This window comes from Phoenix dactylifera, chromosome 9 (assembly GCF_051530095.1).
Source record: "Phoenix dactylifera cultivar Ajwa chromosome 9, Ajwa_hap1_PhDact_Kaust_v1.1, whole genome shotgun sequence".
Lineage (NCBI taxonomy): Eukaryota > Viridiplantae > Streptophyta > Magnoliopsida > Arecales > Arecaceae > Phoenix > Phoenix dactylifera.
In genome coordinates, this window is record NC_143198.1 from 27,948,881 (window position 1) to 28,089,639 (window position 140,759).

Consider the following 140,759-nt stretch of genomic DNA (forward strand, 5'->3'; position numbering starts at 1 on the left):
GCGCCATTATCAGCAGCCAAGGTTTCCCACTTTATCAGTAAAAATTTCAATCATTTAAGAACAGACCTTTTATTATCCTACCAGATTAAAGCCCCTTAAATATTATAAAATATTGAAAAATGCTTAGATAATTTTTGCCGGAGAGTACCGCGTGAAACCAGACCTGTGATGAACCAAATCCTGAAAAGAAATTCACAAGATAAATGATTAATTTATTATAACATGCTCGTGATTCCAGGTTACCAACCTCTCTGAAAATATTACCTCTTCCATAATAAGCTCAATGGCAGCGCAAGGAACTCCAACAAAACACATCAACATCTCAGCGCACCAAAGGATGATAACGCTTAATTTAACATGCATTAGATGACCTAATATGTCGATAATCACATTGATCTAGAATTCATAGAGAGCAAAACCCGACATTTGTAATCGGTGATGCCTTACAATTTATGGAGATTTTCCTTCTTTTGGTTTCTTATAAGTTAAAGTGCTCCAGTAGCCGACAAAAACCTTTCCAGAAGAAATGGCAGTGGTGATACGCCACCCCTTCCACCAATGCGGAGCCTATAAAAGGGAATCAAGTACTCCAACTCCCGACAAGAGCCACCATCCCATAGCATAATAAATCTTTCCACTGATGAAACTACAAGTAATCTGAAAAATAGGCACAAAAAAATAGATTAAAAATGTTACGATAAAAATCTAAATCACAGAATTTTAAACATAATGAATTCATTTCACTATCAAGTTAATGCCAACATATTTGAAGCAAGAAAAGATACTGACAATTTTATCAAGTTGGCAACAGTAAGTTTGCTGGTACCAAACTACAGTACATAAGCTAGATTAAAAATGTAACGATAAAAATCTAAATCATGAAATTTTGAAAATAATGAGTTGATTTCACTATTGAGTTAATGCAGAGATATTTGAAGCAAGAAAAGATATTGACAATATTATCAAGTTGGCAACAGTAAATTCGCTGATACCCAAACTGCATTACAGAAAGAAATAAGATGTTTCATGATTCAAAATCAGTACACGGTAGCATACACATATATAGTCCAGTAAGGCCCATTTGGTCATAGTTATGCAAGTCTAATGCCTGCCGATGCTGATCCTAATACATCCCAACTGTAGCAATGCTACAATATCTACATTTTTCTTTTGATAATCATGTTGAAGTGCTAATCAATAAACATGCAGGTCAATCTCTAATTAAAGGCTTTAGTTATTTACATTTCAATTGATGTATGGGCTATTTTGGCTAGGCACCTCAAACCTATACGTGAATAGCTGCAATAGGATTGTACCAAGCCCAACAATCCTATTACTGGTTAAAACCCACTCAACTTGCTTAGAGCAAGAAAATCATGATCTCAGACATGGTGCAGCATGTCCAGTTCACCAATATAACTAGTAGGTTAGATCAAGACAAACCTATCATAGCATGATTTGCATAGTTCTAGGCAGCACCTCGGAAATCATCTACAAACTCCCAATTCAAGTTGGGCATCAGGATACAGTAAACTGTAATCATATTATGTCATCATGTGCCAAGGCCTGCATGAAAATACAGAGAACTTCTCTACTAACACCCTAAAGATTTCTAATAGTATAATTTCCAAAAGCAAACCATTTTGTATAACTTCCCAACTACATTGTTCAGCTTAACACTACGCATATTGAATTCTGAAAAGCAGAGAAAGAGGAGAAGGGGGGGAGGGGGGTTGCCACATTCATCCAAAGTAGAAATCCTCAATCATGATATGCGGTATTAACTGCACAAACCATGTGTTAGGACCCATGCAAGTGAGTGTACGGTCTCACATTTGTTGTACACCAGGAAGATCTTGGGTACTTATACAAAGTTAAGAAACCCAATTAATACCTTTTACCTAGCCTTTTTGGTGAACTCTTGGTTATTACAAATGATATCAAAGCAGGCCTAACCCATGGTTCATGTGGTTCAAAGAATACTGTAGCATCGACTCTTTTGAAACTACCCACAAGCAAATGGTGCAGCTTGTGTTTATGTTTAAGAATGGATCCTAAATCTGGAGAAGATGCCAAAGCTTATAAACGAGGAGAGTATGTAATAAACCATAGGGCGTGTTTTTAGTCTCGCATTAATTGCGCAAAAAGGAGATCTTGAATACTTATACAAGGCCAAGGAACTCAATTAATGCCTTCTAGCTTGCCCTTTTGAGTGAGGACCTAGGTTGTTACACCAGGGAACTCTGAAAATGTCAATTTTGTTAATACCACTAGTTGATTTTGTTAACACCACTCTGAAAAGGGCATTAGTTTTCATGATGGAAAATGAGTTGATTTTGTTAGAATAGTCTGGCTTCCTTCACAATAACATGGACAACAATCAAGTGGCTTCCCTCGAATCATTGATAACGAGAGCGCCGCAAAATCCAATAAATTTTGTCAAAATAGAATTATAACAAGCATCTACCTCTTTAGATGAAAAATATTACTTTGTACTGCAATAAGTATTGTTGATTAAACTCAAAAGTCTGTATAGCAAATCTCAGTTCCTATTGTAATAACAAACTAGAACGCTATAGTGGAGCATATGTAGATTTCACACTCATAGTAGTTTTATTTATAATCTAATATAAATCATGCAAAAACTATCTGCTAGAAAACAGCAGGCCAAAACCTTAGACATCATATAATATTATCTCACAACCCTAAGCACAATTACATCCAATATGCTAAACAAAATGCATAAGTTTTTAATAGGGAACTTTATCTATATTTTCATAGGCCTAAAGACTAGCTTCTGAAGTTTTTCATATAAAGAACCAATTGTTCAGCATTTCCTAGGGGACATCATCAGAGCAAAGAATATTGTCAGATTTTGGCAAGAGAATCACATGACAAAAGTGTGATTTTACAATAGGTTCATGATCTCAAAATCAGTGATAATCAACAGGAAGGAGTTTTAGAGTACACAAAGTGGTTAATTCTCAAAAACATCAATGCAGTAACTCAGGTACATGGTTTCCCTTGTCAATCTATCACTTGGGTAAGAGGTTGAAGAATGCCAGAGAAATGACTTCATCTATACTTTAAATGCTCTAATACAAGGCACTGCCTCCCATCTTTGTAGGAAGCAAGCGTATAAAAGCCAAGATAATGCAGGCATTCTAATTGGTCCAGGAATACAAATTTGTGCTACAATGATAGAGAGCTAAGATTTTGCACTTCCACATTTATATAGAATTTTACAAGCTTGATTTCGCAATCCAAATGTAGTTTTTTCTCTTGACTTCAATAAAAGAGAGCACTTGCTTTAAACCAACTCATGCCAACCGAAACTAAGGAGCTTTGACCTTCTTGTAGGCTTCTTGTACTTCAAGTTTTAAACTAATGCATTATGTTATTACTCCTAGGTGTTCCATCTTCTCAGTGCTACTCTAATTCACCAGGCGCTTACATAAACATTTAAAATACTCAGTTTATCACAGAACTTATCTCCAATCTACCCTTCTATTTAGACTTCAAACATATCATATCACCACTTCAAGTCAATAGACCAAGTCGCAGACGCATGTCTTCATTGTAACTGCATGACCCTTGTTGGAAATAAGGTATGCCCTAAAAGCCATTTGGCATATTGAATATATAATTTTGAGATATCATGGCTATCTCTTTTACACATGGTCATAAACAGTTAAATAGCCATGTCACACATAGACTTTTGAGCTAGAAGGGTCCGCAAGTGTCATTATTGGACAGAATGACAAAGTGGATAGTATGCATTCCATGCAGAGAATTGCATCATTTTGGACACTTGAAAATTATTCATAGCTATGGATAAGGTTAAGCATTGCACTTGTATGACTGTCATTGTGTACAGTATCAAGCATCAACTTGGAGTTGCTATTTTCTTGTAGTCATTAGAGTAGTTGACTTTGCAACAGCATAGTGGGTATGTTTCATACTAAATAAACAATGATACGAGACCATTTCTTGAAAATCACTATCAAAGTTGGAGATGTTGATCTTGTGCCTAGACTTGTTCAAATCCTGAGTGGCCTGCCCAAGCCTGGAGCAATTTGGATGGGCCTAGGCCTGATTTTTAAGCCCGACGAGGCGGATTAGGCCTGAAATTAGGCCAGGCTTGGGTTCACATCGACCCGGACCGAACTCGGCCCAAGCCTCTCTTTTTTTAAGATTGTAACTGATAAGATCACTAGCCCTAGGCCCCAGCCCCAAGCTCAATTATTCTTAGTAATAGGAGAAAAAAAACCAAAATCCCAAATTACCTACCCTTCCTACCTCCCCTTCCCCCCTCGACGCCACCATGCCTCTCCTCCAATAGTTTTAAAAACCTACACTTATTCCCTTGGGGTTTAGCTTTATTCAACACTTTAACCCATAACAGAATGTTAGCCAAATTGTTAACTTAAATGGGACCTAAATGCCACATAAGAAAAAAAAAACTAGAAAATGACCAAACTAGGCTTAAGTGATATAACATCAACCCAAGGAGGAGAACAACCATGAGGCGCCATGGGTCTGGAGTCTGATACTGATGAATTATCAAAAAAGAGTTATGTGCCAAGGAAAAGCAGTCTAAATCTCTCGAGCAAGTAGATGCCTCTAAATTTTCTGCTGCAGAAAATTAGTATCAAGAGTTTTGTCACTTGAGCCAACCTGTTCATGATCTAAGCAAGGCCATAGAACTGCAATTGACGCACCCTCCAAAAAAAAAGTTCATGCACATACTAATTTGGATCCTTATCCCCAACGACAATGTTAAAAAATTGTCTATGGTATTGGACAAGTAAAACTTAGAATCAGCAAATGATACACCAACATCCTCGATTTCTATGACATGGTGGGCTGGGCGGAGAAGCGAGAATAAAATCTAATCAGGAAGGACGCTCGCTGCCAGTTATAGTCGGAAATTAAGAATGCTCGTCACCGGATGCCAGTTGGAAAGAAAGCTTGTCGTCAGCCCCTCGTTGGAAAGAGACGCTCATGGTGAAGTGGCGAAGCAAGAAAGAAACACTAACCGCTCAATCTCAAAGAGAAGAAGACTCTTAAACACGGAAGACTTCAAATAGATTGGAAAGTTGAAGAAGTAAAAAAGAAACCTTATTTTTTTATAAAGATAATTTTAACTTTTTATAATAGATAAACGGTTTCACTAACGTTGTCAATTAAACTAGGTGTAACTGTAAGTTTTACAAAATATTGGATGTATGTGTAATAAACATAAACCTTAAAAAAAATTGCAAGGTTATTTTGATTATTTTAATTTTTTCTGATGTGGCATTTGGGTCCTATTAAAAGTTAACAATTTGACTAATGTTTTGTTAAGTTATGAATTAAAGTATTGGATAAAAATAAACCTCATGGGGAGTAAGCATAGTTTTACATATTGTTGGGCAAGGTCGACAGAACCGTCTCGAACCGCCCAGTTCGGGGTGTCTCGAGCCGTATCGGCCGCGGACCGAGACGGCGACGAAAATGAGACACGCGCCGAAGGAGAAGTAAAAATAGGAAAAGAGAGAGCGGGGGAGGGAGGAAGAGAGAAAGGAAGAGAAAGGTCGGCCTCCATAGCCGTCCGACGAAGGCCAAGGAGATGCTGCGCGGAGCAGGGAGCCGCGCGGAAGAGGGGCTCGCTCCGGTCCCCTGTTTTGAACAAAACAGGAGACCGGAGGAAGCCCTTCTTCTGTGGCTTTCCGACGATTCTCCGGCCTCCACCTCTTCTGCGCGGCGGCTCTCCAGCTTCCATCTGCTCCGCGCGGCAGCTCTCCGGCCTCCGTCTCCTCCACACAACGGTTCTCTAGCCCTTTGCCTCTCTCTCCCTCCCTCTCTTTCTCCCTCTCCCCTCTATCTCTCTCCCTCCCTCCCTTTCCTTCTCCCTCCCTCCTCTCCCCTCTATCACTATTACTGTCAATCTTTTCACACATAGTCCCCTCATGAAGATCTAGAAACATAATTAGAACAATTACTTTTGACTTATTGAATGATCATATATTAAATTTACAGCCAATCACACTCCAAAGCAACAATATCTCTAAGTAATGGTGAGAGAGATAATTCAGGATTATTCATGCATGATCAGAAGATAGTTTTCCACCTTCCTTTCTAATTAAAATGGCATATCTGAAGCTCATGCTTTGTTGCTGATGAACAATCTAGTGTAGGCCTCTTGACAATATAATAAATCTCTACGATTCATTTACAGCATGACATCTGCCTCCTGACAATTGATAAAGAGTTACTTCTAGCAAGACACTAACACACAAGCACAGATCATCCAATTGGATGAAAATGAACCTAATAAGGTAATAATGCATAGTGTGTATGTATCTCTTTATGTACATCTCTCCGTGCAAATATGTGTATGTGTATGTGCATGGGTATGGATGTGGCTGCAGTTCAATTGCTTAAAAGACAAAACTCAAAATTTGCATTCCATAAAAAACAATTATTTTGATTTCATTGAATTGAAAAGTGTAAATCAACTTCCACTCAAGTAACAATCAACTGCACATGAAATATCTAAAAAGATCACTTTTGAAGAATATCATTGCGTTAATATACCCCAAAACATTTCTTATATATGTACCCTGTTCCTTGAAATTTCTTGAACACTTCAAAGTCTTGAATACTTCATGTGCAAAATGACATTCATCTACAGTTAACTTTACAGTACCATGTTGGTGTAGTTACCCCTTATAGACACTAGAAATGTTTTAGCAAATTCAACACATAAATGTTGATTTATGACCACAAATTAAATTATAAATCTAACAATTGAACAGAAATAGGTTTCAAGATGGCCAATAATCATCTGTAGTATCATCAAAAAAGATTTTCAAAGAGAAGGCGGATTCAACTCACCTAGAAAGCCTTCCTATTACATACTTCAAACTCAAGCTGGTTTTACTTATCCAACTTCTATCATTTAATTAAAATTACCCGGTTATGGTCTAGGCAATTTGGGGTCCTAGTAGGGAAAAATTGGGGACAGACCTAACCAAGATTTTTTTTTTTTTTTTTGGTACAAAGTGGCTGCCTCAGGAATCGAACTCGTGTCATTGTGCTTGTCAGCCCAAGCCTTTTATGTTGCACCAAGCAATGGGCCCCTTATTATCTAATTAAATTCTAACCTCAATACTCTAACTCGGAACGTCCCATGAATTGGAGGAAAAAAAAAGGAAGACCCATTACCACCTAGTTATCATTTTTTATATTGCTGTTTCAATTAGTATTTATCTAATTGTATTACCTTATCCTGCCTCTTCACTGAGCAATCTCCTTTATCCTAATTAGAGACTTAAAAAGATGGAACATTGGAGTAATGACCTCTCATATTTCAAATACTCCTATACCTATTTTAGCTACAAAGATCAATGCCACTACCAAACATTAATGGATTGTCGAAGGGTATCAACAACAAAGAACCTTAAATGATAGAAACTAAAAGGCACGTTAGGCAGCCACTTCACAGAGCACCCAATCCAACGCCCCTTCACTAAATAGTGTGCCAACAAACAAGTGTGTCCCATCCCATGTAGGCCCCACAGGTAAGTGGGGAGGTATGAGAGAGACTTTGTCCAAAATGGGTGTGTGCTTTAAGTAATCTGCACAGCAGAATCCCAGTAATTTAACAGATGTCATATTTTCAGATATCCATTATATGGTAAACATAAACATGTGTTCCATCTCAAATGTAGAATCAGCCTCCAATAAAAGAGCTTGTATGAAACATAAGGAACTGGCTTCTGTAATTTTAGCAAAGTATTCAACAAGCCTAACTAATTCATAGCGGTTGGCTGAACTAAAAATCATTCTGCCACTTGCCGTCGACAAATTAAGCACCTAATAACACATAGGTAGACATAAAGTTTAACTATGGAAATTCAACAACAGAAGATCAATATGTGCGAACAAATAACTTTGCATAACCTTGATTATCAAGTTCAATTAAATGCATTTCTCACACCATCACATAAAGGATCCAGTATTAGAGCATTACCGATATCAAAAATTAATAATGCTGACTTATGGAACAAGAGGTTTTGCTCGTATCCATAGAAAAGAAAGTGTGTGACAATAGGATAATCCTTTTTTTCTAATAAAAAGTTTGCTATAATTGTGAATTGTAATCATGTTAGCAATAGTTCGCATAAATCTCCTTTTCAAGCTTCCATGTACCTCTCCATATCAAAAAAGTCTTATCTCCTTTCTCTACTCTTTTGGTAACACTTATGCCTATGCTCCTACCAGATGTATCTGTGATATCTTAATAAGGACTTCTTCACATAAAGGAGGTGTTTCTCCACCCAACTATTTTTCAGAAAACCTTGACATGGACCAGATACATGATACTTGTATAATGTGCCCAAGGCCCAAGCAAGGCCTACAAAGAGAAAAGGAGTGACAAGGGGTAAAAAAGAAGGTTGGTGTTCTAATCTTATATCACTTAGATGTTAAACAAAGAGAAAACAACATGGTACCATTAACTTAAAAACCCTACCGCACAAATCATGGTGTAATTATTGCATATGAGAATAACATGGAATCTCAACATTTTTAATTTTTGTTTGAAGTAATTCAAAAGAAAAATGCAGTCATATGCATAAAATAGCAATAAAGACCCTGATCCAATTGCTGCAATGATGTTTTGACCAAATTACTCTCACCATAGCAGCAAGATAGCTTATTCGTGAAAGATAATCATTTATATGCATAAAATATTCTGCAACAAACATTATTTTTTGGAAAGCGTCATGTAGCTGACTGCATATTCAAGTCCAGGGGAACATGAATTTTCATAGACTGTATAGAATCCATGAGTAAGGGCAGGAAATAAGGTAGCTTCAATTCTTTTCATCCATTGATTTTGAAAAGTATGAACCTTGTGAGAACTTTCACGCCTCTCGTACAGCCCACGGAACAACTGAACTCATTCAGTGACTGGAATTGTCAATCCTTCCAAGTTATTTTATTTCATAACCTCTCGGGTACAGCATGTTACAGTCTAGAGAAATCAAGAAAAGAGAAGACCTCGCTAAAGTTTTCTAACACAGCATCATCTACCAGAATAAAACACAGATTATAGAAAGTGTAGCTAAAAACTTTACATGCTTAAAATCTAAAAAAGCAGACCAGAATAAAGATCATGATCTTCCTTAGAACTAGCATACCCCACAAAAAACTTAAAAAGGCTCTATTTATCTCAAACTTTGCACAGTATTTGTCTACCCTTGCATCATTATAAGACAACACAAATGCTCCACCACATAGGGAAAGGATGATCGACAAGATCATCAGATCAACAAATCATTTACCATATAGACTCCTTCCAACAACAAATCCCTAGAAAACGATAACTACATCCAACAATCACCTTCCCATCAACAAAGTAGCTTTAGTCCAAACCAGTGCCTCTCTTCACCAATCATTAAGTAAAAGCTTGTCTTTAAAAAAAAAAAAAAGGCAAATGGGGGGCGGGGGTAGGGAAGGATACAATTAACATACAGAAAGGAAATTTAATAGTAAATTAGATGCTGAGTGCCTGCGAATCTACGATCCATAAATCAGAAAAAAACTAATATATTAAAATATTGATTTTTATCTGCTTGATATATAAATAAGACAAGATGAGGGCAGGACGACAGTAGATCCGAGTGGCTCACCAACATCTGCTCGCTTGGCTCGCTTGATCTTCTCCAGCTGGACCTGGGAATCCACAAAGCTCTGCATCCGCTGGAACTCCAGCCCCTTGGCGAACTCCATCCGCTGCTTCTCCAGCTCCATCATCTGCCGCTGCTTCGCCCTCTCCACCCTCTCATAGATCTCAGCAAACCTCGTGATCGCCCTCGCCAGCTGCCGGATCCCGTCCCCCTTCCCTTCCCTCGCCCCCCTCGACCCCCTCCCAGACCTCGACGACGACCTCGCCGACGACCCCGAGTCCTCCTCCTCCTCGTCGTCCGCCGACTCCGCCGCTGCAGCCGCGGCCGCCCTCCGGAAGAACGACGGGTCATCGACGGCGAGCGCGGCCACCGGGCGCTTCTCCGCGGGGCGGGAGGCGGCGGCCGCCGCTGCCGCCGCCGTCGCGGCCGGGAGGGGGGAGCCCTTCCGGTGGTAGGGGAGCGGGAGGGCGAGCGGCGGCGATGGCTTCTTGGCCGGGACGGAGGATCCGATGAGGGCGTCGAGGCGGTCGTAAAAGGCCCACTGGCTCGTCGCCGCACCGTCGGAGGCGATCCGGGCCTTCTCGATCTTGTACTTCTTCTTTAGGGTATCGATCCGGTTCTTGCACTGGACGTCGGTGCGGGGGGGGCGGCGGCTGGCGGAGGCACTGCAGCGGGAGTTGACGGCGTCGGCAACCTCCTGCCAGTGCTTCTGACGGAGGTTACCCCGGTTGAGCTCGAGGTAGCGGTCGCCCCAGGCCTCCACCAGCGCCGATGTCTCCCCCTCGCTCCAGCAGTCCTCCCGGTAGGGCAGCGCCGGGTTCGGCGGCCGTGACAGAGCCGTCTCCCTCCCGTCCATAGGCCGTCAAATCTCAGCACAGATAGAAGAAATCTCTAGATCTAGGCCCAGATCAGCTACCCCCCTTCTCGCTCGCTCGCTTCGTCTTTGTCTGACGGCGGGGAACGGACCGGGGAGTAAAAGGGGGAGCGGCGAGGCGCCGGCTGGGGAGGGGGGCGTGAGAAGCACGTGGGGAGGTTAGGGATCGCCGGGGGAGCGCGTGCGCCGACGTTCGCGCGGGGAGTTTTGCTGGCGTCAGCGGTGGGGATGGGTCCACCGGATCGGGGGCCATCACCGCCGTTGATTTGGGGCTAGGGTTTGACGGAAGGACGCGGTGGGAGGGGAATAATTATAATTTTGGGAAGGATAAAGACGAGACGCCGCCGTTGGTCCGGGACCGGACGGAGATTATATCGGTGGAGTGACAAAAATGCCCTCGGAATTCGGGGAACGGGGTAGGTGAGGGGGATGGGTATAGTTGGGAGGAGAGGGGAAAGGATGCCTCGAAAGGCTCGCTATCAGAGGGGGGTGAGCTGTTCGCCGTAGGATGGGGGGTGGGAGTCGTCGGCTTTCTTTCGGAAAGCGGCGCGAAGGGCTCGCGGAGGTACCGAGAGAGAGAGAGAGAGAGAGACGGTGGACCCAAGTATGGGAACCGGACATTTAGGCGGGGAGGGGGAACGCGCTGTGGATAAGACCGACGCTGTTTTTTCCGAACTTTATAAAAAGTATCCAATCCCACGTCGCCACGTGAAGTCTGCTTGAGGGCGGGCTGTTCCGACCGTTCCTTGTGGACGGATAAAGCATTTGTCGCATCGGACGGGTTATGATGACCGCTTGCAGATCACGGAAGATCTAATATTCCCATCAGATTTGGCATTATCAGCTAATCAACCGATGAGGACAACCATTAGCGAGAGGTATTTGTAGGCTTGGTATGTTCAAGTGCACCAATAATATCTCTCTTATTGTGATTAGAGATATTCTTATCAGTTGCAAAATATCTCTTAGCTTTTTAAATTAACTTAATAGAGATTACATGGATTAACCAATTAAATAATGCAATACATGTTCACCTCAATGCTATGGCAAATTCTGCCCATGCTCCTTTGGAAACAATAATAGGTTTGAGCAAGCAAGATCAATATATGGTGACTAGCTATTTCATGGATGTTGCAAATATGCTACCTAATGCATGTTTGAAAGGGTGCAATTATGTGTTTATTATGTGTTTATTAGCTTCAAGTTTGCCAATTTCCAATCCAAATCACTGACGCGGCTAGAACATTGAGATCCGGCCAAGCCAAATAAACTTGATTTGATTTGATAACATAAAAGTGGAAGATAACATATTTTTGGTGACTCAATCTCAACATAAGAATTGGGCATGCATGCCGCTGCATGTATTTTTAATAACAGTGCTTGCTTTTGTATACCATCTTGATTACATTCGAAGCTTAAATAAGAAGTAAGAGCAAAATCTTTCCAATACAAGAGGAAAAATTTTCTCAAGTTTCTATGACGGGCATGTAACATAAAAGATTTATACAATTTTTTTGCCAAATTGATGAAGAATTAGAGAATCATTTTGATCTTTTGTAATCATCGAGGATTTGTCTGATTTTTTGCCAAGTTGATGAAGATCTGGAGAAAAATTTCCAAGTTTATGAAGATTTGAAGAATCATTTTGATCCTCTATAGTCAGAGGATTTACTTAATTTCTTACCAAGTTGATGAAGATTTGGAGAATCAATTTAATCCTCTGTATTAGTATTGCTATTAACCCCTCTAAAACTGTACTGGAAAGAAATCCAGAGGCCTAGTTTGACCCATAACTGATCAAAGGCGTGCTTCAACAACGGTTTCATGAAAGTATCAGCTGATTGATGAAAATTTGGAGAATCAGTTTGATCCCTTGTATTAGTATTGCTATCAATACCAAACGTCAATACTTAGATTATCGATTCTAGCCCTTTTAAATAAACTAAGACCTCTTTTAAATAAAGTAAATTCTAAATTTTCAGATGGCCCTATATTAATCAACAATATGGATTGGTCCCAGGCCCATAGGTTGGGCACAAAACAACCTAGCTGGTTTTTGACATGCATGGCCTAAGGTTTCTAATTCTCCTTCTTCTTCTTCTTCCTTTTGCTTTCTTTTTATGAAAAACATGAAAGGATAGATCAATATAGGCCATGATTGACTCCCTTGGCTGGACAAATTTTACCGTCACCATGTAACACTACAGTAAAAGAGAAAAAAGCCAACCGTATGGAGCGTCGGTCCAAGTTCACCGACGCTTTTAAGCGTCGGTTACCTCGCGGATGAACGACGCTTAAAAGCGTCGGCATAGATCGACGACGATTTCTTGACGCGTCGGCCTAAACCGAGCCCATGCCCACCTGCCCGACGTCTAACCCACGCTTTGGGGGGTGTTGGCAGGAAATCTACTGACGCTTAAAAGCGCCGGTAAAGACCAAACAAAGCGCCGGGAGATATCCTTTCTTTTGTAGTGTAAGAGTCAAGGATGCAACCAACATGTCAAGTACAAGAATACCTTGTTTGTATTTTATGAAACTAGAAGCATATATGCATCAATCCTGTGGTTAACAAAGTATATCGATCTCTTAATTGCAGCACTGTGAACTTCAAAATTTTCGTAGACAACTTCTTCAATTGATTAATAAATTGTGAGAGAGAATTACCCTTTTTTGTGTGTGCATTTTTTTTTTTTTTGATAAACTAAAAATGTTTATACACATCCCATTGTCCTAAGATACATAGTCTACCATCTCAAACAAAGTTCAACGTGAGAGGCTTAAGGAGGCACAAAATAGGACGTTATTCAAGAAGGATTTCAGACAGGATACAAAAATTATAATGCATGCATGGCCTGTCTTCTACATGCAAAGCAAAACCATGAAACGTAGATTAATTAGACATCGATTCTTACATGCACAAAATGGTGATCAAACCGAGGCTTGAGTTGAGTTTGGCATGGTGGGTAAGCTGAAGCTTAGCCAGAACGAGGCCCATGCATGCATGGGACCATGAGCATGCAGCTTATCAGTTGTCCCCATCCATGCACTATTGCCATTCCAATCCTTTCAGACACCACCCACCAAATGAGGGCTCACATAGGTGCTCCTCCCACCAACGGTGTAACGTTGGAAGGGAGTTTCCCATGTGACCTCGCGTTCATATGCTTTTGTATCTGTCCACAGGCACATCACTCTCTCTCTCTCTCTCTCTCCATGCGCCACCCTATTCCTCTCGCCAGCAAAAGAGTGCTCCTTTGGACCAATGCCTCCTCATTGCCGAGTTAACGAGAGTTTGAGACAAGGAACTCCTAAAGGTGGCATGGAAGCAGAAAGCTAAAGGAGATGTTGAATTATTGGCTTCTCCTTGGATCTTTGCCTCAACATGGACCGTGCATGTACTGGCTAGAAAGCGTGGGCCGATGTGATGATGATGATGCACATGATAGATTAATCCATTGTTGGATGCGAGTCACAATCCCTCAAATCTTCCAAAAAATTCTGTGTCACAAATATTCAACACGTTTTTGACATTTCCCGGCCCCTAATTGAGTTATTTCTCCAAGAAAGTCTACCGGCTGTTTCTCCACCAGATCTTTGTCTTTTGAGTAGAATGGCTTTATATACCACAATATTTTCTTAGATTTTTGTTTGACACTATATATGTTCAGGACAGTTCGCTTTTAGATGAAACCAGTGTTGATGACTGTTAATTATAACCATGCTTGAAGAAAAAGGAGTCATTGTGAATGTCACTTTTTTATTGCCACAAAGATCTTTTGCCAAACATTAATTAATTGTTGCCATCCTAGTTGAGGGACTTAAGTTCACTTAATTTGGATTTAGAGATTTCGAGCCATGGTATGCACATATGACAGCTGCAAGAAGGAAAAATTCATGGAAATGAAAAAAAACAAAGATAGCTCAGATTAATTCTTCCTTCATCTGATTGGGTAAGATGGTCATTATAATTAACTAAATTGCCCTTCAAACTTTGCCGTTTCCTCCACTTTGCTATGCATTGTATGCATGTAGGGTCACCATAATTTAGACTTAATGTCGGCTTAATGTTGTGGTTGGTCGGTGGTCGTTTTTGTTAAAGCCCTCTCGGCCTCGGAAGGGAAGGTATTAGCATGGCTTGCCTCCATGGCAGCCCCACCATTAGCTTAATGTGACATCGATTTGATAAATTACATTGGCACAATTCCTTTTATACATGACATAGGAGCTCTAGCCACACATGAGTTTGAAATGTCTTCTACCAAGGAAAATGACTTACTTGACAGGTGCATGGGTTCATTAATTAAGTGTACAAATGCATCCATATGGGCTATAGAGTGAATCCCATGACTAGCTATTGTCAACCACGCCACCTCATGACCTAGTATATAACAACTGGAGTGCAGAATAGGGGTTCAATTACATTGCACCGCCCAGCATTGGGAGGGCCGGTTAAACCACAACTTTTGGCTAGTGGGGTATTTAATTGTTACCTGAGCTTTGATGAAGATATCGGGGAGGAAAAGGTGATGGTGATGGACTTGATGGAAGTAATTAGAATACAATGATGCATGTCATAATAGAGAAGATGGTCCATTCCATGGTTGTACAGCAAAGCCTGGCCTACAAACATCATTCAATTACATGGAATGACATGTTCGGTCATCCTCCAAGATATGCCAAACTTATAACAATGGATTCGGGTTGTATATTTCGCGCGCGAAAAAATGATTGATTTTCTTTCGTAACATCAATCCCTTCCCTCCCGCATGTCTTCATAGATCTCGAAATGGATGTTGCGCGATCTAATGGTTGACATCGCAAAAAGAAGATGAATCATTCTTGCACGCAAAAATTAATAACAACCCTAACAACCTACCTCCTAGAGTGGACCCAGCCACATAGACAAACAATAAACCCATCATGTCTAAAGATGTTTAATTAGGTGCTAACTCTATTTTTTCAAGACAATCATTAAAGATTGGCGAACATTTTATCATTTCTCTTGTATATACACGCACATACATACGTACGTACATATATAAAAAAGGTATTCCAAGTTACCTTTGTATTGGAATGTGTCAACATCAAGCCATTGCACTAGTGTTAGGTCAAATGACACCATCTATGCATGGTGATCATAAATTTAAATTGGACTATTTAATCAGAAACTCACTGATAAAAGATGAGATTAATCATCAAATTGGACAACTAATTAGACAGATCATGTTGATTGGCTTACCTTAACTAAGCTACATTATTTATTCAACTACTAATATTAGAGCAGGCCCACCATTGCTGCAATAATAACTTGGCCATTTGAAGCAATATCATGGGAGGAGCCAAGCATTAGAAAATGTAGATCTTTATTAGCCAAACACAGCACTTGTTAGGAGCAAATAAAGAGTAGTTCCATCATCATAAAGTATCATGAGTGGAACAAGGATGCGTGGGCAAATAAAGAGTACTAGCCTTTCAGATCAAATTAAGCACTCATCTACCAGGACCTTTTCTCTCTCCCTCTCCCTCTCATCCACTATGCATGTAAAAGACTGTAACAACCGAAGTCATTGGTAAAATAAGGTCGTTGTTGGAACTAGGATTGATCTATTCATTATTGTATTCAGATACTGAACAACAGGAGGAGTGGGGTCTCCTAAGTATTCCCTCTCTCTCTCTCTCTCTCTCTCTCTCTCTCTCTCTCTCTCTTCTTTTCACTCCAATTCTTCACCAAAAGAACAGCAACCCAGCCCTCCGATCTGTATCCCTACCCCATCCCCTCCCCTCACCCACTACCAATCCCCCATGCTCTTCGGCAACCAACAAAAAAACTGAACACCCAGACTCGCTTGAAACCACCTACAGCCCATGGAACAAAGGAAAAGCAAAGAAAGGTGCCATGTCTATCTTTACAAAGACTCCATCACCTCGAAAGGAGCTTTAACTGAAGATGCTTTAAAACAAAAAATAGACCACAAAGAAAAGAGGAATTGAACGAAAGAAAAAGAAAAAAAAGAACATCATATTTAGAAATCATTTGATTCCGAGATGCTCTCCAAATGCGGCCGCCAGACCCCGACCCTCCCCCGCCGCCTATCCGTCTGCGTCGACACCTTCTCCGACAAGATCTCCGACAAATACCGCTCGTTGACGAGAAGCCTCGTCTTATCGGTCAACACCCCATTGCTCTCCCCTTCTCTCTTCTTCTTCTTCTTCCTCCTCGTCGTATTCCCCGGCCGGGCCTTCTCCGGCGCCGATGACACCGGCACGAGGAAGTAAATCTTCCCTTTCTGGAGCTTGGCATTAGGTGGCAGTATCACCGCCTTGGGGACGACGCCATCATCCGAGAAGGCCGAGGGCGGCTTTCGGAGCACGTGCTTAGGGTATGCCTGCATGATCTCGCCGGCGCTCACCGTGCCGCCGATCGCCTCGACGCGCCCGTTGGCGTGCACGATGCGGGCGACGTCGAGCGCGCCGCACGGCAGGATGCAGGAGATGCAGCACCTTATGGTCTCCTTCATGATCGCTTCCAATCTCTCCCTCGCTGATCGATCTCTCTATCTAATTTCTTCCTTTGTCTCTTCTCTTCCCGCTTGCTCTACCCCTACGACGATTCCCTCAAGGTGGAGAGGAATGGAGAAGGGGGAAAGGAGCGGATGCGGGAGGGATATTTTTAAAGAGGGAATGGACGCACTTCTGGGCTCCTTATCTGAAGTATCTTTTGCTTTTTGAGGAAGTCGGGGATAAAATTCTTCATGGCTTCTATCGTCGCAAGAGGGGCCGACGCGTGGGGGGAATGATCGGGGCCGCCAAGTAGGCACGGAAGGGAATCCGGCGCGGTTCGACACTTGGCGGATTTTGATTGGACGAGGAATGGCGCGTTGCCGCGTGGAACGTGTCGGCCGAGGTTTGGGGTTCCGTGTGGGGATGGGGTGGTGTTGGGTTTTGGTCACGTGGTGGGGGTCGGGCTCACGCAAAGTGCCTAAGCGTCCGGACCAATTGGGTGTGCCGGATTCGTTGATTGGTGTGAAGAGTTGGTAAGCCTTTCGAGGTGGCTCGCAAGGGTGTAATTGCCGGAACTTTGACACGACTGGAGAGATATATGGTTGGAATTCTATAGTCAGGCCTAACCTTAGAACCCATATTGAGATTCTTCCGTTTGGATATACATGATTTTTGCTTTAGTTTTAAAGCAGTAGCGTGCTAGAACTTGTTGACATATGCAAAAGCATATGCGATGCTGCATGATTTATTCAACAAGAATGAGTAGTTAATAAATAACTATGATCTTCCACCAAAAAAGAATAACTACGATCTGAATTGTTATGGTCGTTAAACTAGAGTTCATAAGCATATTCTTTTATCTTCGGTCTATATGATTTGTTTTTACTTATTCGGGAATAAATGGGATGTAGATCAAGGTGAATTTACTAGAAGAAGATTGTGCTTGTAAATTGGACTAGTGCTCATAGTAGGATGCTTTGATAATTGGCTTAAAGACAATACTTGATAATGGATGTTAAAAAGAGTTTGCACTAAAATGGTACAGAAAAATGTTTGTTACGTAATGCAAATGCTTGCCATGATGTATTTAGTTAGATGTTAATGCCAGCACAAAATCTTAGAAATATGAAGGATATGTATCACACATGATTGTATTATATATATATTCCATATTCTAGGAAGGAAGAAAAAAAAGAGAGAGATTATATATGTTTGATGGCTCATGCCAATTAACATGTAAAAGTAGATGGCTCTACATGAGAAATAAATGGCGATCATGCTTTACTTAAGACAAATACAATATGCAAGTCAGAGCTAAATATGTTTGGAATGTGATCATGAGGTCCAAATTGTCAAGTGAATCCATGATGAGAGTTCCTTGCTCTCAAATGAGGTTTGTGTCTATTTGGTAATATATTTTGTCCATTTTGTTATAACAATCAATATGAAACTTATGGAGTCATGCTTCATTGATTAAATATATAGGAAAAACAGAGAACTATCTTGCAAATGCTTAATTGTTTGCAACAGTGCAATTTTTGTAGGAAATATTCAACTGGTATTTCCCACTAAATCTTTTCAAAGTCTCATTAACAATGCGTGGAGAATTATGAATAGATGTAGCTTTGAGGAACCAAGTGGTTGCTTAAATGAACAAAAGGAGGTATGATATACAGTATTTTTCTTAAAAGGAAAGCACAGATATCAAGTAATTTATTGTTGAGGAACTAAGTCGTTGCTTAATTGCTCCCTCAAAGGCTAAATTGATAAGCAGTTACTAGAAGTTAACGTCTAGTCTTAGTTTATTCTATATGCAGTGAGCTAATAATAAACAGAAAAGTCCACAACTAATAGATACGATGACACTAAATTTTAATTGCAAAAACAAACACCAAAACCCTCCTAGATCAGCAGTAAACTTCAAAACAGGGTAAAGTCATCCAAGATAAATATATTAATAGTGTGAACATTTATTGATATTTTTGTATAAAAAATAATGCTCTTAATCCACCAAAAAAATGCCCGAGCATTAACTTTTCTTGTTAAAAGTATTCCTCAACATCTTGGGGCTTAATTTGACATGGAAATTGTTAGACTTTGGGTCAAACTTGGATTCTACATAAGTAGATCAACATCTATATCATCTCTCAATTTTCATAGGATATTGACGGAAGTTTAGGTTGATTCCACCCAATAAATAGATACTCTAGGAGCTAGTAATCCTAATATATCCGGTGAAACACCCAAATCTCCTCCTCTTCCTTCTTAATTCCTTTGCTCTCCACTTCTCTCCATGGTTTTGAGGTGTGGAGACAAGATCTGGCAATTGTGACATGCTTTATAGCTTCTCTTCTAACCAATCGTGACATGCTCTAGCAATTTGGCAACAAGATCTAACAGGTTCGGCAAGAAATAGTAACTTTGTGAAGCAGGCTTTTAAGGTGAAGCATTTCAAGATAAGCTTCAATGCACTTCTCTATTAATTTACAGAAGCACTATTATCCTATATTTTGACAAAGTAGAAAAATGGACATTATTGTTCCTTTGAATTTTTATTTTACAGTATCAGATGCAAAACTTTATATAAATCGGTGATGTAGGCTATGGTTATTCATTTGTTTGTGACTCGAGCCAACTTCTCTTCAATTTACATTATTCCCTTGATGTGTTGATGTCATTGTTATGTTGGTTATTATTTCTTACCTATAATTCTTTTCAAGCTAGAATTAATATAGTCGGATGTATCTGACTTGGACAGGGTCCATATATACTACTATATTGCAATTTTGTTGCCATATATACAACGGCTAAAGATGACTTAAGGATGAAATGTCCATTACCTGTATTGATTTTCCTTACATTTGATCATATTAAATGTGCTACATAATCAAGATGTTATAGTGAGAACTTTCTAAGAAGCATTTATTCCTTCATCGAATCATGTTGCACGTCATTCTTTCAAACTCATCTCTCTCTCTCTCTCTCTTCTAATTTTATTTGGAGAACTCAGTATTTTTTTTGTGATCATCACTTTGCCCATGTCTTCTCACCATTTAAGTTTTACGGATTCATAAATACTGCATTTCAAACTCACCTTCTTGACAAGATCGGATAAGATTTTATTACCTAAAGTATCCCAATTGATTCTTACTCGAGAAAAGAAAGCATCCCAATCAATTACCAAAGAACAAATACAACCACCAAAACTTTCATTTTTTGTTGCGTCAAGAAAATGCTTTCTTTTCTGTAGTCTAGATTTCTTCAAGAAATTTTTTTATCCTGCTATCACACTGTTAAATTGAGCTTGTCGACTTCTTGGATCCTTCCTCAACCTTTCTCATTGTCCACCCATGTTACAAAAGCTCCTTTTGTGGAACACTAAAAATGCATCCGAAAAAATTATACCTTTAGCTTCATATATATCTACAACTTCCTTTCTCCTCCGTAATTCAATGAAAGATACAACACGTATCAATCACGAAAGAATACTGTATACAATGCGTATTTTCGATCATGTACGTACATCATTATCTCTAAAAGTGCTATCAAATTCTGATCATTCTAATTAAAGTAGCTTTCTCAATACTGTAGTAGCCTTTTAACTTGACATCAACTTTTACTTGTACGGCTGTCAGTTCCACCATGGAGAGGGAATGCTGCCGTAGCCTACAAGACATTTTCAAGGACATAAGCCTCTCTCAAAGCAACTTCTTTTGAGGATAGATTTGGACAAATCTTTCTGATATCCCAAATTTCTTTTCCTGCTTTCAGAGGTGATGGCGACGACCGGATCCGATCCTTTTTTTCTTTCCTTTTCGTTTGAAGGGTGGCGGCTTTTAACTGGGACGCGAACCGGGCTTGACTCCCCTGAGTTGGCTCCAGAATAGCTTTGTTATGATTGCGATCTAAAGGAAGGAAAATGACCACTGTTCCTGGCAAGGAAGAGCCATCCGATCGAGTTCAAAAGAAGGGATGATGACGTCGTGGAAAGGAAAGCGGCTCGTCTGGATTTCAGGAGGTGGCCCAACCTAATTAAAGGTGGAGTTGGTTGGACCAAGACCAATCACCATGGAGCAAGGTAATGGCAGCACATTTATATGTTTCAAGTGTAGCTTTTGAAGTATTTCTAGTGTGGATGGACCAATGGACTGCAATTCCATTGCCTAATGAGGGGCCATATATGAGAGAAAAAGAGAGAAAGTATGGGAGTGATTGCAGTGGCTACTTCACAATAATTGATAAAGAAGATGTCAAATAATAGCCACACTATAGTGGTTTAATACATAACATCCTTCTCTTTTTTCGACATTGACTAAAGAATGCATCCTTAATGGTGCCAAATAATTTGCTGGTCATCAATAACTAACAAGGTGGGACCTTAAATAATGTTAATTGAGACGCTCGATCACAAGTAACGTTGGACGGTTGGAGCTTGGTGGGCCATCTGAGCACGAGAGGCCCTAAGATCACGGGCTATGGGCTCCTTCCTTGCCATCTGATGGGCCTCGCTTAGCTGATGCCACTATTTTTTCCTTCTCTTTTTTTTGCTTGAGTATCTTTCTTAAAATTCAAATTTACATGAATACCGTCTAAAAACTTATATTTATTTTTGTACCTTCATAAAACACTATTTTTGTACAAATGCACATAATATAATGGTTCTTCTAACACCGTTAATAAAAACTATATTTATTTTAATTAAAAATAAAATAAAATTTTGAAATTATTTTTTTGTCCTCTATCGCGAATGCCTTATAAATGTTTCTTTTTGCGTATCTATTCTGTAAGGATATTTTAGTTATTTTAATTTGAAACTGTTAATTTTTTAAAGGCGTTAGATGGAGTGGGTACATATGCAAAAATAAGGATAAAAAAAAAAGGTAGAATAGCAAAACAAGTGTTTTACGAGGGTATACATGCAAATAGTAATTTGAGAGAGTATTCATATAAAATTCGATATTAGAAGGAAATTAATGCAAAAAAATCTTTCTTTTATTTCTCCCTCCTCTTCTCTCTACTTCTCCAACCCCCCATACTCTTTGCAAGATTTCTCATCCTTGCGTCAATTTCATTATTCTAATGAATTGATGGTGCCTTTTCGCCATGTTTAAAAATGGTTAACACACTAAGATCTGTGATAAAGACTCTGTTCTGATGTCAAACGGTCTTTTGCCACCTTTGCCGTGCAAATCTCTTACTTCATTAACTATTAGTTTGTAATCTTCGTTTTTTTTATATATTTTTTTCCAACGGAGCAGGTGGGGCTCTCGCTCTTCCTTTTTTTTAATTATTTTTTTCAAAAATAAAAGGAAAACAAAGACATAAGACAACCAAGTTGTGCCAGGATCCATAGCCATACTTCCTGAGGTTCTCATCCTCTGCATCCTCATTCAAGATCTACTTACTGTCACGCCCCAAATTCGGATCATGACACGGCCGTACTATTGCGAACCCTTGCCCGTAATAACACGCAGCCACTTTAAAACTTTAAATCAATTATGAACAATTTCTTTCTTGAATGTTATCAAATGTTTCATCAATAAAAGATTGATTACAAAGCATCTAAAAATAGCAACATTTAATGTGTCATTTTCTTTTCCCCATAACTCTGAAGCATGTCACGCTCCTCGTTCCTAGCATCTCCTATTCATCTGTAAGAACATAAATAAATGGGTATGAGCTATAAAGCTCAGTAAGTAACCATGCATAATCTTATCCGATCAATCATAATATTTACTCATACTAGTGCATTAATTTAAGAAACTAACAGTTGTAACAAAGTAAGCATTTCATCTAACAAACCAGTCATAAAAACTATGCATGTCCATTTATGCAATTTCATAAACATGGCTATGCATCATAAAACTTTTGTCATTATCCCATGCTTTGAAATCCGTGCTCATCATTATTCATGCTTTGAAATCCGTGCTCATCATTATTCATACTTTGAAATTCGTGCTCTCAGATGATAGTGCAGCTATGGTCACTATTATTACCCGTGACAGGGCCATAATCTTTACCAACTATTATTCCCCGTTGGCAGGGTCTAAGCCAAGCTACTATAACCCGCTGGCGAGGGCCGTATGCCGAGCTACTGTAACCCGCTGGCGAGGGCCATAATCTTTGCCAACTATTGTTCCCCGTTGGCAGGGTCTAAGCCAAGCTACTATAACCCGCTGGCGAGAGCCGTATGCCGAGCTACTGTAACCCGCTGGCGAGGGCCATAATCTTTGCCAACTATTGTTCCCCGTTGGCAAGGTCTAAACCAAGCTACTATAACCCGCTGGCGAGGGCCGTATGCCGAGCTACTGTAACCCGCTGGCGAGGGCCATAATCTTTGCCAACTATTGTTCCCCGTTGGCAGGGTCTAAACCAAGCTACTATAACCCGCTGGCGAGGGCCGTACATAGCGATCTGAGAGTTCTTAAAAACATATCATGCTTTTCATAAATCTTTTCTCATCGGTACATTGGAAAGTGAGTAATGGCATCATGCTGAATAAAATTCATGATCATGCTGAAAACTTTATTTTTCTTTCCATGCATCTTTCTACCTCATAATAATGTGTAAATAATATAATAATCATTATGGATGCTATTTATCCAAAATCATGCAATCATTTGCTAACACATGTTGGATCCTAATTTTGTGAAAATATAAATAATCATATACAATTTCATAATCAAATAGTCACAAGTATTTGATAAAACATAAGATTATATCCGGATTACTTATATTTTCCACAATTCATATACACAATTCCAATTATATAAATAATACTTTTTCACCATATAAAACGTGATACATGATCCATAATAAGATTAAGACATGTTACTTACCTTAATTTGCTCTCCAAATACCAATTCTCCAATACCTAGCAAGATCATTAAATTACATGTCACTTGCACGTTTAATTTCTATTTATTTATAATCTTAAAGTCATTTGCAGCCCATCCATAGGACTCAATTTCATTTTTTGGGTCCATAACCTAGTTCAATTTCTTGGTCAGGCCCATGGCCCAATTCAATTTCTGGTTCTGGCCTAATCTACTTTCTGGTTCAGGTCTGGGTCAATTACATATTGGTTTAGATCTGACTCAATTAATTCTGGGTTTAAGAATATTGGGCTCAGACTAGGGCCCAGCCCGGCCTCGGACCTTTAAAGCCCGGTTCATTTGAAGCCCACTGCCGGAATCAGGCCCAATTCGGCCCACATCCATTTTTTATTTTATTTTATTTTCTTTTTTTTTTCTTTTCTTTTCTTCTTTTTTTTTCTTTTCTTTCTTCTCCACTTCCCGAATCTTCCTTTCCGAAGCTTCTCTCTTTCTTCTTCCATTTCCACCGCGATCTCCTCCCCCTCTTCTTCTCCTCTCGTCCCACGAGGCAAGGAGGCTCGGGAGGGACGAGCAACGGCCGACGGCGTCCGGCGCCCGGCCTGCGGCGCCCACGGTCGCGCCCGCAGCTGTGCCTGCGGTCGTGCCCGTGGCCGCATCGGCATCCCGCATCCCACGGCCGACGACCCGCGGCGGAGGTCGGCGCCCGCGGATCGACCACCGGTAAGTATTTCTATTTTATTTTATTTTATTTTTCTTCTTCTTCCTCTCTTCTTCTTTTTCTTCCTCCCCTTCTTTCTTCTCCCGTGGAGGGGAGATCGGACCCGAAGAGGCCCGACCCACAGCCGGTGGCGCTCCCCGGCCGGTCAGTGGCACCGGCCGCCCTTGCGGCCGCGCCCGCAGCTGCAAGTGGTGCTCGCAGCCGACGGCCTGCGGCACCATGACCTGTGGCCGACGCTGTTCACGGCCGCCCTGGCCGATGCCCGCTTTTTTCTTTTTTTTTTTTATTTCCCTAATTTTCTTTTTGTTTTGATCACTCATCCGGATAGATCGGAATGTGAAATGACAGGGATAGAGTGATCAGAGGACTCACCTAGCTCCGGGAAAGAGCTGTGGGGCTTTTCCGGCGAGCTGCTGCGTCTGCTCCGGCGACGCAGTGCGGGGACGAGCTGCAGATCCCTCCTTCTCCGACGGTGCTGCTCCCGATCCGTTCCTTATGGCAGGAGGGGAGAGTGAGAGGTAGTGAGAGGGTGGTCTACTGAGTCCCTCACTGAAGAATCCATGAGCCTTTATAGCCGGTCGGAAGAGAGGAGGGTGGTGGTGGTGATCGTGGCTGTCAGGCGGTTGTAACTGCCTCAGCCGATGATCACCGCCTCTGGGACTCCAGATGGGCCGGCCACGTTGGGCTTGGCCCATTAGCCCACTATATATGGGCTGGTTTTCACACTTACCGGAATACAACATATCACACAAGAAAAATTATGTAGAACTACTTGTAGAGTTGCAAATGGCTCGGATTAGATCGGGACATGCTCGACCCCAATCTGGAACTCTATTTTAACTAGCTACTTGTAGAGCTACAAATGGTTCAGGTTAGATCAGGAGATGCTTGACCCCTATTCGATCTGATTTCATATTTGAGTCATGATTTTGGACCCCGACTCAATCCGTTAATTGATGGAGCTAGGTCTACTTGGGTTCATGGATAGGATTTATATCCAGCGATTTATTCGTATCAGGTCGGAGCCAAGTATGACGTGGAACCAATATAAAATAATGCAGTCTAGGTTAGGGCTGGGTTGGATTGGATTTGTAGTTTGAGTGAAGCTTCTAGCTATTTTTTATAGCTAAACACATAATAATTGAACATTAAATATGAAATCACTAAAAATTTAAATAAATAAAAAGAGCTAACTTAAACTTAAATTTTTGTTCAAAAATGTTTAATTTCATCAAAGTAATTGATTATTCATTAATTTCCAACAACTTAAACCAACTAAAAGTTCTCTACACTTGTTGTACATGCACAAACTATAGCTTAGATCAATAGAGGGTGTACTCATAGTCAAGCAAGCAGGTGAGTATTTCCATGTAGCTAGGTCACTCATGGGGTTCTACCCACTAATCTACATCAGAGATACCAAACTCATGAAATAGAACAAAATCAATGCATTAAAAATTTTAGGAGATTCAGCATCTTTGTGCAATTGGAAAAAAAAAAAAAACTGACATTAGCTTGCCAGGGGGCCTTTAGGAATATCCAATCTTGTTCCTTGATGGGCAACTATGTATAACCTGAAAAGAAGATGATAACAAGAAGGAACCATTTCAGTGCTAGTTTTTTCTTTTTCTCTTGAGGGTCAGTTTGGTTGAGGTACATCAAATTATGGGGTAATTCAACGATTGCTAAAAATCATTTACTTGGAAAAATAATTATGAGAAAAAAAAATTACTACATTTGGTTGGTGGAAAAATTACTTCGAAAATGACATTACAAAAAAATATGATATTTGGTTGGAGGTAATTTTATATTAGAATATTGCCCAAATTTTCAACAAGGCCCTTAAATAAACATTCGGGTAATAGCTTTGAAATATTTCCGACCAAAATTCTCATATTTGTTCAACTGGTCATCTAAGAAACCTATTCACTAGTGTTAAAATCACCATTTGTTCTATCGGCTTAAGCTTTTGGGACAAGTGGTAATTTTAATATAGTATCAGAGAAGAGGTCCTGAGTTCGAATTTGTCTCTGCACTCTCTAACCCCTTTTATTAAAATTTTCACATGTTGGACTCACCCATTAAAGGAAAGTCTGGCCCATATATGAGAGGAAATATAAGAAAATATAAAATATATAAATAAATCTATCTCTGTCTGCTCCATAGCTAGAGTTGGGGACCCGCAACCAATGACTTTAGGGCAGCATCTACAATCTTAAGTTATAACGGTTTCTCTATGCTAGTTTTTGCTATTTTCAGCTTCCTCCTCCTACTACTCTCCCTCTATATACTTTTCTATTTGCACCGTACTCCCCTCTTGATTTCATCTGCTTAACGAAATCAACTGGGTGGGTTTCACCTTCCCATTTCTCAAAGAAAAGGGGGTCTTGCTTTAATTATTTAATGCAAAGGGTTGGTTCCAATATCCCGTTGCAGAACTTGGTCGAACAGCTGGAGCTGGATATCCGGAGAAGATATTATAAAATTTTAAGCTCAAAGCCAGGCATGAAGATGGACCCACCCAAGTTTGTTTCCAGGCTATCTATGTAACATACTTGCATTAGATTTCTATGCTATTAAGAGTATGTTTGAGTGATCTAGCAAGTTTGGGCTGCATTTTATACTAAATTCATGGATTGCACAGCTCTTTTGAGCTTAGCTTATATCAACCCAACACCCCCTAGTGTGGAAAGAAAGAAAAGGTCTCTATTAATTTTTTTTTCTATGCAGACTAACAACGCAAAGGTTGGGATTGAAGTTTAGATTTTGGTTGGCCCTTAGGAGATATAGGTTTGGCAGGCTAACACGCCTAATTTCTACATGATATTCTTGCAGAAATATCTAAATATTCAAAATGTTGCTCTATTATGTGTTTATTCACGAAATCCAAAAATTTATGCTGAACAAATGTTTTTTTATTTTTGACTTGAGCAAATGTTAAAGCAGATATAGCAATGCTAAATTTTTGTCTCAATGTACTAAAGGCTTGAACCTGAAAAATAAAAAAGAAAGAAAAAAATAATAGGAACATGAGGGGACAATGGATGTCCTCACTATCAAGATTTTGATGTTAGTATATCTCCCTCTAATATGGCGGGTAGAGTGGTTTTAATATCATCAGAAAGCTACCTAAAAATCCTAATCTTGATTACAATTAGGCTCAAGATTTCAATAGTGGAGGCCTACACTAACATTGACGTGCCTCAGGATACCCTATATATTTCAAAGTCTTAAGACTCGTTTTGTTCACACGAAGAATTTTATCTTACTGGAATATGTTTCCTATGAACCTAATACCTAGGGCTAGGTATATGATATTTAGGAAAGTGTTTTTTACATGTTTAGTTAACGGTAGGAAAGTGACATAGAAAGCACACTTTCTAAAGTGATTTATGTACGATATTCTTGTTTAAAATATTAGGAATATCAGCGTCAGTAGTATCAACTGAAGAAGAATGTTGAGACATAGATATCTCTACTTCACTGCCCAACTTGGTTTGCAAGCTAGAAATGCTCGAATCAGGAGACAAATCATTGCCGATGCTTTCATGGCCATTTCTTCTTATAACAACGTGATACTTATTTCTAGAAAGCAAGTACAAGTTCTGAAGAAATATTTGAAGTCATCAAGTTTGTTTATCTGCTAAAATGAAGAAACTAAAAGCGTTTGAACTACAAAAGCCCAAGCAATGGCCACATTTGAATAGTTTTAAGTCCATCGAGGCAAACATATTCTGCTTTCGAAGCACAAGCTAAATATTCTGGTTGAACTGAAAACTGACTAGCTTCATCTTTTCAAAACTGGTATAGAGTATTGAATGCAGATAACAATAGATCACATATCAAAACTGCGAGGCCTCCTCTAGTTTGCAAAATTAAGTTCTGAGATCCACTACGTTATTGTAAAATACCTTGTAGCTGATATATTGCTCCCCATAAGTGGGAAACAAGGTAAAAAAAATATCAAATGAACACAACATAGATGATGAAAAGCTGAGATTTTCTCAGGGTCTGTATAGAAGTTGGTTTCCCAACAATTCCGATGACAGAAACTTGTTATCAGATTATTATAGCAATGGCTGGGTGTAAGACTAGGCTACTAATCACTATTGCACAAGAGGTACGAAAGGAATCACTGGGCTAAATCTTTATTCACGAGCAGACTACTGTGCTACTCTAAAGGCCTTGAGATGAGTACTTGAAAGATCTCACTCCAATGCCCTCATCAGCATGGTCAGATCTTATGTACTCGCCCCAGCACGGTGGAGCACCTTACTTGCTGCTTTCTGTCGGGAAGAACTGGATTTCAGTTTTTGCAGCATCTCTTTCCATCTTGAAGGACTCTACTTGGTTCTCAGACATAGGATGAGGGGGCGACAGTGAGAGAAAATTATCAACCTTTCCAGCCTCAAGACCCTTTCTGCCACCGGCTCCATCGTGCGAATTATTCAAGCTTAGCTGCAAGTTGGGGGTCCAATCTCTCTCTCTTGCTACTATCAGTTTCTCCATGTCAGCAGTTGGAGTGTCGCATTTTTCATATATGTCTTCAAATTTGTGCTTTGGCTGGTAAGTTGGATTCTTCTGTAACTGTTCCAAGAAGATCATGAATCAACCTTAGATTCTGATTGTAATTATGCATTTTAAAACATTTCTTCTTGAAACAAAGAATTTTTTTTTTTTTTCTGATGGAAGGGGGAGGCGAGTTGCCACCCAAATATTTGAATTGAAGAAAGTTGCCTACTTCCCCCCTCCCCAATACCAGAATATAGCTAAAATGGTTGCCAAGTCGTCAAGAGATTAATTACCTCAAGCCAATGTGGGGTATCAAAATGAGGCTTGAGGCTATCACTGATGACTGTAGGTTCGCGCGAGTTAGGCTCAGTCTGAATAGTTTTGCTCTCATAGTAGTCAAAGAAGCTGATGCTAGTATTCCGTTTTGAAGTAGAACTGGTGGAGGCCAGATTAAAAGGACTAGCAGTGGGAACAAGCCTGGAGTTCCTACCGATCCAATCATATGTTCCAATGGCCCTTGTGTTTATTCCTTGACTGATAGTCATATCGCCTGATAGCCACCTTCTCTCCCAAAGAAATTGGTGTGCTGCTCTGGCATTCAAATTTTCAGTGATTGCATCCCTCGCATCAAATAAATGGGATGTCGATGGCTGCTCATCCTTCCTAAAGTTTAGAACATGACTCAAACCTCTCGCCTGTCCTTGATCCTTAATTTGTCGAATACTTGATGACATTTTCTGGTTGAAAGCCCAGTCCTGGTGCCTGCTAAGATGGCAAGGAGAAGAAGAAAATAGTTAGAAATTAGAGTTTATAAACTTACGTAGAGCTGAACTCCAAGAGATTGCTTTCAGTTGGTTGTTTGATTGGCCGGATTTTCTTACCTAGAATGGAAGTTCTTGAGATCATTAGTCTGTTGGGGCTGCTGTCGTTGCAAAAGATGGTAGCACCTGTATTCCTCCAGATCATTCTTCTGGGAGAAAGTGACTCCACTCTCCATTCTGAGGGGCTGACTTGAAACAGTTCTTTGGTAAAATAAATTGGAAATGTGATCTCTTGGCCTACTAGCATCCACCAATGATAGCACTGCAGCAAATAGGTCGCAAAACACCAAATTTTATGACAATTTTTTCCCCACTTTTCTCCGTTGTAAGAAATATTACTTAATTGAAACAAACCCACATTGATCTATAAATAGTTAAATTTAGGATGTATTAGGAGTTTTCTCAAGATATATTAAGAAACATTGCTCAATTTATTCAGCATTTTCCAAAGCTAAAAAGCTAGCTTCAAAATTTATGATTATTCTGGATAAGAGAAGATGTTATTCAAATTAAAAGGGATCATATAGTTAATCAGTAATCCAAGGTAGTAGTAGGAAGATCGATTTACACTAAGCATTTAGTTGAGGTTACCATCGACCAGACTCAATCATTACTGCATGATAACAATGATTATGATAAATTTCACATCATGATCAACTTCTTCTTTACCCTTCAAAATTCATGTATTATAGGAGAAAAAAGCAGCCAAGGATGACAATCAAACCTGATGAAGGGAAGATGCTCTTTCCTTGCTTCGAATTATCTAGCTTTTTGCTTCGGTACATCTGATCCACAATAGAAATGCTAGCAATGATCAAAAAGGAGAAAAAATAAATCGAACATGTGAGTCGAAGAGCCCATACATCATTGAGATGTGTATTAGGACCACCTCTTGCATGTACTGTTAGAAGAGAGAAGAAGAAAAAAAGGAGGAGAAAGTTTTAGGGTTGGTCCCTCAGTTTCCTTTTTCACCCTCTTTTATTACCTGCAAGTGACTCTTTACATGAGCAATACTCAGCCCCCTCACATTCATCATCTGAAGAACCCACTTTGGAGTTGCTCCTACACCATCCATATCATTAAAGAAAAAAGAAAGAAACATATATAGTTAATTACCATGAAAATTCCATATGGAAAAAAAACAACTAACAAGAAAAAAACTTCTTTTGGATTGAAAGTCGATGATTTTTTCTTTGACTTCTCTTAGATAAAACGATAGCAATCATAGGTTTAAATCGGGATGATCAGAGATCTGAAGGATATATACAAGCGAGAGCAGGTCTTACTTTCTTGACCACCTAGTCTCTCAACAGCGTTCACAAAGGCAAGGTGGAGATCGGGGGTCCACCGCAGCCTTGGCATTTTGGATCGATGGTACTTCCTCACGCTGGTCCTCCACTCCTCACTCCCTCCGTTGTTCTTGGCGCAGTCGTTATTCGTGCTGCTGCTATCGCTGGAGCTCCTCCCACCCTCAGTCTCGGTGGTTCTCTCCCCACTTTCACAACCTTTCTGTTCCTTCTCTTCTCTCCCATTTCCTGCCACTTCCTCGTTGAGGTCAAGTGTTGGCCGTGGTCTCTTATTCTCCGCAGGTTGATTTATCCCCACTGTACTCTCTTCATCGTCATGGATCTCCACCACCTCCTTCCCCCTGTCTCCTCCCGTCTCCATCTCCTCACCCTCTACCTTTATCATCCTTTCGCCTGATGGATGTGGAAGGAAGACAGGAAGGCGCGAGAGAAAGACTGTGAAGAGAGAGAAAGCAGAATCGTTAGTATTGTAATAATCAAGGGTGGAAGTGGGTGGTGCAAGTATAAATAATGCTAGTACTAGTGATAAGAATAATAATAGAAGATAAAAAAAGCAGCAAGGAATGATAAAATTGTGTTTTTGAAGGGAGGGAATGATAAAATTATAGTGGGAAAACAACTAGTATTCCTTACGTTAGTAATACATCTCTCTCTCTCTCTCTCGTTCTCTCTTGGGGGAGAAAAGAACAGTGAGTTGGGAAGGGAGGAAAGAGGTTAAATAGTTGTAGGGGAGGAGAATGGCTACATGTCCATACTTATATACGCAAGTAAATGTTGGAAGCGGAACCACCCACCTGCTCAGCTTATGCTTTATTTGGGCTTAATAACATATATCATGCAGCTTGCCAAATATATCATGCATCATTCTGGGGCCTTCATATGGGATGGCACTGGCCCCATCCCACAGGGCCTTGATCGTGCTTTATATTCTGATTCCTCACAGCACGCTCACAACTATATGTAAGTGAGACGCCGGTTTACCAAAAAAAAAAAGAAAAGAAAAATATCAACCTGAAATTCAATTCAATTATGTATAAATTAGATCCAATACCCAAGCTCCTTTTGCAATTAATATTGACTACTTTAAATATATATTTGCAATGTTGGCACCGTAAGTTAAAATAAATTCAGTTTTTTATAAGTTAATTGACAAGAAGATAAAGCGAGAATGAATCTTCAAATATCTTGTATAATATTTAAAATATTCTCCTATACGGTATTACCAAAGATGCGATTTGTTCTTGATAAAATCAATTAACATAAAAAGAAAACAGATTTATATCACTTGTTTCCTAATCATAAAGTTTTGAACAGTCCAGCATTATTGATTGGCTGTCTTATATTACGTAATTATAGTGATATAAATGGTCATTCATTTATTTTTTGTGTAGACCAATTATTAGGTTTTGGGATAAGATCAATGCAATATTCTTCACCTAGACAAACAAAACTGATCATCACATTGATCACTTTAGTTACCATTCACATATCAAGAAAGTACGAGTTAAAAAACGAATTTGCATATATATCTTCTGCTACTACTATTCTTTTGAGAACAATACCAACACATATCTTAACAAAAGGTTGATCCTAATTGCACCATACAATACTTGACACGTTCTAATGCATATAAGAAAGTTTGAGTTATGACACACCACCCGTATCCCTACCAAGCTTTTCTTGCCAACATGGCATGAGGTGATCGATCGGATTTTCAAATGGTTGTGCATCTCCCATGAGGATCGTCGAATGATGATATATGTATGTGCTCTTTCAATGCCTGATAAGCCGGGGGATCATATAGCATTTTTCAAAAAAAATATCATCTCCAGAAAAAATCACTAAATACTTCGTATTTAGTTGGAGTTTTCAAAAAAGAGAAATCAAAAAGTAACTTTCCCATCTAGCTGGAAATTGAGATAATTTTTTTTTTAAGAATATCCTTAAGCTTATAGATAGAATGGATAATATATTTTTCTTTATTAATGGCCGATATTTTACATTTTTTTTAAAAGAAAGCAGATGCTGAATCAAATATAAACTATCATGTCAACTAAATGTACAGAAATACTTTTTCAGACATCAGTTCTTTTTTTTAAAAAACTATTTTAATAAAAAAATTTCTCCTATGTGATTTAGCTGCGAAGCAACACTTGTGGCGTATCTAGCGGTTGAGTTCTCATGTACCTATGTTAGGCAACATAAGAGCGAAGGTTCGCCTCCGAACCACCCGGAAGTTATCAAGGATAAGAGAGTCACGGGTCAAGGTTTGGTTTTAGAGGAAGGAATAAAGAATACTCCGGACTTGGCGGAGAACTTCCCCTCTTTAATTTAAACATGAGACCGATGGCCAGGACTTTAGAACCTCATGTGACCTCTCTCCCTCGTGTGCTCATCCGTGATCAGCTTTATTAGCTGATCTCGGTTGGTAGCTGTTGCATAACCAAATGTAAAACCAACTGCACCAATAACTGGTAACCTTTCTTCCCACTTTCACTTCCAAAGTACTATTGCTTAAAGCCTTAAATCATTTCAACCTTTTCTTTTTTTATGGTCATGAACCCAAGAGCAAAAGAAAGAAAGAAGGTTAATTTGTAGGGTACGTGCGGTCCAAGTCCCTTAAAAACTTCTTCTCGTATTAGCTCCGCCACTTTCAAATGTTGAAGTTTGCATCAATTTCTACAGACTCCAGGAATTATCATGTTTTGTTAGGATATAATTTTATTTATTTCCTTAAGAGAAAACCATCACTCTGCTGGGTGGCCTCCTTGCGGCGCATCATTCTGGTGGATTCTTCTGGGAGAAAATAGATGCTTCTTACTCTCTTCGTTAGCTTTTTTTTTTTTTTTCTTCTGATTTTGTTGACTGCACTTACATGCGTGTCGTGTAAAGTGCTGGTGTAAGAAAAAAAAAAGAAAAAAAAAAAGAAGAAGAAAAAAAGAAAGAGAGAAAACCATCCCTTGGGATGGGCAGCTACAAGGTATATCAGACCAAACCAGCAAAAAGAAAACCCAGGCACTAACTTGAATAAACCACCAAAATATAGGATGACCCCAGAAGAACTGTATGGAATGACCTATTGGTTAGCACTCCAAATATGGGGCAGAATCAGATAGCAACAGGTCAACTATGTTGGGTTTGTAGCTACTTGCTTAAGACGCCGTCTTCATTCCAACATGTCTCAAATCATCAACAACCAATAGTTCATTCATTTCATTTCACACTTGTAATTCTTTCCAACATCTTGCTTTGCTAGGTCCACTTAACACGACTATCTAGGGAGCAATCAGCTTTTTTTTTTTTTTTTTGCTAAACAAAAGGGGAAGGGGGGAAGAAGGGACAAGCCCATCCCTGCGTAGCAGCCCCCACTGGGCCCTCACCCCGCCAGGAGAATGTTCGATGCGGGCAGAAATGACCGTGTGTTGGGCACCCCGGCCGGTTTTACTCATACCCTTCCCACCCGTGGGCCCGGCTCAGTTACCTCTCTGGGCTCCGACACGAATACCACGTGTGAGTACGTCACATCTGGCACCACCGCGGCTACTAGCAGAGCGATGCGCCCTTTCAGATCCAGTGTTCGAGTAGGGAGCATCCGGTCTCCACAATTTAATTAACGTCCGTGAATTTCGAACTCGGAACCACTTGGTTGGAAGTAAGGCCACGCTCCCACTAGGCTACCACCTCAGTGGTAGAGCATCTCAGCTTAGACCGACTACTTTTGCTTTGAAATTGAGCCCATAATTTATACGGTATGGTCTGATATTGTTATGGCACCAGTAGACCAACTAGCTATATCTGCAGTTTTTTATATTGTTCCCACAGGTCATAAATCCATAGTAATCAATCAAAATAATTAAACATCATGGTACTTAATTTAAAGAGCAGACAATGATGACCAGGGGTGGTTGGATGGATGGATCACAGCTTAGTTTAAACTATATAAGCTATTATCTTGCATGATCCCATTATATAACGTAGCAGGACGTGGAAGTGCATGACATCAGTAGCTAGCACGGAATAAAACAATAGTAGTTGGCAGATCGTAGACGCAAGTGGAAACTATGAAGTTTTTAATTACGACTCACTGACAGATATCGGTCGTGCAAGAAGAAGTTATAGGACACGAGCCTTGGACCGGTCATGCAACCAATATCCATGGCTGATTTGTTTCGGAAACAAGTGAGCTTAGGGGGAGGGGATTGAAGGTGAGCCATTATTTTGATCATTATTTTTTTAATAAATATCTTTTTCTTTCATTATTGTTTTATTTTTTTGTAATTCTCTACACATATTTTTTAGTTGTATTTAACGTTTATTCCAGATTTTGAGCCGATACGGCTAATCTGCTCCGGATAGCATTTCGTTCTATAGATATGGTATCCATATTAAGGGAGGATATGCAGGTGGCTTCTAGTGTAAATGATCTCTCATGTGATTTCTGACAATAGAATATATTTTTTTTACTGTGACTTATATAAGTTTAGTATGAATACATCTAAAAAATTAAAAAATAACTGATCTGACTCGATGCGCATCTCGCTTCTCATTAGGGTACAAACAAAAAGGACAGAAATACTTTGTGGGGGGTGGGTGGTCCAACAACTTACGTTCTATGGTCTTCAGATGGTAAAAGACAAACATCAGAGAATTTAGAACACATGCTGTTTCTACATGCATGCGATAGACGGATGTCTTCACCTTGATCTACTATTAGAATAAACTTGGGGTGTTATCTTATTAGAGACCGGACCTCGGGAAGAGAAGAGGTCAACGAGCTGAAGGAATCGTTTAAAAGGATTAGGTGACGGGAGGAAGCTCTAAGCTGGGCTTTGTGCCAATGTGGTGCTTTTATCTATTTTAAGAGGATAACTAAACTCTGAGAAATTATATAAAAACAGTACATGGGGATTGAAGCGAAGGCAGGAAGCTAGTGATGCTATTCTGCGTCTCTGTGTCAGTGAGCCTGGTTTGAGGTACGTTGTCTGACTCCTTGGTTTTCTATATCTCAAATAAAGATGACATGTATTTTCCTTTAGTTTCTAATTGTTATTTTGATGGTATCTTTTAGGTTTTTTTTTTTTTTTTTGGAGGGGGGTGGGTAATGTAATGCATGCAAGGTCAAGCGGAATGTCCTTCATGTATTCACTTCTAATTAATGAATTTGGTGGCAATGCATCATCCACTACTGCTGAGAAGAGAATCATGATCAAGCCTAAGTTAATTTACAGTCCAAAATTCTCAAATTATAAAAAAGGTATTTTTAGCAATACCAAAATTTGAACCCTGGACATCAGGGCAAGGTCTTAGGAGAGGTTCCAATCAACAAAGCTAACAGGTGATTAAAGAAAAAAAAAAGAAAAAAAAAGGGTCAAACATAAATATTTATGCAATGGAAATCATTGTCTAATTTCTAGAAAGTAAACAAAGGAGACAAATTTCATCTACTGCTTGCATTGCATGTGTAAATTCTACTTTTTTTACACAAAAAAAAGGTGCCATATATGAAGTTCAAACTGCATCAAACAGCACTCAGATTACGAAAAAGAATGCCAAATTGTATGTGACTTGTATCATAAACTGCAGCAGCCCTAACCAGACTTTTCTGCTAACCTGTGTCATATGATTAACCACTTGAGAGGGATGCTATCATGCTACCACAAGACCACCACCCCATTGGTCCCTCACCTTCCTCTTAGGCATGTTCCATTTCCACATCCAGTGTAAGTCCTGTTCAACTAGACAGGCCTGCAAAAGAACATCAGGAGACAGTTTATGTACATGTACGTCCCTCATGGATACATGTGTAGCCTCTCGCATATATTCCGAGTGGGAAGATACAGAGATATATCAAGCAAGAGGGGTTCGGATCCAGTGTACATATACAGCAAAGCAAAAAGAAGATCAAATTTTCCATGCAACCGAAAGACCTCTTTTGTTTGTTTGTTTTTTTTTTTTTTTTTTTTTTTTTTTTTTTTTTTTTTTTTGGTCAAAACGGCAAATTAAGAATCGAAAAGGTTCATCGATGGCTACGTCATTCGCCCGGTAATATTTAATCATAATTGGACTTTGTCACAGAGAGAGAACATAAACAAAAGAAAAGAGGACTAAGCTGCTGCAAAATATTTTTTATGACCTGGGCACAAGAGTCATACCGGACCCTACTTATTTAGAACACGTTGAGTTTGGCTGGAACCCAGAGGGGTGGATTGTTTTTTTTTTCTTTCCTTCCTTTCCTTTGGTATATTGGGGTGCATGTATGTATATATTTATATACACGTACATTTGTGTATATTTTTATTGTCATTATGATAAAGCAGTGCGAATGAAAAGTTTTTTCTTTAAAGAAATAATTGCCTATCAAATAAATCCTTATAAACCGGTACATAGCATATTCATACCTTTTGTGACTGAGCGACATCATGGCAGTGCTGTTCTTAAAAATATATTAAAAAAATACTAGAAAATGAAGGAAGCTTAAGTAAAATAGTGTCGATGCAAATTTATCTTCTTCATTAGTATATAAGCACTCTAAAAGAAATTATCTCTAAAAATAATTTTCCATCTGCATAACAAAAGGAGCAATCCCTTCAACACATCCAACACACTACTCTAGGTGTCTGTTATCTTCTATCTTACAATTCTATCGACTTCAAAATCTTTTCTGATTGGAGAAAATTTTGCATACACCAGCCATGCGGATGCATACCACCAATCATTAAGATGCGCTAATATTAGTTCCATTCATGCCATGCTCATCTCAGTAATTAGCCCACAATAATATGCCAAGGCTATTGGTGGCACATACGGACATACTCGTGCATGCAATGCATTCTTTTACGTGGATATCTAGTGATTCCAAATATATATATATATATATATATATATTTAACCTACTTTTGCATTGATATTGAGAAACTGACTGGTTGAAGGTTTAACTTGAGGTTGAGCTATACCGGAGAGTCAACCTTTCTGCATGTAGAGTTGGACGGGCTGTGAAGTTAATGACCGAATCTTTCTGTCATCTAGAAAGCGGCTGTCTCATATGCAAGCAAAGAGAAGTCTAACTCACTCTTTTTATATAGGACTCCAATGACAAAATTGATAATGATATTCCACCCCCTCTCTTATCCTGACTCATTCTTTTACTTGTACTCAAATATCCATTTAAAATCAATTTCAATTTCAGTTTGTTTGACCCACTTACCCCTTATCAACTCTTTTTTAATTATTTTCTGAAAAGAGCAAAATCTGGCATAAAACAATCATGCATCCCCTCATTTTAGCGGCAGCTGACTTCGGTGAGATTGCGAAAAAAAACAAAGAAAAAAGTTTCATTAAGAAATGAAGGGTTGGAAGATTGAAGCCTTGGAGACCATGTCCATCGCAGAGAGAATGAAAAATCTATTTAAAAAAAGCCCAGGCATCTTTTAGAAATAATATTATTTTTTAAAAATATTTAACTGATTAACCTCATCTCACATATTTATAACATAATAACCTTTCCACAGGCAAATACCACGGCAGGCCCATTTCAAAGCTTCCATCAAATAAAGAGCACAGAACCGCTTGCCCTTGCTCCATTACCGTATCTCTCGCACGCGCGCGTGCGCGCACACGGCGTCGCACAGCCTACAAAACTCTTCTAACTCAACGGTCCAACCTAAGTCCATCTCTCTGCTCCCAAACTACCATCCCCAATCCTTCGTATTCCAACCTCGATTCTCCTTGGAACCTTGTCACTGGAGATAGACTGCAGCTAAAATTGCATGCAGCTGGAATTGCTTGTAATTGAGTTCCATATAACTAAATCTACTCTGTTTGGAAGGATGCAACTGCAACTGCTATAATTACTTTTCTTTTCTTTTTTTTTGAAAGGCTACATCTGGGAGTTGGAAATTCAGACAAGTTGTTTGGTTAGATGCAGTTGCAAGAGATGCAGCCACCCTGTAAAAGGAATGGTAAGCTTAACTCGACTCCTCATTCATATGAAACAGTTTTCTCTAAACATTCTTTCTACTAAGGACTTAATTAACTTATTTAATTTGATTATGCAACGACAATTTTATATTTACTAACAATTTCTTTAATTTCTAGTCATAATTATATTTTTAAAATTATTATAAGGTATTAAAACCTAACCACCCAAATAGAATTTTGAAAAGGATAGTACCAATATCCCTCAAAAGAAAATGATAGTAACAATCCACAAATGAAATGAAACCAAGATATTCAATCTACAAACTGCATATTACCAAACCACATATCAAAATACCAAACTATAAAAGAATTATGGTGTCACAAAATATGACAAGACACAAGCATGATCCTTGCCAAATGTTAAAGCAAAAACACATACGCTGCAAATCCAGGCAGTTGATGCGATCAAGTCAGTAACTCACATGACAATGCCACCAATACTAACCTGCATTATTTATTGCTTACCATATTCCTCCCTAAGCTAACACTGTATACAGCAAGAGAAATTTTGTCTGCCCATGCATTTCAATCTTTTTGCATGCTAAACCACGAAAAATGCTTCTCTTAAATAATCATACCACAGAATTATAAATATTCTTGTAATCCAAATCTCATTGTAGGGTAAGGGAAAGAAACAACATTACCATACCCGTATATAACAAAAGAATTATAGCTTCAGGCCGTCTAGCAGCAAATTTTTGTGTTTCAGTCTGTTCCAGAAACTAAACTTCAGAACATCATATAGATTCAGAAAATGGTTAAGGCTTCACAGCTCTCCCACCAGTGATTCTTTTTTAGGAAATTCAGGTGTAAAATTTAAAGAGAAAACAACCCCTGTATCCTAATAAATCTCCATTAAAATGAGATATACCACATTCAGCTATAAACATCATGACTGAAAATCCAACTTGGTTAAATGATATAGTGTACAATTATTTTCAACCAAATGATCTATTCAATACAGATAATTGTCCAGAATCTCCATTCAATAGGAAAACCTCCAGAGGGATGTATGATGAGGTTGATGATACAAACCTAGTTGATGGCTGCAAAATTTTGCTTCCTTTAGGACACTGGATGGTAAGGACACGTGGGCCAGTTCGCATCTTCCAGATCTGCCAAGCACAGCATATTCAACAGAGTGTATATGAAGAACATATAACCAATCAAGATGCACTAGTCTGATACACGTGAGGTCAAATGATCTGTATCTTCCAATGTATTGCACATCATCTGAACTGCACCAGGATGGTACTTGCAGATGGCGGTGCAGGAAAAAAAGCCAGCCCCACCACCTCCAAAATTATTTATTATACATTCTTATAGTGTTGGTCAAGCCTCACTCCATATTTAAGAAAAAATATTCATTCTGAAATGTTCCACATCGCTTGTTTTCCAATTATGACAAAATTAAGAGATTTTGACAGAGCATCTAATAAAGTATATTAAAAGTGCTCCACGATATTAGCTAAATTCAAGGTTCATAAAACAACAGAGTATTCATGCTACCTACACGAATAGAATTAATTTCATAGCATAAGCATCCATAATTCTCAAAAATAACGTGATTAGTTCAAATAACACCTGCAGAACTTCCTTTAATAGCCAGTCCCCCTAATAGGTCCAGCCAGCAGTCCTCGCCATTGTAATTGAGGTTAGCTATCAGCATCTATGCTTCCTCTGGTGAGAACAATACAAAAAGCTTATAGTTCATGTAGGAGCAACTCCATGGGGTTGGGAGCCAAAACAAGGATCCATGTTAAAGAAATCTGATAGAGAGGATGATCAAAGGAGTTGAGGGAAAGGAATTGATAGGGCTGATCAACTAGATTTAGCTCTTGATAGGGATGAATCATGGAAAGAATTGAAATTTGAATAGCTAAGATGTGACTTCATCCAATATTGTGTTAGAAGGAATCTTTTAACTGAATTAAAGAAAATTTAACGAAGAATCAAAAGTATAAAAAGTGCACCCTAGTGCATGAGGCTCCTGCCACTGGGAGGTCTGAGCATCAGATGTATGCAACCTCACCCCCATGTGCACAAAAACTGTTTTCGTATTTCAAACCCGTGACACCCATGTCATAATGGAACGATCTTACCATTTCACCAAAGCCCACACTCCAAGAGTCAAGAGTATAGCATAATCTTGTAGATCCTTAGTTTGGTTTAACATTAATGTAGAACTAGTTTAAATTATTGCACAACTATGTGAGGTTGTTTTGATATATACAATTTAAGCAAATTAACATATGATCGTCTGATTAACTGCATAATGACACATGTCAAATTCACACAAAGAACAAGGTGTGGTCTAAAATATTTGTTAAAATATAGAGCAAGCATGCTGATGTGGGCTCTAGCAAACCACCTGAATCAGATGCATCCACGGCCATGATACAAAGTATACTACTATAACTTACTCTCATTTAGTTAATCATTCAAATGCATATTGGTGGTTGTTATTTGTGCGGACAACGTGATATTAGTGAACTAAAATAAAATTGAAACGACAGATAATCATTATTAATGGACAAAGATAACCAACTGAAAATGATGGGTATGAAATAAAATTTAGTGAAATTTTGATGAAAATGGGGCTTCAGCTATAATCATCAAAGGTACCTCTAAGTCATCATATTCCAGGGGAAAGCTCTATAAAAACAAAACAGGAAGATAAGCCAAGCTGTATGTTTGAAGTGACATCGGTCATCACATGTGAACAAAGTTTACTGGGAAGTGTAATTGTTACATGCAATATGAATAAGTACAACGACCAAAATACACAAACACATACACACACACACAAAACCTAGAAGTTACACATGCAAAATAACTGTAGCAGATCTATGGATGTTAGGAACAAACGATGAAGCAACCAAGTGATGCAAGAGCCATCATCACTTCAACCAATGGACATCAAGTGAAATTCAGTTGCAATGGAATAAACAGCATGGACAATCCTTTACAACAACACTAAACTAATTAGGATCCATTGAATCCAGAGATATCACAAGGTAATGATGATCTTTGACACTAAACAAATTCAATTTCCTTCTTTATGAATGAAGGTTAACACTGCATTGTATTTTGGGTATTTGCTTTAGTAGATTACCGTGTAGGTGAATGACAATAGTATGTGCTACATCCAAAGTGAAACCTGGAAGACTAGCTTGAAGGAAAGCCTGTCTTTTATTTTGGTAGTTTAAATTCAAGCAGCAAGTGAATGACCCTCCACAAGCCCCCGACTGGAGCAAAGTTCTGACACAAAGGAAGTGAGGTTTAATAGGAGGATTTGTACTCTTATCTTAGAAAGAAATAGGTAAGTATGCTAGATGTTGTGTGCATAAATGAAAGAGGTACAATATTTCATAGTGTATTAGACGAGCATGGTAGTAATTATGACACCAATTTTAAATTTGTGATAAAACTAAGAACATAACTTGATAATAGTTACAAGATAGGAAGATTTGATAGAGCTTGATAAGAAGTGAACTACAGAAAAACCGAGTTGGTCCCAATAATCTCCCACAAATTCCAAAGATGGTCCCTACAAAATGAGCAACAGTATGTACGGGTTTGTCATTACACCTACTTATCTGAATATGTATGCTATGTCAAATGATAACCACACGGATGCAAGGTACCATAAGTGCAAGATTCATAAAGTGAACCACTATTTCCGAAGGCATTGGGCTTACTAGCTATCATTAGAAGTTTAATGGCCAGTCATTGCATCTTCTAAATAAAGTTCGAGATATTATTCCAATATGAACAATATGGCTTCGTTAAATTATTGCATATCAGAAAAGACTTGTAGCAATTGCAGAATGTCTAGAAATGTTATAAGTTCAATTCATATAATTCATTCAATTACTTAAAAGCTGTACAGATCATCCAGTTTTACATCATTATCACCAAAACAACAGAGTATTTTGTTTATGAAACCTTGAAAAACATCTTTTGTTTTTGATACAGGACACTATTTATTTCCTTTTTTTAGTTGGCAATCATAGAATAATAATGTGGAAATATATTCTTTTTCATTCATTAACGTTGAAAAATAGACAACTGATAAATGAAAGGAAACATGAAAAATATGTGAGGATATAACTTGTACCTCAATTATCCCTTTGCGAGGTGCATGAATTGCCAGACACAAGCAATAGTCACCTTTTGTATGCTCATAGTACGCGGAACTTGATGCTTTATCTCTGTTTACCAGCATCTCGATGAACAGACAGCATGCATCACGATACCCCTAAAGAGAAAAATATCTAGAGTAACGGACAGTAAAATTAGAAAGAAGATGTTAAATGTTAAATTAATGCTGAGGGAGAACCTTCCACAGCCGCACAACAACAAGTGCCTGGGTGTCAAGTAACAGGATACGACCAAGAGAATCTGTTATGGCAGCCAATGTACCACCCGGGGACAATGTGAGTTTCTCTCCCTTCCTTGGGGGATCCTTCAAACATGTTAAAGGTGATGCTGCAACAAGTTACACAGCCAGAAATAAGTGAACATGCATTTCTCATAGATGGAAAAATAAATAATGATGAAAAAGTAGCAGGTAGTAGCACCTCTACGTATTATCTACTAACACAAAGTACAATGTAATACATGAATTTAAAATTTTGTGCTTGCATGCAAGTAACCATAACCACAATTTTAATCATCCAGCCTTATCCCGACTATTTGGCTTTGGCTTTGTAGATTTTTAGTTTGATATGATTTTATAATTAGTTGTCAACATACAACCCTCCACCTTTCTCATCCATGGTTGGGACCGCCAATAGCAATGTTTGCATTTAAACAAAGGATTCACAAGTTAGACTTAAGCATGTGTTTCACTAGATAGCTACTACTTTCCTTTTTCCGGAGTTGGTAAAGATATGTGAAGTTTTCTGGGCAAAGCACATATATAGAGAGGCTAATAGAGCTGCGGACTGGGTGGCTTCTTTTGTGGCTAATTATACCCCGGGGGGGGGGGGGGGGGGGTTCGGTGGACCAATGAGGCAAAGTTGCCTAGGGCGCTCCGTGACTTATTATAATTTGATTTTTTTAGTTGTATTCATACTAGACTTGTATGAGTTCTCCGGTGTAGCAAAAAAAAAAAAAGATATATGAAGTTTGAGTATAAGAATGGAGAGCAAAAAAGCAAAAGTGGAAAAGGAAACCACTCTAAAAGATGGCAGCACAGAGAATGGGGTTTGTTGGAGATATTCCCTAGAGCTAGAAAGAATGCTTTCTAACACATCCTTCCACAAGAGTCAATCCATGTATTGGGCAATACTAAAGACTCAACTGCTGATTGGCCGGTGCTAATCCTATGTAACATACAGTCTACTGAAAATAAAGACTCATAAACCAAAAACAAAATTAATTTCACCAATTTGAAGATTTAAAATCCCACACATGAATTTTTAGATTTGAGAACTCTTACTTATTCAGTATCTGATATTAAATCAGATTATTTATTCATATAGAGTTGTACCCTAGAGCAGATAGAAATATACAAAGTCATCATCACTAAGATAAGCATCAAAAGAGCAAAGACATATGCCTAGAACATTTTAGGGACTTTTGGAGCATGGTTTGCAACATGGATCAAACTCATTCGCAAGAGTAGGCAAAAAGTGAATACAAAAAAAAAGGCAAGAAGATTATACTGAAACTTCAGTTGATGATCCAGTTCGTAAAAGAAGATCTAAAAGAAGAAACTCCTAACAATCTATTTAAAGAAAAATAAAGGTTCTTGGACATCTATAAGGAAAGATTGAAGGGATTTTTGAAGTTCAATCTTGAGAAATCCGATTAGTGTTAGAAAGGTGATTTGTGTAACATCCCAAGACCTCCCCTTGTCCACATGGATCGTGGGCTGGGTGAGCTTTGATACCATTTGTAAAGACTCTAGACCTCATTGAAAAGGCTAGCCAGAAATTGTAATCTAGGATCCTCGGTCTTGTTTAAATATTCAAGATCATCCTAGCACATAAATAATATGGGACCAAATGCATGCTCGCATAAATCCTCAGCATTCTCCCCAATTTAGTGCCCCCTAGTCCACGTAGGTTATGAACTGGGTCAACTCTGATACCATTTGTGTTTGCTCTGATGCTATTTATAATAACTTAGGACCTCACCCAAAATAACTAGCCTATCTACTCATTTCCTTGTTAGCGAGTAGGTGGCAGCTAAATTGAGCCTCATGTCTCTTGTAACCTAGGATCCTTGGCCCTATTTAAGTACTCAAGATCTCTCGATGTATAATTTATATGGGACTAAACACATAGCTACAAGAGTCATCACTCTCCCTGATTAAGCCCTATCATTCTTGCCAAACAAGGGTCTAATCAGAAATACCATCACAAACACCACAACAAGATCATGGTCAACCTCACAAGGGCTGATGATATAGTTTTTTTCTAGTCCATATGAGTCATGGACTGGGACAACTGTGATACCATTTGTAACAATCTAGAACCTCATCCCAAAATACTATCTCGTACTTTCTCCATTAATCTCTAATGTCTCTCCAGTAGAAGAATCCAAATATAAACAGAAACACCACGGCCAGGTCATGGTCAACCCAAAAGGGCCCATACTGCAGTGTCCCTTAGCCCACATGGGTCGTGGGCTTGGATCGGCTCTAATACCATGTAATGCCCAGAACCTCATCCAAAAAAGCTAGTCAGAAGTTGTAATTTGGGATCCTCAGCATTATTTAAGTATTTAAGATCTTCTCTAAGCACAACCAATGTGGGACTAAAAATACGCCTGCAAAAATCCACACAATCTGCAAGCTCGTCTTCTAAGGGCCAAACATGAGGACATTGGTCTATGTCTAGGAAGTTGACTAGTGTGCTGGAAGAGAAAGGACTAACCAGGTCCTCATAATGTATCTAGACAAACAAATGTAATATTAGATTGTACCTCTTCATAATGGATTTGGAAATTGTCACAAGGGTTTCTATATAGAAGAGGCCTAGGCTAGTTAGCTTGCACCAAATGTGGAGAAAAAGCCAAGGGTAAAGATTATTCTATTTTCAAATGGCATTTTACATTTACTAGCTTATAGGAGTATTCCAAACTCCCTTTAGATTCTACGACTGCTAAGAAGTTCCTCAACATGTGATGTATTCAGCCAAAAGTCATATTTACATTTAGGTATAAGAAATGCCCATAGATGCTGGTGTAGCGAAATTCTTAATATAAGAAATAAGACAAAATAGAAATCTAAATATACTTGCTGGGAATTGAATGAGATATTAACTATCATATATGCATTCTGGTTTATAATATGATAAATTAAATCATAAAGGTAAAGAGACCAGGGGAAAAAATGAATTACACGACCAAATTTATGCATGCAATCAGTAAAAAAGTCGGGAGAAAACGATGGTGATAAAATGAAAGAATGTGAGTCAATAGGTCAAAGTGAATCAAAGCAAAATATGTAAACATAGCCCTCCTTAAAACTTGTCAATTCTGCTAACAAATATCTAATAAGGGAAATAGTCTACCGCTGAAGGCTCACGAACTTGTCAGCCCACCTCAGATGTAACAATGAAAGTTACAATAAGATTTGTAAATTAGGGTTTAATGCAAATAATCAACCTATAAATACCATGTTATGCACACAATATAAGTAAATTGAAAATGCAAATACAGCATAATAAAATAAGGACAAGTACAGAATTACATAATAGCATACTGGGTTCTCAATTGGCAAACACCAGAATTTGATGTTCACATTGGAAAGGAAAACTCTTTTCCCCATGTGGTCTCATTTTAAGTCTTCATAGTATTTACTGAAACTAAATCTCATCAAATATTAGCTCTTTTCCAGACATTGATCATAGAGATGCATGCACCAGTGTGCACTCATAACTTCATGTACAGCTAAAGGCAGGGCGGGGGGGGGGGGGGGGGGGGGTGGGGGGGAAGATTGTGACAGGAACAGTAACCAGATTTTGACCTTTAGCAAATGGCTGGGGTTTTAGGCGGGGCTTCTTTGGCGAGGTTTGCTCACTCCGCCATAACATTTTGGAAAATGATGCCAGGGTCGAAAATGTTGCAGGCACAACCTTTGACAGGATAGCTCCAACTAAGGACCTGCTCCTATCCTCTGAAAGCCTGTGTGTTACCAACCAAAAGACCACAGTTATAAAATTCAAAGTTCAGTGCCCAGAGAACTCCTCTCCAACTACCACATTTGGTTACTAGCAAGTAGGGAAAGCAAATCAAAACGAGTGAAACTACTGGTGAATGTTAACTAATTCAGCACACCCACATTTCAATTTCTATTTCTTTCTCAGTTTTGAAAGCAGAAATAGTGCATAATAATTCTGGACAATACAAAGAAATTAAATGGAGACTTCAAGGTAGAATTTGACTCACCTGTATGCTGATATCGCAGCATCCTCTCCAATCGCAACTGCACAGTAATAGCGCTGACTTGACTGCCCAGCAATAAAAGCAGCTGAATTCAATACCAGAACAGCCTCAGAGAGCTTCCATTACAGTCAACTCAAAACAACAGCAATAGCATTATGGAAGTACAAAAATGGCAGAAAGATGGAAAAAAAGCACTGCAAACATATGGATTTCCACAGGCCTCAAAGTCTTTTAAGATCTACCACGCATTAGAAGCACACATTATATCCAAGATAAAAGCAATTGACCTGGAGCTCCAAAAGAGGAGGGGGCATCAACCCCGTGATGGCGGCATCAGCACAAGACCCAAACTTGCTAACATTCCATAGCTGAAACGGTATCCTCCCATAGGAATTTTCATCCACTGTATTCCTATTCTGGAACCTATTCTCGAAGATTCGCGACCTTTCCTCTTGAAACCATCTTTGAAGCAAACTCTACACGTTAAAAGGTGATACATAAACCCTAAACTTATCAAAACTCTCTATCAACTCTTCTACTACAAAAAGAACGCAACGAAACGATATTCTACGAAAAATTAACAAAAACAACATCATCAAACTCTCATCTTTTCCAACAGAAACGAAAAAGAAAGAGCAAAAGGAAAAACCTGGATGTCTGAGCCATCAAATCGGGCAATCACACCTGGCAAGACCACACAAAGCTCCATAGAAGCCACCGAATCTTGCGAAGAACCGACCTTAGTTTCGCGAAATCTCAGCCTCAGCACACGTCCAGAGTGTATAATCTACAATCAAGAAAACTCGAATTCAAGATCCACAGAGTCTACATTCAAAAAGGGATCAAAGATTCAAACATGAAGAACTTATTAGAGATCGAGGTAGAGAAAGAGGAAGGGGAAGGGCATAAAAAAGGGATGACCTGCTTGTGGATGAGATCGCCGGTCAAGGAGTAGACGAAGAGGTGGCCGGCGGAGGTAGCGAGGGCGAGGGCGAGGAGGTCGCCAAATGGAAGCCACTCGATGGCGGAGATGTGGCCTTCGTCGGCGGCGAGGGACGGGCGGATCTTAAGGGGTTGGCGGGGGGAAGAGGGATCGGGGTCCCGGTCCCATCCGAGGACGAGGACGAGGGAGCGGGCGGAGTGGGCGAGGGCGAGGGCGTGGGGGTGGAGGGCGGCGAGGAGGCCGGGGTCGTCGAGCCACCCCTCCCGCTCGCCGGCGCCCAGCTCCTCCATCTCGTCGCAGGCGATGCACCCCACGTGCGTCAGATGCGATCGCCGCGCCATCGGCGAGAGAGAGGCGGAGAGATGGCTTGGAGCTTCGCAAAGAAAAAGACTCTCGTTTTGGACGCCGACGGTATCTCAAGCCTCATCAACTCCACCAACGGAGGTCGGAAGCTGGATTAAACCCAACCATTATTCCGTGATTCTTTTTCTGATAACTACGTTTGTATTTTTATTTTTTGCTTTATGGCCGTAATAACAGCATTATACATTCATTTGGCCATATAACCGTTCACCTACTGAAATATTTCTTAATTCAAATCTAAAAAATTATTGGTCAAAAAGATATTTATGTACAATCAGCGATATTTAGTTTTTTTTTTAGTTTGCCTTTTTGTTATTTTGCTGTCTCTTTTATTCGGTGTGATAGTAAATAATGACCACGGCAGCATTACTAAAGCCATGTTACCTCTATCTTACTCCCCCAATATCTGACCCATGAGATAATTGTTGCCATAGTTTCTTGTTATTATATTGTATTACCCGTGTCATAAGATTGCATCAAAGTTTTTGAGCTTTTTAATTCTTTCCTTGCATCAACTCATTCGTATGATATGGCAAACCTTTTCTTGTATCAACACATCTGAATTGCATGACATAGTGAACCTGTAACCTAGACCTGTTAGGACACAATAAAACCCATCGGTAGCACATAAAACCAATATGAAACATAACAGTCATAACTTTGTAAGTAATACCTACAAACAAGCGACCCCAAATCATCATTAGGGTAGCAATTGGATCGAGTCATACTAGTTATGTGTTAGATCGGATATGAACAGATCAAAAATTTATCAAAATAGATAACCTAACCCGATTTACAGTAATTTAATTAAGTCAAATAGGTTAAACAGTTAAACATTGCCAGGTAGCTCAAAAGAAAAAAAAAAAATGTTCATAAATTTTGCTTCCATTCACTAAAGAATGATAGATCATCTAAAAAAGAAAAAAATGAAAAAAATGGGAAATCCACATGTTTATGCATCATAGGGCATTTAAATGGGTTGAAAGCAAGGGGAGGCAAAAATGGTCCAAATGACATGCAACCTAAACACATTTAGTCTTTTCCCAGATACCAACACGAGAATGTTGAGGAAAAAAAGATATTTATAAGTGATACCTATCCCATAACAGCAAATTTACCAACTCCTGTCTGTATCTTATCATAAAGCTTGGTGCAAGCATTTGCTTGTGTGGAATGGCAATTATGAATATTGGTTATCAAAAATAACCCATGAAAGTTTGTAGGAGACCCAAACAATGTCATTTCAAACTGGGGAGGATCAAATAGCAGATCACAATGGATTCCTGCAAATTAAATGATAGAAACAGCAGTGGAAGCTGCACTTCTTTCCGTTATCATAAAGAGAATTTCATTCTTCCATTAGTCTAAAGGTGAGGTCAATAATACCAGAAATACATATTAACATGCACAGACCAACTCCAAGCTACATATCAGCAACCCTAATTATTCCTGTTACTTTTGAAAAATCGTGTAACAGCTAGCAGCAAGGTTCTCAGCTCATGTTTCCTGGTAACAAAAGCCAATCTGATTGATGGTATGATACACCAAACTAAAACCCTCAAGCAGTGATCTCAGGGCCCTTGTACAACCCTCTCCTGATAACAAAGCCGTCAGGAGGCTGATACTCTTCCAACCAAGTCACTTCAGAGGCCTTTATTCCGCTTGGTGAAAAACCTAAAACAAAGGTCAGATGAAGCAAGGGTAATAAGATTTTCTGTTTATCGTAGACACTAGCAACTTAAAGGTGAGGATACGAGTTTAAGTAACACTATTTTACCAGATTGATCCTTTCTTGCAGACTTCCGGAAATAAGAGCAATGTCGTCCATTTTCTGATGAATAAGGGGGAGATAAGATGTCAAAGAGAGCACAAGGAGTTATAGCTTTGAAACAGTGAATATTGCCACCACTAGTGGGGTATAGGATTGTTGTCCCACAGGGTGCAGACATTTCACCATCTCTAACAAGCTTTGCTGGTCTAGCTGAAAATTCACACAAAAGCATGTACAAGGTTAAAACATTTTTCCTTTTGCTAAGCCATATTGCCATATAGAACAGATCTTTACTAAGAAATCTAGTATCATGTACCAATGGAACAATAGAGAAACAAAAGATAAAAAGTCATTATTTGCATGACTCAAGCGTTTTTTTTTTTTTTTTTTGACCAAAATGGGACAGGACTCAACGTGATGCCAAGGAAAAATCAGTTCAATATAACTATATTTAAATACAAATTCTAGGTGCATGGAATCTTTGCTTCATGCGCACATTCTTTGAACCCCACCCAATCTGATACAAGAAAGTGATGTTATGCACGATGCAACATTCAATACCATAAATTGGGAAAATTTTATTCATGGTGGACATGTGGTTCTTCGAATTTCTTTTTTAAGTTTTGCCTTCTCAGTTCCCTTTTTAATATTTGTGCATCCTCACCTTGATGCTTCAATTTCTCCAAAGTGTCAAGGTATGATTAGTTTATATCTTCAAACACTCCCAACAAACTTACAACGAAGCACCTTTAAGTCATACAACTGTGACCTACGAAGTAAATAGGTCTCATTACCTTATATGACCTACAAAACAAATATGTCTCATTACCCTATACATATATTCACAGTAAAACACTACACCAAACTAATCCATTTCATCTTTTTCAAGGAACAAATTATTGGGCATCAAGAATTTACTGGTATGAAGTAGCATTGCCTCACATGCTATCAGTATAGATGTTTCTCCACCTCTAATCTACGCTCGGTGGGAAAAGAAATCTTGTGATGCAATCTCCGTAATGCCATCAATGACAAAGATCACATACTACCACAAAAAATCATCTTAGTGTGGAAGAAAATCGCATGCCAATGATCATGACGATGATCCTTTTCATTTTGCCATGGCAAGAAGAATTAATCATGCATATGAACCACAACATGCCCATCATGTTCACATATTTGAGAGTTTATTCCTTGTTTAAATTTCCAGTATGCATGCCCTTCCACAGCAATGCACTTTTTGTTCATGGAACTCATTTTATTGCATGACGTGTCTTTTCAAATGATTACAAGTGGTTAATTGGTTAAATAAAGTTAATAGCATATGCTGCTTCAATGTGTAATCCTTTAGGGTACATAAGCTTCACTTCCCCATGTACCAGCATAGTGAATTGTTTGTACTTTCCATAACTTATCTGGCTGCTGAAGTGCCAGCCCACAGGCCTGATTTTATATTTTCATGGACTTGGCCTATAAAAAATTTAAAATTTGCTCAGCTAAAACTCAGCCCATTAAAAGCCCTAGTCACCAACAATCAAAGGGAGCAGCAACATTCCAGTATCTACTGAAATTTTCCACAAAGTTTGTTGAAAATTATTCCTATGCTAAATTCAGTATCCAACTCTTTCCCACCGTATAATCACCCATGCTAAAAAATTCAGCGCAAATAAATGCTCCCTTCAATGCAGTATTTAATTGCCAAATCTACCCTTTATTATTCTTGTTGCCTTTCAACTGTCTATCAACACTATCTTTTGGCACAATGGACTCCCTCTGGTGAGTTGAGTAAGACGCCGTTTGGTAGAGCTTTTGGAGGGCTAGAAAGCACTTTTTGGCCCTTCAAAAGCACTTTTGAATGGAATAAAGGTGTTTGGTAAAAAAATCGGAAAGTTGTTTTAGCTTTGCCAGAAAGTTAAAAATAGCTTTTTGGGGGAAGCTCCATTTTGGAGCTTGTCCAAAAAAATATTTTTAGGCCCCGTCGGAAAGCTGTTTTGAGTTATAATTTTTTTCTTTTTGCACCAAAAAACCCATGATAAAATATAATAATTATAAAATAATAATAATAATAATATATAATGATAATAATTATAATATTTTATACCTTTATTATTTAATATACTATAAATATTATATTATATTACATTATATCATAATACATTAATATATTATGTTATATAATATCAAATTATGTTATATTATTATGCTATAGTATATAATATTATATTACTATATTATAATAATATTATATTACATTATAGTAAGATTATACCATATTATATATTTATGTATTAATACATATTATATTTTATTATGTTGTGTTGTATAATACTATGCAATGTCTTTTATGGTCATTTTGTCATACCAAAAGTACTTTCTCAGTTTGTTTACCAAACATATATTAAAGTCTCACACCACTTGAGAAATATAGTTAGCAAACAGCAAATAGCTTTTTATAAAAGCCCTACCTCATAAAGTTCTACTTTTGAAAGCTCTACTGCCAACAGCTCTACCAAATAGGGCCTAAGCAATTTAGGCTAACCTTCTATGCATAGTTGGGTGTAGCAGTATGAACATAGACTATCATTACTCTTTGGAAGGGGGGCTCCCTCTGGTGAGCTGTATAAGCGATTTAGGCTTACTGTAAATGGTATCCTATCTACAGTAACTCATCATTCATACCCACTTCAAAAGCATAAGAAACCACTTCTAAAACAAAAGGCACTCCATTCTTATTATGCCCTAATGCCTAAGAAGGTCCATACATGTTCAGTTAACCCTTATATGTCATCTGTAATCCTTCTTCAGAGCATACTTTCCTAAGCCATCTTCAATTCGAAAGCTAAACTCCATTCTCTCCAATACAAAAGAAGAATTTTCTTCCACCTTCCTGTCACGAGAAAACTAATATTTGCCACTTCAAAACAATTAAACATAAAACTAGAGGCCATGTGTTCTTTCATTTGTTGGATAGATGGAAAAATAAGATATCCAACTTTCTATGGATGCCCCTTTTTTCCATACTGACACACTGTTAGCGCTCAATTTTCCAATTGGTTTTCTCATTATTCCAGATGCAATCCCCATACTTATCAAATTACAAACCACGCTTTAACACCTATGATCAGAAATATTTTGCACCACAACAACAAGATTCCAGGCAGCTGATATGCCCCCATGCTAATCAAATTGCAAAACATGCTTTAACAGCTATGATAAGAAATATTTCTTACTACAAAAACAAGTTTTCACACAAAAAGGAGATCATTATAGCCATTTTAGTGCTATGTGCCCTAGAACAAATCATATGATCATGAGACATGCAACTCCTCTTGCTTGGTCATCTGTAAAGGTTCTTGTCACCTAACCTTTGATGATGATACATCTCTATATATTCATACTATAGAATGAACTCTTTTAATGCTAAATATCCAATCATATTCAAGTTCTTGGTGCTTATTATGTAAGAGAATCCAAAGCTCTGATCAATCTTTATTTCACCAGATTTAGAGAAGATTACTCTTATGAGCATCCTCATGATGATCTTTACTTTCTCTGAAAGTAACTTGCCCAAGCTCATGAAAATATCCTCTTCACCAGCAGGCTTCCATATTTGAAACATGCATATGCCTCTAGCAAGTTTCTTCACTCTGAAAAAGTAGCTGGCCACTATTTGATCCTCCTTGCAGTGCTCCACCATCTCCACCCTACATCCTGTTATTATTTGGGATCCTTGGGGAAGAGGATCAACTTGGACCTTGCAAATAGCATGATATACTATCTCCCTTCAACCCTTTGAGCGAAGTGTGGCCGAAGGAAGGAAAATACATAGACCAACCTTATCGTCTCCACCCTATAGGGACTACAAGATCATCCCAAGGATTCCTTCAGCATCCAGAGGTGACGGACCGAACATAGACCTTATTCAATAAGTGGAACATATTAGCTGCCTACTCTTTGGTTGGGCAGTAAGGATCGAAGAAGGGCAATCACTCGATCTTAAAACCAACATTCTTAAGACCAAAGAATCGGGTTGTTTTTTCCCTCGGACAAGATGACTAGTATTTATAATGCTTTGGTCGTTAAAGGTTGAGATGTTGTTAGTCAGCAAATGAATGTGACTTGTGAGGTACAACAATTATGAGGGAAAAATTAAGCTAGAGTTGTAGCTATGATTGCTATAGATGGCTGATTAGAGGAATGGAATGACTGACACAAGAGTTACTCTCAACAAATTTTCAACGTTCTTGGAAAATATGTTGATAATTAGGTCCTATAGATACTCGCACAACATCTTCTATTCATAGATCTACACATGCCTGAATACAACCCTAATCGAAATGCATACATTTGTCTCATACACCATGGGGATGATGAGAAAAGATCTACATCCTAGAGGGGCTATAATAGAAGATACCATTTTTTCTGGTACAGAAATTCCTATATCAATGGGAAATGCCTGGCCTTTGAGTGCGATTTTAACTATTGATTTATAAATTGGAAGTAACCAATTAGGTTTACAATGAAACCTAGAAATTGATTTCTAATCCAATTTGAGTACCTCTATGGGTTAGGCCTCAACATAAAATGCAGAAGCACTACTAGCATTCATTCCCCTCAGATAACTAATTAAGTATTTCTATGAGCAGGTCATATGCCGACATATGAAGCCACTAACTTTCCCTTTTTGTCTGATTTACATATTTATTGTCATATTATCAGCAATTGTAAACAAGATATGAATACAGTTTCTTCATGCAAAATCAGACATTTCTTGTATTTGTAGGCATCCTCAGCAATTTCCTAACAACACTTAAAACCACATAGGTTACTCTAGAAATGGACAGGCTTTCCAGGTAGATAACTCCACCTAAATTATCAGAAAGAAAATTCAAAATACTTTTCACTTTTACTGAATGAGTGCATAACTCATAGTAACATTTATAGATTACCAGATATTAGAATAAATGTGTGTGTATGCATTAAAAAAAAAACCTGATTTAATTATATATACATACAAACATTATGTAATAAATACATGTAACACAAAAAAAAGCCTGATTCAATGAAAATGACCAAACACACCTTTTGTTGGATCAATGGGACCGTCTATATCTATCCAATCATATGATTTAACATGCAACGAACCATACAGAAGCTTGCTCAGAACGGTCATTCCAGGGTGATTATGCAGTGGAATAATGGATGAAGGTGGCATGCAAAATATACCGATCTGCATACATGTTTAGAACACTTGAATACATCAATTACGATCACCAGGATATAACTTGTATTCAAAAAATAAATCTTCATTTCAATCCATCAAATAGCAGACAAAATAAATAAGGTTAGCAATAAGTTTAAAAATTCTGGGAATCCAAAAACAACTGCACAAAAATTTAGTGATACGAAGCTATTATGAGGCTTACAGAGAAGCTTTCACATTCATGTATATGCAAATATTTGATTGAAGGCAAATATTGGTTGCTTCCATTACGCCCTTTTTTCCCATTTAAACCACGCGCAGAGCCTTTCCATGTTCGTACTGCCTGTGCCTCTTGTTCAAGACCCACATCAGATGGCTTGATCTCATCTGAAAGATTGAAATGTCAGAAAAATATAAGACCTCCATGCAAAAGTCATCTATTTTATAGCAAATTATGCAAGTGTTTACTCATGCATGATATCTTAAATGCAAAAATTGATATGCTTACATCATATTAAAAAAAATAATGCTATATCATGCTGCTAGAGACAGATAATTGTTAATTGATACAATATTTGCAAAAATAGTATAAACAAAATAAGCATAAACATAAGCCATAAGATCTCATCAATGTGATCAGATTATAACCATACATTCCCATAAGAACGATATATGTGTTCTTGTGGCCCAGATAAGGTGATTAAGTCTGAAGGAAAAAAAAACACCAGATCACCCAACAATCCAAAACTATCCCACCTGCATAACAAAATAATGGCCATTTCAACATTGCATGAGCATCTCAAGTTACTTTGCATCTTCAACACATACATCTACAAGGACAATATCAAGATATTATGAAATGCACATCAATTTGCTATTTTCATTTCATCTATAGCCATCCACTGAGATGACTACCACGATAGCACAGCATATAAAACTGGGAACATTGACAATTTGTGCTCACTTGAAAAGTCATTTGGACAACTAGAACTAAGCTGAATACCTTTCTTGATCGTCAAAATGGTTGGTTATATAGTTCGGAGAATCTTCAAAAAAATTAAATAACTATCAACTTTTAGGGTGAAACTAATCTCCTCCATAAACTTCAACCCATAGTTGTCATAGGCGATCATCTAGGTGGCTAGGCACCTAGCCTGCCCTCCAACATTTAGGTGAGGCCCACCGGCTGAGTTCCTAGGTGCACGCCTAGGGCGACACCCAATTTGCCCAGTTTAGATGGGCACTCACCCAACTTAGCCAAAACTGGGTCAAGCCAATAGGGTCCAATTGGATGATGGGTCAATCCAGAAAGGCAGAAGAGAACAAAAATGAGAGTGCTCTCTTTGCTCTCTCATCCCTTCTAGGGCATGGAGGGAGTATGTGTTCTTCCCCCTTTTCTATCTCCTCTCTTTCTCCTTCTTCCTCCAATCCTTTTTTCATTCTCTGCCCCCTTCCTCCCGCTCCCTCTTCCATACCGTTCTCCCCAAGCCCCAGTTCCTTCGATGCAAGCATCTTTGTCTCCAGCCTCCCCTCCTCCCTTCTTCTCTCCTCCTCTCTTCCAAGCATCCCTGTGCTCTCCTTTCCCCATCCATCATCTCCTCTCTAGATCTTTGAGGATAGAGCCGCCAGCATTTCGAGCTCCCTCAAATCCTCCACAATGATCGCCCGCCCCCTTCTTAATTTGACATTTTAAGTTGTTCTTAAGATTCCGCTCCATTTCTCTCATTTTTTGTGGGATTTCCTCCCAGATTATTTTTGAGATCTAATGGTCTGCTGGTGCTAATTGGTTTGATATTTTTTCTTACTATGAGTTCTATGTTAATGCTTGGTCATGAATTCCATGCTATTTTTACTGATAATCTATATGTGGTTCAGTTTCTCTCTCAATATATATATATATATGTGTGGCTCAGTTCATTTTGTCCAAGATAATATTGGTTTGCAAAGTTCTCATTTTTATTTCTTCAAGCACTTCTGCATTATTTGTAATGTTCTTTATGGGATTTCTTTAAGTTTAGAATCAAATAGTGTCTTGTTAAGGTATTATATCTTAAGTAAAACTTATGCGCTGACTGTTAATAATGTATCTTTGGTTCATGTGATTTGGATAGTCCATTAAGGATAATGCATGTTTTAATAATTTATTGAAATATATCAAGGTATAGATAATTTTATATATTTCATACAAACTTTATCGCTGGGCTGTAGCCTAAGGGTCCATCACCTAGGGTTGCCTAGGCTATTCAACAACTGTGCTCCAATAATTATTAAAGAATTTCCACTAACCCAAGCAATAGGATTAATAGAATAATCAAATGTTTATACTCACACTCCTTATAAATTGCTTCCATCACTCTAAAATTAGGAGTTGTCGAGATAATCAAAAGATTATTCATATATCTCAGCACAATCACCAAACAAATTGAGATATCGACTATGTACATCGAGTTGCTAATAAAGACCTAAAAATTTAATAACCAATAGTAATCTTATTATACATCAGCCTTCTCCTCAAGCATAGGACAATACTCAAGATCAACCTAGACATAAAGAAAGAGCAAAATAATTAAAAGAAAGTTAACTCCAATAGATGATAGAAGAGTCAATTATAGATATATATATCACATATTTTTATCATCTTATTTCAAAACAATAGGTCAAATTTTATTAATCCCTCTTTTTCATTCAACTCAATTTAGACAAAGTTGCTTGTATAGGGAGTGGATGCAGGAGCACAAATGAGCAGACCAGAGAATCATTCTCTCCGGAAGAGAAAACTCCTAGGAAATGCATGTGCAGACTACTAAACAGCAAACCCACTTATTTTTTAGTGGTGTCATCAGTCATATGGGTGAAATAGTGATTTCAGGTTAGCAGAAACAATGATAAATATTATTACAAAAAGAAAAACTCAAAAAATGCCAAGTGAGTGCCAAGTAAACAATGTGACAATGATATAACAAGGTTATCCTTAATTAAATAAAAAGATCACTGACCCAGCTGCAGTGGAGAGCTTTCAAGAATAAGGGGTCAGATCAAGACACAAAAGCCAGGATCCAGAATTAGTGCAGTCCCCCTGGTAAAAGATAGAAGCTAGCAGATTATTCCTTCTACTATTACATGCTTCATTTCCTTTTTACAGCTTTCTATCATCCGTGCTCTTTAATCTCTCCATCCTGAGTTTAAAACAGATTAGAGGCCCTTTTCTTATCAGAGTTTTGAATCTCCATTACTTCTTATCAGAATTTTTGAATCTTTATTACATATTTCACACGCCCATGCCATCAAACTCAGTTCAACAAAAAAGATGCCGGAAACTCATAACGTGGCCTTTAAGCATCATCTTGTTGTTATTATGCATAACAATATATTTTACCTCCCATAACATATACAGTAAGCCTTTGAAACACTCTAAACTACAGATTTACTTAAAGTAATGAAGCTAACATGACACGTGCAGGTTATTATGTTATTAACTCACAATCTACTAACATTTATAAAGAAAAAAAATGAAGATAGTAATGATATATAAAAACAAAACTCTTGCATAGAAGTCATCAGCATGATCAACAATTCATATCCTTGTATACGTATTTGTATCTTAAAGTTAGAGCCATGGGAAGGTCATGCATGTGCAAGCACATGCAAGCGCACATACAAATACATACATGTATGGCATATACATGCATGCACGCATAAGTATATACATACATATATACATATACATATATGTACATAGCGAGAGACCTTGTAACAGCCATATATACTTGAGTTCCAAGACAAGTAGGATCATATAGATAATGATAACAAACTTTTGACCTCACCTAAAATAGAGCGAACTTGTTCAAGAGCTTCTGTAGATACTGGTCCATTAGGACAGAACGATACTTTACATGCATCATATAGCCTTTGGATTGCAGGCATACTGCAGGACAGGATCAAGTAACCAGCAGATCCAACCAGACTGAAGCAGGAAGTTAGAAAGCCTTCACCACAAATACATCTCTTAACTAGTACAACAGTATGTCAATCAAAGATTTCAAGTTGGTCTGCTATAAAAATTTTATAGTTAAAGAAAGAGTTTATCGCATAAAAGAAACCAGTTCAAGAAAGAGTTTATCATGTAATGTGAACCAAGATGGTGAGAAGACATCTTCATGGTAGTTATTATATTATTTTATTAGGCTTCCCCACAAGATGTACCTAAACAATGCAATAAAGACAGAATAACAGATTGTTATAACGAATATCCTAGCCAATGGTTGAAGGCAAAAGCCAGCATGGTGGTTTCAAAGGGGAAATGAGAGTTGATCCCACAATTACAAAATCAGCCTGTTGGTAATAGTTATAGGCATATATCTCTTTCTTCTTTGTCCTCTCAGTTTTCATAATGGAGAACAATTAAGAAGTTATCACTCTGACATGATAGAATTGGAAATATAACGCAAAAGGAGAGAAAGAACAAAGATCGATAGATTGCTAGGAAAACTACTAAAAACAACCATTGTTTTAAACCATAGCGGGACGGGAGGCATCCCGGCCAATTCCTCTAGGAAAACAGAATCGGGACGAGAGCGGGACTCCGACATCTGCATGGGAAAAAAGAAGAGAGACGAAAGAAAGGAAAGAAACAAGGTAAAGAAAGGAAAGGAGAAGAAAAAAAAGAGAAAGGAAGGAAAGAAGGAAGAAAAGAAAGAAGGAAGAAGAAAAAGGAAAGAAAAGAAGGAAGAGAGAAGAAAACGAAAGGAACGAAGAAAAAAGGAAAAGGAGAAAAAAGGTATAAAAAATGAAAGAAAGGAAGGAAAGAAGGAAGAAAGTAAAGAAAGAAGAACAAGAAACAAACAAATAAAAAAAGAAATAAAGGAAAGAAGAAGGGGAGAGAGACGGAGGATACCTAGTGGGATGCTCAATGGGGTGGCCATGGGGGCAGGGCAATGACAACGAGGTGTTCCTACACGATCTAAAACGTTGAAAACAACATCTTAGAGGAAGTGGTGAAAGGAAGTCTGAAAAAGTGCAAAAATAAATTCCACGTAAAGATTGTGGTAGGAAGGGCTTGTTAGAAATGTGAACCACAATTATAGCTATATAATCGCATTGGTAAGGTGCTGTGAAGGCAATCTTTAAGTTATGTTTAACCATTTGAAAGATTTCAAGATAAGAAGAAGATATATTGAGTTATAAAGAACTATAATGCAAGGGAAATTTCAATAAATAAGGTCTGAGCAATAGTATGACTATCTTACATCATCGCTGTTGGATTTTCTCAAGTTTACCTTCTACGTAGTAACATGGTTCTAAGTTCAGCTTCATCACCCCACAATTTACGTTCAATATTTTTGAGGCAACAATCCCATGATTCGCCAAAAGATTTTCACTTCAGTCCATTAATGGAGGCAAAATCGTACAATCACATTCTTCCACCTAGTAAATGAGATCATATTTCAATTGAGCAACAATATGAAAACTAGACTCTTTTGCTTGTTAAGGCATTTGTATTAGAGATTGGACCATCATGCGAAAAGCCCCTCCTGCCTTCCCTTCAATTGATAGGAAATATGCTACAAAATAGAAATATCCAAAACCATCATCAAAAAATAGCCCCATAGTAAGAACATAGTAAGAGAAAAGGTGTAAATGAGATGAGCTCAAGCTAGCTAGGCCCATCTATAATTGAGCTAAGCTCAAGCCACCTCATTTAACTTCAAACCAAAATGAAGCTGTTCACAAACAGCTCATTTAAGGGATTTGGTAAGATCTTGAGGTCCCCATCAATATATATGTATGTATGTATGTATGTATGCATATGTATATGTATATATCTAGTTCCACGATCAGATCTCAGTCTAATAATTTAAGCATTTCTTCTTCTTTTTCCTCAATTATGTTACTATGTAATAAATTATTAACAAACATAGATTTTAATTTATAAATAATAACTTATATATGATAACTTATATATGATAATATTAGTTATACACACACATTATCTGAATAGATTTTGAGCTTAACTGTGCAATCTTAAACAAGCTAGACAAAGCTCAACCTCAGCTCATCTATGAACCAAGCGACTGCATATCTAACCAAACACAAGCTGCTCACAAACGGCTTGCTCATATGATAGACCTGATTAAGAGTATGGGCATTGTTGTACCACAAAATGAGGGGTTAAAATTACAGTCAAGCTATCGATTATGGTCTGCTGAACTGCTGCCAAGTACAACAAGATTCTCGAAGGGAAAAGCCATATGTCAATAAATTAATTTCAATGAATCATATCATCACAAGAATTTATTCTCCTTCTTTTCCCATACGATGCTGATCTTCATTAAATGCACCAACTTTTTTACCTCAAAACAGATTAGTAATCGCCTCCTAGAAAACCAGCCCCTTGTGAGTTCGAATCATGTGAGAATAAATGCCCCACACTAAACAATAGATGGTGCCTCTGTTTGTTCTCCCTCTGTTAAATTGTAGTATCCAATAATTCGTCTTCCTTGTGCCTTAATTTTGGTGCGAGCACAATAGCATAACAGAAATAAAACTGTACGAACAAAAAGAATCCCTATCACAATCTGTACCGGCCATGCTAATTGTACAGAGGAAGCATTAGAACAATATCATGGGACGTCAAATCGCCAATTTTGAGATAAAGAATTAAAACAATAAAATGGGATGTCAAGCCACCTGTTCTTGAATAAAAGAACCTCTTCGTTTCGTTCAAAAATTATCTCATGAAGAACAAGAAGAAGAAGAAAGCACAAGCGCTTGCAATTAAAAGAAGTCTGAACTCGCCAATAAAAACCCACTTCCAAATTCCCCGTCTTCCCAACACCAACAATTTCCAGAACAACTCCCAAATGATCGACAGCCCCAGTAGCACAAGAACACAAAGAAAACCTCCAAAAACCAAAACCAAAACAACAACGCCCCTCCTCCACCCTTCCTCCCATCTAAAACCACAACCAGCTCACAATTTCCAGCGGAAAACAGAGAAAAACACCATCAAACACCGAGATCGAGGCGGAGGAGATCGTACACATAAAAATTTGAATGAATTCGTACAAAATAGATAAAGAGAGAGTAGAAGATTCCGAAGTACCTCGGATTAGGGTTACTGTCCAGGCTATCAGGGCAAGGAGTACTGGAAGACTCGTCGCGGAGAGTCGGTGGGGGCAAGCGGAATATGATGTGACTCCACATGGGCTGATTTTTTTTCTTTACTCTTTTGGTTTGCCGAAAATTTTTACCTCTTCAAAATATTTCTTCTAAAAATTAATTTTTAATTTTTTAAAAAAAAACTTAATTTTTAAAATATAATATTTAAAAAAATAGTTTGTATATTTGATTAATCATAAAAAAAAGTAAAACATTTCACAGTGACTGGTTGGCCATTTATTTTTCTAAAAAAAAGTTATATGAAATATCAATTATACTTTTAATAAAAAAAATTATTTCAAAAATTTTGATGGCTTAAGAATAATTTTTGAAAACAAAAAAAAAATCCTAATTTTCAATCGGCAAAAAAACAGATTTTTCATATCTCTCATAGATTTTTCTTTTTTATAAAATATATATAAAAATTTTATTTTTATGAGAATATTGCATTTTCATCTTTTTTTTCTTTAAAAATTCTAATCAAATAAAAAAAAATTTCTTTATGTTTTCGTTGACTGCATTGTCGCCCTTCTATTCGCACGAACCAAGCAAGTCTTTTTTTTGTTAAAAAATAGACGCTATTTGATTGTTGTCCCTTACTAGCACTTGTAGATCCATCCGACATGATCATAACTATTGCGTACTTTGCTGTTAGTTGTAATGTGGTGCATCAAAGGATTCTGGGTGTCTCCACCTAGGTTAGGTGTACTATTGGTTGCTGAAACTGTTGTTTGATAACTAGTAAGAATGGTAGTTGTGATTTGGCAATCAATGACTACTGCTATATTTAGACTTGGCTCAGTCCAAGGCAGCTTAACTATTGCTAGGTTTGGACTTGGTTCAATCCCAGTCTTCGACTGAGCCAATTTTATAAAATCTTTATAGCACAGCTTATAAATGAGCCCAATGTACGCAAGAATGAGATGCAGAACAAAAAAGAAGCTTAGCTAGGCTCATAAAAATTTCGAGCCTATATGAGTTAAGCATGGACTAAAAATGTCAAGTTCAGCTCAAGCTCCAGCCATGGTTAAGCAACTCTCCTGAAATTGAATTGAACTAAGCAGCCTGATACTTAACTCGCCTTAGCTCGTTGCACACCTATCAATAAGTATTAAATAAATAGAAATATTTAGGCATATCAATAATTGTATGTGATTTTTTATTTGATTTTAATTTATCCTTTTTGAATTTTAAATGTTAGCCCTAATTGCTTAATATCCCTCTCAAAAAAAAAAAACTTAAGTTTGGCATCTTTAGTTAGTTTTGAGAATTGTCAAACAATATACTGGATAAACATCTTACCATTTATGAGCAATTGTCGATATCAACTAACTGGATCTCACAACTGCAGTTATTAAATTAACGTCGCATATTAGCATAAGTTTGATGTCACTTATTTGAATCTGTCAAACTAGTCAGATTTGACTTTTGTTAGACTAAAACTAGTTGTTTATGATAAATAATTTATATTAGGCACTTGGTTTGTTCAATAATTATGCCTATACATAGATTGGATTTTGGCTACCTGACTGAAACTTGATTTTTACCTCATATGATTACCCAAATGCTTAACCAGTTGTTCCCATGTTTAGATCAACCTCACCTAGCTAAGGCTTGACTCACTACCTGTTAAAAATATGTTTTACTATATTATACGCAAACAATTTTTTTCTCGACCCTGTAATCATTTAATTAAATGGTCGAAAAAAAGTTTAGCTTATATGAGGAAAATAAAAAAAGAAAAAGCCCAAGAAAGAGCAGAACCTATGTTCTTCTCCTCCTCCTCTCTCTCCATCTCTCCACTTCCAGCACCTAAATCTTATCAGTATCATGCATTGTATTGGCTTGAATGCTCGAGGCACCATGCACTCTTAATTTCTCCACTGCAGTCCTTCCTCTTCCACTATTGGCCAAGCTTACGTTGCCTCTGTCTATCACCACCCACATGAAATCCCATTCAACACTACCAAACCAATAACCAATAACCATATGCAGTTTCTTGGATTGGACATGAAATCATCTTTCAATTGTTAAAGATCAAGGCTGATATAAAAAAATCTTCATGCAAATTCACAAACTCATAAATAAATAAGTTTGCATTTGTTTATCTATCTCTTGATCATTCCTTTTAGATCCAATGCAACGACCCTTTGCTTTTTAGTCTTCAAAATCTATTTTATAGTTTCTAAAAATGATTTTTATAAGCTTTTTGACAGTCTATATCTTATACATAATTTTTTTTCTCCTTATGTTCTATATAATGGATATGAGACCTGTTATTTCTTCATTTCTTTGAGCCATTGAAGAAGTTTTTTTAAGGTATTTAGCCATTTATTTTCCTATATACTTATTATGTTCAAACTATTTCATTTAGAAGAAAAAAAAGGGAAGAAGAGAAAAATCTTCAACCTAAAAGACAAGCAACCAAAGATAGCATATGAGGCCATAAAAGCTAAGGAGAACACCTGATTTCGAACCTTGGAGATCAATGATGAAATGGAAGAAGGTGAAACGGACTCGGGAGATTAAAGTTCTTAGAAAATAAAGCCTCTTATGATTTTCCCTTCTTTTCCCTTTCCTTTTCTCATGTAAATGAATCAGCTAGTCATGCGTTGCTTTGCTTGAAAGTTCATTCAAGCTTTACTTTGTAATAACTTGTTGTTAAAGTATAACTCGGCAGATTTGTGTAATTTGGTTTACTCATAGAAATTGTTCTTATTAAACGGATAGCATACGTTTTACCGGCAAAAGAGCCAGCTAGATTATTCTGGAGGACGACTCGGCCACTGTCATCGGGTGAATTCAGAGGGGATCGAGGGGTGAAAGCACAGACCACTTCTTGATCTGCGACATAGTGATGATGATAAGAGATGGAGGGGCCATCCAGGCCAAGCATGTATTTAGGGAGGCCAATAGGACGGCCGATTGGGTGGTTGCCTACGCGGCCCACCACTCGGGGTATACCCTTTGGTCGGGAAAAGGGGAGCTGCCATTGGCACTCCGCGAGTTGTTGTATTTTGACCTTATTGGGTGTATTCGTACACGCACTGTATGAAGCACCCGCTTTCAGCAAAAAAAAAAAAAGAAAAAAAAGAGAGATGAGATCTGATATCCTATCTCGCCCACCCATCCTGCCATCCAACCATGGTGGCCGGTTCCATCCTCGACAGTTTAGATTACGCTATTTGTGGATAGCGACTTGATGGGTTGGAATAAGTTATCGAGCGGTGATTGGATATCTGTTAGGAATAAATCCATATTATTATTTTTACCCTCCACAGTTATAAAACGAATTTTGGGATTTGTACTCCACCTCGGAGCTCCAAGGTGATGATTGGCTTGTGTTATGGGCTAAAGCAGTCATGCTGAAAGGTGATTCGCGTACAGTAATCTGCTTGGATCCAGAGGCACTGGCGGCAAGAGTGGGTTTCACCCCTTGCTCCGAGACATCCGAACATAATTAGTGGCGATGTAGTCTTTCAAGACAAGCATGTTTATTAAAAGAAGCTAACAGGAATACGGATTAGGTGGCCTCGTATGTGGCTGCTCACTCCGAGAGCTCTCTAGGTTGAGAAGAAGAAATTACCTAAAATACTTCGTGACTTATTATTATTATTATTATTATTATTATTTTGGGATGTATCTATGAATTATCTGCGGTAGCAAAAAAAATTCGCTGCGGTCGATTACGGTACTTCTCTTCATCATATTAGCTGCTCCTTTTACATCACAATCACGTGCATGGCACGTGCAAATATCTGATCGGCACATACAAGGCGACCTTGGAGCTTCCCCATTTCCCGTTCGCCTGTTCCCTTTCTTCTTTATTCGAGTTCCGTCCGCCTCTGCTCCCTTCCCCACCTCCCTAAAATCCTAGGGCGCGGCCATCGATCGGAGCCAGTGATCGAGGGATCGGTCTTAGAGGAGCGTGATGGCTGGGATTGGTCCGATCACCCAGGATTGGGAGCCCGTCGTGGTCCGCAAGAAGGCCCCGAACGCCGCCGCCAAGAAAGACGAGAAGGCCGTCAATGCCGCCCGACGCAGTGGGGCGGACATCGAGACCATAAAGAAGTGTACGCCATCGTGATCTTCCCCTTCTTCTCTTTGATCGCCATGGATGCTAGGGATTTATCTTTATCTCTCTTCTGTATGCCTCCTTTTTCTGTCTAAATTAGTGAAAGATTGTTGGGAATTTTTTAATAGATGTAATGAGTTTTCCTCCTGGGTTTTGAATGATTTCTTTGGACAAATTTCTCATGTCCTACACACACAAAAAAAAAAGATTTTCTTTTTACCTGATATCAAAAGTTTGGGTTGATCATTTGTTCACTGGTGTTGTTATTTCGGAACTCTTCTCTATTTTTAATTAAGTCTCTGTTTGGTTGCCAAGAAAATGAAAGAAAAGACTGGTACAGCACTGGAAGAAAATAATAGAAAAGAAAAGAAAATTGAGTATTTTCTTCCATTTCATTGAAGCAAAGATAGGGGCTTTCTCTCCTCTAAAATAAAGGGGAAGTTGTTGAACTAGTACTTATTAAAAATTTAAAGGAAATTGTAAAGATTTCATTGAGAAAGGAGATTTCACAGCATTTCGCCTGCATTTTTTCTATCCTAAGTCCCAAAAACTTTTCTTCTTTATTTTTGGAAATGTTATATTTACTTTTAGCTCCACAATCAGTTGTGGTTGGATACAGACTTTTGCTCATCCTGCCATTGAAGTCCTAACTTTATACCATCATGAAATTTTACATGCATTTGTCTTTTGAAGTATCTTGTTTTTCACGTATGCCCCGGGGATCTTTATCACCTCATTGTTAATGCAAGTAAGATGATTTATGCTTTTACATCGCTAGGATCTCAGTTGAAAGAGTTTTTTTCTGGCTAATCAATTCAAGAATTTTGTTTTTCTTTCAATTGGGTTTAGGTGCTTGTGCACCAGTGTATAAGATTTTTTTTTTTTGCAATAATATTTTTTAGATAATATTTCTCCATGCTATTCCAAAACTTACAAATTCTGAACACTGGAACATGGTGAGATGCTATATGCTTATGATAGTTGTGAATGGTTCTCTACTTTGCTTCTGTATATTAGGCATTTTCATATATTGCGTTCCTTTATAAAATAAGCCAGTATACGAGATGAGCTAAATTATTTAACAAGGTGTGAGACTCAAGAGTTTCTAAATTTACCCTTCTTTCTTTCCTGTAGCTAATGCTGGTACAAACAAGGCGGCTTCTAGCAGCACAACTTTAAACACAAGGAAGCTGGATGAGGATACAGAGAGTCTCTCTCGTAAGTGCTTTTAGCTTAGTAGGGAATATATGATTACCCTCATATTTTTGGTTATTTGATACCTGCTTTAGCATTCTGATTTGCAGATTATTTTTTAAAATGTGACAGTTTTGCATCCTAATTAATAACATCTTCTGCTTTTGTTTTTCTCCGACAGTCAAAATGCTTAAAGTTGATTTAAAAGAGAGGAGGAGAAAAAGATTGGAGAATCACCTCAATTCGCTTTTCTTTGACATGCTAGAATCTTATCCCTTGTTGCTAGAATTCAGCTTGTTTCCTTCATGCCATTCCATATTCTATTATATAGGGATTCGGTACTATAACTTTTCTTTTTTTTTTTTTTGCAAACATCAATAATCTATTTATATTTTCCAGTCATATGTGAAGTTGTCATTATAATCTGAAGTATTACCTTTCAAAGGGTCTGAATAACCATGATGGAAAATTGAAATATGCTATTGATCGAGTTGTCAATTGTATTATTTCCATATCGTTTAGCATCCAACATTCTTATGCACCTTTTCTTGTTTATTCTGTACAAACAAATAACCACCTCGATTGCAATATGATTTGAAGCCATTAGGAATCTTAATTAATTTCAATATATAGGAACATATGGACATTCAAGGGGATCATGATAACTATTGGAACAGATGTTCTCAACTTTCTAAACTTGACCTGGTGTTGTTTTTTCAGTGGAATCATAAGAACACATCTTTTTATTTGTTTCATGAAGACCTCGAATGAGGTGTTGGAGTTTGAGTCTAATCTAGTGAATATACACCATATGGAGTTTGGAATGTGCATTGTAACAGTATATTTACAAATTGGGCATGTAGAAGAGTGGGTTTACATTAAAGATGGACCATTATAAGTTTTATATTATGATGGAAGAGGCCTTGAAAAAAGACATCCAATTGCAAATTCATTTATAGCTCTAGTTTGAGCTAGTCTTGATTTCAGCAACAAGCCTTGATCATTAGTCCAGAAAGTTGTTATTTTGATCTTTATACAAGTGTGCCCAGTTTATCCTTATTGAATGGAAGATAAGCTGTAGGAGGAGTTAGTGTGCTTGGCCCGATAAGAATTTCAAGAAAAAAAATAGATAGTGGATTAATTGTTTACATTCTGTTCATTGCTCTCATACCAAGGATTACAACACAGTCTTTTGATCGAAATTAACCACTAAATTTGGCATCTTAGTCGTTTGAGACTGCCGAGGCCTTTTTTTATTTTGAGGGAAGGTCGAGGGACCTTAATCATCCAAGAACTGCAGCTGTGGTTCTCCTCTCACCACCAGATTTGCTGAAGCTTTATTCAAGTCAGGAGATACTTAACATGGGATTTCTAGTTATTTCTCTAATTGCATTTCTTGGAGTTATTAGTGATTGATAATTGCTATTTCGCTGTTCGCATATACTTTAATAGAATTCTTTTGAAAAAATGACCTTAAATCATGAAGATTCTTCATATCAAACAACATTTCCAAGATATTGCTCTGTTAATAAGGTGAAACATGGTTTTAGAATCCTAATAATTTGGCAATTCCATATTATTCTGAATGTAAAATGTATGAGGTCAATAATTAGGATTTTTATCTTCAATCCATCAAATGAGCTGAAATTGCAACTTTTTTATTATGCTTTTCTCTAGTCAAAAGAGTATCACGTTGTCACTTGTTAAAGGAAATACAGTCCTTAATTTGTGAGAAAATATTGGACTGGGAATTGTTCAAGTTGACAGTATAGAAACTCTGAAGCTCAGGGTTGCTAGATTATGTGTGATAAGTTTGTAAAGGTGATTACCTTGCATTTGAAGGTTGTAGTATTTTTGTTAATGCACTTTGTTGTCTTGTTCAGGCACTGGCAGCAAGTGTGGAGCTAATTCGCCATTTGAAACATCTCGAAAAGGCAATTTGATGTCACCAATGGTGAATTCAACTTTTACACCCCAACCACCACAACCCCTTCCCCCTGCAGGTCCCTGGGTATGAATGGAAGGGAATCTCCTATCTCTAGGAGAAAAGCCCAATGTTATTGCACTTGTGTTAGGGGTGCCTCATCACAAAATACAATGAACCCTTTACAACAGTTAGGTGTGGTGTAGGAAGGAATATTCTATATTTCAATAAGCTATAAGCAATTATGGTTATCTTCATTGCTAAAGAATGGGGCAAAATATGCTAATTCCATCACATACATCCCATAAATCAGCAAATGCATGGCTTCTTACCAATATGGTTTTCGCTTTTCCCTAGGCATCTCAAGCAATGAAATATGGAATTTTGCTTTCAAATGTCTTGGGATTGTCTGGGAAGGCACAGAATTCCATTTTGTATGTAAAAATAGTGCATTTGTCGAGTGACATGATATGAAGAGTAACTATGTTTGGCTGCATCAAGTTTTTTAGTTATCGTTATATATAGTTCTCATCATTGTCATTCTGTTGAAGAGGAATTATTGTCGATGCTTTCTTTAATACTCTGTCTAGTTGCAAGCTCACATGCTATAAGTAGGGGTGAGTGGTACGGCAGATCCTAAGTTGGAACTAGTTAAAGATTGGATCCTGGTGAAGCTGGACCTAGATCTCATTCAATCCACTTAAACCCCTAGCTACGACCTGTCTGATCAATTAGAAAACAAAATGATAAGAAGTAGAGATATAGCCCTTTATCAATGAAAGGTGTCATACAGCAATTTAGGTGGTAGCATCTAGTACTGAAACATGCATAAAGACAGATATCAAGCATTTGTGAAGTCCTTTAATGCATAGTTCTCCGGCCTAAGAATTCACAATAAATTACAATCAAACATCTTGAAATCTTAAAATGTTTCTACTTCCTCCAAGTAATCATGTCCCTCATCATTTTCTAGCCTTGGTCAAATGAAAGATAATTCTAAGCAACCAGCCGGTTTTCAGGTTCACCTGGTGAAACTTGGTAATACCCTCAAGTGCTTAAGTTTACTGTTAAGCAATATGTGAGTCACAGTATGCTTAGAAGCCACCGTATGTGCTTTCCATATCATTCCTGTTGAGTTCATCCATCATTGGTGGGTTCATCTGGTGTGTAAAGCCTATGATGTACGGTACACTGTTCATTACCTACACAACCTGTGAGAGCTGTTCGCTCTAAAACAATTGGGTTTTGCCAGTTGTACTGTCTAATGAATCAAAAAGAACTACATGACTACTAAGCTTAAACTTCTATATAACTTCCCAATTCGCCATCTCTATGACCCAGGGAGTTTCATAATTCCTACCTAAAATGCTCCAAAATGCTCTTGCGTTACAGCAACACATTAGGCTAAATCAGTGAGTAGAACTATACTCGAGCTACATTGCTGAGCAGAAGCCTGCCTTTTATTTTCATATTCTTCTTTAAGTTTCTATTTTCTTCTCAGTTTTCAAGGCAATGGAGTTTTAAAGAATCAATGGAATCATATGATATGACAAAAGAACCCAGTGTCATGTTGCCTGTGGTTGTTATGCAATCATACCTTCTGCCTTCCGCTCTCAGCCGACCATTTTCCTTGTGACTGGCTAAACTGTAAGTTTGATGTATTAACAAATATGGTATGCTTGATCAATTAAATATACAAAAGAGGATTATATGATATATGGATGAGGGGATGTTCCACCTAAATCATGTTCTGTACTACCACAAATACTAGTCTAGTTGTTTGATGGTTAAAATGTTATGATATTTCTGACTATGCATTACTTAATGGGCTATTTTGCACTTATTGCATGATGGATGGAACTGCACTGATTCTGAAGAACAAATTGGCATGTCAACTAGATAGAAACACAGTGAATCTGTTTGTGGCACCGCAACCTTATTATTTTCTGTCCAGGCATGGATCTCTGATTCTCTATTGCTATTACTTCTGTAGCTTTGCAAAGGCGTTACTAAAATTATATGGGTGCAGACTGGTTTGGCCCCTTGTTTGAGATTAGGTTCGGAAAATTGATCTCAGGCATACCTAAGTATTCATATTGGGTGCAAACTTAATGGGTCAGATCAGGTTAGGATGGAGTTTCATGCTGACAAGACCCACGTACAATTATTCTAATTGGATAAGGAACTGTTTAGATTACTGGGTCCAAGCTTGGAGATGGACTTCATTGAAGAGGTTTAGTATTTGTATCCAAAACTATTCGTAAAAAAAGTATTTGCACCTAATTTTTTTTCGGCTGAAACTGCCTTGTCTTCTAGGTACTGGGAGAAGCGACAGTCGACATGCTTGAAACTTCTTACTGAAAGTAAAAAAATTAGAGCAGTATGGAATTCACAAATAGCATGTAACATGGTCAATTTGTATAAGATACCCTTAGCTGGTGGGAAATTGAGCAAAGTTTGAGCAATTTTTAGTCCCGGCATGTTGAGAGTTGAACCGATTAGTTTTATGCTGTGCTATGTCACTGTGATATGTTTTGATTGACCGGTTGAATAATAGCTATTCTTTCGATTTCTAATGCTGCGACAGAAGTGGCATATTTTGATGGCAACAATGTCCATGTTTTCACTTGAATCAGATGAACGAGTGCCAATGGAGCTGAAGAAGAATATCATGCAGGCTCGAATGGGTAAAAAGTTGACCCAGGCACAACTTGCGCAGGTATATTTTGCCCCCTTTGTTTCTTTCAGTGGAGTTGCTTTGATTTCTTTCACATTCTCAAACATCTTAAAAATGTCACAGCTGATCAATGAGAAGCCCCAAGTGATTCAAGAATATGAATCGGGGAAGGCCATCCCAAATCAACAAGTAATCACCAAACTCGAAAGAGTTCTTGGGGTGAAACTGCGAGGTAAAAAATGATGGCAAGCCAGCATGTCCTATTAGCAACCAAGTCTGTTATGAGGAGTTTCATGTATGGAGCATTTGTGTCTGTTTTTGAGTTTGTGCAGTTTGGTTTGGTGCATGAAGAAAACTCTTGTTGCTAAGGAATGTTTTTAACTCTTCTACTTTGTTTGTTTCATCTGGAACTGGAGATCAATGTGCAGTTTATGTGGTTGTCACCTTTATGACTGGTTCTTCTGGTTTGCAATCTGTTTTTGTATGTCTTTGGTCACCAAAACAATTTGTTAGGGTTGAATCCACCAACTCATTTTAAGGCACCCGCATAAATGTGGATTTGGATTTATAACTGGATTCTACTACGTTTCTTAAATCCACATGAATTTACCTGGTCCTGAACTGGATTACTCATTTGATCATCTTTGTTATATATGAAGAGCACATCTTGTAACCCAGAAGAGAGAGAGAGAGAGAGAGAGAGAGAGAGAGAGAGAGAGAGAGCACCCCAAATACAATTTGGATTTGTACAAGCACCCATTGTTGCTTTAACATCGTTGCCTTCGCCTGCCGACTGACAGCTTATTCTTACATTGTGAAAAATGACATCTCACGTCTCTGTAAAAAAAAACTTCCTAATCAATAGGCTTCAGGCATACAAATATCACCATGGATATATAAAGTGGTCCGCGCAGCCACTGGCGCTGTTGCCCTTTGTTGTTTCACCAGTGTAATGAGACGGTCTCGGAAAGCTAGCTTAATAAAGTTTGCTTACATAAGGCGAGTAGTTAGCCAGAAGAAGAGATACTGTTGGATCCTCCTGATTTTTATTTGTGCTGTGGACCCACAATTCTCGTAGAATTTACATTTAATTCATGTGGGACCTGATTTGTAATGGAATAATTATTTCTGATTCGTTATCCCAATTGAGATTGTAAGATAAACTGGGTTCAGGGTTCCCTTGCAAGGTCCTGTGCCTAGGGCGACCTTTGTGTGGAAGCATTTGGTCTCTCTTCTTATGCTATTAAAAGGGCGTCCGGGATTCTCTCCGGCCTTCGATGTTGGAGCAACCGAAATGGACTTGGAACCTTTAGATCAGTTTTGAGAAACAGAGGATGATCATAATTCCTGCCACATGATCAACCAATACGCCTTCTCACTTCTTCAAGCATCTGTGAACACAAATAAATAGAAAACTAGATTTTTACACGTAGTCGCAACCGAACAAACCCTACGAATAAAATCATATTTTTCAGGAAAACGAAAAAGAAGAATTTTTCTTTAGATTTAATTTTTCTCTTGCATAACGAACAAACACGTGTACAAGCAGAAAAGGGTTTTCTCAGGGAAAGAAAACTAACCTCGGTTTTCTTTCCCCAAGAAAACCAACAACCAAATCCTACCTCACCCGGTTCATCAATCCCCAACCACAGTTCAAACCATCCACTTAAGACGCTCAGTTCACCAACCCCCTATACGGTTCAAGCCATCCGCTAAAGCCTCTCTTTTTTGAGTTGATCTGATGACTAGACTGTTAAAGTTTCCATGGCTGGTGGCACAAGCCAATACATGTCACAGCTAAACATTAGAAGAAAGAACCTGAGATTGGATTGGTCTCATTGTCATGCTACCAAATGCGCAATATCTGACTTGCTTCAGAGATAAAAACCTGCGCAGTGCTATCCATGGTATCCAGCGCACAACAGGATAAAGCTCAAACAAGAACTCCCCGTCCCAGCAATCATGGAATAAAAGTCTGAGTCTCTACAGCTACAACATAATCACATACTGCAGGATAATATATCTAGAGAGGTTTTTATTCACAGGCAAACTTTGTACCAAAGCTGGTGAGGCAGATGGCAAATGCCTGGAAGGCTGAGAGTGGCTGTCGGTAGTCCATGGTAAACATGTCGTCGCCAATCTTCCCAAACTGAAGCAGCACAGTATCCTCGTCTCCAATCCCCCATGGTTGGCTGGGATCTGTTACTGCCACCAGCTGAAAATTTTTCACTGAAGCTACTGTGACCCGACCATGAAAATTCAGGCACCAGCACTGCAGATGCTCATGCCACCTAGGAGCTTTGTTCCTCAGAACTACAGATCCCGAAGGGTTCTGTGCCTTTGACTTCACAGCATCATCCTCTGAGGTTTCTTGAGCTGAGAGGCATTGCAGGGTGCAGTGCATCCTTCTCGGTCCTCTTGATTTTAGTAGGTTGAATTTGTAAGATACCTGTCCAACCTCAAAATTACTAGATGAGACCTGAGGACTGATTTGCTTGCTGGCAAAACGTCGGCTTGCTCGGCTGCTTGCTGCCTTTGCACCATTATATGGTGGCCGGCTGTCATAGATTGTAAATTTTGTCCCCAAGAAATCAGATCTGCAAGGGACATATGAGCAACAAGTTAAATCTATTAAGAAAGCATATCGAGTCAGCACGCTCACTTAAACTAGGGTAAATTGGCATGCATGTAAAAGTAGTTTATATTTTAAGATAGCTATAGTCATTTATACAAAAAGAAGCAAGTTCTTCAGCATAAGCTCAAACAAGCTGGCGGCTTCTGTTTTCATGTAAAACTGGTCCAAAAACTGATATTTGAAACAGGCAGTAAGAATTCGTACATGGTGTACAAAAAAGCATACTCTTCAGCATGCATTCAAACACTAGGGTTCAACTATTTGCACGTAAAACTAGTAAATAAAAGAATTTGCAAGATAAGCTTTGATGAGTATATGAATAGGTTGATACTCTTGTCTCTAATTTTAAAGATGAAGATATGAAACTTTATATAACTTGCAGTATACAGCATAACTGATGCGCATGAGTCAACATTTTAGCAGACTACTAGGCATATACATTCACATGTGAGATAACTGACTTTAAAATTAAATCCAGATCCCCACTTTCATCTTTTAAGAAAATATGTAGTCATTAAGACTATAATGGATGAGGCCCATGGGAGAGTCAATGGTTCAGGGCAAATTCGAGGTGGTTCTGCCAAAAACAAAACAGATGTATTATTAAAAAGTAGAATAAGATCCTCAGGGTCGAGTCACAACCCCAAGCATTTGCGTTATATATAGAGTTATAGAAATTAAGGATTTGCCAGTCTCAGTTAAACTCTAAGCAATTTTATATGGGTGAACTTATTGACCTGCAAATACTTGGACAGATGAGAGCAGCCTTTATTGGAATGAAAACAAGCCTTAAGTTCACGAGCACAAGGAGGAAAAAATTTGCCTTATGAGAAACAACTCAAACAATGATTCGAGTGCCCAAGTGGAATCTAAAGTTATTAAAGAAGCAAGAATTCTAGAATATTCCAAAGCACTCAAGGTTTTTTAGAATGGCGGGAGTGGTTGGACCTAATAGACTTCACACCATACATGGGGTGACTTCCATGGCAAAGCATCAAAAACAACAGAAAAGGTGATCTGGTAACATCTAATAAATAAATGCTGCTGGTGTTATGGAGAGATGCAATAAATATTAATCTTATCCATCCCACTGGAATCAGCGGAGCAACAGAAGATATACCACCATATGTTTCAATCTGTGCATACATAAATGAACACCAACCAGCTATGTTTGTATACACACCTCTACCAGACAGAAGATGCACACATTTTTGTGTTTCTGTGCACGCAACCTGCACTCACGTTTCAATCTAACTGTGTAGGCAAACATTCCATGCCAATTGCAAAAAATATTAAAATCAGATGCATGCTGAAAGAAGTTAAGCAGAAATGAGGAACCTCATAAGAAGTGTTTAGTTTTTAAAGCAGTAAAATAGATATCATAAACAGACATAGTTCCACTTTTTCACCAAAGGATAACTAGAAAAGAATTTGTTGAAGCAACAAGGAAATGTTGCTTGATGAGATTACAGATTCTATACAGTGCACAAGGAAGCAGAAACTAGAATGCTGGAGGCTTACCTCAACTTTCCCATATATGCCTTACTTCCTTGGGACAGGTCATCTGCATCGAGAGAGATAATATACTCAGTGTGGGCACCATGCCTAAATCTTCGAGCTGCCAATAGGAACTTCCCTTTATCCATGACTGCTGCAAGAACGAACTGAATAAGCCACAAATCCAAGAACTGTAAAAGTTGACGCACCAGCAAACTAGACATAGTGAAAAAGACAATCCTTGAACAAATGGTGAATCTCATCCAACCTAGAACATGTGACAATATAAAATCCTCCTATCGGGATCAAAATTCATCTGAGTTAAATAAATAAAGTCAGAAAAGTCAATCACATAGGTCGAGAAGATTAACAAAAAGCACGATGTAACAACACACTACAGGTCAATAAAACGTCCAAAAATCTTTTTACTACATGCATAGATGCACATATTTAGCCGCAAAAAACTCCCTATGATAGAAAACGAGAGAGTTCAGAAATTCAGAAACCATGTAACAAGATTGCTCCACCATTAAATTATCACATCACCAAGTTAGCATTATTTTACCTTTATCCATGATATACCAAGCTTATTGAACTTAAAATTGGTCTCCAAGAAACATAGATTGCCGTGGACAAGGTCCTCCATTCAGCAACTCCATGAACAGGAGTTAGCCATCTGCATAGTTTCACTGTTCTAACCAGTCCACAGATTATGAATGTCACCTTTATAAGAAGCATATTCTCACTGCCAACCATTGATGGCAGGCAATTTTATTTAAAGATTAACCAGTAGAAAAATGCACCAATGTACAAAGCCCATAGACAGCCCATTTCCTGTATGCTCATTGCAAGGACTAATACTTCAAATCCTCCATTAAAGACAATGCATTTTGTATCCCCCCATTTTCATATATGTGCATCTAATCTAAAATAACATACTTGAATTTTTCTTACATAGACATGCGCAATCTAGATACATGGTTGACTTTCGGAATAACTTCAAGGCTGGTATTAGCTAAATCACGAGCCATTACAGCACAGTCAACAAGCCCTACACATCGGTTTAGACATGTAGATCTTTAGGAGCCACCAATGCCAAGCTGACAAACCTTACAGTGTGCCATACCAGGCTATTTGAATTTAAATCAACTGGCAACTACCAAAACTACCTTATGGAAACAAAATAACTGAACCAGGAAAACAGATAATCAGCACAAAGGGAAGCAGTAGTCTTGAAAGATGAGAAAAATAGGCCGAAAAAAAGTTGCAACAGGTCCATGAAAGAAGTTGGCAATTATCCCCAGCAAAGATTACAAATGTAGCTAATGGCATCAACAGATCCAGAAAAGACAGAACCAAAACTACCAGCTACCAATGAAATCAGTAGCTGCAAGGTCAAAACAGACAAACACTCATCAGCTTTCCCTCAAAAGTATCTTAGTTGTCCCAGTATGTAAAGCTTAAGACTGCGAAAAGTACGCAGAGTATTCCCTTGATTCCACCCCAATATTTGTGTTCTCCTTTCCTTCCATGTGGCCCAAAAGGTAGGAGAGAAAGTTCATTTCCATGGCATATTGATTTTCAAGAATAGCATAAAGAACTCTCAAATGAATATCTATGGAAGCTAGATCGACTAGTATACAAAAAGCTGGAAGAAGATTGAAGCATATGAAAGAGCCTAGCTCGAGTGAGGAATTGTATAAAGAACATTTTGAGAAAAGGGAGCAACTCGCAGAGAGATAAATGTCCCAAATTTGTTAAGTAATGCTCTCGAGAGCTTCAAGTTTAACATAAACCACTAGCCAAGCAATGAAGATAGAGATAAGCCAACGAGGTCACATGTCAAAGTATTGAGATAGCTATTTAAAGTGGCAGTAAATAACCAAGAACACAAGATTAAGGACTCCATACAATTCCAAAAGACAAACATTTGATCCAGTACCAAGCTAAACTGTTTTTCGATATAAATATAAAGAAGTAGTTAAATTCTGGCTATCATATTCGGGTGATATCTTGTGATGAACAGGAGAGGCGCTTAGAATGATATTTCTGATGAGGGTGTACCGTAATTGAGTTAAAATCTTCATTCACATTCAATTTACATAAACCGCAATCCGTCATGCAGTTACAAATATGTCAGAAACCTAAATGGAAGGCTTTAAGTTAGAATTCCTACAGACGTAAATGATTTAATACAAATGAAGTACTCGTGCATCCAACCAACCCCTAGAAGTCAAAAAATTCTCAAGGGCATGCTAGCAAAGCTGTATCTCAACCATTGCAATCATCATGTAGCGTGATAAATTCTAATTTCCAAATGAAAACATCCCGGTGCCAACCAAAATTCAAATACATCAAAAGATAAAGCTTTATATTCGCAGCTAGGCATTGCAAGCATGTTCTTTTACCATCAGCCATACATAGATGTAGAAATATTGAAATAATCTACCATGAGAAGACGCATTATATTCAAATATCTACTTACTTTGTGTCAAGCCGAGGTATAAATAAAATGTCGAATTCTTCTTGTTCCTTTTTATAAAGGATTGGATCGGCGAGTCCCTTGGCCCCGGCTGCAATTAACCTCGCATTTCACATCCAATTAATCCTAACCTTCCACGATAACATATAATTATGGAAAATAAAAAATAAACCATTAATACCCGAATCAAAAAAATTTCTCACAAAATGGGAATTTTTTTTAAAAAAAAGAATGAAAATCCCCAACAAGAAGCCCCAAGATCCCAACTTTCCACCAGATCCACGCCCAAATCCTTATAGATTACAGGGAAAAAGAAATTACGAATAAAAAACCGGCAAACAAAGAGATTAAATCGGCGAAAAACCCCGGATTTACCTGTTTGAGGGAGGAAGGGAAGGTGATCCGCCCGCTCTCCAGCGGGGATCGGACGATCCCCTTGGTGATCTCCCTCCACCGCCGGCAGACGCAGGCGCAAGACACCACGTCCTTCCGCAGCGGCCACCGCTCTCCTCCGTCCTCCACCCTCTTCACGATCTCTCCCAGCAGCTCCGGCAGCATCCGCGCCCACCGCCCCTCCGCCACCGGCGCCGCCCCCTCCTTCTCCTCCTCCCCCTCCCGCAGCGGCGAGCTCCTGGCCTCCACGAACAACTCGTCCGACGATCCCGACGATCCCGACGACGCCGACGACCATCTCCTCGATTGAATCGCTCTCCGCCGCGACGCCATCTCGCTCTCTCTCTCTCAGAGAGAGAAGGCGTCTCTTCTTGCCCCTCCCCTTTGTGGGAGGGGTTTTTTTCCTCTCTCTCTCTTTTATTATTATTTTTTATTTTTCATTTATTATTTATTTAATTCTCTGATTGCGGAGGAGGGGCAGGGAGTGGGGACGCGGAGGGGGGTTTGTATAGGATACAAGAAACGTATTTGTACTGTAATTAATATTTAATTAAGTACTTAATCTGGGGTTTATTAATGGAATAGATATATAATTTTGATGGTGATATTCCCTGCCGTCTTTGACTCGCTCATTAAATTTAGGCTTGCAAAGACTGTGATCCGGTCCTGGCCATTTTGGAATCAAAGACTATTTGTTCCTCATCTTATAAGCCTTGAGGGAAAAGAAAAATGCTTATTGAGCTCTAGTGTGATGTAGTCAATGACTCATAGGCCCTCATTTGATGGGTATGGTATGGGTCATGATAACTTCCACCCTGTCTTCGAAATGGACGTGCACTGGACTTCGATGCATTCGTTGTCGAGAACTCTCTCATGTAGAGCTCTCATTGAGCTAGCTATGGTTCAGTTCGGATTCTTGAAACCTCTTGCTTATAAGAAAGAGGAGGGTCCAACTCTTGTTCTCTGTAGGGATGCTACTGGATTTGGCCAGATCCCATTACCTCCCAATCTCATTTGGTACCTGTTTGGGTGTGGTTCCATGGTTTAAGTCAAACGCCATCCATCCAAGAGTTGGATTGGGTCCGGATGAATAGAAAATGGAAAAAAATAAATATGTTTAGATACGAGATCAGGTTGGATTGGGATCCAATCCGAGTCTCCAGCAAATATTATTATTTGGAAAGTTCAATTTCATTAAATTTTTTTAAAAAATTATCCATTAATGTCTTGGTCTCGAGATATATTTAGTAAGTTTTGTAAAAAAAATATATATAAGGGGTAGAGGGACGTACCTAGTTAACGACCGAGTCTGAATCCAAGTTAGGCCTGCTGCAAAGTCAAACTCATACTCTGACATAAATATCATTGGATTTGATCAGATCAAGATTGGTTTAGTTTTTTTTTTTTTTTTTGGAGGGCCCATACTCAAGCCTAAAAGATTCTGTACGTCTATCTTCGGATCAATACACAACTCATTGATCTATGTTACTAGATTAGACCTAGGTCTACATGCATTACTGACAATTCCATTTCTTCGCAAATAGTTGAAGAGGGATTATGTTAATACAAATAGTAGAACTTCCATTGTATTTCTCCAAAGAGTTTTGCTATATGCTACACCACCAAAGTTAATAGGAATCTAAAATACGTGAAAGAGATAGCGCCTTTTTAAGGACTTGTTTGGTTCGTGAAAAGCATTTTCCGTTCTAAAAATATGTTTTCTGAAAAGAAGATTTTTAGAAAAATAATGACTAGAGATGTACTTTTGGCATGTTTGGTTAAACATGGAAAAGTGACAGATTTGCAGAGTGCTTATGTTTGGTTGACCATCCACTTTTTTGGAAAAGTTATGTGTAATTCCTATTATACCCTTGATAAAAATTAAGTATTTAATGCCTCTTTAATACTAAAGGGACTTTTTGGGAAAAAATAAAGATGGAGTGATTCCCGCCTCATGGAAAATTAACTTTTCCATATTTCTCATGGAAAAGACTTTTCCATAAAATAGGAAAATCATATTTCTATAGAAATACAACTTTTTTTTTCTTTTAAAAATTCCAATCAAACAAGAAGCATCTCATTGCTTTTTCGTTGACTACACTTTTCTTTTTTTTTTTTTTTTTCTGCGAACCAAACGATTCCTAAGTTGGAGGAGCTGGATTTTTCGAAATGGTTTCGTGGACATGCGCATTGTGAGCCAGCTCATATCCGAGAGTTCTCTGCGGTGCAAAAGCGGCACGGATCCCATTTTTATATTGGAACAGAGAAGATATCTATATGTGCTCATATTACAGACGATAGGCGAATTTTATTTTATCCAAGTATAGAAAATTCCCCATGCTGTACTTGTTTATATGGGCCATACGCCGAATTGTAGGGGCACAAGTCCAAAACTAACATATGTCCCTTGTACCTTTAAAAGAAAAGAATAAAATACTCTAAAGGTTAGATATATTGGAGGCTAGAATTTGAGAGTAAGATTTTGTATTCTATAATTCTTAGCTTTCTATAGTGGAACACTTGCACCGTTTCTGTCCGTGGGCGTAGACCAATAGAATGAATCATGTAAATATGTTGTGTTTTTGTTATTTTCTCCTTCTTCTTCTTGCTTCGCTATTGAATTTTGGATCTTGAAGTTTTCTATAAGAATTTATGGTTACATCCAAAAAAAATAACATAGTTCAACTCACATCATGGCAAATATGGCCAAGCACGGTATAAGCGTAGAATCCTCCAAAAAAGCACTTAGAGTCTGTTTGAATTTTTTAAAATTTTTTTATAGAATTTATAGATTGGCCCGGCTATTTTTGGATATTTCATCTAACCCGGTTTGTAGCTTATGATCCTGTCGGTTTGTACTAACCCAATTCATGAATAATATAGACTTTTTCACACTAATCCAATAGGAAAGCCCTTAAAAACTATATCAGATGATGGTATAATGTCGCGACTTAAATTTCACACACACATATATGCAAACATCTTGCTGCAGAAAAATGGTACATACTTGAGAATACCAAAATAGATACGGTACGTCCAAAAAAGAAAAATAAATATAATATCTTGTCCCGATGACATCCGGACCGTTAGCGCTGGAATGATTGCACCCAAATATATTATCATGTTAGCATTCAATTAAGATTGATGTCATACATAGGCATATGGAGTGGCATCATTTTGGTTACTAGGGAGAGGATATAATGGTGTCGCAGCAGCACACCTGATCATGGCTCCATTTTTATTTGCGGATGGAGACAACATTGACCGTTCTTTTGGAGCTCGCAAAGATATTCTTATACACAAACGAAAGATTGCGAGTGGTCAGCGGAGTCGTAATTGTTAGGCCTGCTGAAAATAACTCTGATGGGATCTTATAAGCACTTGGAGATTTTCTTTTTCTTTTTCTTTCTTTTAAGGAAATGACGGGACCCCAACCAAAAGCCATCAGTTTTTTTGGGTACACGTTACACTCTACTATTCTTTACTTCAACTACATATATGCAACAATACCCATGATTTGAATTGTGGACTTCCTACAGAGCAAGTCTTTTAAGAATGAGGTGTTTCTTCACTTCAACTATATATGCAACAGTACCCAGGATTTGAAAGAGCCAAGTCCTGAAGAACTGAGGTGCCAAACCACTTAGCTAACAGTTTGTTGGCTCAATGTATGTAAGATGTTCAGAGCAAACTGTCAATTATGAATCCACAAATTAATTCCAACCATACTAAACGAACCAAGAAATGAAATAACCATAGGTCACTTCTTTTTTTTTTTAAAAAAAAAAGACTGCAGCTCCGGCTGGTACGGTCGGGTTAAGACAAGCTATCTATATCAAATGATGAGCCCAACTGACTTTAATACACTAAACCGACCTGACCCGACTCACCTGATTTGTCCCAGTGTAATCCATTCTGACCCAACAATATCAGCTGATGCAGGTTCAAATCTTGGTTGAGTATTTCTTAATGAAGTAACCATGATTCTGTTGTCAAGAGCCAAATGAGGCTGTGTGATATGAACCAACCAATATATATCTTGGGAAACAATGCTAAAAAATCTCTAGTCCTTTCTACCTCTCACCTCGGCTTGATCATGAGTGCACAAGTACAGCAGTTTATCCCATCCTCTTCTTGAGGGCGTAAGAGTACCTCGACAGTTTTTCAGTTTATAATGGGTTGATAATCTCTAAGTTCATCTATTTTTGATTGATAAACTAAACATATTTCCATAGAGTTCTATCATTGCCTCTTTCACTCAGAAACACAGCCAGTGGTTGTCTCTTATAACCAATATTAACTAGGATTAAAAATGACTAATCTTAATAACAGCACCATTTTCTTTCTGAACTGTAACCGCAAAATCTCAAAACCATCCTATCCACATTCATCTACTATTGCTTCTCCCAAGCTCGATGCAAAAATATCTTCCAACATTGACTTCTTTGTCAGATAATCACTTGAAACAAACTCCGGGCAATTTCTGCACCGCTCTCACTTTAGCAGCAAAGAGTTCTAGAAATGAGGTGATCTAATTAATGCAGTTATATGATAATTAATCAGAGAAAATCATTTTCCATGACCCAAGCATGAATTAACCAAAAATATTTGATTAAGGGTCATGCTTTCTAGCAATTCTACACTTCTAGATCTTCACCCAAACAGATTCATAATTATAATTTGTTAATAAAGAAGAGGGGTTGGTAGCACCAAGTCCATGCTATATGATCGACTTTAATTAGTTACTGAAACAAGTAGCTTCCAGAGCTTTGATAAATAACCAATGAGGGATGCCTCACGATATGGTAAACATTGGCATCATTGATATGTCCAGCATTCTAGGTTTTGACTAAACTAGTGGACCCTGATAACCTGTACCATTTTGGTCTTCTCTAAAGACTGCAGTCATGGGGTCTTGTTTTATTTATAGTACTTTGTACCAGGGAATCATGATGTGAGCATATCCAAAAAGTTACTTCCTGAATCCTGATCCTCATAAAATTCAGCTTCTAAAATCGTTCCCTTGGATCACCCTCCGGCTGTCTAGTCATCTCTTTCAAAGGATAATCTCTTTGGCATGGGAACTCTAATTTTAATGAGGAACATGCAAAGAGCTCCCGAGAATTTGAAAGGATGAAATATTTCCAGGATCATGATATGATGAAATGGACAAAAGGGCTCTCAAATTTTCTAATGATAGAAGTCAATTGGTACAAGGAATACCAAAGTCAAACAACCAAGTCACGGAGAGAGAGAGAGAGATGAAACTTTTAGTAGGCTAAGGAAAATGAACTACAGTTGTTGACAAGGATTAGGAGGCATCCAATAAGTAACCTCAGCAAGATTGCATGTCACAATCCTTTTACTCTCTCTTACGTAATCTGGAATCCTGGATTGCGAGGCTATACAGATTTGCTTGAGCAGATAATAATGATAGGCAATTTCAAGACTCAGGTATAAGTGGGACTTGGTTCGGAGGCAATTGAGTGGATGAGTATGACTGGACGACAGAGAAATGGAGAATGTAGAAGGTGAACCTCGATGGATGAGTCTTTTTATAAAGGAAATGAAGAATGGAGAAAAGGAAATATTTCTGAAGAAGGCAAATCCATGGAAAGGGATGTAATTCGTTGCAAAGGTCTCATTGTCTAATATCAAGGAGACGCAGACACTAATGAGAGATGGAGGAAATGATCTGATAAAGTTGATCATAAGAGGTGGAGGTGGAATGGGGTAAAAAAGAATCTCTTTCCTTCATCATATCTAGCATAGAAAGTATACATTGAGGAGCCAGCAGTTGCCAGAAAGCTTTTGTGTTCTGGCCATAAAGCACAAAATTCCAAATCCTAAGATCCTTGATCCCATGAAAAGTTTGTACAAAAGGAGGAATAAGGCTCCACACGACATGTGGTTCCTGAGATGGAATAAATAGCTCAAATAATTTGGTGCAGCAGAATGGGGTGCCCACAGTTGGCTCACAATACATATCCCACAGCTTGTACGACCTGCTTTGAACAACTTTATATATTACCATACCCAATTGAAAATTTTCAATCCTTAAATGAAGGAAATTTTGTTTAAACTTGGTCCTCCAAAATTTCTTTGCGAAACCTTTACAATCCTCGAATGGAGCTTACAACCCACTTCATGAGTTCTTGCACCCTCCTTAAGGTTTTAACTCTAAAACAATAATGTCGTTCCTGAATGAAGTATTGAACCAAGTCAATCTTTCTAATGACCAATCAAACCATGCTTCGACAAGAGCTTGTACCGCTCCAAGTCTGACATTCACTCACCCAAAATAAGTAGCTTTGAAAAGCTGGAGGTTCTCTTTCGAGTGCATATAGTTCCATCTTTAAGCTGTGAAAAAAAAATCATAATAAAGCAAGAGCCTTCAATCTTCTTAAATCATTAAGGTTTGCTCCTAAGACCCCACTTCAGATGGGACAAAATGAGTTCAAAGTTTTAATTATCATAGATGAGGATCTTTCCCTCTACAAATTGTGGTTTAATCTCCCCGAAATCATTGGCAAATTTTTGTAAGTGCAAATAAGTTCTAAAATATTTAAGGGTCACTAACTGCGAGGAACACAAAATTCCATACAATTTTTGGACCGCCAATGACTAGGTCGCTAAAAGCAAAAGGATCCAAGAAACAGCCAAATCAGACCACAGGCCCCTAAAACTAAAGACTAAACCTCAAATTACCAAATATCTATTCCCTGATGCCTTAAGCATAACCTCAACTTCATACTTACCCAAATTCAGATGTCCACCCCCCTCAAAAATAATTCTCCCATTTGACCTTCCAGAAACCCAACTGACTCTTACATCTTTTAAATAAATTTTATCTTCCTAGGCATTCAAGATTGAATCTCATACTCTAAACTAAAAGTGCATGTAGCAACTATCCATTAAACTTATTAATCTAAATAGAAGTTGTTGTTCTAGTTCACTGATCTGTTTGTCAAAAGATTAGAAAAAGGTTCAAAAGCAGTTTCAAAGCAAGAGGGTGAACATGCAAAGCCAATTCAAGCTATTAAGATAGGGTGGAATAAAACATTTTGACTGTCATTCATAGTGCTAAAAGGTCCAACAAGATCTCCTGGTCATGTTTGGGAACTTGCCAAAGCTAACCTTATCAATAAAGCTTTGTCCTGAAGAAATTGGTCTCAGAAAATGGGCTATACGTTTGTAAAATAAGAATCTCACCACAATACCTTTGTAAAGTAAGAATCTCGCCACAAAATTAGAAGGGTCACTGTGCAATCTACTTGGGGTCTCCAATTCCAAGAAGAGAATGGCCCAAGATTAACTCGTTAAATGCGAGGCTGAAGTCACTGAAAGGATATCCTACATCAAAGAGCAAACCATTAGTTTAATTTAACACTAAAAAATGCATTTAAGATGCAAATAATCTAACTTCCGACAATTCTTCAAGCCAAACTGCCACTTGATTCACTTAAAGATGCTTCATTTTGAAAGATGAAAATCCATCAAATTCTACAAAATTTGATTCCAAAACAAGTGCTGAAAAGGTTTGTTGTTAATACATGAAGAGCATGCTTATTCCCTAATACATGGAGTCATGACTGAAAGAATAATATATTAGATGGATTGGGAGGGAAAAAAGAAAAAGCAAAATTTACTCTTGTTCACTTTCTATTCGGTGTCAGATGCAATGTTGGCCATGGGATGCGACCCATACATGAGATTCTGCAACCCTGGCTTCAGCTCCTTGTTACAAAATTCTTCGTACTCATCTCTATCTCCTGCCTTCTTCTTCACCTCGACCACCATGAGCAACGGGGTGAGCTCAAAAATCTCTGCAGCTATTGTCAAAGGCCCCTTCTCTCCCTCCCTCGTCCCTTCCAAGCTCACCCGGCAATCCTTCTTCCTCACCGTGAAACTCACCACGTTGGCAATCTCCTCCAATTTCGATATAATCTTCGACACGGGCTCCCCGGAGATAAACCTGGCCTCCTCCCCTTTCTCCTCAAACAGCCCGGATAGATTGAATCCCCTTGAGAACGAGATTATATCGAACGCGTTCAAGCTTGCCGGCCTGGGGAGCGCCGCCCGCCGGTGCTCTTTGGACAGGGTGGCAGGGCAGGATGCAACCGAGGAGTCGGACTCCGACCCGGACTCGGAGGCGTCGGATTCCTCCGGATTGTCCTGCCCGTCCCGCAGCGGGCCGCTGCCCCCGTCGAAGTCCTCCAGGCTGTGCAATTGGTCATCCTCGACGTAGAATCGGATGTGACGGAAGCCCTTCTTGAACCACCGGTTCTCCATGATCTGGGGGATGGTGATTCTCGTCTGGGGATTTGTGTCAAGCAGGTGGGTGAGGAGCCGGATAAGGTCGCGCGAGAACCAGCGGGGGCACCGGAATTCCCCTTTATAGATTTTCCGGTACATGGACATGATGTTCTGGTCATGAAAGGGGAGGTATCCGGCCATAAGGACGAAAAGGATGACGCCGCAGGACCAGATGTCGGCCTTGGCGCCATCGTAGCCCTTGCAGGCGAGGATCTCGGGGGCAACGTAGGCCGGGGTGCCGCAGAAGGTGTGGAAGAGGCCGTCCTGGCGGATCTGGTCGGAGACAGCGGAGAGGCCGAAGTCGGAGACCTTGAGATCCCCGTTGTCGTCAACGAGGAGGTTCTCGGGCTTGAGATCGCGATGGAAGACGCCGCGGGCGTGGCAGAAGCCGACCGCGGAGATGAGCTGCTGGAAGTAGCGTCGGGCTACGTCCTCCTTGAGGCGGCCCTTGGCGACCTTGGAGAAGAGCTCGCCGCCGCGGACGTACTCCATGACGAAGTAGATCTTGGTCTTGGTGGCCATGACCTCGAAAAGTTGTACAATATTCGGGTGACGGACGCGGCGAAGGATGGCGATCTCGCGCTTGATGTGGGCGACGAGCCCGCCCTTGAGGATCTTTTCCTTGTCGAGGGCCTTGATGGCCACGCACTCGCCGGTGTTGACGTTGCGTGCGTGGTAGACCTTGGCGAAGGTGCCATGCCCGAGGAGCTTACCCACCTCGTAGCGGCCGAGGAGTAGGGCCCCCGGGGCCGTCTCCCTCTTGCTCTTCATCGAAGCCGGCGCGTCCGCCATTAATGGATTGGAGGAGCTCGCGAGCTCCTACCCTTCCTTCCCCCTCGATCGCTTCCTTTCTTTGTTTTCGATGGGACTAATCTAGGGTTCCAGGGTTTCCAATATATTAAGAAGATGGCCGCTCGAACCTGGGGGCCGGAGGGAGGAGGGTTTCGCGAGAGCTCCGTTTGAGCCGCGTCCTGTTTGTTAACGTCTCTCTCTCTCTCTGTGGGCTGTGGCAGCTTCCTTTCCATTTGCCTTTGGGCCCCTCCGACCGCGCATTAAAAGCCGCACGCGCGGTCGGGTCTCTGTAGCATATTCCCAAGCACGACATATTCCCAAGCACGCATCTTGAAGCTACACGAGGGATCATGCTTGCTTCCGTTGGATGGCTTCCTTCGAACCAAACGCTAGAATTCACGTCAGATTGATTAAAGGATGGGAAGCGGAATTGCAGATGACCTAACAGTCCAGGCATGACTTAATTTTTTTCTCTCCACGTGGCAAGAGGAAGAAGGGCGATCTATGGACGGCATGGCTGACCGTTGGATGTCGGTCAGGTGATGTCGTACAGCTGGAGGTTAGTTGTACTCGAATATCGTTCTTGTTGTCGAGATTCCGCCCATGTGTTTCCCTGCGTTGACCAACCTACTCCACTCCTCTCGGAGAACAGCTATTTGGTTGCGAGCGAACGCGGCGCACTTTGCAGCTGGATGGATGCCACGTAACCCAAAAATTGCTGGGCAAGAAAGAGGGAGAATCCCCACCACTCGATGCCGAAAAGTTTTCCACGTTTTGACCAGCAAAATATCATCCGGCCTATCAACAAAACTCGTATTAGATTTGCGACATGCAAATTTAAATTTAGGCTAAATAGATTCGTATCATAAATAAGTTAATTTATTTAAACTACTTGATAATCCGATTGAATTCAGTTCCAGTTCCTTTATCCATTTAATCAATTTAATTCGTTTAATAATTAGTTCAAATCGGATAGCTAATAAACTATATAGGATATATAGATTAACATGTACGTAGATTATCTATTTATAAGCGGATCAGTTCTGATCTGTTTGTAAACTAGATTGACCAAAAAATCCTCCTGTCACACATAAGATTTTAGCAATAGGGTATTTCTTATCGTGCTGATGTTGGGGCACATAGCAATACTCTTATGTTTTAAATGAGAAACACTTCCCTTCAATAGTTAATAAATCCAAGGAGCCATAAAAGAAGTGAAGCAGTTGTGAGTGATGAGTCATCGTGTGCTGTTCCCAGGGTTGGAGCCGCGGATTTGACTCCCCGCTTGCTTTCTCTCAAAAAAGAAAATGCTTTCGTCAGGAAGTTTCTTCAACTGGAAGACAGGACGATTCATGCATCCATCTATTATGTACATCTTGTATTCCAAAAAACTACTTTATGTTATATTATAAAATGACAGATGAATATTGTCGTTTACCAAGCAAAATGCCTTTGATTTTTTTCTGAAAATATTAAATGAAATTTGTTTGCCAATGACAATTTCAGTAAATATCAAGAAAATGGATTCTATTTTCTACCTTTTTGTTTACCAATTACATAAATTATTATCGCCGCAATCCTATATTTCCATCTTCTAATTTCGAGCTTGATGCTTGGAGGTAGAATCCTCAATCGACTTCCTAATTTTCTCTCCAATTGAATTATTTTACGTATATACCTTCCTATCTACTGAACCCATATGTCCAAATACCGTAATTATATATTTTTTAATTAAACATGCATTGTACATGTCTGGATTGCTAATCGAAAAGAAAAAAATAATAATTATAGAAATTTCTATAGCAAGATAGGCAATAAGCTTTGGTACAATGGTGAGGCTACCGACATAGGTAACGTGAGTTTGAAATACAATAACAGCTTCACCATATGTGCTGACGTAGGTAAGGTTGTGCATATTCGAACTTTTTTAGACCTCGAGGTGGTGAGAGTTTCATGCATGAGGCTTATAACCGGAGAAGCAAATGGGCCGATACTTGTCGAAGGCCCCTTTAAATTTCCCACGGAATCGGCCTAAAAATTCTAACTGGGCTGGGCCACTACAGCGCGTGAAGTTCGAGCAGGTTTAGAATTTTGGATTAGATCTCCTCCATATACTTTCCCAGAGCTCAGTGCTCACAGGGGCTCCCTCAAACCTCCTCCATACGCGGCTTCCCCTCCGTCTAACTAGTAGGAGAAGCTCATCAAAGCTCCGGCGATCACCGTAAGGAGCGATCATGGCGGCGGAGGCTGGAGCCATCGCTCTTCCCTCTATGTACAACGACGACGACGACGACGAGGAGGAGGAGGAGGAGGAGGAGGACGAACAAGAGCTGGAGGTCCACGCTGGAGCAGGAGGAAACGCCTACGCTGACGGCGGATCGCACAACGGCGGCGTTGCCCCGCCCGCGCAGCCCGACCTCATGAGCTTTTCTCCTTCCTAGGTGCACCGCTCGGAATGAAAGAGGTTAATTAGCAGAGAAGGACAAAGAAAAGAAAAAATAGCCAGCAGGAACCCATTATTACTTGGAGAATGACGATTCAGGAGAACCAGTGGGAGAAAGTTCTATCGCTTTTTAGAATAAAAGCTAAAAAAAAGGCACCAAACCAGAAGCAATCCATTACGAAGTTATTTAGCAGGTTACTTGTTTCCTGCCTGCGTGATTAATGGAACATGCATGAGGGCATGTTCCAAACTACGACGTCTTGCTTCACGCTTACGTTTTGTTTCCGGAAATTGTTACTCCACGTCAAAACTGTGATTGATTAGCTAAAAATGAAAGATGCTTCACAGATTTTATTATAAGTTCAATGCCATTCGTTCAACCCTGGCTTAAGTTCTTGGAATTGGTGGCCGGCTCCTGATTTGTTTGATTCGCGAGAAAAAAAATTTTCTTATCAAAATATCTTTTATAAAAAGCTGAAGTCTATATATATACATGATATTTAAAAAAAATAAGTTCCTGTATATTTGGTTGACAGTAGTATAGAATGACTTATATTTGGTTAAGTATCTATTTTTTAAAAAAAATTATGTAAAATACCTATTATATATTTAATAAAAAGAAAGATCTCATCTTATTTTATCTAAAAACTTAAAGATATTGTTGAAAAAAATATATTTTAATTTCCATCCCGTTATAATTGGACTTTCTCATGTCTCACATAGATTTTTTTTTTTTTTTTGCAAAGAATATGAAAACTTTTTTTCCCATAAAAAAAGTTACTTTTCTATTTTTTTAAAAAAAATTCCAACTAAATATGAAATATTTCTCCTTTTTTTTTTCGTTGATTACACTTTTCCCTTCCTCCCTACGGGAGCCAAAAAAATCATAAGGGATGTTTAACTTTCCGACCATTATGAAGTTCTTCCTTGCTGCAGTCTTTGAAGGCAAGCTAAGGTGATCCCAGACGTTTATACTGTTTAGGACTTAGGAGATCAAGTCCAAGCCCAATACTGCCGGATTTTGAGGTGTCGTGGTTGTTAGGGAACATAGATTTCTCAACATTCTTTATCTTCTTTGCATCAACTTAGCCGAAAGTCAGTCGAGGAATCTCTGCAAATAATTGAAAAGTGAAAGGTCCCACCCCAGCCTTCTTTTGATTGAAATTTTTTTCATGCTTTTCTCTCGTAGAATCCGCTTTATTGGCACCTGGATCGTGTCCTCATCATTTCTAATGCTTTTATTCTCCATTCTCGGCCTTTCCTCCGTTACAAACATCCATCGATCGAAGTCAAATCTAAATGTCCTCATGCTTTTGCTTTTTGTCTGCGTATGGGATTCACGCTCCGGCTTCCGTCTAATCTGCCAACTTTGTGATGATGTCAATGATTCACATTAAATAATAATATCTTCACACATTTTGGTAAAAATTATGAATTTCTTATATCTTAATCCATCTCGATCTCTCGAGAATTTGGAAGTGCTGCTGGGGACCAGCTTGACTCAAGCATAGAGTAGAAGAGATGCTGGAGGGCTCGACGGTGAATCGTAGAAAGCCGAGGTTTGAAATGGATGGTTGTGTATGGAGTCGTGGTGAACTAAAACCATTTAGATGACAAGTGAATTAATCAAGTAGCTAGCTGATCTACAATCTCCATATTAGACAACAACTGAAACGTATCATGATGACAGTCCACATAAATACCTACGGGGAACTTGAAATCATGACCTCGAGCAATTTGAGCTTTAATTAGCTGCTTGATATCAAAAGGTTCAGTTGTTAAGGAATAGGTTAATAATATATAAATCATGCTTAACATACTAAAGGTGGGTTTGAGACAAGTAGCCAACCCAAATTCTCTATGACTTGTTTGCCACAAGCTAGCTTCAGTTATTGAAGGGGGAAAAAATGTTCAGGAAAACAAGTGGGAAGGTCACAACAAATGGATTTAAAACTACCTTTAGATCATCATAGAACTAGTTTTTCCATCGTTTTTCCTACTTCTTTCAGTATTTAGTACAAACACCATTGTTTCAGTTGCTTAAATAACAAAATCATATCGATTTATTCAACTATCATTTGACTTACCTACGAATCGCGTTCCTGCTCTTTTTCGAGTAGCAGGTACAATCACCAACATTTTCATGTTGTGCCAGTCGTGATTCACTTGCATTTGCAATGTGTTTCATTAATGTTATAATAGTTTTTGAAAAATACTTCTACAGCAAGCAAGTCTTCAAATGGGAGAGTTTTGCAATCCTGAACTACAAGCATTAGTAAAAGTTATCTGGACACCATGGAAGCCATTTAAAGTCACAAGCAGAAAAGGTACGGCCAGTGTGACTTTGCCTTCATGGTGTTCAAGCCTGGCTGAGGAAGAGTTATGGAAAGTAAAACAAAAATATACTGATTCAAAACTTGGTTACCATATGTAATGATCGAATCATTCACGATAAATAAAAAGAAAAAGTAAGGCCATTCCATTTCGGTGGTTGAACAAAAAAAAAAAAGTCACATCAGAGTATCACTCGAATCAATCATCAATCACCGTATAACATGCTTGGTGATGCGGTCTAAATTTGTCAGCTTGTGACCGATCAGACCACTTGATCATATTGGCCGACCAATAATAATAACCAAATCAATCGACCAGCAGCAACAGTGGATCATGTATGTCTAATTCAAAACATATTAAAAGCAATTAAAGCCTATTACGAAGAATAGTTACAATCCTACACATTTATAAGGTGCATTGCCATACATTGAGCAGCCATTGTAGCCTGGACAGTTATTGTGATTGTTACGGCATGCCCGCTCTTTTAAAACAACGGCTTCATGCCCACATTTCTATATATACATAACCCCAAGAGACCTCCAAATATGATTTTTCTCTTTTACTCCACTCTACATTGTTCTTACTCTTAGATATCCAATATTCCACTAAAGCACAGTTTGTCTTAAGCATCAGAGAGTCCTCTGGCAACTTTCGATGTTTCTCCTTTCTGTTTGCAAGCCAGACCTTTCACTCCGAACCGACCTTCCAGTCCGTGCAGATCAGAAGTTGACTAACCACTGCTCATCTTTCAACTAATCCATCCAGCCTCGTCGGATTGGATTTTGGTGCATGTGCACTGAGCTCTAAGAGATCTGATTTTGGTGGCAATATTTAGCATCATATTTGAAGTTCGGAACCTTTAGAGAATCCCCCTTTTTTATTGTCTCAAACCCCATATGATTTTTTTTGCATGTTTTCTCCAAAAGTGAACCCTACTTATCAGTTAGCCTGCATCATGGCTCTCCCTTCGTATAAACCTTCTCACTGTTGTCCTTGCACTCTTCATTCGTAGCAGCACCAAGAGAGATTCTAATTGGACTGCCAAGCATGTTAGTAACATATTTCCTACAAAGCACAAGATTAGTGACATGTTGGAGTCCAGAGAACATTTTCATTAACATTTATCGATCTTATGCAAGCATTACTCAAAACATAGAGAGAAGTGCGACCCAAATGATTATGACCAACTAATGCTACTCTATCATCAGAAAAATTATTGACGCTTTTTCTTCTTTTTTTCTCCAAACCTTTTAAAAATTAGCTAGGAAAAATTAGCCAAATTTGAGTTTGTGACCATGTAGGGCCCAAGTAGAACTTTGATTTGCATGCCATGAGATTCCATAGCCTAAGATTCCATGGTAAGCCTTCTTACTTCGGGGTAAGGTAGAAACGTAGACAAACTTCTCCGGTCGTTTACCTTCCGATTTCCGCGGGAAGCTCGCAGGTTTCAGGTTCATAAAGGGCGGGGACCGCACGGAAAGGGGCATTTGCACCAGTGTGAGGGTGTGAAAGTGGGTTCGTCAGGAGTTCGGTCAGCTTAATATTTTTCTAAAGATGAGTGTCGACGTCAGGAGATTCGCAGCTCCACCTCACGTGGACTCCAACGTAAACCACCGACCGCCGTCCGGTTGTCTTAATTAGGCTCATTCACCCCCTTTAAATTTCTTCTATTTTTGGGAGTGGGGTTGCATCTTATGCATGAAAGAAGGATTCAACTTTCTTAACGCGAATCCGCCGTTGCCTTTTCCACTGGTCGCTTTGCGATCTGTGCAGACGGATGAATAGCGAGTTTCGAGCGCTTTGAGAGGTGTGCGGAGAGTGATCCAACGGTGGATTTGTTAGAAGAAAGTGAATCCTTCTTTCGCGCCAAAGATACAACCCCTTCCATTCTTTTGCTACTTAGACGTGCCACAAAAAAAAAAAAAAAGAAGCCGTTGCTTTTGGAAGAGTATAGATGGGGTGAACCCCAAAGCTGGTCAATATTTTTATCACCTCCTCTGGCTTTAATGTTATTACAGATCGGTCCTTTTCATGTCATGATTATGAAAATATTATGCTGCATTAGCAATTATTTAGTATATTTATGTAGCAATAGTAGTCAAAAATAATAAATGAGATCATATGCATATAATAGAGTATAATTGTCACGGTAACAATACTCAAAGGAGATGCCTTGTTAAGAAAAAACCTTTGACAAGGGCAACCGCCATATTCAATAAATGATCAACTTCTAGCCAAAAGACTTCGAAGAAAATAATAAATGCACATTAGATAATTTGTTAGAAAGCAAAATTCAAAAATAGTTTTTCGAAACAAAGGAATAATTTGAAATGCTCCAGGCATGTTTTTATAAAAAAAATATAGAAAAAGCTATCAGTCTTGTACTTACGCCAAATGGGTGGTGGTGTTCAATTTAGATTGATTTATAATCTTTTGTAAGCATACAAATGGTCGATGACATGAAACTTTTATAAAATAGTTAAATAAAAACAATTTAGGTACCTTCTTTCTCTTTTTACAAGTGACTCTCAGCAAGTAACATCTAAAAATTAATAACAAGCTGCCCCAAAAGATGATGAAATCATTCAAACTTCTCGAAATCTACCTATTTTGAAGCTAGAAAAATTTGTACCTAAATGTAGATGGAGCCGATGTTTTTTTTTTTTTTTTTGTGGTAAAATGGCTACTCACACAGCTCTGGCATGAGCATAGCCAACTACATCCCTAGCAAGGAAAGTACACAAAATAGTAGGAGAAGTCTACTAGTCCATAGGAAATCTCTCGAATGATGCGCGACATATGAGGCAACCCAATTTGCCACTCGGTTTGCCTTTTGGAGAACATGCCTGACCTGGACAGTACAACACTCCCACTCATCCATCGAGTGTCGCTGAAAAGCAGGTGTTCTGCCAACTCCCGTCCCTTCCCTCGTAAATGTTCAATCAACGCAGCTGAGTCCCTTTCCAGAATGATACAGTCAACCTCTAGTGCATGTCTCGCAAAGGAGGAGCCAATGTTGAAATACATCAGCTATATTTTCTTTCCATTATAAAACTAAATGACTCTCTATTTTGCTCTCTATATAGAATATTTTTATCATTTAACCAATGAATATTTGAATCCAGATCCGTAATCAAATACAGTTTGAGGAGGAGGTGAGTTACAAGCAGTGAGGATAACATATTGCTACTCCCCCTCTATGACTTGAAGTTAATCACTCCTGGACTTACCTGATTACCGATGTTTGTCATATCTCACTCAAAAAACCGACTCTTTTCAAGAGATTCGTGTCACCAAAAGGAGATGACACCAGCAGATACAACTCTTTTTGCTGCCAATTTTGCACCTAAATCTCATCTTTGTGGAACCTTTTTTTTTTTCAAGTCAAATTAAATTCAGGCAAACAATAATCTCTAATTACATAGGTCAAAAGAAATTTTGTCACACCTATTGTCCTACTATTTCTATTTCTCGTAACCTTTTCTAATTAACCCCATAATTAATAGAACTAGAATGATGACAGCCACACTTGTAGATGTGTCACAGGTGAATAGAGCAAAGTACAACCAAGAACTAGCCTTTTTGAACGAAATGTTAATTTTCTCTCTCTTCGTAAATATCATCATGCAAAGTTGGTTTCACCAATTGAAACGCATGAGACACGTAACGGTAACTTTCCTTTCCCCCATTTTTTTATTCTTTGAAACCTTTGGAAATGTTTTGGCCTTTAAGGGCATTTCCGTCCTAAAAATACTAACGGGCCAATTCCTCCGGGGAAGAGAGAGAGAGAGAGCGAGAGAGAGAGGAAAGCTGGTGATAAAGAGAGAGCATAAAAAGGAGAAGACGGCAGTGGGTGGCAAATGTTCTTTGTCTCAAGCCAGCCCTTCTTTAAGCGAGCAAGCGACACCTCTTTCGTCCTCCTCCTCCTCCTCCTCCTCCCCACTCTCCTTTCCTTCGCTCTCATCCCAATGCTCCTCAGCTTTTCTCCCGATTCTCTCATTTTCTCTTTTGGCGATTGATTCCTTCTTCGCATATCCTTGTCAAAATTCCAACTTTCTCGTTTTCGTTGATTTCTTCTGCTTGGGCGCTTGGGATTTTGGTGGTCTAGGAGAAGAAGATGACGGATTTCAAGCCGGAGGAGATCAGCCATCCGCCCATGGATCAGCTCCAGGGCTTCGAGTACTGCATCGATTCCAACCCATCTTGGGGTATGCCAGATTAGCACCGACTCTTGCTTTTTTTTTTTTTTCTTTATTTGAATTCTTCTCTGTATGGATATATAACTAAAAAAAAACGGGGCATGCTGCTGTTGGTGGTTGTGTTTTGGGTTGTAGGAGAAGCGATTGCTTTGGGCTTTCAGCATTACATACTGGCGTTGGGAACGGCGGTGATGATCCCCACCCTGTTGGTTCCTTGGATGGGTGGAAGTGATGTGAGATTTCATTTCCTCTCTTTCCTATCTTTTTCATATTAAATGGACTAGCGCTGATTTTTATTAGAAGTTCCCTTTTTAATAAAAGATTGATTTGTATATATTAGATGTGTTTCTTTTAGATTGATCCATTAGTTTTCCATTTAATTGAGGACCTTTCTTATTAAAAAAAAAAAAAAGCCTGGAGAGTCCTTGTAGGACAAGGATGTGTTATGGATACTTTTAAGCCATTAATCACACTCAAGAAGTTGTTTCTCTAATGAGTTTGTGGAACATTTGGGATTTTGATAGTATCAAAAACCAATTGTCATGAGAAGGATTGTTCTGCTATCATTTATTATGACCCATGTCTTACATCGTGGCATCTTATATCGAGAAAAGAAGTGTCATTCTGTGAGAAATTGGTACTTAAATGAATGCAGTGTAATGGATGCTAGTGTAGTATGTCAGAGTTTGCATTTCTAAGAACTGAGAATTTTATGATCAATTATCTAAAGATCGAGACATGACAACACATGGTAGAGATGTTCATCATGTGTATAAAATCTTGGTCACTTTTTTTAGATTCTTAAACAATGAAAAATAGCACAAAGTATATGATATCTACTGTCTATAAATGGAGTTTTCAGAAGTTGCAGCATGAAGAAAAACCTTGGAAAGTTGTGATGAGTGTTTTCATAATGATGATGTATTATTAACCTGTATCCTCATCACATTGGACTTAACATATTTTTGTGATGACCAATATCATTTACAAAAAAGACTCAAGCAGTGCCATATGCAATCAGTTTTAATTCGACACAAAGCCCATTGGCATTGCAGGGTGATAAGGTCAGGGTGGTTCAGACATTGCTATTTGTGACTGGCATAAACACATTGCTGCAAACTCTATTCGGCACGCGCCTTCCAACTGTTATTGGTGGTTCTTATGCATTTGTGGTTCCGATCATCTCCATAATTCACGACTCGTCCCTGACGCGGATACCTAATGATCATGAGGTCAGTGAACTAACTGCATAGCTCTCATCTCTACTGAATTGTACTCTTTTAACTCTCAATATGCCCTCCTCTTGTCCCAGTCCTGGAAGGAACCGTTTGGTTTATGCTGATGGTTCTAAATGCTGCTTTGTTTGCATGTACAGAGGTTTGTTCAGACCATGAGGGCCACACAAGGGGCCTTGATAATTTCTTCTAGCATTCAGATCATTCTGGGTTACAGCCAGCTGTGGGGTATTTTCTCCAGGTACAGCTTCTTTCTGTGTCTTTGCATGGTTCTCTTCTTGTGCTGGTTGGCAGCATGATCTATGTTAATGTGGCCCATCTAATCAATCATTACTTGGACCAGCCATCCTACATGCCATCCAAGTCAGAATTTTGGTAGTATTCTATTTGAAAGGGTCCACCAAATGGGATGGTTTGGAATCTTTTGATGTGGCAAAAATGATCCCAAGATTGGTGGCACATGACTGAAAATTTAAGTTGATTTATATCTAGTTTGATTTGGTCTCACCGATGGGTTTGTGAGTGGCTCAGGTTTTTTAGCCCGTTGGGAATGGTTCCGGTGGTGGCGCTGGTCGGCTTTGGGCTTTTTGATAGAGGTTTCCCTGTGGTACAACTGCTATTGCCATTAACTTGTATTCTGTGTCATAACAAAAATATTTCTCTGCACATGACTTTCAATCTTTGACAACATGAGAACTAATAGAATATGCTGCTGAATTTCATGTCTGAGATAAATGAATCCACAAAATTTGCCATTGCTTGCCAAAGACATCAAATTTTGAGAATGATCTCTAGATCAAGTCATTTTATTAGGGCTTTCAATTCAAACGCATAGCTAATAAGCATTTCATCTTCTTATAAATATTTTTTAACATTAATGCTTAAGTTATCTTGCAAAAATATCTTACAAACTAATGATCTCTATGTTATTTTAGCTTTTTTTTTTGTTAAATTTTATTAACTTCATGGAGAGCATGTTGGATGATCGATCACCATTACGGAACTGTAAATATCTATTTATAAACTTGTTTCAATGCATCAATTTTTCTATAGAATGATGCATTAGAACATTTCCATGTTCTGCCTCTTGGCGCAAAAATTTCTTTAACTTGTTACATTCTTGATGACATCATCAGGTTGGAAGATGCGTGGAGATTGGCGTTCCCATGCTGATCTTATTCATTGCATTCTCCCAGGTGCTAACCATTATCTGAATCCACCACCTCTTTGTTAAGAAACCTGAAACCATTCTCTGCTTCCACCATTCACTTACGTTACCATATTAACACTGCCCCATCCCACTTCGCCTTTCTTCAGTATCTGAAGCATCTACATGCAAGGCGTGTGCCTATACTGGAAAGATATGCGCTCCTCATCTCCATCACCATCATATGGGCCTATGCTCACATCCTCACAGTGAGTGGTGCATACAGGCATCACCCCTTGGTCACCCAGATCAGTTGCCGTACCGACCGTGCCAACCTCATCTCCTCCGCTCCTTGGTATGTCATCAACTCACGACACCGTCGTCTCTCCTGACCATCCTTCATCTCTTCTACATGCAAGAATTCAAATATCATCGAATTGCAGGATAAAGATCCCATATCCATTGCAATGGGGTCCTCCAAGCTTTGATGCTGGTCATTGTTTTGGGATGATGGCTGCCGTCTTTGTATCCTTGATCGAGGTAAGTGATGTTGAAATCTTAAATTCATGTTTTGGACTCAATAAAAATAGACCAATTTATGTACCTGCCTTTTCTTTTTTTTTTTTCCTTTTTTGCTAAATCGGACATCTTATACAGTTCTTGTATAAATACATACATGGGAGTTGTTAGCATACAAAATATTCAAAAACTTGGTGGCAGCCATGGATGTAGAGGTCCAAAAAGTAGTCTCTGTATGATTAGCCAGCTACATTGTTTGTTTCGATGTGTCTTTATTTCCTCCCTCGCTGAAGAGTGCTTTCGAGTTGATTCTTTTACAAAATAGAATGGAAGTGTCTGTAAGCAGCCTTTGTGAAGAAGGCAGAAACAATTCTAGGCATGTTATGACTAATTTGTTGTTACTAAGTTTTGACATGTTGCTGTTCTGCTGCAGTCAACTGGGGCCTACAAAGCTGCAGCTCGGCTAGCAAGTGCAACGCCACCTCCTGTTCATGTCCTAAGCCGAGGCATTGGATGGCAGGTGAGTAATCACTTATACCTGGTTCATATTGTTCTCTAAATCCTATTGCTGAGATGATAGGTTTTTAATTTACTTGCCTCGATGGTGTTTCTCATACTATCTCAACAAACAGGGTGTAGGTATCCTACTAGATGGGCTTTTTGGCACCGGGACTGGCTCTACTGTTTCTGTGTAAGTGTATCTTCTTCGTCACTAAAAGACTATTTAGAGGTTCTTACCAACCGTGTTACAGCCTAATTTGAGTATAATACAGGGAGAACGTCGGGCTTCTTGGGTCAACAAGAGTTGGGAGCCGCAGAGTCATTCAGATATCAGCTGGTTTCATGATATTCTTCTCCATATTGGGTGAGAGATGCTTCCACAGAACACCATGCAAAACTATATATGGGTTCGATTCATTTCAGCAGTTGCTTTAGCTTATACTGTTGTCACAGGGAAATTTGGAGCACTGTTTGCCTCCATACCATTCACAATCTTTGCTGCTGTATACTGCGTTCTATTTGGTCTTGTTGGTACGTTCTCTCTCGGTCTTCATCATTTATGTTTGAGAATTTTTCTCTCCTATGGTATAACTTGTTTGTGCTGTCAGCGGCGGTAGGGCTATCCTTATTGCAGTTCACTAACATGAACTCCATGCGAAACCTCTTCATCACCGGCGTCTCTATCTTCCTTGGCCTATCCATCCCTGAGTACTTCTTCCGCTACACCGCAAGCGCTCAGCATGGTCCTGCTCACACTAGGGCCGGATGGGTTCGTATTCATCTCACTCTCATTTCCACTTGGATCACATACAATCTTGACATTTTATGTAGATTGACAGGGTTCAAATTGTAATCTAATAGCATTGCATTGCAGTTTAATGATTATATCAATACAATCTTCTCGTCTCCACCGACTGTTGCATTGATCGTGGCTGTGTTCCTCGACAACACACTTGACTTCAAGGATACAGATAAAGATAGAGGGATGCCATGGTGGGTCAGGTTCCGAAGTTTCAAAGGAGATAGCAGGAATGAGGAGTTCTACACTCTCCCTTTCAACCTTAACCGTTTCTTTCCTCCATCTTAAACCATATAGCTCTTGCAGCTTAGAGAAAGAAAGGGAAAGGGGGTGAAACTCAGATTCTCGAGCAGAGGGTGGTGCATACAATGTAGCTTCCAGCTAAATTTCTCATGTTGTAAATTTTGCGTGGGTTTCTAGCCATTGCATGCATATTTTTAATTTGTTGGGCAATAAAACTGGTTGTTTCTTCAAACTTGCAATAAAACTGGATGCGTGAATCAATGGCTGGAATGCTATAGAATCCAGACACTGGGGGCAAACTCTTCCTGTATAAAGTTTCATGGGAGCTGTCTCTAAAAGCTGCATCAAAGGGACTAGGAGAACTCAATTGGACAGCGATTCTGGCATAAGAATATTAGATCGAGAAGTCAAGAAAGTGGACTCTGGCCATCCATGAACTTATTCCATGACCACTTGGCAATGATCTAGCTAGTTGAAAATGATACAGGAACGTGCTAAAAGTTTGGAAACAATTCAGATAAGTGGATAAAGGTCAAAAATATTTGTACAAAAAAAAGGGTCACTAGAAATAAGCACTATAGCAGTGACAGTATTGTACTCTTGCAGAGTAGAAGTAGCAACCATCACCACTAACTATGAGGGATGAGATTTTCTTCCAGCTTTCAGTCTATGAATGTTTTAGGTCACAAGAAATTTCTGGATAATTAGGAAATAGAAGATTTGATTAAATATAATAGTAGTTCCAAAACGTTTGAGTCGATGAACAAATTGTTTTATTTTTTTAATACTTTTGTGCAAAATCTAGGCTCTTGTAAAGAATTTTGGAGGTGGATTGGTGACAAATGGAGACTCCCTATGTCCAGAAATCTGGCAAAGCCAAGAGAATTACAAGTCTAACAGAATAGTTGATAAATCCTTTTTTTCCTTATTAATATTATTTAAATTTATAAAAAATAATTTAAATATTCTCTATGAGCTTAATCGGCAATGCCATGCTAATGTTTGATGAGATTTTTCCATAAAATGATCAATCAAGTTTTTGTTTCTAATAATTTGCATTAGTAAGTGAGGCAGAACAAGTACAGTTAGATATGAAGAGTTGGATGGATCGGATTGCAAAAATTAATTTTTTTTACATACAAAATAAATAAATAAATAAAATTAAAAATAAATTTCAGTACTTTATAGAATATTAAATAAAATAAGAGTCGAAGATGTAAAAATTAACAGACCAAATTTTCAACGATAATAGAAACATCATAAATAAAAATATTATTTTTTTAAAAATTAAATATCTTTTAAACTATGAAAAATAATTCATAAAAAAAACAAATAACAAAACATCTTTGTATGTGATCTTTCACAGATTCAATATTTTTGCGAAGTAAAGTGACTAGGGCAGTGGCAGAGAGAAGATTTGTAAAAAATTATATATAACTAGATCAAATTTAAGAGGTGGAACAAAGTAAATTAGCATCTCTCTCTCTCTGGCTCTGAAAAATTCTTCTGAATATTAACAGAATCATTAAAGCTAAAAACCATCTGTCCTCATGCCAAACCCCACTCACCCATTCTATCCAACAATAACGAGCCAAGCAAGCTAAGGAACAGACTGCCTCAATACCCCAATATCTTGCTTACCTTCCACCTAATCATTAATATCTTTCAGCTTTTGCTGCATAAACTTATGCACTTCATTCCTGCCTCCGACCCCAAGCTTTCCCGTTTTGCAGCCTTCTGCAGCGCCCATGCACAGACCCAAATCCTTTTCCCTGGAATTCAGGTTCTACTGCGAAACTGACTCTAATATATTTGCTGCACTGTAAGAGGTGAGATAGATATGTTCCAGTTGTTGACATGGAACTTTTGCACCGCCGATCAGCTGGCCACTCTTATGTCAGCTATGACCTAACTAAGCTTGAATCTTTAGCTCTGTGCTATCCTGCTCTTGGATTGGAAAATTGATTGCCTAACTACATACATACAGTATGGTTATTGATTTGGTAGATGAACGTTGCAAGTATGATAAGGTAATAGTCGACGGTATGGTTTTTTGGATATCACTGATTCGCTTGTTGCTTAGATTTTTTGGCTAGTGATTATGATGCCACAATTCTTTTTAATCATCGACAAAAGCTTGAGAGTGAACTGATTTAAGTATCGGAGGATCGCCCGCCAGACAAAACTTGGCGACCTTTGATATTTTTTCTCCTATTTTTAGGTCGAACTTCTGGCTCCCAAGAGACCCTTTCATCCGAGCAGACCAGTCTGAACATCTTACCATCTCAATCTCGATCCGATCTTGCAGATCAGACATGTAACCTCGCCGATCAAGCAAGCAGCAATCTTAAATCACAGCTAGGATGGGTTGGATTTTGGCGGCAGCGCATGTCAAAAGAATAATATTGTGATGACTTTTTTTTCATCTTGGTTTTTAAGAATAACTCCCATAGATTTCATACGACACTGCAATGTAATTAGCCAAAATTGTGAGGACCCATGCGAGCATGTATTTAGTAGTTCACATCCATTATTTGCTGTATAGATTTTGGGCATTTATATAGGATCAAGAAATCCAAATATTACCTTTCGGCCAGCTATTTTGGGTGAGGTTCTAGATTGTTACAAATGGTATCAGAGCGGATTCAATCCATAACCTATGCAGATTAGGAAACACTGCAACACAGATTCATTGAGGCTGACTACGGGCCGATCGTAGTACTTATGATTAGATTTGAATGGATTTGAACCCTTCGCTAGATAGATCTTGACATCCCAATTATCGCCGAAGAAATTATGCACGATCCTTTTGCTTCACAAGGAGACATTGACTTCATTTTCATGAATTATTAGTTCTGTCTCATGAACTCTTTGCCATAAAGCATCAATGACCACGGTGTCAGCTGACATGCACTTAACATCGATAAAGATGTTATGAAAAGTGATTCACTGTCATCATCATCTATGTATTTCTTGTGGTATTGGACTCTTCATATCACCTTTTGCACGTGAGGGGGTGTAAAGATGTCATGAAGGGTGATTCGTTATCATCATCATCTACGTATTTCTTGTGATATTCGACTCTTTAGATCACCTTTAGTCTCACATCAATTATTCGCTGGCTAGATCTTGGGTATTTATATATGATTAAGGAACCTAAATAATACCTTTCGGCTAGCTATTTTGGATAAAGTCCTAGGTTGTTGCAAATGGTACAGAGCGGACTCAGCTCATAATCTATGTGGAGTAGGAGACACTGCAATATAGATTCATTGAGGCTGACTATGAGCCGATCGTGGTACCTGTGATTAGATTTGAATGGATTTGAATCCTCTGCTAAATAGATATTAGGTACTTATATATAATTAAGAAACCTAAATAATACTTTTCGGCCTTCAAAAGAACCATCCCAATTATTGCCGGAGGAATCATGCGTGGTCCTTTTGCTTCACAAGAAGACATTGACTTTATTTTCATGAATTATTCACTCTCTCACACAAACTCTTTGCCATAAAGCATCAATGGCCACCATGCGGGCTGGCATGGACTTAACATCAATAAAGATGCTATGAAGAGTGATTCGTTGTCATCATCATCTACGTATTTCTTGTGGTATTCGACTCTTCGTATCACCTTTTGCACGTAGGGTGGGGGGAACCTTGTCTCATGATGGGCCCCACCAAGTGATTCCATACCCCTATTAAACCATCAAACATATTATATTACATTAAATCTCTATACTAAAATAGCTAATTATTAGTACTTTACGAATGTTGATATGGTGTAAATTGGACTTGCCTAACATGGCCGATATATAGTCTATCAAGAGACTAATTTTAATGGGACTCTTATTCCCTACTAAAATCAAGTAAGGAAAGCTAAAAAGATAGTATTCTACTTAGACTCACTTTTGAGAGTAGATTATTCATCCATAAGAAAGGCTCAACATCATGCAGAGAATAGGCCTCCACTATCATCGGGCAAAATTTGGGCATCAATAAATGTGTTATTAGTATCAGTTTGCTCCTATAAATTTCATGTAGTCTCAAAATGTAGCCGTTGACTCAGATGATGTGTGATGGACAAGATACCTACGTAGGCTGCTTTAAACAAACTATAAGCATGGTATTAAACTTTGGTTTTAGCATATAGAAATGGGAAAACTTAATTGCTAAATATATTGTAATTGTGTCGGTCAATAAATCGGGGCATGCATGTCTATATTAGCTGAGATAATATATATGGGCTAATATTTCATATCATCTTAATGGTCAATGTTTCATAGTAACACAAACTAATATCTTGGCCGAGCTAAAAAACCTTGATTAGGCCCGAGCAAACTACGAACCAAATTAGATTTGTGGGACTATTGTGTACTACTCTTGGACTTCTTCTTTTTTTGGCAATGAAATCACCCTATTTGCATGGCTTAGTTCTACTGATGGGTTCTCTTCCGTGCTTTCATTTCCTTTTTTCTCGTTCTCTAAGTTGGGAAGGTGAAGAGAAACAATTGACATTGGCAAGAGCTACACGTTTTCTTACCAACTTCTCTGATTTGGATTAGGTTGTCCGAGGAATGAACTGTTTGCAAGCGGCTTGTTGTTGGATAAAATATTTATTTGAGTTGGATTAGTTTAGTTAGTAAATAAGTTGCTGTCGAGTTAGGCTTGACTTAGTAAAATAAATAAATAAGTAAATAAATAAATAAATATATTAATATATATTAATAAATAAAAAATTATTGTTACAATGAAGATAATACAAATCGATATAATTATATAAATAAATTAGTTTATATTTTGAAATATAAAATATAAAAGTTTTACTAGATCTATTCGTGAATAACTGATATCACTCACCTTTTCTATTGTTCTTTTCCACATAACTACCCATACCATTACTCGGTAGGCTTCTGAATCTAATGAGGGACCTTGAACCATTATATTAGGATAAAAAAATGGACGCCATGGCTGGAGACTTTTTCTAGGGTTGTAGTCCTCATTCTACAGGGACAATTTTGCTTGTTAGCTCATAGAAGTGACTGGGAATCTTTACTTAGAATATTTACGAGAGGTTTTGGTTGAATGATACCTAGGATCTTTACTAATACTATTTATCTCTCATATATTGCATCAATCCGCCATTAACATATAAATCCGGTGGACTAAACACTGATAAAAATTGGTGACTTGTAGCTACTCTTTTGAAATACCTATGCTTGTTGCAGTTTGGAGTCCTGCATGAAGGCTAGAAAATTGACATGACGTTGCATGCCAAGTGATTGGTTCCACCAAAGCTAGTGTTTTTTTACGTCAAGGTGCAGGAGCATGCACCACCTGCAAGCTTCATGAGAGCACCTAACATTGAGAGTGCATGGTGAGTTACATTGAGGTGTGGTCGCAGTCCTCTCAAAGAATTCTTTGTAGTTGCAGGGATATGACTTCGTATCCTGGCTTGGTTGGAGATGTGTGGTGGGATCCAGCTATCGCTGCTTGTTTACCCACAAGCAGGGGACCTTCACCTACTTCAGCTCGAAGTCTCTCGAGTTCCTGAAGGAGCAACAACATAGCATTAAGACACAGAACGCGACTGGTTCTTCCGAGCCTGAGACGATGGAAAGATAGGAACTCGAGATTCTTGAAGCTGGTTGGAGATCCCATTCCCCGTTTGAGTCTTCTGTGAAATTTTGAAGAAGCTTGTGTCTACTTGTTTATAGACCTTCCATCGTATAAAGTAGTCGATGTGTTAGCCAAATTGGCAATTGTCAATGAAAAAATTTTATTTGCGTCCTCCTCGAGCTGACTTCCAACTCACATTTTTATGATTTACTAGGTTCCAGAACTACGTTTAGAATGATTAAATCGATACAGCTGAGAGGGTTTTTATTCGAATGCACACTGTATGATTCTTTCTATTGCAGCTAAAGTTTGTATCATGTAAGGTGAGCGCTTTCCCTGCAATTAGAATGCAGCGATTTTTAGCTTTTAGCTTAAATTTTGTGAGAAACGGAAGTTGTTTCTAGCTAAATACCATTTCAAGGGAAGGTTAAGGCAGGATCTGGAAAAGCTGAATGACCTCTTCGGTTTCTTTACCTTGATGATCATCTTCGCGGTTACAAAATAGCACCAAGCTGCCTTCACCTTTAAGAAAAAAGTTTCAGCACAAGCTTCATACTTTGTATCACTAGAGAGACAGACCCAACAAATTCCAGGAGATTGAATCTATAGCAAATTAAGTTGAGACTTAAGAGACAGAACAGATGGACACACCATACATCTTCATTCTAAGAAAAGATGATATTTCACCAATTGAACAGTTTGCCAACATTGTACATTGAAGAAGTGAAAGAAATAAGAACGACTCGATTGAGAATAACTATGATATTTCAGGAAATTTTGACTTACAAACAAATTCCACAAAAATATTTAGGTGCAAATAAATTGCTTCCTAAAATGCAGACATCCAAATGAAATATCCACCATGGAATTCCTGAAAATGATCAACCCACCACTGCCAATATATAGAATCACAGGAATGGAGTCAACAAGGGTTTATTCAGCACATGAGCCTCCAAGTTCCCAAGAACCAAATCAGCCATTGCTTTGCGAGTTTCCCAGGTGGCACTTCCCACATGAGGTGTCAAAACCACATTTTCCAGTCTAAACAGCTCCTCAGGTACGTCGGGCTCATGCTCATATACATCAAGCGCGGCCGCTCCAAGCCGGCCCTCGACCAATGCTGAGATGAGCTCGGGCTCATCCACATGAGGACCTCGTCCGATATTCACAAGCACACCCTTTGGGCCCAATGTGTTAATCACCCCACGGTTGATGATGCGGCGAGTTTCCTCAGTTAGTGAACATGCCACAATAAGCACATCACAGTTGGCTGCCAGCTCAAGCACACTGGGGAAGTACTTGTAGTTTACATTTGGCTTTCTAGTTCTCGAGTGGTAGCAGATGGGGCAGCCGAAGGCTTCAGCTCTCTTGGCAACAGCTAAACCAATCCTGCCAAGCCCGAGAAGACCCACAGTCTTACCACTGAACTGCAGGGGAAAATCATTTGAGTTGGTCATTATGAAATTTAATAAAACAAACTTTCCACATCCAAACACTAGGACACTAAATATGTCTAGAAGTCATGCAATTTCTCACAGTTTTCCAGCTGACAGCATTGATTCAAAATTTTCCAGTTGCAACTGATATCATAATAATGTATAGAGCAGCAGTAACATATAATATCACCACATCTATCCATTCTCTGAAAAAAATGTTGTTCAAAGAATCAAATATTGAAAAATCATTAGCATGATACTCAAAGACACTTAGGTATGTGCTCTTCACCCATTGGAACCCTTCATTTTTGTAGTGATCCACAAACCAAATGTGATCTCTAGACATTAGGAAAACAACAAAACTATAAAATTCACTCTACATATGATGAATAAAGAATTTGAAACCCTTCAGGCTTTGATTTCTTTATTCTTGTTTATCAATGAACCTATAACTATATCTTTCACATGTACGCATTATGAGTCAATATCTTTACATGTTGATTAGGGGGATATAAAATTATCTAGCAAGGGACTTCTATTATAGGAGACTGATGTAGAGGCGCCAAAATCATAAAATTCCAATATTTTTATGCAAGGGATATGTCCCGGGAGAACAGCAAAAAGATAAAGCAGATGTTCCTTTTTTATCCCGAGCAGATTTGATTGGAATCAGATAATTGGCGAGTTTGTTATAAATAATTGAAATTATAGACATTAACACAAGCAAGATAGACAGCATAAACTATAATCCAACTGTATCAGCACTGCAGATAATAGAAATCAGTTCGGCTGATCAAGGAGACAAGACCGGCAAGGATTTTACTTCATTTTAATATCTCGAGGTAGACCAAGGGCATCCTTCTAACACTTTTACAATATATCAATCCTTGTTATCGTGTTCGTATGAATCTTTAATTTACTTGGAAAAACACAACCAACATACCTACCCTCCTCCTGCACATGCATGCACACAAACAAACATGCATAAAACTGGTTGGGTTAGGGTAAGGATTACAGGTTATGAAAATCTCATATTACTTCTAAAACTTCAACGTCAACGAAAATAAAATGCCATCACAATATATATTTACTTAAGAAAAAAGAAACTTCAATCAGTTTGCCATATATGATGAAAAATGGCGACAGCCATTAAAGGATTCAGATTAATAGAGAATCTAAATAAACATAACTTCCAACTCTAACGGAGATGAGAATGCTATCAGACAACGGGAAAAGGTTTGTACCAGTATGACCTTTCATATACTTCAATCTGTCGGACAAGCTAACTGTAAATGACTATAAGTACATTAAATCATTATTAAATGATTTTTCACACGAGACATATTCATCGATGAGTTTGATAAACAAATCTATCTGCCATATTTAACTAAGAAACATATAAGTTTATGTGTCTTGCAACCTTTTAACAGCCAATAATAACACAGAAGAAGACTGGACTATGTGATGATAAAAGTTGAAAACATTGAAAGAGGAAAAGATGAAGCAAAGAGAAAGGAAAAATCAAAATTATAGAATGATCACCTTCTACAACCTTATAATAAATTAAAATCTAACACCAGTAAATAAGAGCTGGTGAAATGTTTTCCATTTGACCTAATATATGCATCCCAAATAAATCAAGCAAACAAACATTTCTATCCCTATCTCTCTAAGGAAAAATAAGTATTCCACGTGTGCATGACAGATTAATTAACTCATCCTAGCATGTTGTCTATACTGATCTAAAGACCATATAATTGTTCTAAGATCAGCACATAATCTCACCATAAACTATGGCCAAGTTACCAGCTAAACTCTGAAATGATTCAAGGATTACATGACAAAGATGCTAATACCCTAATTGCTTGAAATTTTCAAACCTGACCACCAAATTTTTTGTGCTTAACCAAGCCACCTCCTTCGAGTAGGAAATAATTTAAATTTGGTTCCTTAGCCAATAAACCTAGATCCTCTTGACCTATAAAACATATACAGTACCAAGCAATTCTTCTGAATCATTTTACATTAGCTAGTCCTGCATATTAAATCTCCAAAATCATGTCCAAAGTGTCAAAAGCTTCTAAGTGTCTTATCTCCAATTCTCATGGTTCATTATGTGCATGAGATAGCTATGCTAAAGACACCAAAGTGAATCATTTCTGTTCCTTAACCTATAATAAAAGGACACAAAAAATAATGGCAACTTGTTAATACAGAACATATGACAATAAATAAGGATGTTAATGAAAACAGAAGAAATGCTGAATTGGCTTTGACGAAATAACCATTTCAATAACTTAGTACTAACTATATCAACTAACCGCAGTAATAATGACCACAATAAACTTAAATTGTTTCTAAGCATTAGTCCACTACTCAGGAAGATCAATATCATTGCAATGCCTATTTCCCAACCACAAACAAGTAGAACCAACCAAACTCAACTCTGGTACCCAGCTACTTCAAAGGAGCATTGAAAACTGTCATGAATTGTTAGGAACCTACAAAAGGGAACCAGGAATACATTCTCCAGTGTTGTATATCACGACTTAAGCAATCAAATATGCCAAAAAAACAAAAAAATCCATCAATAGTACAGTTGCAAAACCTTTTATGAAGACAGGGAAAACATTAAAATATAACAAATACACATACACTTTTATATGCTAACAAATCAAACAATAGTTGTCACCATGCCATTCCGTGGTAGAATGATAGGATTTGACACAGAATTTACCTCTAAAATCCACAATCAAAGGAAAGGAGAATAGCATACGTCATGATTGTAGACAATCTCATACATTAATGCAAAGAAAAACATGTGCTGTATCAACAAGAGCAACATGCGAAGTATTAGAGCAATTCAGCACTCCCAGTTCAATCATGCTCCAATGTCTCTACATCTTATCAACAAGATCCAAGAAGTCACAATTTTGGAAGGCCAAGCTCAACACCATTCATCAATTTCTAAGAATTCTTTTCAGCAAATAACAAAGAATCATCTGAAAAAACGGTTCAATCAGGGCACAGAGAACTCAAGAACAGAGACAGAATCCGGCAATGATACTAAAGAGCCGTAAGAAAAAAGTCGACATTTGGAACAAGAAACTACAAGTACTCCAATTTTCTAATTTAAAACAATTTATAACAAGTTGCCATGTTGAAATGCTTAACAGTTGAACATAATTTATTTCAGAATTTGCAACGTTTTCAATAAATGGACGTCTTAGAAAATCAAATCAAGGCATCAATAACTCAAAGAACAGAGAACGACGGGAGAACCGCAAAGAATAAACAAATGCATCAGAACTACTAAAGAACTGAAAAAACGTGGGGTCTTTACGAACCCTAGAGGTGAGCTTGTAATCCCCCTTGGCCTTCCATGAACCGGCCCTCACGTAGCGGTCGGCATCGAAGAGCCGCCTCAACGTGGCGATTGAGAGACCGATGGCGAGGTCAGCGGCGTCGTCGGTGAGGACGTCGGGTGTATAGGTCACCCGGATCCCCCGCTCCCGGCACCGGGCGAGGTCCACCTTATCGAGGCCGACGCTATAGGAGGCCACGATCTCCAGCCGCGGCAGCGCGTCGATGGTCTCGGCGTCCGCCCCGACGAAGGCGTTCCCCACCACCGCCCGGATCGACGGCGCATTGGCCCGGAGGAAGTCTTTGCGGCGGGCCGGCGGGGACTCCCACAGGCGGAAGAGATGGCACCGCCGGTGGAGCTCCGCCTCCAGATAGGGGTTCATGGGGAGGGTCAGAAGGACGCCCAGGGACTCCATGATGCCCTCGATGGACAACAACGAAGCTAGGGTTCGGTTTAGGCGTTTCTTTCTCTCTTTTTTTAATTTCCTCTTCACCCCCTATTGAAGTTCCAGTAAGTGGCGGTGAAGGAGTGAGAAAGAAGAGGGACGCTTTCTGAAAAGGCCGCTTTTTGGCCCATTCGAGGATATTTTTTTGATAAATAAAGAGGCCACTTCTATTTTAACGATAAAAGAAGCCACTTCTTGGCCCATTCGAGGATATTTGTTTTAACGATAAAAGAATCCGCCTTTTGGCCCATTGGTATCCTATTCAGTGAGTATAAAAGACCTTAAATAAATGATCTATATTTTTAAAAAAAAATTACAGAAAAAGAGATAAAATAGGCATCATATTATCTTGTAAGAAGATAAAATAAAATAATTTAGAATAAAAATAAAAGTAATTTTGGGGAAAAAGAGAGTGATAAGAAGATTCCAAGTCATGATTTTTTTTTGAAAAAATCTGACTTGAAAAAAAATCAAATTATTGATCATCCTCGCAATATTTTACATGTAACAGAATCAAGGGACGAAATGGCCCAACAGACATGCATGGACTCCAAAACCACACTAAATTTATTTTTTTTTAAAAAAAGGCTAGATCTTTATTTTTTTGGAAGAATCTCTATACACTATGCAAACCAAATATATATCATGTTTAAATAACTTTGCTTGGAGAAAAATCTAAATTTTATATCCACTATTTCTTTTGTTAAAAAAAAAGACTAGATTTTTATTTTTTGGAAGAATCTCTATACACCATGCAAACCAAATATATATCATGTTTGAATGGCTTTGTTTGGAGAAAAATAATGCTAATAGAAGTATCCTGTCATATAAAAAATAAAAGTTTCTCAAATAACTTCTTTTGTGAAATAAAGAGTAAAATGAAAATTATTCTACCGTCTAAATTAAAAATAGTCATTTATTCTTTGGAAAGAAAATCTATATACCCTTTGCAAACTAAAACATATTTCACGTTCCGTAATATTATTTGGAAAAAAGAGAGGGGTGATAAGATTTATTCAATATAAAATAAAATATTTTGGAATTAACATAAAAGTAATTTAGGAAAAAAAGAAAGTGATAAGAAGATTCCAATAATTTGGGTCAAAAGTATTATTCTTTTAAGAAATCCGACCTGCCGGATTCGAACCAGCGACCTAAGGATCATCTGCTCTACTACAGTCCTCCGCTCTGCCAACTGAGCTAAGGTCGGATGGATAAGTTTCACATGAACATCATATTACTTTTGTTATTTTCAGAAGGCATAGCTTTCTTGTATTCCACTTCGATGTGAATTATACTGAGGTACAGGACAGACTAAGAACTCATTAAGCTTCAAAGTGTGAGAAAAGGTTAAGATATTCATATCTCTATCCTGAATTCCCTCTTTCTCAATACACTTAGTTAAGCAATAAATTTTGATCAGCTTAGCAACCAATTTTTTCATCAGCTAAGCATCTAATTTAAGAAGCATTCCCTGAATGCTAGATATTTAACTTGATGGAACCTCAACCACTAGAGCCTCTCCATGGATAGGTGGTGGTCCTGTTCACCAAAATGAAAGCATTTTTTTAGATGCAAACAAGAATTAAAACCAAAAGAAAGGATTTGAAGGATTAACCAGCTAAGTTTCGAGATTTCAATCACATCTAACCAAAGCTGTTTGCCAAACTACAAACAAATTTTCCTTGTCTAAACATGATAAGTTAATATGCAATACATACTCATGTTAACAGATTCTTCATTAACTCATAATAGCATTTTTTTTTTGATGTGATATTTCTCAAGATAAATGGCAAATTATTGAAGCAGACTCTCTTTCATCACTTAATATAAGCATAACTGAAATAATCTGAACATTTCTGAAAAATTCTAGGATGAAAGGAGATAATTTTGAGCAATTAAAATAGTGGAATCTTGGAATTCCTTCATACAAAAAGAATATACTGCATATATCTGATATGTATTTAGAGTTATCTATGTCGTTTAACTAAACAACTCATTAAAAGGACCAAAGTGGTCCTAGATTTGAGGCCGCCCCTGTTTCCCGGGCTGTCTGCCAGCCTCAGAGCCTAAAATAACAGAAAACGGAAAACGAACCCTCAAATCTCTCTCCCTCAAACTCCACCTCTAAAAAAAACTCCTTTCTATTTTATCCTTCCCTCTCTCTCTCTCTCTCGACATGCACCCCACGTCCCCCAAGAGTTGTCTAAATTTAATTAGAATGAAGAGAAAACAAACTAAAAGAAAGAGAGGTTCTACCCAAAGACCAACTCAATGTAGCAATGCAGCAAAAGAGGAAAACCTCAATTTCCCAAGTAGTGCCTCCATTGCCTTGGGCACATTAGGAGGGTGGGGTTCTTCTCTCATCCCTACAACTGTCTCCCAACAACAAAGTCCCCACTTTACCTCACCCTCCTCCTCCTGGCCCCATTGGAGAGGTGGGTTCCTCCTATCTCTTAGAAACTCTCCAGGATCAAAGTTTCCACCTTTACCATCCTTCCTCCCTTCCCCTGCCCTCATCAAAGAGATTGGTTTCTTCTCTTGTCTCCTAACCAGAGTCTTCAGCTTTCCTTTCCATCTCCTTACTTCATAAGAGAGGTGGCCTTCTCATGCAATCTCTTTAGTACCTGCCTCCAACTACTACTTTCTGTCTTGTCAAATTCTCTCCATGGCAAGGCATGACATGGCTCCCTTCCACATTGCTTGATCTGAATACTCTGACCTGCGTGTGATGGTTCGATTCCTCAAGAGAGGACACAGCCTCGAAAGGTTGATTCAAGGTAGAAGGATGTTTGATTCGGGGCGCAAGGTGCACAGCGTGATTCTGGAGGCGGCCGGTGGAAATGAATCAGCTGTAGATGACAAGAAACTCTGGAGGAGCCATGGGACGACGTCGGATCACCCTGTGGAACAGGTAGGCAGCGTGCTCGATCGCTCGTTGGATGTCGCACCCAAGTCCCGCCTAAGCAAGGATGGAGGCAGCCATGGGCAACCCTCAGGTAAGCCAGCCCAGAGGTTATGCATACGATTGGAATTGATATCCAAGGAGCTTTGAGATGATTGTATCATATGCTATAGAGAAAGATCCAAATGTGGAGTGAAAGTTTGGACAAGAAAGTTTTGAATTCGGATGCTTGAGGGAGCTCGCCTCCTAGATTTGCTTTTAAGTAACAATAATCTGTAGCAAGAATTCAATAAGTTTGTGTTGACTTATTACTGTCTTTGATGGGTCCGATTTAGATATGGAGTTGATGAAGGAGAGGTTCGCGAAGCTGCTGCTGGGTGAAGACATGTCAGGTGGTGGAAAAGGAGTTTCTTCAGCTCTGGCTTTGTCCAATGCCGTCACCAATCTTGCAGGTATTGCTAGAGTTTGACTCATTTATGTACTAAACTGTTGACACATAGTATAGTTCATCACGGCAATCTGAAGCAATTAATGGGAGGTGAAATTTACAATCTATGCACAAATTTATGTGATTCTTATTATGACCTTGACCTGAAACCCTTGCTCATCCATGAAACAATATACTAGTTTGGAGAAAGGAAGTATTTTCTTGTCAGAATTCTCCTGAATTTGCAAAGAAGAACAATCCAGATAAAAATGAACGCAAACAACAAGCCTTTATCCTACCAGATTCCGATTGTTGCATGAATCCCACATTCCTAGCTATTGGTTCCTATCCAAGTTACAAGCCTTTAGAAATTAGAAGAGTTCTTTTTTTTTTAAAAAAAAAAAAAAAGAAATAGTGTCTCAATCGACTTTTTCCACTATTTGGATCCTAGTATCCTTGTTTTTCTCCACTATTTGTGATGGTTGTGTTGATGTTTATTCACATCTAAAACATCTCCCGGTGAATGTTAGATAGCTTCTGCATCTAAAGAGAATTCAGAGTTGCTATCATATTGACAATAGATCTAATATTACCAGTATCTAACTTTAGTTGATATCCTGGCGCAGCTTTGATAATTGCACACTAAATTTATGAGTAATAGGATATTATTTAAAGAAAAGGATAACATTTTTACGCATAAAATGCCTTTTCTTAAAGACTCACCAGATTTAATCCAAAATTATTTATTGATGCGAGAACTTTCTGTATGCCAAGAAGCTACTCTCTTTACAGAATGTAGGAAGAACATGATTTTTCCCTCTCTCATTTATATTGATGCTGTAGAATAATATGACTTGACCTGTTTGTAGGCATGACCTACTTGTATTAGATGATTGGCTTTCTAGGCTTATAAAAATCCTATTCATGAAACAACCCATGCTATAGATACTCCTGATATCGTCACCAGCACATATACAAATATTCTAAAAACTCTTTTTTTTATAATTTCTTTCTGATTGGTTCAGCTTCTGTTTTCGGGGAGCAATGGCGTTTGGAACCCATGTCAGCAGAAAGGAAGGCTAGGTGGAGGAGGGAAATTGATTGGCTTTTGTCAGTCACTGATCACATAGTAGAGTTTGTTGCTTCCCAACAGAAATCCAAGGATGGAACCAGCATGGAGGTCTTAATGAAACTCCATTCTCTCTCTCTCTCTCTCTCTCTCTCTCTCTCACACACACACACACACACACACACACACATAATTCATATCTTTTGCACTTTTAATTACATTAATCCCTTCTGAGGTTATAGAATATATCCATTAAAACAAAAAAAACTGCCTCAATTCTGAATGCAAGACTAAAACTCAATTTCCTTCTTTCTTTTCTTTTTCTTGGTTTTATAAACCTTACAGATAATGGTAACTCAGCAACGCAGAGATCTTCACATGAATATCCCAGCATTGCGCAAGCTTGACGCAATGCTCATTGTAAGGAAGTCTATATGACTTTTAGAGGTTCATTTTTAATCATTCAACTAGAATTTATTTTAATCCTTGTCCTCTGATAAAACAGGAATACCTTGACCGCTTCAAAGACCATAATGAGTTCTGGTATGCGTCCAGAGATGCTGATGAGTCTGAGAGGGGAACACGAAAAAAGGATGACAAATGGTGGCTTCCAACCGTGAAAGTCCCTCCAAGTGGTCTTTCTGAGATGTCCAGAAAATGGCTTCAGCATCTGAAGGAGCTTGTGAACCAAGTGCTCAAGGCTGCTATGGCTATAAATGCTAATGTTCTCATGGAAATGGAAATTCCAGAAGCATATATCGAATCCCTTCCTAAGGTAGACTCCCGGAATAAGATTCCATTCATATTAACTATTCTAGCATGCACTTATTACTACTTCAATACTATTCCGAGCCTGTCGATGATACATAAGTTCTGCATCTGCTGAACTAACCGTCGGTGATAGAATAAAGATTCTGCACCAGAATAATTTTGATATGCTTTTAGAGAAGGGGAATTTATTGTTATGACTTCAGGCCCATCTTTACTTCTATAGTCAGCTTTTAATCTGTGTTTGGCATGCTTACTGATATCTACACAATGCCTTTCTAACATTAAGTTTAAACCCAGATTCTTCTAGTTACTTTCTTATGTTCATTAGATCAGTATCCTCTAGTAAACTAACATATGCTTATCATGAACAATGCAGTTCATCTTCAAATTCCTAACGTTGTATTAAAATAGATAAATTTTCTTCCACCGATCATTGACCGCTGTTTATATAAATTCTGATGACCTAATGCTCCTTATCCTGTTATTCAAACCGGTTCCCCCTTCCAGTTATTGTACTATAAATTAAAGTTGAAGTACTTTTACTCTATATGATAGAATGGGAGAGTAAGCCTTGGAGATGCACTATATCGGAGTATAACAGTTGATGTTTTCGACCCTGAAGAATTCCTGGGATCCTTAGACTTGTCCACAGAACACAAGATTCTCGACCTCAAAAACCGAATTGAGGCATCTATTGTAATTTGGAAGAGGAAGATGCACAGTAAAGATGGAAAATCTTCTTGGGGATCAGCTGTTAGCTTGGAGAAGAGGGAACAATTTGAAGAGAGAGCAGAGACCATCTTACTCATACTAAAGCACAGGTTCCCTGGTATTCCTCAATCAGCTCTCGATATCAGCAAGATTCAATACAATAAGGTAAAAAGACCAAATTTCACTATCTTAACTTTCTTCAATCTGCCAAAATATCATATTGTTCTCAACAACAGCAATTGACAGATACTCAGCCTTTTCTCTTGAATTTTCCATATCCATCTCTTTAGGATGTTGGACACTCCATTCTGGAAAGCTACTCGAGAGTTCTAGAAAGCTTGGCTTTCACTGTGATATCTCGAATTGAAGATGTCCTATATGCTGATTCTCTCGCTCAAGATCCAACACTTGGAGGAACAAAGAAAAGGCCCACGTTGACAGATACGGAGCCAGTCACAGGAAAGGTGAAGGTCCTTGATCCTCAAGCAGAGATCGAGAAGCTTAATCAAATGGAAGCACCCGCTTCGATGACTCTATCAGATTTCATGGGTTGGCAAGTAGAACAGGACTCTGAGACAAAAAAGAAGGATTCAGGTAACTTGGAGGAAATGTCGAACTCAGAAGATGGAAAGTTGATGAAAAAGCCTCCTCCTATCGTAACTAACAAGAAATTTTCCTACATAGAGAAGATAGAGATCTTGGGAGGCTTGAGAAGCCCATCATCTCTCCATTAAGATGTGCCAGAAGCAAAGGAAAAAGAGATGGATGCTGTGCAGGAGGCAACAAACGCAAATATAAGTCTTCAGACACATCAGAGCTTTACTATATGAAACTTTCGGCACTGTTGCTGGGTTTCGCAGTTTGGGTGCTTCTGACATACCCCTGTACACTCTTGAAGCTACTGATCTCTTGTTGATAATGACACTATAACTCCTGAGAAGATTCTGAATGAACTCTGTACAAGAAATTTTGACATTCTCTTGCATGACCAACAGAAAGTGTTCATAGAATCTCCTCATCGCATGAAAACATTGCACTCAAAAATACTAGTGTTCAAGTGTTCATGGGAGAACATAACATAACAGGACTGTTCGAGGGTGCAACCAAGGATTCACATATGACAGCAAAACTATTTTGACTCACCTCCAATTACCCATACCACATTATTATTATTATTATTATTATTATTTGAATGGTTATGTTGTTGGTATAAGCAGGTAGAAGATCCATCAATTTAAAATTTTCTGTTTGTTGAATAATACAATGATAATCTGACTAACATTAGAATCAGACAAAGTTCCATTTTGTAATGAGAGTAAAAGAAAAGGCAAAGTCAAAAGAAGTTAAACTTAGTTCCTCAGAAGCAAAAAAAATAATACTAATAATAAACATAGAAATCCTTGAACTGTTCTTGCTCATAGCATTGCCAAGGGACAGTGCCATCCGGACACTTGGCATGGGTGCCAAGTTTCTGAGTGTCTTCAAGTGTCGGAAACGGCAGCCTCTACAAATCTAGGACTGGGAGCACCGCATATAAGAGTATGTGCGTGTGTTTGTGTATAACTATATGCATGTACGTATGTACCTATGTATATAATGTGCTCGTGTCTTTGATGCTTATTCGAACACAAGTTTGTGAAATGTTTAATTTATTTTCTTGGTTCATTTAAGATATATTGAGATACTTAAAATGATGACTAATGTTGATATATTTACATTAAAAATATAATGATATTTCACTTAAAGTTTTCAATTTAATTATGATAACTTTACATTAAGAATATAACGATAGTTTGCTTAAAGTGTACATATCATCTTGATTACTTTATATTAAAAACATAAAGACACTTCATCTAAAGTGTCTAGAAAAACTGAAGGACACCTCACTTCAAGTGTCCAACCCCTAAAACTCAGGGTCCTTTGCATGACACTCTGAAAAAAAGTGCCAAAGGTTGGATACCTTATACTAACATTGGCAGGAGATACTTTAGAGTGGAGTGTCCAGTCATATCATGTCTTATTCTACCATGTCCAAGTATCCATAAGATTCGACACTCATAGAGAGCTTTAAAATGGAGTATCCAGGTAATATACTAGAGGGGAATAAACTCCCAAGAAATCCACCCTCTCCTTTTCTTATTAAACACGTCTTCTCCCAATTTTTCACCCTCTTGATAAGCTTTATTTTGAATGCTCTTGACCTATGAAAGGATGATAATATGTGTGTGTGTGTGTGTGTGTATGTGTGTACATATATATATATGGAGAGAGAGAGAGAGAACATATGTATATGTGTTCTAAACAATATAACAATAGGTTATAATGGGCGTATAGGCGGTTATGAACAAAAAATGTTTAAGTCGATGACTCAACAGAAGATCCATAGAAATTCTTGCTATGGAGCACATATTCCAACATAAATTGCTAATTTTGATGCAAGCATGCATGAAGATTTCTTTTTTTTCGAGGGTTAAATAAGGATCAAGATTTCAAGACTTCAGGGGCTCTACATGACGAATCATACACACAAAGACCAAAAAAAGGATTTCTATTAAAAAGATGATTGAACATTTGAAGAACTAGTATTGCATGAGGTTTTAATAATAATTACATGGAGTCTGAATAAAGCTTCCAACCTTTCTAATGTTCTGTATAATATAAACCAATGAAAATAGGGTAGATCTTGAGAATTCTAGTTAAGGAACATGATGTCTAATCAGTAGTTGATCAAAGACCCAAATGTTTCATGGTCTGAGGTTGAAGTTTTGAAAAGCCCTTCATGACATAAACCAGTGAAAAAGGCATTTCCAGGGAAGCTTTCCTGAGGAGCGAGGTGACAATCTAGGAACTATAGAGTTGGTTCCAAAATTCAGAGGGCATATGAATTGCACCTTATTTTTATAACGAACTTGCAGAGACTTATCTAGCTGACTTCCAGAAAATTCTATTTCTTTTCATTTGTTAAGCTTTTTCTCCTTTTAAATATACTTATAATGTCAAAATTATACAACTAGTTCAACTTTTCAAATACCTTGAGTAAAGGAAGAGATCAGTGGAAACCATCGAGGAGGAACATATGGTTTGTATTACATACTGAAAAATCAGAAAGAGAAAATAAAGGAGCCCAAGTTCCTTCAGCTCCATTAAGGCATATAGCAGAAAGGATAAGAGCTACAAGCTTACAATCTTATCTTTGTTTATAAAGCAAGGTAATTGCATAGTAGACTTGTACTCTTATTTTCATTGACTCTTTGAAAATGAATTTTTAAAGAATGTTATCCTATTACTACTAAAGGAAGCCATCTGAGGATTAGGAGCTCACGAGAAGAGCAAGAACAAGAGAAAGACAATTGACCTCTTCTATACATAGATGAGATGCACATAAGAGGCATATAAGATCGAGTCATCTGGGTTGCATCATACCTTATTGCTAGGAAATTACTACTATCATGTTTGATGCATTTGGACGCTGCTTTTTCCTGTTACTATTTATCACTTGATGATCCTGACTCCCCAAATTGTAATGATGGTATCAATCAACTCTCTGTGAAACATGAAGAATGGAACCATACTTATTTATAGAGACTTAAAAAGGAAGTTCATGAGAACTCATTTTAATGTAAAAGGAGTACTTAAGGTTTATAAGTTACTTCTGTCTGGAAGATCCATGTTAAGTCTATTGAATGTTTAATCAGAAGAGAACTATGGCAAACCTGTCCTCAAATGTATGTTGAGATTTTAATAATGGTGCCAAATGTTACCATTAACTGTTGCAGCCACTTATACTATTTTCATCTTATTATTCAAGAGTATATCAAGACCAATCAGATGATCATGTTACACAGAACTATAAATAATATATGAAGCCGATTAACTCTGATCAAAGTATCCTGACTTAGCACAAGAGAACTATTTGAGATCACGTTTATGGCTACAATCAGCAAAAAAGGGCAACCAGGCTTTACTTACAAAGTTGATCAAACGACACATATCGACAACATAAACAAAGAGAGACAGAGATTCTCTCATGGTCAATGCAAATCATATCTTGCCGCGTGGCCCTTTGGTGGGTGGCAGTTGAGGGCCTTTCTTGATTGGTAGTATGTCACCAGAAGCTGTGGAGCTTAGGTAGGCAAGCAAGGAGCCACCACCTACTATCAAGAACTTCAACAACAAACCCCTCTTGGCGAATGGGGCTGCAAATGTCTCAAAGAACTTGCTCTGCATGTCCATATACATATTATTGGTGTCAATTGTTGCAACATAGCAATGTGCTCCGACATATACAAGCATATGTAAATACTAGTTACATCTATATGCATGAATCTAAGCTTATAATTTTACCCTGCATTGCATAAAGAAGCAAAAGAGACGTGCTAATTTGCAACACCACATCAACAGATCGTACAAGCATAGCTGTATGAAGCATGCATTTCCTGAGGTAAATCTCTAATCATGTAGTGCCACAGATTTCTTTTGTGCGTGCGTGTGTACGAATTTTTTAGGAAATTTTTGGTATCAATTTCATTTCCTGTTTTTTTTCCTGAAGATCCAAGAAGAAAATTGAACTAGATTGAACAAATATGTATGATGAAAACCTTCTATTCGTTAAATAGTTTGTAAAACCTTTATAGTTTTTAACAGCAAAAATTTATTGCACTCAGAAAAAGTGATAATTAAAGCAAGGGATGGCAGAGGTTCCTTGCAAATGCTGTCTCCAACATCAAGCTCCATCTGGTATTTCACTTTATTGTGAGGATACAAAATTACAAAAAAAACAACAATACCAAACAGGCCCTTATGTATTGCCATTTATGTTTCTCTTCCTCTAGACTCCTTCAAAGTCTAGGAAGACTTTAGAAAGTTTCCACTGGGCTTCATGGCCTTAAACTGCAAATCATTGCACTTCTCATTCACCAACTTGCCTTCTGAGTTTTATGGCATGCACCCTACCAGCCAAAGATTCCTTATGTTTGGACCCTAAACCCTAAACTCGTCCTAATTTTAGAATTTGAGATAACAGTTTGATTGCATCATGCTAATCCGTTTTCACAAATATCTGATGCGTTTAGTTGGTTAAAGGAATATGATTGTCTATGCTGAAAATTCTTGTGGCTTTCTTCCAAAACCATGAGACATCTCAGAGAGATAGAGAGACAGAGAGATTTTGGTCTTTAAGCAATCATCAATTATTAAATGCTCCTCAAATGTTACCAAATCATATAGAAGCCTGTACCAACATATTTCTTGTCCAGAATAATTAATCTTCCGAGATTAACTCTGAAAAAATATCTGACCAAATCATTTTCATTTGCCACTTGTGGTTCAGATGTTTTCTACATTCTTCTGTACATAAATCTTCTAAATCTATGAGTTCATACTCTCCAACAGCTGGATCTTTCCAGCACATTGTATAACAAACAAATTTAGCCAATTAATAAAAAACAACCACATCTAAAATATGATATGTTGAAGAATGAACAATGTGCGTTTATATCAAGTTTGGATAAATGAAGTGTTAACAAGTTAGATCGCTCATCAAATATTGTTTCTGGCAACTATTTTAATTCCAAGAAAATATCTGTATTCTTACACGAATTACTTAGAAAACTTGGTACTTAGATGTCGAACATGGCAAGCCTATTCGCATTCAATTTCTGTTTAAAATTATCAAAAGGGAGAGAGAGAGAGAGAATTCAAAGATCTACTACACAAATCTAGGAAGTAAATGTTCGAGATCACATTACCTGAAGGGGATTGTAAGGCGAAGGGGCATCGGATCCGTACAAATCCCACTGACCGGTGGTGTTGCCGAGGTCCTCCAGATCGAAGTACACGCTCTTCTCGCCGTACTTCGCCACTACTGTGACGGTGCTGGACCTGCCAAGAGGACAATTCTGATGAATTCGGAGCCGTCTGATTGTCATACACGATGGACAGACGTTAAAAGGAGGGGGGCAAAAAAAGACTCTACCGGAGGTTAGGACGAAAGTGAGTCCGGCGAGGGGACCTGACGGCGAGCTTGGTGCCGTTGAAAGAGCTGCCGGCGAGGCCCCTGACGGCGATCGGATGTACGGCTGCGACGGCAGTTGAGGATGCCATTTTGCTGCTGCCACCTTGCAGGCTTCGCGCCTTTTGCGAATTTCTCCTTCTCTTATTCTGCCTATAGGATTGGAAATGTTCGGGAGAGGGATTGTTTGGGTGGTAGAGAATCTAGAGATGAGAGGAGCGCCCACTGAAGGAATGACACGTGGCCATCTGGACAGGGTTATCCTGATACGTGAGGCTGCTGTCTTAGATGCGCCATGACGTGAAGGTGATGGAATGTAAGGCTTGTTGCTCTGGCTGTGACAAATCCAGGTGGCTGTTGCATCTGCTGACTTAGATCTGCAAACCCGCAAACAGCAGTGTGGTGATCTCAGTGAAAGAACAGAATGATGCTTGGAGATTAGATTTGCACACAGGGTCCAGAACAAAGGACTGATCAAACCATAAATTGAATATGTAGCATTGATAACAAGAATGATTAGCAGCAAAGAATGGCAAAGTAGCTTCCTACATAAAGAATTAATCAAAAATAGAAAACCCTCCCCAAACAATCTAGGCGGCATCATATATAACCTAGAGGACTTTTGATGCGCTCAATAGATTTATATGCACTCAATAGATTCAAGCTAATCCTAAAGAATCATATTTAACTGCTGTTAAAAGTGTTCTAAGATACTTGTATAGCACTCGAAACTTAGGTTTGTGGCATTCGAAGCAATATTTAATTAATTTAGTTGGATATTCACATGAAAATTTTGCTTGTAGTAAAAAAGATGGAAAATGTACTAGTAGAATTTGTCAATTTTTAAAAGTAGAGTTAATATTTTGGTTTAGCAAGAAATAAAATTTAGTAGCATTGTCATCGGTCGAGGCTGAATACATTGCGGTCAGAAATTGTTGAGCTCAAATCTTATGGATTAAGCAACAACTTGAGAATTATAGCATTAAACTTAATAAAATTTCCATAAGATGTGATAACACAAGTGCAATTAATTTAACTAACCATCTAATTCAACGTTCAAGAACTAAATACATTGACATAAGACATCATTTTATAAGAGATCGTGTTCAAAATAATGATGTGATGCTTGACTTTGTTTATACTTATTAAAAAAAAATAGCTAACAACTTTACCAAGCCTCTTAGTAAAAATAGATTTAGTAAGATTAGATGAGAATTAGGGATTTGTGACCCATTTGCCTCACTTCAATCCATAGATATTTATTCAATTGTTCTTAAGTTTGATGAAATTTCATATCTTGGAATATTTTTCCTTGTTTAGATCTTTATTTTCGATTTTTTTGAACTTAGAAAGCCTTGACAGCCGACTCCAGGACTGTGGAGTCGATCCCTAGCACTATCGAGTTGACCCCATATCTTTGAAATGCTAGAAGTTGACACCTAGGTCGACCTCCAGTGTGCAACAAGTTAAGGAGTCGACCCAAGGGTCGGCCCTTGCTTTCCCACTGCTTCGAAGGGGACCCAAGGGTCGACCCATCTTGGGTAGTGACCCCAATTTAAGGTGAGCCAATCTCTTGTTCTTCTACTCTTCCCATTCCAAATCATTGTTCCCCCTTTTCTCTCCATTCTTCATATCCACCCTTTCCATCTAGTTTTCTTGGGCTGCAAGCTTTCGATTAGCTTTCAATAGCACCAAAGAAGAAAATGGCTTAAAGAAGGAAGCCTCAACCCATCCATGAAGAAGAAGAAGAAGGGAGAAGAAAGAAGAAAAAGGTGGAGCATTTTTCAGCTCCTTGAGCTAGACACCATTCCCCCTACCATTCAGAGTCTTCTCCCTCACGGAAGATGCCGAATAAGGCACCCTTTGCTACTCATAATGCCACTATTAGTTGGAATATTGATTTATCCTATTTGGAGAGTGAGGGATTCATGATTGGGGAGAGAATCAAGAGCCAAAGATGGGAGTGTGTAGTCTTAGAATACTCACTTATCTCTATCTCGCACGTGAGTTTTACCACAACCTTAAATTTGGGATAAGTAATATAATCTCAATTGTAAAAAGGCTAGAGATTGAGTTGGATTGTTATGTGCTGAGCCGCATTTTCCGCATGCCCAACAATGGCATGCTTTTGGATAGGTTGGAGGATAGGCACATTGGGCTTCACTGTATTTTGGGCAGAGAGAATGTTACACGGTATGAGAAGGTAGATGTGAATTAATTGAGTATTGAGATGAGGCTTCTCCACCATATTATGAGTAGGATCTTCTTCCCAAAGATAGAAAGATTTGAATTTCCATTTGAGAATGACGTATGTGTTATATTGCATATTGTCAAAGTGACTCCTCTAAATTTATCCGCTCTAATGATCGAGCAGAGGCACGAGAATATGAGTTGGTCAAAAGCCAAGTATTAAGCTAGGTTAGCTACTTAAGTATTCGCTTCATGTTGTGCTCAATAATGCCTACCTAGATTATGTCAAGTTTTTGGACTAGATTTGCATTAGACTAGAATTGAGCCAAGCATTAATCCAAGCTCGGTTTGAAATTTAATTAGGCCCTATTTTTAGGCTCAAGTCTAATCAAAATATTTTGAAGCTAGGCCAAAATCCGACCTGACATGGCTAGCTAGGCCTTGGGCTAACTTGGGCCCATCATAGCCCTAATGTGTGTAAAATTTATTTATTTGTTGTAGAAGACCTCTCTTCCAAGTCTTATCCAGACCATTTTTTTGACTTCTACAAGGCTAAAATAGAATATATTTTTTTTTGGTATAAGAAACTTATTTTATTTTTAGAGCTTGTATGTTCCATATTAGTTATATTGTTTTGGTGAAATAAGCAGAGATAACTTTTGGGTGAAAATGGGGGAGCAAGTTGGAATAAATCCATTTATTTAGTTTCGTCAAATAACTTTCTTCTTAATAAAAATATAAGTAAAAAAAATAGTATATTAAGCTTTATAAAATCCCAGTTTTTAATACACTTGCAAGAAATTTATACTTAAAATAGATATTCATAAAACATATTTACATATTTTGTGAAAAATAATTAAATAACTCTATTTTAAAAACTCATCTATTTTAAGCGTTTCATATATACTCGTTGATCAAAAGCTTCTTAATTTCCTCCTTTTTGCTAAAAAAAACAGAATATTATAAACTGAGAAACGAAATGCGAAAAGGAATCCGGAAAACTTTAATGAGCGTGAATCGAGCCCCGTAAACGCGTTTCCCAGCAACTACTGTATGAGACCGGGGAATCGTACGAAAGCCTCCCATCAAGCGGAACCAAGGGATCCACCACAAGACCGGCCCTCCCGAGCGTCTCCGATCGGTCAAATGAGACTTGGCCTCGCCAGTCCCCAATTCGGCACTGCCGCCGCCTCGCTCTTTTTTCCTCCCCTCCTTAAAACCCCCAACACCACGCCGATCGTTCCCTTCTTTCCTCGATCCCGTCCCTCCCTCCCCCTTCATCGCCTTCCCAGCAACAAGACTCCCTCAGGTATACCTCTCTCTCTCTCTCTCTCTCTCTAGATGATATCTTATTCCAAATCAAGAAAACCCCAGGTTGATCACGAAGCGCCTCTGTTAGGTTCGGGATTCTTTTCTGTTCTTGATCCGTGAAGTGGATCTCTAATTCTTTGTTTCTCCATCGAGAGGAAGAAATTTTGCTTGATCGTTGGGTCGTTGCTCTAATTTGCTTGTCAATTTGGTGCCGGATGGTTTAGATATTAAGAACGATATAGAAGGATGGGGAAAAGGAATCTAGTGATGGAAATATAGATCCCCTCAAAAGAACTTAAATAATCCACAAATAATTTAATTTCACTGAAACAACCGGTTCCGATGCTTATCTCTTTGATGTCGTTTCCTTTCGATCCAAAATAAAATAAATATTTTTTTCAAAGACGTGTAGTTACTGTATTTGAAAGAGATTCACCTTCTTACATGCACTGGATTCTGGGGATCTCTCCCCAAGATACAACAGACCGTTGAATTTGTAAACGCGCATGGTACTATAAAATCTCTTGAACTCAACAAGAACTTTTTTATATACTCGTACACAATTGATTCAGAGCCAAAAGACGAAGAGAGATTGACGAAGAGGAGACTAACGGCAAGATAACCCCTCCTCTTCTCCCCTCACCGCTTGAAAGAAAATCAAAAAGGAAAGAAAAAACCCCAGAAGGAAAAAGCACACTAACGAATATGAAGAGGAGGAATTAAATGAGAGTGAGAGGACTCTCCTCTCTCTCCCACCTGGAGTAACGTTGGAGCCCAACGTCTCTATTGCATTTAGGATGGGTTTTAAATGAGTTTAAATGGGGAGGGACGGTTCATAACCGTTTCAAATTTCAAAACTTTTTACATTTGGTAGTTAGATGCGTCTGTCAAACGCGATTCTTGAAGGAAATATACTTTATGGGAAGTGTAGTTGGTAGTGAAAGGAAAAGTGGTAAAAGACTGGATTGCATGACATCGATGCACATGAGGGAAGATAATTCAGAAAGGCTGATGAAATTTCATCTTGTTTGGCATATTTATTATCGGAGATGGGTTGAGAAAACTATCTACCACTGATTGTTGTTTTTAATATTTGTGATTTCTGCTATGCTGAGACTCATAAGAAAGGTAGGATACTATGAATTTCATGAATTCTTGCAGTTTTTGGGTACAAGAAAAATATTTTTAAGATCGTTGCAAGAAATAAGAGTGGAATAGTTTTGGAATCAAGATATGGGCTGATAGCTTTGTTGCTTTGGACGTTGAGGGATACATGGCAGTATTTTGAACACTTTTATGTAAATCCCCTATATTATTAAGATTTTAGTAATCAAGAAACTGTTAGGAAGGGAATAGACCAGATGTAAAAGCTGTGTCCTTTCTGAGTTGACAGAAGAGTAGGGTGCGCACCTTCAGATTATTTTGACCACATTTAGATGTTTAGATTTTGATTTACATGCTCAATAAATTAAATAATGACTCCTCATTCCAAGATCTGATTCTTGGCCTAAATGAATGTTTTGGACATTGAATTCCAAAGAAAGATGATGGTTTGGAGTACTATTTCTCGCATCTCTTCTGAGTGCTGTAGAAAGAGTGGAATTGGAGAATTCTTTGGCAGTAAGAAGTTGATCGCTCTAATTTGATTCAGAATTTTAACTTATGAAGGCATTTTTTTTCCTGCTGTAAGTTGGATTCAATGGAATGTGCTGTAAGTTTGCTGCCTTGTTTCAGGCATGGTCTCCTTTCTTGTTAATATTTATTGTGTCGCAACACTATATACTTTCATACTGAGCTTCTGGCTGTCTTTACTGTATTTTCCGTATTCTTTGAAAATTTCTGACATTTTGCCCTTTCTTGAAGTCTTGGTCATAACAATCTTGTTACATTTATTTAAGAAGGAAAAATCTCAGTGGGAGAAGTTGTGTATATGTTCCTTATCTTTATACCTCATATGCTTCCTAAAAGACTTGCTGCAGTCTACCTTATATGTTAGGACTTTCTTCCATTTTCTTTCATTTTCCCCAATAAACATTTTCTATTTGGTCAGATTCTGGTATTAATTACTCTCTCTCTCTCTCTCTCTCTCTCTCTCTCTTTCTCTCCCCCCCTCCCCACCCCCCTTACCACTCACACACACACACACACACACAAAATTCTTCCAACTTTCACTGCTTGCTTCATATGAAAACATCATTCTGATCTTAAATTATGAGCGAACTAACTGCTATCTGCCTCGACGAGCCTCTTTCCTGATTTGTATCCCTAAACCTGTATAGCCAATTCGACATGTATTTCAGATATAGCAAACTTACATCACTATAGAAGGTTTGTGTTCTAAAAGATGCCAACTTACACATATCCTGAAATTGAGCTCAGTCCTTGTGTCCTATAATTCCTCCGGCTTCTGCCATGATAATAAACTAATGTAATTTGAGTGCGATAATGTCATGTATTCCGCATTTGTGTCCAGACTGATGTAACTTGAGCTCTAGTCAAATTAGTTTTGTCCTTTTTGCATTTTTTTCAATTTTCACATGAAAAATGTTCAAGTTCAAATTTTCAGGCTGATATGTTGCATCTGAGGAAGGATATTATAATTTCCAGAATATGTTGGTTGTAATAAAGTTGAAACTCATTTTAAAAGCATTTTAATATATAAAATCATTCTTAGCATATGCATTCTGTTTTCAGTCATCAATCAGGGCCTCATCCCTTTTGTAATTTAAAGATCTGACTATGACATGCAGGTAGGAACAAGTTGCTTTTTTGTGTTGAAAATCAATATTCTCCTACTGCTCAACAATTTTGGACTTCTATGGAAACATCAAAGGAATCTCAGGAGTTGAATAGGAGTCTTTACCCACATATAGAGCCATACTCTTCAGGATTTTTGAAGGTTTCAGATATCCATGCGTTGTACTGGGAGCAGTCTGGAAACCCGAATGGGCATGTGAGTGAGCATCTTTATTCATATTATCTGATGTTGCCATTTTCAATTAAGTTTCAAACAATATAGAATTGTATGAAACTTTGGAGTATCTAGATACTAAAACAGGCTTGCTGTTGCATGTTGGAACATGGAAATGTTGTATTTGTCTGACTCTCCTGTTGCCTACAGAAATGAAGGATGTAGCTGTTGACTTTGAAAGCCGACTGTTTCTGTCCATTTAATTTTGAGGAAAGGTAGATTGCTGTCATGTTGAGATTGCTTAGTATAATTGAGGAGGTGGTATAAACAGCAAGGAGTACCTAATTTTTTTCTCCCTGACTTCTAAATGATGTTCCCCTTGTACCTCAACCTTTGAAAAGGGAGGGGAGTAGTGAAAAAGAATGTAAATTGTTATTTTACTATTCTCTTGCCTGTTAGTTGATATGCTTACAATCTGATAAGATAGATTGTATCTGCCATTATTGGTTAGAATAAAGATCTTAATTTTCCATTCTAGAAACCCAACGTTGCCCTTCAAATTGCTTGCACTACTTCCCCACTATGTTCAAATGTTGAAGTATTTGAGGACTTCCTTTGAACAGGAATATATGATTGTAATCTCATAGAAATGCTTTTGCTTTAACTTTTTTATGGTAAGTGGCAATAAGCCAACATATGGATCTGGACCTCCTTGTCATCTAAACAAAGACTGCCACCCTTGATATTTATGTTTGTTAAAATACATGCATTGTGAATTGTCTATGTGAATGTTTGAACTTTGGACCTTCAATCAATTAAAAAAATTCCAAATAGTAGAATGAGTTCACCATGAAAGGAAGCCAAACCTACAATGCCATCTGAAGTTTACAAATTATATGAAATTATAAATATCTCTAAATACTACCTGCTGTATCTTTTGCTTTTGCAAGTCCTATCAAAAGGTTTAGTCCTTTGCCTTACTACTACCACCATTCAGAAAGATCAACCAACAGATTTTGTTAAGTATCTTCAGTAATTAAGAGAAGCATTCTGAAGATGAATCTAGATAACAGAAGGAAGCTATTTAAGGTGGCTTTGATCTTAAAGATATGAGCTTTTCAAACCAGGTTACTTGTGTTCCACCCAGTTTGTTATCTTCTGATGACAAAACGCATGGTTCTAGTTACAAGCCTTAAGTTTTCATAGTTCCTGAAGGAAGGTGGGAGAGGCATTAGTTGAGACTTAACAGCAAGACAATGTTATTGAGATCCTTTGAAAGCCAAGGAAGGCATGTGGCTGAGGCCTTGGAAGGCAACATGGAGAGTAACTGTGATAGTAGATCCCTAGGTTCAACATTGTCACCAAGAACCTTTTAACTTAAATCTTGGATGCACCTTTGATTTCATGGAATTGCAGGATGTGCATTTGAGGGGCATTTTATTGGAGTGGTACAAAGGGTGTTGAAATTCATGGTAGCTATATTTGATTTCACTGGTTAAGTGTATTTATAGGCCAAACATAAAACTGGGTGTACAAGATAAAATATAATTGCTGGATTTCGTGGGAACGTGTAACATATTACTGTCTAGAAACAGATGCAGAGGACGTCTCGCATGAAACCAGAATTATGTAAAATTGTAGGTCTGACTTTCTTGGACTTGCATGAAATTGTATTTTTATTTTACAATGCTTTTAAAACTGGTGCCATCTTTTTATCTTATTCTTACCTTCCATACAGTTTTCTGCTTAAGCTCTCTTTTAATCATTCATTCTATTCCTTTTCATATAACTTCTTGGTAGCCTGTTGTGTTTCTTCACGGGGGACCAGGAGCTGGAACCTCAGCTAGCAATAGACGATTCTTTGACCCAGAGTTTTATCGGATCATTTTATTTGATCAGGTGCACTTTCTGAGTGAATATTTTAGGTTCTTTGTTAAGTAAATCTTTTATAGAGAATCATTTGTTGATATGCCAAATTATTATTTCCAGCGAGGTTCAGGTAAAAGTACTCCCCATGCCTGCTTAGAGGACAACACAACTTGGGACTTAATTAACGACATTGAGAAGCTTAGGGAACATTTAGAGATACCAGAATGGGAGGTAAGGTTTCTACCTCTGCTTCATCTCACCTATAATGGTATTACCTTACATATATCAGAAGAATGCAGGTGTTTGGTGGATCATGGGGAAGCACACTGGCTCTTGCATACAGCCAATCACACCCTGACAGGGTAAACTATTAGTTGACCTTTCATCATTCCTACATGACATTCAAGTGTGCTTTGTCTATATGCTTTGCTGTTCTAGCCATTTAAGATCCTTCTCTGGACAAACACTCCTAACGTTTTCTCTGGTGTTTTTCTAAGGTCACTGGTATTATTCTTAGAGGCATTTTTTTGTTAAGGAAAAAGGAGCTTGATTGGTTTTATGAGGGTGGTGCGGCAGCTATCTTCCCAGATGGTATGATGGTTTAAGTTTCTTGCTATTTTTTGAATGATTCTTTAGCTCTCTGGAAACACACACTAATGTTCAGCCAGAATAAAAGGCATTTCGATCAGTAAATATTGGTTTCCTGACACCACAGATCTGCAGAAATCTTTCAAGGAGCTAATGTTATTACAATGCAACAGTTAATGCTATTTTATGCAGATACATTACCATCTATCTTTTTTAAAATGTATGCTTGATAAAATATTTTTAAATGAAGTGCAATAGAATACTCAAATAATTTGAGAATTTTGTTTTTTTGCTTTTAACGCTTGGTATTAGAGAACATATCCTGGTTCTCTCATTGAAATAACACCCTACTAATTGTTTCAGGCATGCAGATTTATTGCCCTTACACTGGTCTCATTCCCTCGGATTTACTTGTTTTCAAGCTACACAGGAAATCTAGTCATTGGGTGTCATCTTATTAGGCATATTATCACCTCTTCTAGATTCAATTTGCCTAACCTTCACCTAGAAACCATCCTAGCACTTCTCTTTATTATATGCATTATTTATATGAAACACAATAACTATTATACTTGTTTTAGCATCTCTCTGCCCTCATATTTCATCTAGTTGGCCAAAGCCTTTTAATTTGTAAATTATGGTCCTTTCTTGCTCTAAAATCGCTAGAGGTTTGTAAGTTTGAGATGTGGTCCATTTAACAAGAAGGCTAGTTCTACCTAGATGATCTCGGCTATTTGATAGGGATGCACGCTGGGCTGGGCCAGTCAACATCTTGCATGATCAGCCACAGCCTGCCTTTCATGCAAGCTAATTTAGGTATAGTTGGGTTGGAAAGAGCTCGGGTTAAAAAAATAAATCAGAGCCTCGAATTGGTTTTGATCTGAGGACAAAACACAATGAGATCTGGATCAAGGATGACATGTACATGCAGTTGTGCATTTTATTTGAATGTATGCTGTCAGCTTGTATCATAGCACACTGAAAAAAGTTTTAGATAAACTTAATTGGCAGCAGTACCCAAGAACACATGCTATATCTTTCTTTGTGTTAACTAAAATGAAGAAAAAAATCATTCAACCAATTGTTTGCACTTGGGCCTGAATGGGACCTGGTCTGCCCCATGTAGAAACTTGGCCAATTCAAGTTCAACTTGTGATATTGCAAGCGGGTTTTGCCTGGCTTATGTTGTTGGGCCAAGGACAGTCTGGGATGGTTTTGAGTCAAGCCTTCAATGATGCAGGTCGAGCTTGAGAGCACTTATGGTCCAGATCTGCCTGTTTGAGGAGTCCTACTATAAAAACACTACAGCATTGCTTTGCTTGAGAGTAATGCTGGATACATGGCTGACTTATCAAGTTTGCCTCGTGTTCAAAGTGCAAAAGCTTCGTGCATTTGCTTCCAATAACTGAAGCTTTTCTTTGTTGACACTTATATCAATGAATTGCAAATGAGACTCGATTCATTTAATTAATTTACTAGCGCATTCTCTTTTTTTATTGTAGTAAATCCTTGCCTTTAATATGATAAGTTATAAATGGGGCATCGACTTGTAAGTTCATACGCTCATCGATGAACTATTAAAAAATGATTAATATGCAACTGAGCATCCTATAATTTTTTTTGCTTCCAGTAGCCACCTTATCTCTCATGGCTTTCCTGTACTTGGTGGTTATGGACCATGACCTTTTATTTTAATTATTTGTTGAGATGAGGTCTAATCTCACCCCCCCCCCCCCCTCCCTCCCCCCACACCCCACGCACACACACACAATCCGGGGAATGCTCTTCTTCTCTGGGAACTAGTAGTTCTTTCATTTCCCATCCACATGAAAGCTCAAAGTAAAAGGGAATATGTGAACATAGATGACATTTATCAACAGATGTATTTACAATGCTACACCTTTTGTACAGCTTCTTGTTTGCACATCAAAACAGCTGCAATGTGCAGTTTCATTGTCTAATTACTCTAGACCTGCACTGGCGAGAAAATCAACTAGAAAAGCTGTAAAATGTTGTCTGGCATTTTGTTAGTGTTCAGTATGGAAATGTGCTGTGCACCCAAAGGCTGAAATTATGCAATTTTGTAGTCTCATTAGTATATGATGTGGACTTATACTTACATGCTTGGAAAAAGAACGTGAACCATATCTTACGTAGAGTTACCTGAATGTGATGTTGGTGACTAAAGACTAATAAAGATTTAGCTCAAGGAAAGATCACTTTTTGTACCAGGTCGCCTGCTGTATAAATGATCTTCATTATGTTTCACTTTGGTCATGGAAGGTTAAGTTATGCATTTCACTGACCAGAAGATTGGCTAAGAGGCTTTGCCACTCTATCATTCTTTCACCGAGGACCTTAATTATTGATGCTTGCTGTTTCTATCTCTTCATATTTCATGAATTGTAATTATTAGATGTGTGTCATTTTTGTTGCTCATGACATGATGTCATCCATTTGGATTTTCAGCATGGGAGCCCTTCAGAGATTTCATTCCAGAAAATGAAAGGGACAACTTTATTGTTGCATACCACAAAAGGCTAAATTCTGATGATAATCACATTCAGGTATGTACTATCTATTTTTCTCCTGTTCAGCTCTATTTTTTCACTCCCATTGTTTTTGAGACATTTCATATGCCTGGGACTGTGAGCCAGTGAAACAAAATTGCCACAAACCAATTGGTGGAAAAACTAGAGGAAGGCATAAGAAACATGTATGAAAAGCTTGTGGTTTATTTATCTTTTTGGTGTTGATGATAGACCTAACTCTTTATAGGAAAAATGGCGGAGGTCAATTCAAAAGCCAACCCAGACAAACTACTGAAGGCTTGTTAGTTATTGTTATGCCATAACCTTTCAACTATTAGTTTTGAGTATGTTGATTAATGTGGATTATTTTTCTCTGCTCTAAGAAAAATATGTAAGGTCTTTCATGTCTTTTTCACATGTTCGCTTGGTTTCTACTAGCAAGTTGAGGCATTTTGTTGGCTGGCAATTGCTTAATGATTAATAGATTCAATCACCTCCCCCACCTCCTCCTGCGATGGGTCAATGAATATTCGTCACAACATTTGTTTTCCTAGCATATGACATCTAAACTGAGAAGTGATCATGTTCTGGGCCAAACTATTTTAAATATTGAATTGTTTGTCATTACCTATCACTTTGACTGGTTTATATCCTTTTTTACAGGTTACAGCTGCTAAAATTTGGACTACATGGGAGATGATGACTGCCCATCTTATTCAAAATGAAGAGAATATCAAAAGAGGAGAAGATGACGACTTCTCATTGGCAAGTCTTTTCTTTGTCTCTAATTGTATTTTCTTTGGTGGTATGGTGAAATGATATATTGTTTATAGTGTGATCCTGTACTTGGAGTGAAAAGCTGGCTCTCAAATTATATTTACAAAAGAGAATACCCTCTATGCTAAACAAGAAAAAAAATACTTCTCAACCTGGCACTACCATGGTACATTACCATGTGGTGCCATACAAAGGTGGCATGCATTGGCACAGCAGCATACTAATTACTGGCATGAGTTACTAGTGTGCTATGTGCTATGTGCTATGTGCTGGTGAGGCAGTGGCATGGCATTCTTTGCACCGTGCTGACTGGCACTTTTAAAATCTATGAGAGGAAAGATTGACATTTGTTTTAGCAGGTATAATGTGTCAAAAGGAGTCAAGATCCTAGAAAAAGTGCAATTTATGTGAGATTTTTGTTATACACACTTAGTTTAGGACGGCTTGCAAACACCTCAGCAAACAAGAACTCATCTTGTTTTAACAGTCCTTTTATCTTGCAATTTGTGGGTCTGCTTTTCCTGCTGATGTCTTGTATAAGTGGAAATCATTTTGGTGCTTGATTGGAATTCTTTCAAAAGCTCAATGATATTTACTACAAGATTTCTAAAATGTATATGATTCTTAAGTTCCCTGGCAAATATGTATTGATATTGAGATATTTTTGCATTTAATCTTGCATCAAGTATATGTCGCCATTGTTAATGTGGATAGATCTTCAACTGCCGTCTTCATGCTGCCAAGTATATTTGCAACACTGAAACCATAAGTTCAAACCCAGGGTATAATTTTAACAGGATAAAAAAAGATTTCTCAAGTTTTATTTTTCTTTGTTACTGATTTTTGCAGGCATTTGCACGGATCGAAAACCATTACTTTGTGAACAAAGGATTTTTCCCCTCTGATTCGTACCTGTTGGATAATGTTGACAAGATTCGGCATATCAGAACTGTAATTGTTCAGGTATTTGTTGCTTCTGTTACACAACCAGTATGAAGCAGCACCTAGAACTGCTGGTTCACCAAGTGTTTGTTACCAGATTGCGATTCATATAGTAGTTAAATATGCTAAATTTAGTTCCTCTTACCTTTGAGTAGAAGCTGCTGTGTTTAGGCAGTCTGCTGCCAGCCTCCGACTTTTGAACATTCTAGATCTGTAGTGTGTCAATACATTACATACACAGCAGTCTTCGAGAAATTAATGTACCTCAAAAGTGAAAATAAACTCTAAATCTAGAAATTTGTCTTATGCTGATTCTATTGGCAGTTCAATAAAATTGTTGTTCATTGAAATGACCAGATCTTTGGTGTCTATCTTGTAGTGAACTTGGGAGTATTTGGTATTCCTTTTTTTTTTTAATTTCTTGTGCTTTTTATTTTAGTCCTCTGCAATAGGTGTGGTTGTTGCTCATTCAGTATCACTATTAAATTAACACTTGACAGGGAAGATATGATGTTTGCTGCCCTATGATGTCTGCCTGGGATCTTCATAAAGCATGGCCAGAGGCGGAATTCAAGGTCAGACTAATTATTTTTTTTAAACATCATTTTCATGCTCCAGGTTTGAGCACAGCATAGCCTTTAAAGTGTTATTTTCAATTCTTTGAGCAACCTCTTTGATTGATTAATATATTTTATCTTTCCATCGTCAGCATTAATAATGTCACTTATTAAAATCATCATGTTTAATTTGGAAAAATCTCAGAGAGCTAACAGATCAGTAACATAAAGTTTCAACTCACATACATGCTCGGCCGCTTGAATGAAATCAATCATTTCCTTTGCTAGGATAGCTTTCCTATTCTGATGTAAAGGGATTGAATCCCTTTTTTGTTTTCCATTTTGGTGCTGTTATGTGATATTTTCCCCTGTTTGAAAATGATAATTTGTTTCCAATAATCTATGGCCACGATAGTTGCTATCTAGACTCTTGTCATTCTTCATGTCTGATTGCTGCTTGTGCTTTTAATGTTTGGACTAGTGATATAATTCCCAATATTTATGATTGAAAACTTGCTTCAGTTAAAGACAATACCCTTTATTTGTTTGTTACTACCTTGCTCTATATCATTAAAGCAGAGAAATATTGTTTATGATATAAATCACTGTATAGCATATTAACTATTAATGGAAAAAAGTTTAAGTGTTATTCCTTATTATACAAGGAACTTGTTATATTATATTCGTTTTAAAAGAATCTCAACAAATCTGATAATTTGTGATCCACTCCAATCCTCTTCAGAAAAGGACTTATTGTTTGGAATATTGAGTGTCGACATTCATATTTGTAAAGTTGGAAGTCCAGAGTTGTATTTATCATGCCTATTCTGTGAACAATCTTAGGGAGAAGTGCCTAGGTGAGACCCCATTTTCACTTTTGATGGTAACGGAAGAAATATGAAGGGAACTGTTGTCCAGGGGTGGTTGTACTGCTGCAAGCATAGCACCTGGCTCGCATGAGTGTGAAACTGTGCAAGTTGGGCACTTCATTCTGTTAGACTAGAACTGTCTTTTATTATATGCATTCAAGTCTGAAATCGTTGGTATCCAATAGGCCTAAGTTTATGAAAATTGCAAGCTAAATTCCATGGAGATCTCCATAATTTCTTTGTATATTTTATAAAGAACTTACGAGCAGAACCTTGCAAGTTACATTTTTGAGTTGTTGAATTAATGCTTTCATTGGCTGGTCATGTTTTAGCAATTTTACTCCATGATGCAAACAGCTGCAATTACATTTAGTACTCTCTCTCTTTCTCTAACACACACGTCGCACTCTGATACTGTATAAGTGGGAAGGACTAAGCTGTAATTCTCTTGCGAGCAAAAACAGGTAGTCCCAGATGCAGGCCATTCTGCTAATGAAGCTGGGATTGCTGCTGAGCTAGTGGCAGCCAATGAGAAATTCAAGAACATCTTGAAAACTGGTGGATTTAAATGTAACTAGATGTTTGGGAGCTAAAAAGGATCAGGCTTAAAGGAGATTGCAATGGGAAGCTGGTCTTCATTTGTCTGTATTTGGTATCTCGTACAATAAGGAACAGTGTAAGCACTATCATCTTACTTCTGATAAGATATAGAATGAATTTGGAATTTTTATTAGTAGATCTATGTATTGGTTACCATTCATCAAAAATTTCTTAAAAGAACATAGCAGAATCTTTGAACGTTTCATGGGTCTAAGAGGAGGGTAGAAACATGCCATCTTAGTAGTTTTAATCCTGAAGTCAGAACAAAGCTTTTCGCATTGCAGTCGTCAGAGCTTGACTCAATGAGGCCCATACTGGAGTTGTTCATATGCCAGATTTATTGTTTAGTTCTGTATGTCGTGCTCCTTACATGACATGTTGTCGCTGCGATT

At 38.3% G+C, this 140,759-nt stretch overlaps 13 protein-coding genes and 1 non-coding gene across 45 annotated transcripts; 4 read left to right on the plus strand and 10 right to left on the minus strand.

Moving 5' to 3' along the window:
* Positions 1-338: 338 nt before the first annotated feature.
* LOC103709530 (trihelix transcription factor ENAP2-like) lies at positions 339-11,162 on the minus strand. Its single transcript, XM_039131619.3, has 2 exons — positions 9,681-11,162; positions 339-657 (listed from the first exon to the last, which is right to left on the minus strand). Exons 1-2 carry the CDS (start codon positions 10,531-10,533, stop codon positions 647-649), a joined length of 864 nt encoding a protein of 287 aa, XP_038987547.1. The 5' UTR covers positions 10,534-11,162; the 3' UTR covers positions 339-646.
* A 5,294-nt stretch (positions 11,163-16,456) lies between these two features.
* Positions 16,457-17,286, minus strand: LOC103709463 (uncharacterized). The gene has a single exon (XM_008794797.5). The coding sequence runs from the start codon at positions 17,067-17,069 to the stop codon at positions 16,575-16,577; it is 495 nt and encodes a 164-aa protein (XP_008793019.2). The 5' UTR covers positions 17,070-17,286; the 3' UTR covers positions 16,457-16,574.
* An 11,220-nt stretch (positions 17,287-28,506) lies between these two features.
* LOC103709531 (uncharacterized) lies at positions 28,507-31,761 on the minus strand. Its single transcript, XM_008794942.4, has 6 exons — positions 31,226-31,761; positions 30,925-31,001; positions 30,664-30,724; positions 30,000-30,201; positions 29,412-29,880; positions 28,507-29,193 (listed from the first exon to the last, which is right to left on the minus strand). Exons 1-6 carry the CDS (start codon positions 31,629-31,631, stop codon positions 28,879-28,881), a joined length of 1,530 nt encoding a protein of 509 aa, XP_008793164.3. The 5' UTR covers positions 31,632-31,761; the 3' UTR covers positions 28,507-28,878.
* Positions 31,762-36,672: 4,911 nt separating this feature from the next.
* On the minus strand, positions 36,673-50,084 carry LOC103709466 (uncharacterized). Of its 9 annotated transcripts, XM_088704754.2 has the most exons (11): positions 48,545-49,019; positions 48,273-48,410; positions 47,911-48,099; positions 47,627-47,688; positions 47,205-47,362; positions 43,566-43,714; positions 43,344-43,484; positions 42,667-42,773; positions 42,339-42,484; positions 40,259-40,338; positions 36,673-36,991 (listed from the first exon to the last, which is right to left on the minus strand). In XM_088704754.2, the coding sequence occupies exons 1-10, from the start codon at positions 48,905-48,907 to the stop codon at positions 40,289-40,291; spliced, it is 1,503 nt and encodes a 500-aa protein (XP_088560880.1). In that variant the 5' UTR covers positions 48,908-49,019; the 3' UTR covers positions 36,673-36,991; positions 40,259-40,288. The 9 variants fall into 9 exon arrangements, 8 of the variants coding, with proteins under 8 accessions (XP_088560880.1, XP_088560881.1, XP_088560882.1 ...); XM_088704755.2 differs by lacking the exon at positions 42,339-42,484 and having other exon boundaries at positions 48,545-49,017; XM_039131620.2 differs by lacking the exon at positions 36,673-36,991 and having other exon boundaries at positions 40,061-40,338; positions 48,545-49,018.
* A 140-nt stretch (positions 50,085-50,224) lies between these two features.
* LOC148702556 (plant cysteine oxidase 4-like) lies at positions 50,225-63,115 on the minus strand. 15 transcript variants are annotated; one of them, XM_088704763.1, is made up of 8 exons: positions 63,006-63,105; positions 62,254-62,447; positions 61,180-61,464; positions 59,728-59,867; positions 56,127-56,290; positions 55,783-55,930; positions 50,707-50,910; positions 50,225-50,603 (listed from the first exon to the last, which is right to left on the minus strand). In XM_088704763.1, the coding sequence occupies exons 3-8, from the start codon at positions 61,194-61,196 to the stop codon at positions 50,488-50,490; spliced, it is 789 nt and encodes a 262-aa protein (XP_088560889.1). In that variant the 5' UTR covers positions 61,197-61,464; positions 62,254-62,447; positions 63,006-63,105; the 3' UTR covers positions 50,225-50,487. The 15 variants fall into 15 exon arrangements, with proteins under 15 accessions (XP_088560889.1, XP_088560890.1, XP_088560885.1 ...); XM_088704764.2 differs by lacking the exon at positions 62,254-62,447 and having other exon boundaries at positions 61,180-61,327; positions 61,415-61,464; positions 63,006-63,067; XM_088704759.1 differs by lacking the exon at positions 62,254-62,447 and having other exon boundaries at positions 59,728-59,913; positions 63,006-63,102.
* Positions 63,116-66,842: 3,727 nt separating this feature from the next.
* On the plus strand, positions 66,843-73,380 carry LOC103709467 (multiprotein-bridging factor 1b). Of its 8 annotated transcripts, none has more exons than XR_015968969.1 (6): positions 66,843-67,134; positions 68,271-68,354; positions 70,214-70,341; positions 71,756-71,901; positions 72,891-72,973; positions 73,055-73,113. XR_015968969.1 is itself a non-coding variant. In XM_088704773.2 (5 exons), the coding sequence occupies exons 1-4, from the start codon at positions 66,993-66,995 to the stop codon at positions 70,236-70,238; spliced, it is 408 nt and encodes a 135-aa protein (XP_088560899.1). In that variant the 5' UTR covers positions 66,843-66,992; the 3' UTR covers positions 70,239-70,284; positions 72,891-72,973. The 8 variants fall into 8 exon arrangements, 3 of the variants coding, with proteins under 3 accessions (XP_088560899.1, XP_088560900.1, XP_008793039.3); XR_015968970.2 differs by having other exon boundaries at positions 70,214-70,284; XR_015968971.2 differs by lacking the exons at positions 71,756-71,901; positions 73,055-73,113 and adding an exon at positions 68,512-68,668.
* A 1,036-nt stretch (positions 73,381-74,416) lies between these two features.
* LOC103709468 (tubby-like F-box protein 1) lies at positions 74,417-80,413 on the minus strand. Of its 2 annotated transcripts, none has more exons than XM_088704772.2 (4): positions 79,921-80,413; positions 79,549-79,636; positions 77,088-77,214; positions 74,417-75,528 (listed from the first exon to the last, which is right to left on the minus strand). In XM_088704772.2, exons 1-4 carry the CDS (start codon positions 80,269-80,271, stop codon positions 74,967-74,969), a joined length of 1,128 nt encoding a protein of 375 aa, XP_088560898.1. In that variant the 5' UTR covers positions 80,272-80,413; the 3' UTR covers positions 74,417-74,966. The 2 variants fall into 2 exon arrangements, with proteins under 2 accessions (XP_088560898.1, XP_008793040.3); XM_008794818.6 differs by having other exon boundaries at positions 77,088-77,217; positions 79,921-80,410.
* A 1,626-nt stretch (positions 80,414-82,039) lies between these two features.
* Positions 82,040-89,286, minus strand: LOC103709470 (CBL-interacting protein kinase 19-like). Of its 2 annotated transcripts, XR_604458.6 has the most exons (3): positions 87,588-89,286; positions 87,159-87,291; positions 82,040-86,298 (listed from the first exon to the last, which is right to left on the minus strand). XR_604458.6 is itself a non-coding variant. In XM_008794821.6 (2 exons), the coding sequence occupies exon 1, from the start codon at positions 89,044-89,046 to the stop codon at positions 87,601-87,603; it is 1,446 nt and encodes a 481-aa protein (XP_008793043.1). In that variant the 5' UTR covers positions 89,047-89,286; the 3' UTR covers positions 86,952-87,291; positions 87,588-87,600. The 2 variants fall into 2 exon arrangements, 1 of the variants encoding a protein (XP_008793043.1); XM_008794821.6 differs by lacking the exon at positions 82,040-86,298 and having other exon boundaries at positions 86,952-87,291.
* An 8,382-nt stretch (positions 89,287-97,668) lies between these two features.
* Positions 97,669-102,698, plus strand: LOC103709471 (nucleobase-ascorbate transporter 2-like). Its single transcript, XM_008794822.4, has 14 exons — positions 97,669-98,031; positions 98,158-98,255; positions 99,078-99,254; positions 99,398-99,498; positions 99,789-99,864; positions 100,394-100,453; positions 100,575-100,759; positions 100,848-100,944; positions 101,357-101,443; positions 101,556-101,614; positions 101,697-101,788; positions 101,878-101,955; positions 102,033-102,193; positions 102,299-102,698. Exons 1-14 carry the CDS (start codon positions 97,941-97,943, stop codon positions 102,509-102,511), a joined length of 1,575 nt encoding a protein of 524 aa, XP_008793044.2. The 5' UTR covers positions 97,669-97,940; the 3' UTR covers positions 102,512-102,698.
* A 6,045-nt stretch (positions 102,699-108,743) lies between these two features.
* On the minus strand, positions 108,744-113,419 carry LOC103709472 (glyoxylate/hydroxypyruvate/pyruvate reductase 2KGR-like). The gene is made up of 2 exons (XM_008794825.5): positions 112,868-113,419; positions 108,744-109,511 (listed from the first exon to the last, which is right to left on the minus strand). The coding sequence occupies exons 1-2, from the start codon at positions 113,297-113,299 to the stop codon at positions 108,993-108,995; spliced, it is 951 nt and encodes a 316-aa protein (XP_008793047.3). The 5' UTR covers positions 113,300-113,419; the 3' UTR covers positions 108,744-108,992.
* Positions 113,420-114,455: 1,036 nt separating this feature from the next.
* Positions 114,456-114,539, minus strand: TRNAY-GUA (transfer RNA tyrosine (anticodon GUA)). The gene is given in 2 exon segments: positions 114,456-114,491; positions 114,503-114,539. It is a non-coding gene; the product is annotated as a tRNA-Tyr (tRNA).
* Positions 114,540-115,830: 1,291 nt separating this feature from the next.
* Positions 115,831-120,197, plus strand: LOC103709473 (rho guanine nucleotide exchange factor 8). The gene is made up of 7 exons (XM_008794826.6): positions 115,831-116,328; positions 116,570-116,686; positions 117,687-117,841; positions 118,076-118,150; positions 118,236-118,505; positions 119,057-119,377; positions 119,503-120,197. The coding sequence occupies exons 1-7, from the start codon at positions 116,061-116,063 to the stop codon at positions 119,944-119,946; spliced, it is 1,650 nt and encodes a 549-aa protein (XP_008793048.2). The 5' UTR covers positions 115,831-116,060; the 3' UTR covers positions 119,947-120,197.
* A 2,863-nt stretch (positions 120,198-123,060) lies between these two features.
* LOC103709474 (photosystem I reaction center subunit VI, chloroplastic) lies at positions 123,061-125,396 on the minus strand. The gene is made up of 3 exons (XM_008794827.6): positions 125,187-125,396; positions 124,960-125,092; positions 123,061-123,433 (listed from the first exon to the last, which is right to left on the minus strand). The coding sequence occupies exons 1-3, from the start codon at positions 125,312-125,314 to the stop codon at positions 123,254-123,256; spliced, it is 441 nt and encodes a 146-aa protein (XP_008793049.1). The 5' UTR covers positions 125,315-125,396; the 3' UTR covers positions 123,061-123,253.
* A 3,100-nt stretch (positions 125,397-128,496) lies between these two features.
* On the plus strand, positions 128,497-140,544 carry PIP (proline iminopeptidase). The gene is made up of 11 exons (XM_008794828.5): positions 128,497-128,721; positions 131,474-131,676; positions 133,435-133,533; positions 133,624-133,734; positions 133,803-133,865; positions 134,001-134,094; positions 136,561-136,658; positions 137,286-137,387; positions 138,249-138,362; positions 138,842-138,916; positions 140,232-140,544. Exons 1-11 carry the CDS (start codon positions 128,559-128,561, stop codon positions 140,343-140,345), a joined length of 1,236 nt encoding a protein of 411 aa, XP_008793050.4. The 5' UTR covers positions 128,497-128,558; the 3' UTR covers positions 140,346-140,544.
* Positions 140,545-140,759: the final 215 nt, after the last annotated feature.

Excerpts from the sequence above, each read along its gene's own strand:
- LOC103709530 (XM_039131619.3), bottom strand. The coding sequence starts at position 10,533 with ATGGACGGGAGGGAGACGGCTCTGTCACGGCCGCCGAACCCGGCGCTG.
- LOC103709463 (XM_008794797.5), bottom strand. The coding sequence starts at position 17,069 with ATGAAGGAGACCATAAGGTGCTGCATCTCCTGCATCCTGCCGTGCGGC.
- LOC103709531 (XM_008794942.4), bottom strand. The coding sequence starts at position 31,631 with ATGATAAAGGTAGAGGGTGAGGAGATGGAGACGGGAGGAGACAGGGGG. Across the intron at positions 30,725-30,924 it reads ATGTAAAGAGTCACTTGCAG|ATGTACCGAAGCAAAAAGCT; the intron begins GTAATAAAAGAG and ends ATTGTGGATCAG. Across the intron at positions 29,881-29,999 it reads CTCAAGAACTTCCATTCTAG|GCACCAGGACTGGGCTTTCA; the intron begins GTAAGAAAATCC and ends CCATCTTAGCAG.
- LOC103709466 (XM_088704754.2), bottom strand. The coding sequence starts at position 48,907 with ATGGCGCGGCGATCGCATCTGACGCACGTGGGGTGCATCGCCTGCGAC. Across the intron at positions 42,774-43,343 it reads CTCGCAAAGGGATAATTGAG|GGACCATCTTTGGAATTTGT; the intron begins GTACAAGTTATA and ends CTCATTTTGTAG. Across the intron at positions 40,339-42,338 it reads TATTGTCATTCACCTACACG|ATCTGGAAGATGCGAACTGG; the intron begins GTAATCTACTAA and ends TGTGCTTGGCAG.
- LOC148702556 (XM_088704757.1), bottom strand. The coding sequence starts at position 62,856 with ATGGGAGGAAGGGTGGAGGAGGGGCGTTGTTGTTTTGGTTTTGGTTTT. Across the intron at positions 50,761-55,782 it reads TCCCATTGATCCAACAAAAG|AAAATGGACGACATTGCTCT; the intron begins GTGTGTTTGGTC and ends CTTATTCATCAG. Across the intron at positions 50,604-50,706 it reads TGCAAGAAAGGATCAATCTG|GTTTTTCACCAAGCGGAATA; the intron begins GTAAAATAGTGT and ends CCTTTGTTTTAG.
- LOC103709467 (XM_008794817.6), top strand. The coding sequence starts at position 66,993 with ATGGCTGGGATTGGTCCGATCACCCAGGATTGGGAGCCCGTCGTGGTC. Across the intron at positions 67,135-68,270 it reads CATCGAGACCATAAAGAAGT|CTAATGCTGGTACAAACAAG; the intron begins GTACGCCATCGT and ends TCTTTCCTGTAG. Across the intron at positions 68,355-72,890 it reads GGATACAGAGAGTCTCTCTC|ATGAACGAGTGCCAATGGAG; the intron begins GTAAGTGCTTTT and ends CACTTGAATCAG.
- LOC103709468 (XM_008794818.6), bottom strand. The coding sequence starts at position 80,271 with ATGGCGTCGCGGCGGAGAGCGATTCAATCGAGGAGATGGTCGTCGGCG. Across the intron at positions 79,637-79,920 it reads TCCCTTCCTCCCTCAAACAG|CCGGGGCCAAGGGACTCGCC; the intron begins GTAAATCCGGGG and ends GGTTAATTGCAG. Across the intron at positions 75,529-77,087 it reads GCATATATGGGAAAGTTGAG|ATCTGATTTCTTGGGGACAA; the intron begins GTAAGCCTCCAG and ends TGTCCCTTGCAG.
- LOC103709470 (XM_008794821.6), bottom strand. The coding sequence starts at position 89,046 with ATGGCGGACGCGCCGGCTTCGATGAAGAGCAAGAGGGAGACGGCCCCG.
- LOC103709471 (XM_008794822.4), top strand. The coding sequence starts at position 97,941 with ATGACGGATTTCAAGCCGGAGGAGATCAGCCATCCGCCCATGGATCAG. Across the intron at positions 98,256-99,077 it reads CTTGGATGGGTGGAAGTGAT|GGTGATAAGGTCAGGGTGGT; the intron begins GTGAGATTTCAT and ends TTGGCATTGCAG. Across the intron at positions 101,615-101,696 it reads ACTGGCTCTACTGTTTCTGT|GGAGAACGTCGGGCTTCTTG; the intron begins GTAAGTGTATCT and ends AGTATAATACAG.
- LOC103709472 (XM_008794825.5), bottom strand. The coding sequence starts at position 113,299 with ATGGAGTCCCTGGGCGTCCTTCTGACCCTCCCCATGAACCCCTATCTG. Across the intron at positions 109,512-112,867 it reads ATTACAAGCTCACCTCTAGG|TTCAGTGGTAAGACTGTGGG; the intron begins GTTCGTAAAGAC and ends TTTCCCCTGCAG.
- LOC103709473 (XM_008794826.6), top strand. The coding sequence starts at position 116,061 with ATGGTTCGATTCCTCAAGAGAGGACACAGCCTCGAAAGGTTGATTCAA. Across the intron at positions 116,329-116,569 it reads CAGCCATGGGCAACCCTCAG|ATATGGAGTTGATGAAGGAG; the intron begins GTAAGCCAGCCC and ends GGTCCGATTTAG. Across the intron at positions 116,687-117,686 it reads TGCCGTCACCAATCTTGCAG|CTTCTGTTTTCGGGGAGCAA; the intron begins GTATTGCTAGAG and ends TGATTGGTTCAG.
- LOC103709474 (XM_008794827.6), bottom strand. The coding sequence starts at position 125,314 with ATGGCATCCTCAACTGCCGTCGCAGCCGTACATCCGATCGCCGTCAGG. Across the intron at positions 125,093-125,186 it reads CACTTTCGTCCTAACCTCCG|GTCCAGCACCGTCACAGTAG; the intron begins GTAGAGTCTTTT and ends TCCTCTTGGCAG. Across the intron at positions 123,434-124,959 it reads CGCCTTACAATCCCCTTCAG|AGCAAGTTCTTTGAGACATT; the intron begins GTAATGTGATCT and ends ATGGACATGCAG.
- PIP (XM_008794828.5), top strand. The coding sequence starts at position 128,559 with ATGAGACTTGGCCTCGCCAGTCCCCAATTCGGCACTGCCGCCGCCTCG. Across the intron at positions 133,735-133,802 it reads TAGAGATACCAGAATGGGAG|GTGTTTGGTGGATCATGGGG; the intron begins GTAAGGTTTCTA and ends AGAAGAATGCAG. Across the intron at positions 133,866-134,000 it reads GCCAATCACACCCTGACAGG|GTCACTGGTATTATTCTTAG; the intron begins GTAAACTATTAG and ends TGTTTTTCTAAG.